General features: G+C 34.8%; 4 protein-coding genes and 1 long non-coding RNA gene across 24 annotated transcripts; 3 read left to right on the forward strand and 2 right to left on the reverse strand.

The window, feature by feature from the left end:
• Positions 1–11,443: 11,443 nt before the first annotated feature.
• On the reverse strand, positions 11,444–13,955 carry LOC109620434 (cyclic GMP-AMP synthase-like receptor 2). Its single transcript, XM_020072901.3, has 2 exons — positions 13,648–13,955; positions 11,444–13,542 (listed from the first exon to the last, which is right to left on the reverse strand). The coding sequence occupies exon 2, from the start codon at positions 13,536–13,538 to the stop codon at positions 11,619–11,621; it is 1,920 nt and encodes a 639-aa protein (XP_019928460.3). The 5' UTR covers positions 13,539–13,542; positions 13,648–13,955; the 3' UTR covers positions 11,444–11,618.
• Positions 13,956–22,683: 8,728 nt separating this feature from the next.
• LOC105342170 (cytochrome c oxidase subunit 6A, mitochondrial) lies at positions 22,684–25,120 on the forward strand. Its single transcript, XM_011449054.4, has 3 exons — positions 22,684–22,855; positions 24,043–24,179; positions 24,838–25,120. Exons 1-3 carry the CDS (start codon positions 22,732–22,734, stop codon positions 24,967–24,969), a joined length of 393 nt encoding a protein of 130 aa, XP_011447356.3. The 5' UTR covers positions 22,684–22,731; the 3' UTR covers positions 24,970–25,120.
• Positions 25,121–32,565: 7,445 nt separating this feature from the next.
• LOC105329971 (phosphatidylinositol 4-kinase alpha) lies at positions 32,566–67,539 on the forward strand. Of its 7 annotated transcripts, XM_066080364.1 has the most exons (54): positions 32,566–32,903; positions 33,731–33,847; positions 34,185–34,278; positions 34,755–34,840; positions 34,969–35,041; positions 35,796–36,280; positions 36,500–36,571; positions 36,943–37,042; positions 37,747–37,761; positions 39,288–39,485; positions 39,892–39,992; positions 40,139–40,395; positions 40,933–41,028; positions 41,708–41,806; positions 44,079–44,262; positions 44,832–44,935; positions 45,514–45,673; positions 46,508–46,558; positions 46,675–46,783; positions 46,995–47,125; positions 47,519–47,649; positions 48,012–48,094; positions 48,280–48,350; positions 48,614–48,738; positions 48,858–48,939; positions 49,081–49,164; positions 49,334–49,543; positions 49,798–49,890; positions 50,043–50,127; positions 50,447–50,506; positions 50,686–50,813; positions 51,052–51,210; positions 51,570–51,721; positions 51,958–52,065; positions 52,375–52,505; positions 52,747–52,884; positions 53,260–53,358; positions 56,984–57,066; positions 60,163–60,344; positions 60,767–60,899; positions 61,586–61,711; positions 61,901–61,954; positions 62,261–62,381; positions 62,476–62,605; positions 62,842–62,912; positions 63,021–63,093; positions 63,279–63,438; positions 63,897–64,001; positions 64,132–64,257; positions 64,409–64,529; positions 64,908–65,067; positions 65,377–65,603; positions 65,708–65,731; positions 65,775–67,539. In XM_066080364.1, the coding sequence occupies exons 1-52, from the start codon at positions 32,709–32,711 to the stop codon at positions 65,600–65,602; spliced, it is 6,537 nt and encodes a 2,178-aa protein (XP_065936436.1). In that variant the 5' UTR covers positions 32,566–32,708; the 3' UTR covers position 65,603; positions 65,708–65,731; positions 65,775–67,539. The 7 variants fall into 7 exon arrangements, with proteins under 7 accessions (XP_065936436.1, XP_065936439.1, XP_065936440.1 ...); XM_066080367.1 differs by lacking the exon at positions 41,708–41,806 and adding an exon at positions 41,462–41,503 and having other exon boundaries at positions 65,377–67,539; XM_066080368.1 differs by lacking the exon at positions 53,260–53,358 and having other exon boundaries at positions 65,377–67,539.
• On the reverse strand, positions 66,966–111,681 carry LOC105329973 (kinesin-like protein KIF12). 14 transcript variants are annotated; one of them, XM_066080381.1, is made up of 24 exons: positions 111,479–111,681; positions 110,580–110,695; positions 99,118–99,198; positions 97,262–97,340; positions 96,387–96,508; positions 93,305–93,380; positions 90,248–90,262; positions 88,340–88,477; positions 86,485–86,620; positions 77,256–77,414; positions 77,088–77,171; positions 75,532–75,650; positions 74,304–74,408; positions 73,961–74,041; positions 73,623–73,707; positions 72,308–72,401; positions 72,010–72,129; positions 71,037–71,304; positions 70,803–70,924; positions 70,540–70,643; positions 70,128–70,328; positions 69,364–69,402; positions 68,525–68,578; positions 66,966–68,369 (listed from the first exon to the last, which is right to left on the reverse strand). In XM_066080381.1, exons 2-24 carry the CDS (start codon positions 110,678–110,680, stop codon positions 68,230–68,232), a joined length of 2,523 nt encoding a protein of 840 aa, XP_065936453.1. In that variant the 5' UTR covers positions 110,681–110,695; positions 111,479–111,681; the 3' UTR covers positions 66,966–68,229. The 14 variants fall into 14 exon arrangements, 13 of the variants coding, with proteins under 13 accessions (XP_065936453.1, XP_065936454.1, XP_065936451.1 ...); XM_066080382.1 differs by lacking the exon at positions 111,479–111,681 and adding an exon at positions 110,841–110,978; XM_066080379.1 differs by lacking the exons at positions 110,580–110,695; positions 111,479–111,681 and adding an exon at positions 107,427–108,205.
• LOC109618962 (uncharacterized) lies at positions 103,553–107,101 on the forward strand. The gene is made up of 3 exons (XR_010712410.1): positions 103,553–103,807; positions 103,961–105,542; positions 105,714–107,101. It is a non-coding gene; the product is annotated as an uncharacterized lncRNA (long non-coding RNA).
• Positions 111,682–114,371: the final 2,690 nt, after the last annotated feature.

A 114,371-nucleotide genomic window follows, 5' to 3' on the forward strand; every position in this document is an offset into this window, starting at 1 on the left:
ATTGGCAATATTTATTTTAATTATCTTATAAAAATTACTAAAATAGCTGTGGTCCCTGTTGTCGATGGTGCCACCCAGGTACTTTGCTCTGATGGCATAGTCTGTAAAGTTTGGCCGTGGATTGAATTTCTGGTCTCAGTTATGTATACGTCTCTTCTTCGTGATGCATATATAGCTTCACCTTTTTTTTTCAAAGAAACGAAGCCCAGCATTCAGTCAGCCTCCCATTCCTGTAACCGTGGCTGGAAAGGGGTTGTGTACTCTCATTATTTATTTTTCGATACAGTAGTCGAGCAGGCAATCGTCTGCAAAAGTCTTGTTGTGGATTTGACACAGCTAAGATAGTAAGTCATTGGTATAGACCAGAAACAGCAGTGAACCAAGCCTTGTACTATACAATACTCCAGCATGGCACGCCAAATTCACAAAAATGAGTTTATCATTAATTTTATACACATTGTTGATACATTAGGTTTGCCAACTGTAAACTAGTTTAAGATGCTTAAACTATATGGTTGACGTTTCAATACCTTTCAAATCGGTTTCGTTGTTAACGTCAATAACATGGTTAACCTTAGTTTCACACATTGTAAAATCGTAATTATCAGATAAACTATGTTTTGCAATGACAAATGATTGGTTTCATATTGACTATAGTTTATACTTCTGAAACATAGAGTATACTATCGCGTTGACTATGATTGACAGATGATGATATTAACATAGAGTATACTATCGCGTTAACTATGATTGACAGATGATGATATTAACATAGAGTATACTATTGCGTAAACTATGATTGACAGATGATGATATTAACATAGAGTATACTATAGCGTTGACTATGATTGACAGATGATGATATTAACATAGAGTATACTATAGCGTTAACTATGATTGACAGATGATGATATTAACATAGAGTATACTATAGCGTTAACTATGATTGACAGATGATGATATTAACATAGAGTATACTATAGCGTTAACTATGATTGACAGATGATGATATTAACATAGAGTATACTATAGCGTTAACTATGATTGACAGATGATGATATTAACATAGAGTATACTATCGCGTTAACTTTGATTGACAGATGATGATATTAACATAGAGTATACTATCGCGTTAACTTTGATTGACAGATGATGATATTAACATAGAGTATACTATCGCGTTGACTATGATTGACAGATGATGATATTAACATAGAGTATACTATAGCGTTGACTATGATTGACAGATTATGATATTAACATAGAGTATACTATAGCGTTAACTATGATTGACAGATGATGATATTAACATAGAGTATACTATCGCGTTAACTTTGATTGACAGATGATGATATTAACATAGAGTATACTATCGCGTTGACTATGATTGACAGATGATGTTAACTATGATTGACAGATGATGTTAACTATGATTGACAGATGATGTTAACTATGATTGACAGATGATGTTAACTATGATTGACAGATGATGTTAACTATGATTGACAGATGATGTTAACTATGATTGACAGATGATGATATTGACGTCGTCCACTGTAGTTAACGATTCGTATATTATACTTTACATCTAGTTTAAACGAATTAAACCTAGTTTATCAACCATGAAACCATGTTTAGGTCATTTTTGTGAATTTGGCGTGTCATACACTAGATGTCACAGGGACAGCTGATGACCTTCCCCCCCCCTTTAACGACGACCTGTTGGATTCTATACCAAAGCTTCTGATCCAGTCCAGTGTCTGTCCTCAAACACCATAGATTAGTGCTCCAATCTGATGGCTAACCGCTTGGTGTCAAAGGCTTTGCTGTTCAAGTCAAGCAGTATTGCACCAACCTGCTGACATTGGTTATAAGACCTAATTATTGCTGTAGATCATGGATTGTTGTGATCAGTTAACACTCACTTGACCGTTTGCCGCTGGTCAGATAGGATGTTATTTGAGATTTATTTTCCCATGTGTTACAGCATACAAATAAGAGGGAGACTGCATGGACAGGATTTCAATGTATTGTACATTAACGCAATAGATTCGTTTCCTTTTTTTGAGTTATGGCCTGGCGTATGCAGTTTTCCAGCCATTCGGGACTTGGTTGAAGATGAGTTGTTGGAAAATATCATTTTTTAAATATATGAAAAGTGTGGTATAAAATATGTATAAGTTATAATATGAATTGTCTTTTAAAAGTTATAACCAATATCCGATTTTCATATATGATATTTTTTTTATATTTTTGTCCACTTTATATAACGCAAAGACTTATTAGATGTTGATTGGGATATGGAGGTATTTAATACTCATAATATCAATGATATTTATGACAATTTTACTAAAGTATATAACCATTATGTTGACAAAAATATTCCAAAAAAAGTAGTTACTATTTGACCGTCAGATAAACCCTTCATGACTAGTGCTATTAGACGTAAGATGCGACAAAGAAATAGGGTACACTATAAGGCAAAATTAAAAAACAATGATTACCAATGGGATAAATATCGGCAGCTAAGGAATGAAGTCATAAGCATGGTGCGCAAATCAAAACAAGCTTACAAAGAAAAAATTACCTCTCAAGTGTTAGATAAAACAATCCCTCCTCGAAAATGGTGGCGAATAGTTAAATCAATTACTAAATTTTCTAAAAAACAAACTAAATCCCCTCCAATTAAATCTAATGGTAGAATTTTTATTCATCCGATTGACAAAGCTAATATACTCAACAATTATTTTGCAAATATTTCACGAGTTGATGATAGTTCAGAACCCCTTTACCCCCCCCCCCCCCCCCCCGGGACCTGGTCCCCCATTTTCTATGAACATATTTTGCATCACTGACCAGAATGTAGAAGATCAACTAAGAAATATAAATCCATCTAAACCTCCAGGACCCGATGATATTTCTCCACAAATACTTAAAAATATTATCCCTTCCATTATTAAACCCCTTAAAAAATTGTTCAATTCATCATTAAGTAATAAACAACTCCCTCATGTGTGGAAGATTTCTAATATCACACCAGTTTACAAAAACAGAGGTAACCCTGAAGAGCCAGGAAACTATAGACCAATCGCTCTAACTAGTATTTTTATGCAAAATTATGGAAAAAATCATTTTTAAATACCTCTATAACTACATGTTAGAGCATAATCTTTTATCTAAAAACCAATCGGGTTTTCAACCTAGAGATTCTACTGTGAATCAACTTTTGGAAATATGTAATACTATTATTAGCAATCTAGACCAAGGAAAAGATGTTAGATTTATATTTTGTGATATTTCAAAAGCATTTGATAAGGTCTGGCACAAGGGATTATTATATAAGCTAAAACAAAATGGTATCTATGGGAACATATTAGATTGGATTGAAAATTATCTTACTGACCGCGAACAAAAAGTATTGTTAGAAGGATATTCCTCTACTAAACAAAGTATAAATGCTGGTGTCCCCCAGGGCTCTGTACTTGGTCCATTTCTTTTTTTGGTATATATTAACGATATCACTCTTAATCTTGAAAATCAAATTCGGTTATTTGCAGATGATACTTCTCTTTTTGTAATTGTAGACTCTGATACAATAGGACCTGCAATATCTTTAACAAATGATCTAGAAAAAATTAAAAAATGGTCAACACAATGGCTGGTGGAGTTTAACCCTAACAAAACTGTAAATGTTAACTTCACCCGGTCAGATAAATCACATCCAGATATCTCCTTTGGTCATACAATAAACTATATAGACTGTAAGCAAAATCACTGTCATCTTGGACTAACTCTCCAATCAAATGCCTGTTAGGCTGAACATATTACAAACATTTTTGATAAAGCATGTCAACGTTTAAATGTTCTTCGTACTTTTAATTATAAATTAAACAAAAATTTACATTTCCTTTATTCGTCCTATTTTAGAGTATGGTGATGTAGTATGGGATAATTGTACACAAGAACAGAGCAATCTTTTAGAAAGTGTACAAATAGAGGCTGGGCGCATCATTACAGGACTGAGGCGCACTTCCTCAAGACAAAACTTATATAATGAATTAGGGTGGGAAACGTTAAGCGATAGAAGGAAAAAACACAAAGTTACACTCATGTATAAAAAACTGAATGATTATACACCCAAATATTTGTATGATATGGTTGAACAGTGTCTCCCAGTCTCACACAATTATTCATTACGTAATAATAATTTGTTTCACATTCCTATTACCAGAACTGTTGCATATTATGATAGTTTTTTACCCTCAACAGTTAAATTATGGAACACTTTGCCAAACAATTTAAAATCTGCAACAAGTATAGCCAAATTTAAGCAAGGCCTGCAAAACAATAACCCTGTAGATAAAATAAAATCCAAATTATACAACCATGGACAAAGAAATTTAAATATACTTCATTGTCAGTTAAGAAATTTTTCAAGTAACCTTAATGCAGACTTGTATAATCATAATTTAGTTGAATCATCAAAATGTTTAAGATGTGGGTACTCCTATGAAGATTCATTTCATTTTTTCTTTCATTGTCAATTTTATAATACTCAGAGAAACTCTCTGTTTAGATACATGAGTGATCATGACATACCAATAGATATTAATATTTTATTACATGGTTATGATTGCTTATCTTTAGCAGAAAATTTATAATTTTTTGACCAAGTTCATCAATTTATAAAAAACAGTAAAAGATTTTAAAATGTAAATTAACAATGAGTAACACTGTGTTAAATGTACTTTACATATACTAATTACTGAGCCTATTATACTATAACTAGTACTATATATGTGTATATATATATATATATATATATATATATCCATTTTCTCTTTTGTTATTTTGTCTATCATTATATTGTTATTTATCTAAATCCTTTATTACTATATTCTTTATAAGTTAGTAAATGTCCATGTAAATCTTTGAAAAGTATATACTATTAGTATTATAAATATTTATACCTTGATCTCAGATGGAGAGAACTAATATAGGCTAGTATTGCCTGCTGTTCAATCCAGATTCATTTATATACTTATATGTATATTTTTGAATAAAATATTTATTAAACTAAACTTAATATAACTCCTCTTAAAATGAGATATTACGACCTTTTTTCGCATTATGGTAGCTTTTATTTTAATATATGAATATTATTATTCTAATGGGCTTTCGTTTTTTTCTGATTTCAGAAAATTCGTCAATATGACTTGAACGGTACTTGAAGATGTGTATCTCAGGCAGTTTTAGCTCACCTTAGCTGAAAGTTCAAGAGAGCTTTTCTGGTCCCTTTTTGTCCGTCTGTCTGTCTGTTTGTAAACTCTGTATATTTTCGATATCTTCTCCAGATCCACAGAGCTAATTTCAACCAAACTTGACACAAAGAATAATTGTGTAAAGATAATTCAAGTTTGTAAAAATAAATGATAAAAAGGTTTTTCGAGGGAGATAATTAAGAATTATTGAAAATTTGTTGACATTTTTCAAAAATTTTCTCAAAACTATTTGGCCAGAAAAGTTGAAAATAATGTGGAATCATTGTCAGGTTGTGTAGATTTAAGTTGTTCAAATCATGATATCCGGGGTTAGGGTGTGGTCACAATGGTGGGTAAAATTTTTACAATGGAATATCTAAAGAAAAATCTTATAAAATTTTCTTCTCAGAAAACGATCTGCCAGAAAAGCTGTAGGCCTAACTGTGTGAAAGCATCCTCGGGTAGGGTACAATGTAGGTTCAAGTTTATTCAAATCACGATCCCCGGGGGAAGGGTAGGGCCCCAAAGGGGGGGGTGTCGAATTTTTACATTGGAATATGTAGAAAAATCTTTTTAAAATCTTCTCAGAAACCATTTGGCCAGAAAAAACTTAAACTTGTGTGAAAGCCTTCTCGGGTAGTGTATTCTATAGAATAATCTTGTTAAAAAGTTGCTCGATGATATAAGCATATCGCGAGATGGGGGGGGGGGGGCTGAAAATTTTGTTATACAGAATCTATTCTACTACATTGTCCTCATATTTTGTACGGTAGATGAGCTGATTTTAATATGGCTATTGTTGCTCAGGTGAGTGGTGTTGCCCATGGACCTCTTGTCTTATGATAGTGATTGCAGTTCCGGTATAACCATATATGGAATCGAGATGGAATCCTTTAAATACGGATGTAATAGACAAAGTGAAGTGTACTTTATCATCTCAAGTGAATTAGTTAAGCATTGAAATTTCCTTATGATAAATTTTCCGGTATAACCATATATGGAATCGAGGTGGGATCCTTTAAATACGGATGTAATAGACAAAGTGAAGTGTACTTTATCATCTCAAGTGAATTAGTTAATCATTGAAATTTCCTTATGATACATTTTTTTTTACATAAAAACCCATATTTGATAAAAATATCAGTATGTACAATCAGCGAAGTAAATTTGAAATAACTGGCAGGTCAGTCGGCATCATTCAGGGACAAAATATCGCAATATAATTTGACATAAAAAAATGTAATACCACTCAGTGAAATCAAACATCACCCCTAATTTCTACTTTTCAATTTTACCTTCATTTGTACAACATCACATACTTTTAAAATGCCTAACCTATTGGTTAGGTATTTTAAAAGTATCATCCAGAAGGGTAACTCTATATAGTAATAATGAATATATTCTTAATTCTTATTCTCTTCAATTCTATACCTTGGTTCCTTTAGAAATATGCATAAGACATACGATGATCAAAGTCGTTCCCACGAAATAAAAATTCGAAAGGAAATGAATTTCGTTTGAACGAAAAACATTCCCACGAAATTAATTTCGTTCCCCCGAATTTCATCTGTTCGATTGAAATAACAGTTGAAGGGGTATATTGACGAGTACTATATATGTGATTAATATGTACTAATACTTGTTTTATTTAATCGACCTGTTCCTTCAGGGCTTCCGTAGACAGGTATTCCGTTTTATTTAGACAACCGATATATTTCTTTATTCAATTCATTCACCTACTGTTGTTGTTGTTTTAAATGAAAACTAGTTACTTTAACTACATATAAAACTTCCCCGTAAAATCTAGCTCAATTTGTTTGGAGTCATCTCGAAATTTACTTAGTAATACATTTCACAGCACGAAGACGAATGAAGGAGAACTGCAAACACATATCCACTCACAAATCAAAATGATGTCCGGTTTTTTAAAAAAAAAACACTTGTTATTCTCCAAAACACTGTTCTCTGCATGTAATATTTATGTACAAGCAAACCAGGAATTTTAAAAACGATTAGCTGTGTCTATATATAGAAATTTGAGGACAAATGTTGCTTATTATACAACTGTTGTATATGTATTTGCTCTAAAATAAAATACTACTACATGCATTAAATTGGTGAGTTTTCAACCTCTATATTTGCGTACATGTGGGCCTACATCTTAACTTAGGGTTGTTTACTTTCGTTTGTAAACAGAGACCACTTCACCATGATTTGTAAGACACAGATCAATCAAACTTCGGAATATAAAGTTGTAGTTGAAGTTGTACATGTTCAGTTGTACATGATAAGAATATGTTTAACCCGGGTAAAAGTTTCGGAAAAGTTAATATATTTCTAAAAGTGACTGGACAAAGAGGGGAATATCATGAATTTCTGTCGCGATTCATGAGACTGGAAACCATCTACGATGATGTGCAATTTATTCCAAGTTCCCAAAGCAAATTTGTTTTGGACGGAAATTTTTCCTGCAGTCTGGAGAACAACACAATTTATAGGGCGTACCTAGGCCTGCTGAATCACAACGTAAACTCTGGGAAGATCCGAGAGTTTTTCTGCAGACACAGGGTGTCAGTTGTGAAGAGGATTCCCGAGGGTAGCGGTTTGGGAGGCGGCTCTTCGAACGCCGCCATGTTTTTACAGATGGCGAACGATTGCTGCAGACTCGGGCTCAGCACCGATGAGCTATGTCAGATCGGACAAGCCGTTGGCGCCGATGTACCGTTCTTCCTTTATAATACTGACAGCGCCAATGTGATGGGTGTCGGAGAAAAGGTTGAACCAATCTTTGAAAGTGCGTTAGATATCAAGATTTTCACCCCAAAAATCAAATGCTCTACCGGAGATGTTTATAGAAATTTTCGGAAAAACTATTACAAAGAACTTTCTGCCGAACAGTTCGAGGAATTTAAAATGGCATCTTCCAGACAGATTCTTGAAACCTTGGATGCAAGATCTGCGAATGACCTCTGCGATTCGGCATTGGAACTTTATCCGGATCTGAGAAATTTTATCAAAGATGGTTGGTTTTTGACAGGAAGTGGCAGTACTATGTTTTCATTGAAATAGCAGAGCTATCTGTTAATTTGATGAATATGACGAACTAAAATAACCTATACAATCACGATATAGGTTTCAACATTGTTTCTCAGATGAATTAAGTGCTACAATTTTAAACACAAAGTAATTATTAGCATTGAAACTTTGCAGAAAACATCTATATTTGTGAATATTCAGGACAAAGTCGATTCGTAACCACACATAGATATATATTAATGTCAGAATTCTTAACTTGAAAAAAAAGTAAACTGCCGTATAATCAGGCAATCATTTTTGCACACCTCTAAGATGCAGTCATATATACAACGTATGTATTATATATGAAGGATTGAAATACTGGTCTCGGTAAAAGTTGACAAATTGATGTTTTTTTAGTACTGCCACTTGTTACTTCTAGCTTTTTTCTTTTGTATATGTATATATTTGTTTGTTTTTTGTTATTTAAGTATGCATTTATCTGCTGAGTTTTAACTTTAATCATCGATATATATATATATATATATATATATATATATATATATATATATATATATATATATATATATATATATATATAATTTTTTGGAGCAATTAATTGGTACAAATTAGTGCATAATGTAATATCATTGCATCTTAATGATTATATAATTATGCACAAAGCTGTCTTACTGTATGTGTATTTATTATGTTTATATGTGATCATAATCGTTTTATGTCATGCCACATGAGGCCCTAGAAATTAAATTCAATCCTATTCTATTCTATTATATACCCAGTGTATGCCATAATTGGCCATTGCTATAAAGAGTACATGACCACCTCTGTTTTAGTACCGTATCTGACAGGTGAGATACCGGTGACGATATAACATATCATAAAATATATGAAAAAAATAGTTAGTGGAATATGGGTTTTTTAAATTTCATATATCAACAAATCTTGTAAGAATTTAATTAATTTAAGTAATTTCTAAATTGATTTTATTCAGAGTTCCTGTAAATTAGAAGTTAGGATCAGTTTCCTACATGAGTTTTTTAAAACTTTTAAAAATGCTACAGATTTTTTGCTAAAATCTCAACACTGTTTTTACCCCTCAACTTCACCCAACCCTCGCGAATATTTTTTTTTAATGATTTCACTTCAATATGAAATTCATAATACTCTACATCTTCCTATGAGATATTAAATCTTAAAGGGACTTGGACACGATTTAACTTAAAATTTTCAAATTTTATTTTCCCATTGTCAATGTTTATACTGATAAATATAGAAGTTTACAATGCTATGTCAAAATTTGAAGGTCAAATATCAAGTTATAAGCAAGATACAGAGTTTATTATTCTTTGTTTTGTAAACAAGGCTCGAAAATGTCATTTTTTACAAATGTGTTGTATTGGTGTAAGTTTCAATCAAATGTATCTTTCTTTTGTTGAAAATAGTATTTATGAAGATATTGAATTAGTTTAAATTGTTTTTTGCATGTCATTTTGTCTACGAAATGGTAATTCTCTTCATTACATTTTTGTAAACAACTATAAGACTCGAGCTTTGTTTACATAACAACCAATTCTTACCTCTGTATCTCGCTGGTAACTTGACTTTAACATTCAATATTTTGGTCAATCATTTAAAATGCACCAGTTAACCATTTTATACATAAAAAATAAAAATAAAATTTTTGATCTCAAATCGTGTCCAAGTCCCTTTAAAGGTAAAAAATTCACTTGGCATTTAATGTGTATTTTTAAAAAAATTGGCTGTAAACTCGAGCTCTCTAGGTAATGGTCTAACATGACATATTGTTTTAGTTTAGGAAATCTGCACATTAAATGGTCTCAAAACGTCCGTCTTGATCGTGGCATAATAACCCTACACTTCGATAAAGATGCATTTACTACTATTTAATAGACCAATATATCAGACAGTTACTATCAGTATGTCAATGGGATTCTTATTGTTATACACGTATTTTCTGTTCCTTCTTTTAAATCCAGGTACCTTTCACTTATAACGAATATGAATGTGTGCATGGTTGGTCAAATTACTATATACGAATACATTCCTTGGCCTTTTTTTAAATAAAGATTCTTTGAACTGATACACTGAGCTCTAAAAGGGTTTTTTTTAAGGGGACCTCTATACAATTAGAAAAAGGTTCACTGCACAAATATTAATGCCCCAAAATATCTCAACGTTATGTATACATGTATATAGATATCCAATTTCACTGTGCTTGATAAAAATTGAAAATTGTAGATGTTCAGAAAACTCTACTGCACATACAATGCCATGAGTGAACAAATTGGTTTCGCTATCAGTAGATATGTTTTTGACCTCATCGTTTCTTACAGGAAAGAATATGAAGACTTTTGATAAATCTTTAAAATCATCGATTCTAGCCAAGGAGAAATTCAAAGTAGATGTATTTAAAAGGATGATGCGTGTCCCCAAAAACGAAACAAAATAATGAAACAATGAATAGTTGTAGAATCCGTCTCATAAGACGAAAATGAATATTAGGAACCTCCTTTCTTTAAAATCACTCGTTAAAATTTTGCGCATTTTAAAAAAAGGACACCGACAGATACACGGACAAACATCCCTCGGTTTCCTCGATCCAGAGTGAGACTTCCAATTAATTTAATTATTATTATGCAAAAAATCTTGGGTTTTTGAAGAGCAACTCTTGGCTAGCAAGAGTGAATCGACCTTGGACCTTGTTCCCGTTATGTGATTCACGTATTTTGACAATATTTAGACAAAAACGATGTAGATAAATCTTCTGACATCAAATAGATTTTTTTCTTTTCCACCTATCTTGTCCAATAACGTCAAGTCTATATTTAAAGTGTCATTGTATATTAAAATTTATAGACATTCTCTCCTTTTATTTCCGACATGCACTTCAACATACTCAGTGCTGAATGCTATATCGATTATACTGTTCTAGGGTTAACCCCGTTTTCCTACAAAAAAGTATTTAAATAAACATTTGTTTATGTATATTTAAACAAGATATTGTGCTTTCTATAACGTTTTAAGTTGCATAATTCATTTTTTTTTATTTGGGGGGGGGGGATGTTATGGACCATGTGGTAGAAGAGGTTGATTGATAAATAAACATTAAACCTTAATTCAATCTCCAGCCTTAATCTTCTGTTTCAACATGTTATCTCCAGGATTACAAAACAAAATAATAATAAAAATGTCATCTTGACAAATATTAATTTCATTCCAAGTCACGTATAGCTAAAACCTAGCTTTTCTTTGTTAGCAAATAGAAAATGAATTTAATATGACTAACACCATTGCACCTCTTTAACGTAGATCAAAATTTGTTGCACCACCACTCTGATTAGTCTGTAGATCAAAGTTTGTTGCATAACTGCTTTGATTAGTCTCCCTGTATCCCTGGAGGAGAAGGGAGGCCGATGACTTATAGGAGAGTCGCCCTAGATACGGCGCCCGGTCAGACAGACACACAGACAACGCCTCCAGTGTATCTAGGTCAGTCTGGTCAGGACCCTTGCCCGTTGTGTGAAGTCGGGCTTGTATTTTGAAATGATGGGCCAATAAAACGGGGTCCATGTAAAACCGTGGACAATTTTGCTGTGCGTGCCCTCTTTCAAAGGTAGAAATGACATAACAGAGAGGTTTATCGAGTTTAATGTAATCCCTGTGGTGGTTTGTTATGGAAACGCCGATATAATGTGGTGGATCTTCCAAAGTATCTATTGGAATTTCATTCAGAATCTTCATCATTTCGTCAAAATTCTGATTAAGGTAATGCTGAAATGCCACATGAACACTAATACTGACGCCATCTTCTCGGGAGCAGTCGATTGGACGACTGTCAATTCTGTTGGTTGCATCTAGATGCTCCAGAGTCGCATTGACCATTGGGATTAAGCGCACTATATTATCATCACTGAAAAACTTTCTGAATACCTCTTGTATTTTAGTAATAGTATGTGCAAGAGCCTCCTTTTTCTGCACGTTCTCGAACAAGGAATTTGTCACCAGACTTAGCAGTCTGGTCAGATAACCATCGATGTAAGCGGCCCTCCCAAAACCTTCATGCAATCTATCCAAAATAACTTCCGCTTTTGGCAACCAGTTTTTATCTCCTTCCTCTGAAAGTTGCAAATCTTGTCTAAGAAGGATACACAATTCTGGAGCAATACTAGATATCGTTATATTTTTGAGAACTAGAAGGGTACCTTTGTCGTTATCCGTTGCCCTGTTTATATGGTGGTATGGGAAAATGTTACATCCTTTTATGAAAACGTGTTCGATTTTCTGCTCCTCGCATGCTCTATACACAATCTCATAGAATTTTATTAAATCGACTGTTAAACCATGGCAAATTTGATTGAAGTCAGTTTCAACCCATGAGATGAAAAGTGATTTAATGTGATAAGAGTCTAACAACTTTAGGTGGTCAATCTTTATTTTGAAAATGTACTTAATTAAGCCATATAGTTTTCTGAAATAATCAGGCAATCCTTCGAAGTATTTCACCTCAAGCAGAGAAAATGAAAGTCTGAACTGTTGTTCTTTCTCCGAAGAGCAGGGGTCGCCCGCTGGAACGACAAATAGAGGCTCATTATCCACTATTTTGGACCGCGCTTGTCTCGTTAGATCAGAGGCATCGAAAGCCCTTTTGTGAACACGCTGTGGCCACTTAGAAATCATAAGGCATGGCACGATGTCGTATTCATTCACTGCCCCTTGCCCAGGGACGGAGGGACTATTGTGTGGAGGTGTGGCATCCCTCCTGTACTCAAATTGACTGAATTTTACAACGTTGTTTTTGAATTGCCCTGGTAGTAACAGATAAGCCTCTTCGTTAGGGGTCCATTCAAATAGGTTTTCTGTGAATATCTCGCAATAGTGTTCATTTATCATAAGGTTTTCTTTGGTTGAGTTTGACACAAATATTTTGCCATGTGCTCCGGTGGAATCGCTGAATTTCCAGTAGAATCCATTTTTATTTTCCATATCCACAATGATTTCTGTCACCTCAAACTTATAATCCACATCGGTTTGTTTCCCTTTCGGTAAGATACGACATTGCTTTTCCACCCGACTCCCTGCTCTATGTTGCCTTATGATTGGAATTATTCGACTTTCTGTCCAAATCTCGTGGTGCATTTTCCTGATGTCGTCCACTTGTCGCTGCCAGTTGTCTAAAGTGTCGACATACTTTTCGAAAATTGTGTTGAATGCGTCAGTCATGTTTCTGAAAATTAGTTACATAATAAGGTCCAGTGAATATAAAACCTTGCTTTAAATTATCTAAAAAAAAATCCATGTAATTTTAGAATTGTTTACTATTTTACTATACCTTTAAGTCTGGATTTTTGCCAACAGATCATTGTAATACCTCTTTAATGCACACAATCCATGAGGTGTCCTTAAAATACGAGTATTTGATTCAATATGCAATTTTTTAATTGATCTGCGCATACGTACACGCGCATCGATATTGTCGAGCGATTTAAACCAATTAAACGCATGTCTCCTGTTACAGGTTGATACTTTAGTAGATATGCTGTTCAATATTTGTCCACATGCGGACCACCGGGACTCGGGCGGACAAGCTGCTGATCGAGTATTGTAACAAAATAGAATTCATATTAAATCATCAAGTAGCTGTCCATAAGCGGAAGTCATATTTGCATGCATATACATCATTGAAACTTTGCTCTTATTTTTTGTCATACCTATTTTTAATATTAGATAAGATAAAGTATGTACGTGTACATATCAGAGCCAATTACGGGTGACGAGGGCCTGTAAGTATTGTAGCAGGTCAGTGCCGTATAGGTTTTTATCAGTACTTCGCGTTGTGTTTATTTTTGTTTTGAGACTGAAGTTGACCAAAACTCAAAGTAATTGAAAACCAAGATGAACAACCCTTTATAAAATTACGACAAAATAGAAACAAACAAGTTAGATCTCAGTCATGTATAATAAATTCCCCAACCCTAACCTAACTTTAGCAGGGACCTCAAATAGACACACGAGACGGGGATTCGGGAGAAAATTAACAAGCAAAACCAACTGTCTCCCTCCCTCTATCTGGAGAAAAGTAGCTAGCAAAACCAGCGGTCTCCCTCCCTCTATCTGGAGAAAAGTAACTAGCAAAACCAACCATCATGTTGTTTGAATCATCATGGCTGTAAAAAAAAACCACACACACCACATAGAAGAAAATAACGAGTTGGTTGCACTAATTTATATGGTAAATTTTAATATATTTTCAGCACCACGTTTTGAAGTTTAACATTTTACTATTAACGTATTGTAATGAGTTATTTTGTCGGCTGAATGAAAAATACGACTTTGTAAAGAAAATAAACACGTTTAATTTTTTTTTAAATCAATAAACAAAACAAATCATTATTCTCACTTTCCCTTTCACGCCACTCTCATTCCAAAAAAACTTAAAAAAAAAAAGAATAATAATTCAATTAAACAAATGAACAAATATCTGATACTATCAACTGAATTCAAAACTAAATCACACTGTATCAGATATAAAATGGCAGTAAACTACAAAATGTTGTTTAGAAGCTATTTCAACAAAAAAAACTCTTGTTGAAAAATTGCTCAAAAATGTTTAAGTTCAACCGTGATATTACAATTACTTCTTTCAGCTCGATATATATATGAAAATTAGCCTTTAATAACAGTCACTTTTACACACTTAAAACCTCTCTCTGAAAAGGAACTCAGTCACTCCAAGGACACCACGCACCCACGACGCTCCTACCCTCGTCAATTGCCTGTCCCTCGAGTATCGCTATCCTGACTGCAAGCCCCGGACTCACAGGTCTCTCGCTTCCAGTCTACAACCACTTTTTGGATAGAAAATACACCCCGCTCAACACAGCATACGTCCCTGTCATTCGTCTTTTACCCACATGACCTTCCATAGGAAAATTCCCGTCTAGCGCCCACAGTCTGTAGTAGAGTAATTTTTACCAAACACCCTTATGCACTGAAATTAACACACTGTGACTAATAAAGTCCCGATAAACATACAAACATACGACCAATTACACCAAGAACTAAATTACCAGCAAAATGTACAAAATAACAACAAAACAACCTTACCGGCTATATATGTAAAGTTAAGAAAAGTGTCTGCTGCAAAATACTAGTAACTGAGGGGGGGGGCATCCCCCACCACCACCCCCACCCCCAATGCTACGTGCCTGTGATGTGTTCTGGAGTTGGCGCGCAAAAACTACGAATGATATATTATGGCACGAAGGCCTGCTTTACCATTTACACAACGACTGAGATCTTGATCCCATGGTTTGAATGAACTCATCCAATGTCATAGATCCATTGGGAGGGGTCAATTGAATTCTTTGACATTTGTTTTGTAACAACTACATATATTATACTTTGGATTGAATGTTTTGGAAGAGAATTAACACACACACACTTAAATAGTAGTTGTTTAATATTGGTTTTTTTTCAAAGTTAGACCTAACCATTAGGCACCCCCCCCCCTTCTTCTCGCAGCAAAGATAATTGTTCCTAAATTTACCTTGAAAAGATAGAAATATTGAGAAGTTGGAGTCATAGGTATACTACCCCCCCCCCCCCCCCCCAAGGATTAGGAATTTCATAATTTGGGGGGGGGGGGGGGTAAGTAAGAATTTTTTGGGGAACTATAGGTATTCCCACACCTTTCAATTTGCTTCCGACGCCACTGTTCAAGATGAATGATATCGCCCGGTCGGTCGAAATTTGGTCACACCCCGCTTCGGCGATTTAGTTCCTCCAGTAAACATCCCATGGCCAGCTATATGAATACGTATTTGTTCTAATCCAAACTGATGATTCTTGAGCATTGATGATAATCCAACACCAATTACTATATTACATGAAAACTCTTGCTCACTGTGCTATTACATCCCATATAACATTTTCATCAGTTGTAAATGTTATTGCCGACACATTTAACATGCATCGGTTAATCTTTTTAGTGAAAAATCTTGATATTCCTTGCTCCCATTGTCTGCACTGTTTCGGAGAAGGCAACTATGCCTAACGTCATGACGGTCAGGCAATTATATAGCACTATAGAGGGTGGAAAATTCTTTAAAATCAGTTTGTATTTCTCATGACAATATATTCGGAGGAAATATTATTTGTTACCTATCTCATCAGCTTTGTACACCATAAAAAGGGCAAGCATTTTCTCAAAATATCTAGCTCCAAACAGGTATACCATCAAACCACGTGTTTTCCGTTTGTATGTAAACAGACTGCACACTCCCCAGGAAGCTGCTGCAAGTGCCCTGAAAGAAATAGTCTCTGTGAAAAAAGCTAGATCATCACCTAACAAAATACATGAAATATCCTTCTCAGTGGTACAAAAAATTTTAAAACTGAGTAAAGGAAAATGTAAAAATGCAGTCAAGGAAAAAAATAATTCTGAAGTATATATGGAACTACAATTTTGATTGGTCGATTACCGGTGTGATACCTTAAAACAATTGGCCTTGAACTCTAGATAGCTATCTGGGTAATGGTATAACATGACATATTTTTAAGCTTAGGGAATCTGCATATTAAATGGTCTCAAAACGTCCGTCTTGACTGTGGCATAATAACCCTACACTTCGATAAAGATGCATCTACTACTATTTTATAGACCAATATGTCAGACAGTTATTATCAGTATGTCAATGGGTTTCTTATTCTTATACAAGTAATTTCTGTTCCTTCCTTTAAATCCAGGTACCTTTAACTTATAACGAATATGAACGTATGCATGGTTGGTGAAATGACTTTTTAAGAATACATTCCTTGGCCTTATTTTATAAAGATTCTTTGAACTGATTGACTGAGCTCCAAGTAGTTATTCTTTTTTTTTTGGGGGGGGGGGGCAAAACTTTAATTTTCTATACAATTAGAAAAAGGTTCACTGCACAAATGCCCCCAAATATCTCCACGTTGTTACGTATATATAGATATCCAGTTTCACTGTGCTTGATAAAAATCGAAAATTGTACATGTTCAGAAAACTATTGCACACAAAATACCATGAATGAACAAATGGGTTTCGCTTTCGATATGTTTTTGACCCCATCGTTTTTTTAAGCAATGTGAGCTGTATTGTTTTTAATTTTATTTTGCTGCAAAAACCTGCTAGTATAAGTCTGCATGTTACTTAACTTTAAATTTATGATAAATAAGATTTAAACAAATCAAGAATTCAATTTTGTTGAAATTATGGCTTCTTAACGGCTTCTCCAACAAAGGTATGGCAAACAGAAATTTAAAAGCCATGATATTTTTTTCGATTTAGTAAAAAAATAACATTTTCGTAAAAAAAATCAACATGAAAATTTCAGCTCATATTGCTTTAAAGAAATGAAAATAAATACTTTGAATTAATCTTTAAAAACATCGATACTAGCCGAGGAAAAATTTAAAATATATGTATATATAAAGATGATGTGTGTCCCCCAAAAAAGAAAAAAATTATGAAACAATGAATAGTTATAGAATCCGTCTCATAAGACAAAGATAGACATTAGGAACCTCCTTTCTTTAAAATTCACCGGTTGAAACTTTTTAATGTTCGACATGAAGAAAATTTTGCGCATTATGAAAATGGAAACGAACCGGCAGATACATGAACAAACATCTCTCGGTTTTCTCGATCCAGAGTGAGACTTCCAATTAATAAAATTATTAATAGGCTCTTGTGTTTTTTAATGAGCAACTCTTGGCTAGCAAAGGTGAATCGACCTAGGGCCTTGTTCCCGTTATGTGATTTTTGACAATATTTATAGACAGAAACGATGTAGGCAAATCTTTTGACATCAAATAGATTATTTTTCTTTTTGTACCTATCTTTTCCAATTACGTCAAGTCTATATTTAAAGTTTCATTGTATATTTAAATTTATAGATATTCTCTCCTTTTCTTTCCGACATGCACTTCAACATACCGGTACTGAATGCTATATCGATTATACTGTTCTAGGGTTTTACTACATAAAAGTATTAAGAAAAATTTGTTTATGTATATTTTAACAAGATATTGTTCTTTCTGTAATGTTTAAAGTTGCACAATTCATTTTTGGGGGTGTGGGAGGGGGGGGGGGTGTTATGGAACATGTGGTAGAAGAGGTTGAATAAACAAACATTAAACCTTAATTCAATCTTCAGTCTTAATCTTCTGTTTCAATATGTTATATCCAGGATTACAAAACAAAATAATAATAGCAATGTCATCTTGACAAATATTAATTTCATTCCTAGTCACGTATAGCTAAAACCTAGCTTTTCTTTGTTAGCAAACAGAAAATGAATCTAATACGACTAACACCATGCACCTCTTTAACGTAGATCAAAATTTGTTGCACCACTACTCTGATTAGTCTGTATAGATCAAAATTTGTTGCATAACTGCTTTGATTAGTCTCCCTGTATCCCTGGAGGAGAAGGGAGGCCGATGACTTATAGGAGAGTCGCCCGAGATACAGCGCCCGGTCAGACAGACACACAATCAGCGCCTCCAGTGTAACTAGGTCAGTCTGGAAGGAACCTTGCCCGTTGTCTGAAGTCGGGCTTGTAATTTGAAATGATGGGCCAATAAAACGGGGTCCATGTAAAACCGTGGACAATTTTGCTGTGCGTGTCCTCTTTCAAAGGTAGAAATGACATAACAGAGAGGTTTATCGATCGAGTTTAATGTAATCCTTGTGGTGGTTTGTTATAGAAACGCCGATATAATTTGGTGGATCTTCCAAAGTGTCTGTTGGAATTTCTTTCAGAATCTTCATCATTTCGTCAAAATTCTGATTAAGGTAATGCTAAAATGCCACATGAACACTGATACTGACGCCATCTTCTCGGGAGCATGCGATTGGACGACTGTCAATTCTGTTGGTTGCATCTAGATGTTCCAGAGTCGCATTGGCCATTGGGATTTAGCGTACTATATTACCATCACTGGAAAAATCTCTGAATACCTCTTGTATTTTGGAAATAGTATGTGCAAGAGCCTCCTTTTTCTGCACGTTCTCGTACAAGGCATTTGTCACCAGACTTAGCAGTCTAGTCAGATAGCCATCGATGTAAGCGGCCCTCCCAAAACCTTCATGCAATCTATCCAAAATAATTTCTGCTTTTGACAACCACTTTTTATCACATTCCTCTGAAAGTTGCAAATCTTGTCTAAGAAGGATACACAATTCTGGGGCAATATTAGATATCGTTATATTTTTGAGAACTAGAAGGGTACCTTTGTCGTTATCCGTTGCCCTGTCTATATGGTGGTATGGGAAAATGTTACATCCTTTTATGAAAACGTGTTCGATGTTATACTCCTCGCATGCTTTATATTCAATCTCATAGAAATTTATCAAATCAACTGTTAAACCATGGCAAATTTGATTGAAGTCAGTATCAACCCATGAAATGAAAGGTTATTTAATGTGATAAGAGTCTAACAACTTAGTCAATCTTTATTTTGAAAATGTACTTAATTAAGCCATATAGTTTTCTGAAATAAGCAAACAATCCTTCGAAGTATTTCACCTCAAGCAGAGACAATGAAAGTCTGAACGAACTGTTGTTCTTTCTCCAAAGAGCAGGAGTCGCCCGCTGGAACGACAAATAGAGGCTCACCATTCACCATTTTGGACCGAACTTGTCTCGTTAGAACAGAGGCGTCGTAAGCCCTTTTGTTAACACGCTGTGGCCACTTAGAAATCCTCAAGCATGGTACGATGTCGTATTCATTCACTGCCCCTTGCCAAGGGATGGAGAGACTATTATGTGAGGGTGTGGCGTCCCTCCTGTACTGAAGTTCACTGTTTTGAATTGCCCTGGTAGTAACAGATAAGCCTCTTCGTTAGGGGTCCATTCAAATACGTTTTCTGTGAATATCTCGCAATGGAGTTCGTTTCTCATAAGTTCCGATTTGGTTGAGTTTGACACAAATATTTTGTCATGTGCGCCGGTGGAATCGCTGAATTTCCAGTAGAATCCATTTTTATTTTCCATATCCACAATGATTCCTGTCACCTCAAACTTATAATCCACATCGGTTTGTTTCCCTTTCGGTAAGATACGACATTGCTTTTCCACCCGACTTCCTGCTCTATGTTACCTTATGATTGGAATTATTCGACTTTCTGTCCAAATCTCGTGGTGCATTTTCCTGATGTCGTCCACTTGTCGCTGCCAGCTGTCTAAAGTGTCGACATACTTTTCGAAAATTGTGTTAAAAGCGTCAGTCATGTTTCTGAAAGAAATTAATGTAGTTACAGAAATAGGTGCATTGAAAATCAAAATTTACTAATGATTATCTTAAAAAAAAAAAAGAAGAAGAAAGAAAAAAACATGCAATTTTAAATAGAACATTGTATTACCTTTAAATCTGGATTTTGTCCAACAGTTCCTTGTAACATATCTATAATACACACAATCAATATATATAAGAGGCGTCTTTGAATGCGAGCATTTGAATTCGAATTTACCATAATTATATAAGACCTATAAAAGTCAAAAATCAATGTGCCGATATTGATCTGCGCACACACACGCGCGCATCCATATTATCGAGCGATTTAAACCAATTAAACACTTTTCTGAATTCTGTTACCGGTGATACTTTTGTGAATATGCTGTTCAATATTCATTCACACGCGGCACGTACAAGCTGCTGAATATTGTATAGAAATATAACTTATATATTATCATCAACAAGCTGTTCATAAGCGGAAGTCATATTTACATGCATATATGTATCAAAGTGAAACTTTGCTCTTATATTCTATCATACCTATTTTTAATATTAGATAAGATAAAGTACATCTATAATATACATATACATGTAAATATGAGAGCCCATTACGGGTGACGGGACCCTGTAAATATCAATTACCTGTAAATTTATAAACTATTACAACTTGTGTATATATACATATAATCAACGATTTAAATGTTTTGTTAAACTGTTTATATCGTTCGAGTGGGTTGTATATCGTCGTAGCTTAGTGGCTAAAGTATTGAGCATCTGAACCGCAGATCACGAGTTCGAATCCGTCTGGAGCTTTTGTTCATGTTAACTGAATTCAAATTTTGAAAATGCAATTTTTCATCCAAAATTGCACATCTTTTGCTCATTTGACTTAAATGCCATTATGATATTTCTCATAATCAAGTTAATTTCTGCTGATTTGAGATCATATTTCAATGTGTACTGAGCCACCTTAATTATGTACTAAATACAACCAAACTATTACAACTTGAGTATACACAACATACAAACAACTATCAAAGTTCTTAAATTTATACGGTAAATTTACCAAAATTAATTAATATGCATTGGACCCCCTCCCCTGGCCAAATTAAATATCCCTCGGACCCCCCCCCCCCCCCCCATTGAAGTAGGCGGATCCAACTTTGTACGTTTAAAATGAGTTTTGTTATCTCTTTTACAAAATCAAACTGTACTGTCTCTACTTATACAAAAAATCTACGGTCGTCCTAGCGGTCACAGTCTTTACACGTTTAAATCGGCAACGATAAATGGCAGTTACTGTTTGAAAAATTAATTACTTTTCAAGTTATTTTTTAATATGATGATAGGCAGACCATCAAATAAACATTCCCAACATCGCTCTATTTTTAATAGTCGTCAGTCTGATCAAAGCTTCCACTAGGTCATTTATTTTGTTGGTCGCTTTGAAGGTCTTTTCACGTGACCATCAAAATAAAGTAGCTAATGCAGTCAGGTGCGTAGCTATAGGCGTAAGCAAGTTTACAATGGCTTCCACATCATTTTCACACAAAAAACAAATTAAAACTTTGTTTTGCGAATGAAAATTAAACTAAACCATATAAATAATTCCGGAGTTTTATTATTCCGCTGATTAGTCAATGTGTAGGAGCTGTTATTTCAGAATAATTATGCTGAGAAAAGGCAAAGACGCCTTGTCTTTCTTTTTTAATAAACAAAAAAACTTTAAAGCTTGATTTGTAATGATAATTATGAGAGTATTTTCGTACACAAAAATTATATCTAGAATATAAAATAATCTCGTCATAAATCAGGCACTACCTTTTCTTTTTTATTGATAATTTTATGATCTAGATAATGAAGTAAGCATTTAACACATTAAAAACGGGTTATTTTGAAGAAACTCCTTTTTCTAGATACTAAAAATTAAATGTCTGAAATGCTGAAAACTCGCCATCTTACGGGGGCTTTGCCCCCCTGTGCCCTTGTCAGGGCTTTGCCCCTGGACTCATTGGGGCCTTATAGGTCCTGTCTCAATTTGCTTCCACAATAAACAATCCTTATTTTTTTTTGTATTTTATATCGGGATCGGTGTACAGGTCCACTCGGTACTCCTCTGGTGTGACAAGGTCGTTAGGAAAGAAAGATGGCGTCTTTCCTTGGAAAGTTACGATTCCTCAAGTCACCTCTAACGAGGCGCTTGGCAACTTCAGTCGACGCTAGTTATAAGGATTCTCTCCCAGCCAAAGTTAGCGGACACCCTGAAGCCGGTATGGAATATCAAGATTAACTTAAATGTTATTTTTTCTACTTTTTCCAAGGTCATGTCAATGCCTTTCCACATTTTATACTCTCAAATTGGCGAAATAAAGGATTTAACTTATTGTTTTCTCTCAGAGTATATTGTGAAAACCTGATTGACAATATCTTTTTCTTTTATTATTTGTTTTAGTTTAATGCGGTACTCGTGCTTATTTTCTTGTCATGATATTAGACGAAACACGTTGGGAACAGCCCACCGTTGGGTAGTTTGAGCCACAAGAGTCGGCAGTTTTATCAGTTTGTTGTAAATAAATGAAAAACAAGATGGCAACGAGTTTTCTAAATTTTCTTTAATTTGCTATCCAACTGAAATTTAAACACCAGATTCCACACTATGAACTCCATAATGTTGTTTTAACAATTCCTGGTATCTACATATATCTCTAATTAGTATTTAAAGTCATTTTAATTCCATTTCTGCACATCTCAATCTTAAACAGTTGTAGACTTCAACTGTTGTAGAGAAACATTTGGACTACAACTGTTGTACAGTAGAATACTGTTTTGACTACAACTGTTGTAGAGTACTGGCGTGCAACCATCTCTCGCCGAGTACCATTTCTTGCCAGTACATTGTGACACCATTTTATCAACACATAAAATTAGATACGAAAAATGACGTCACAATGTACTGGCGAGAAATGGTACTTGGCGAAAACTGGTCGCACGCCAGTAGTGTAACGATTGGAAACTCTTGACTTGCAAAGAATGTGCAGTATAAGTAGGTAAATGTGACAGCCTTGTAAATCTATAAGTTTTTAATGCAAAAGGAATGAAATTTGAGTATTTATACTTAACAGTAGAAATTCTACTGTTAAGTATAAATACTCAAATTTCATTCCTTTTGCATATACTATAGGAATTTGCAGATTTACATGGCATTCTGAATGCAAAGTTTAATTCATGATTCAAGGTGATAAGGTTTCTTTTAATTTTGTTTAGAAGCTTGTCACTTCAACACACTAAGCACATCAACATGATGATCAACACAATCACAGAAAGCTATATTTTATCCCCAATCCAACTATGCATTAAGGGATAATATGTTGCTTTTGATATGTAAAATAATGATATTGGTATGTTGGAAATTGTTCATTATGTAGACATGATAGGCAATAGATGACTTGTGTTTCAGAAATAAAAAGATGGTGGGCCATCACCTTGTGGATGATTGGAGTTTGTGCAGTGACCCGTGTTTATCAAATGATGGATGAAAACCATGGAAAACGTCCAGAATTTATACCATACCAACATCTCAGAATCAGGAAAAAGGTACGATCTTATCAAAGAAAAGGGATGGCTTTCCCCCTCACCCCACCCCACTTTTTTGTTCAGCAAATCCCCGTACACCCTTGATTGAACCTTGATAACTAATATTATCTCACAAATGTTTGCTCATCGTTGTATGAGATAAAAGTTTATACATGTATTACCATGATTAGATCTGCTTTCTGTGGTATTCATGGTAGATATAAATAAAATAAATGACAGCGTCACAATTTTGTGTATTTGATATGATTGATTGGTTTTAACAAGTTGTTATTAACTGTTTGTCTTACTCTGCAATCCAAATTATAGAAATTTCCTTTGATAAAACAAGATAAAAGAATTTAAAAATGCAACTTTTTGCCTACCTGTTTATTTTCTCTTAAATGAGTATTTAATTAATAATTTCAAGAGCTTAACCTTTTATGCATTTAAATACCAGTGTTAAAAATGAGGAATTTTCTTTCATCAGTTCTCTAGATTGCATAGGAATTGAAAGTTTTGCATCCATATTTTTAAACCTTTCCCTAACTACTGGTAGTTAGTGGTGGTGTTTTAGTTACGATTGTTTCATGGGAGAGGGTTTTGTTGGTTTATCAAACTCATTATATCAGTGATGTTATTGTTTATTATGATTTTTATGAAAACATTACTATGCTTTAAGGCTTTCCCCTGGAAGGAAGGATCACAGAAAACACTTTTCTGGTGCCCAATCACTAACGCAGGATCAGAGGGATACCTGGAGATGACCCCCGAGGAGGAACTGAAATGGGGGAAATACCTGCATGGACATTAAGGAATGTCTGTGATAGTGACAGAGTTAAACGAATTGATGTTTTAATTACTTTTGTGCCAGAGTGTACCCATCCTTAAAGGAATGCTACAAACAACACCTGATGTTATGTAACACAATGACAACAACAAATAAAAAACTGTTGTCTCTTTGATGGTAGATATTTGTTATTTTTTGTTGTCGGCTTTTAGCAGAGTTGTCTGTCATTTTTTGTCCTTCCTATACACCTATTAATCTATTTACTTTTTGAGCTACCTTAGAAGTACAATATTCGCTAAGCTCATTGGGCATGTTGTATATTACCCCCTTCTGTACCTGAATCATCAAAGTCACCTCAGAAGTCAGAAAAGTAAATTCTGGTAAAGTGTTAGAATACAGTGTCAACCAATTTTGCAGGTTTTAAAAGTGTTGCATTTACCTCAAAAAGCACATGCAAGAAACTGATGTATCCGATCACTTGAAATCAATAGACGAATCCACACTTTACAAAACGTATGTCCCTTGGCCGCCATCTTTGGGGAAAAACCCATATATTTCTCACAGTAGCCTTTGTAGTTTAGAGGGTTGTAACTTCGTCATTTGACATTAGAAATCCGTTTCCGCTGTGAATTTGGATTGCCTCAAGTTGGGGCAACCCATACATCGAAGGAATAAATAAAATTCCGAGAGATTTCTTCACAGGGCACCCAAATATTTGGTTGCATAAAGAAGGGAAAAGTTGTTTTTCCCTTTTGACCTTTGGGTTGACCCCGCAAAGGGGAACAACTTTTGCAAAGTGTGGATTGGACTATTTAGCCATTTCGAGTTACAAGTGAGATACAGTATACAGAGCTCACAACTCTTTATTATGTAATAAAAGCTCAGGTCATGTTTTTGATATCATATTGAATACCTGATAGACAATAACAAAGTTTCATACAAATTCCAATATGACAAACACTGATTATTTGTGTCATAACAAGTAGGTAGGGAAAAATCTGCTAGAAACATTGTTAGCTTGCATTTTGACAAAGGTAAATGAAAACATGGCATGAGCCTTGTTTACACAACAAAGAATTGTAAGTTATATTCATCATATAACTTGACACTGACTTTCAATTGTGTACTGACAATAATACCTCCAATGATGCATTAAAAATAAAAATAATTTTCAACTCCAATCTCGACCATCCTAGGTAATCACAGATTACAAAGCTCACCGAGACGACGCATCAACTTTATGAGGTACCACCTTTATCACATTATATGAAAATCATATTTTATGATCTTGGATATTCTTGGAAACTGTTTTGACACAAATTCATTTTTCATATGATAAAAAGAAGATGGGGGAATAAGATGGCGCAAATGCCCATTCGGTTTAGTAGTGAAATACAATTTTGAATTTATTTTTCCCCAATTAAATCTATTCAAATATAATAAAACTTTGCAAAAGCAAAATTTCTAACTATAGACAGTTTTTTAATACATTTAACAAAAAATAAGAAAAAAAATATTGTCGGAAATTTTGGTGGTATCGAACCCGTAAAATAAAAACCCTGGATATATAAGGTTGGCTTATGGCAGGTGCTCTAATTACTGAGCCATTACAGACACAACATAGTAGGCTTTTTAAATATTATGTGTGACGACGAACGAACGCCACGAACTACCGGACTTGTATTATTTTTTCAAAACGTTCAATTGTTGGGATACAAAATGATATTTTTAATGTATAGTGGGTCATCTCTCCACGTTTTTGTTGATTGAAATCGGTTTGTTTTCCAATAGACCTTAATTAGACTATGAGAAAAATATGGAGCACAGACCCACTCTATAAAAGAAAATGCCCTGAAGTTCTAAAAAATGACAGTATTTGCAGGTTTTGATACGTACACGCCTGTTTGAGTCAACATATTCCAAGTATTGAACATACCTATAGGTTAAAAATCAATGATTCGTTAAATATATATTGTTTTCAATGATTTAAAAAAAACCATCAGATTTATTAATACTTTAATTTTTCAGTAGCCTGTCCGACCGCGTATGGGCATTTTACACGCCTTATCCACCTATCTTCTTGTATGATAATCATATGTTCATTTCATACAATATTATAAGATACGATGTTTATCAATACAATAATATAAAATATGATATTGCATCCTATTATACAATATATACACATATCATTTAATAAAATATAATACTGTAATAAATAATGATGCAATATGATATTGTAACATATAATATGACATTGTATCGTGTTATACATTATTGTACTTCATCACATATGCAATATAATATGAAACAATATCATTTGATTAAATAATATATAGTACAATATCATATTATACAATATTGTATAATAATGTACAATGCTATACATAACAATATCATAATACTATAACATATACAATATCAAATCGTATCATGCAACTTTTTACAATATAATACATATCATATTGTATCATATAAAACAATAGTGTATCATATCAAAGAATATAATTATGCATGTAATAGGAATCATGTTATATCATTTAACAACGAACACATCTATCAAGTACGATTGAATGAGGTAGGATATTTTTTTAGCATCCTTGATAATGGAGATCAGGCTCTGCATCTGAAGTTACCTCTGCCATTCATTTATATTATATTTAAATCACATATGCAAGTTTGAAATAGTACTATTATGAATTAAACATGTGACCTGTTCAAAAAAAAACTAAACTTCATCCAGCATCCTAAACCTATGGGTCAGATTCAGCATTCAAGCCTGACTTGTGCATCAGTATCATACAACGCATCATCCATGCAACTTTGGTGAAGTTAGGACCAGTATTAACTAAGATATAATCAGCAGAGGGCACCTGCTCCAAAAACTTTAACCAGCTCTTAAAACCTTTACCTCCTCCAGCATCCAAAACCTATGGGTCAGATTCAGCATTCAAGCCTGTCAAGTGCATTAGTATTATAAGACGCACCATCCATGCAAATTTGGTGAAGTTAGGACCAGTAGTAACTTAGAAATTGCTATCAAAGGGCACCTGCACTAAAAACTTTAACCAGCTCTAAAAACCATAACCTCCTCCAGCATCTTAAACTCATGGCTCAGATTCAGCATCCAAGTATTTCATAAGTAGGTCCAGATGCATCATCCATGCAAGTTTGGTGAAGATAGGACAAGTAGTATAAGATACAGGACCTGCAATAAAAAATTTAACCAGGTCCGGACGCCGACGCCGATGGTCTAGCATAAGCTCCCCCCGACTTCGTCTCGGTGAGCTAAAAAAAGTTATATTATTGACGTCACACAAACACCCGGTTCAATGCATCATGTAGTTCTAGTGATAAGTTGATACCCTATCCATCAGTTCTAGTAATAAGATGACACACTATTCTTCAGTTCTCATACTAGCAAAAGACTCTCTAGTTCTAAAAAGTATATGATGCGCTATTCATCAGTTCTTGTCAAAGGATGACGCATTATCCAACAGTTCTTATAATAAGATGATTTGTTTTCCATCAGTTCTAGTAGTAAGATGATACTTTTTCCAACAGTTCGAGTAATAAGATGACATACGCTATCTATCAGTTTTAATAATAAGATGACGCATTTTCTATCAATTTTAGTTTCACGATGACACCCTATTCATCAGATCTAGTAATGACTCGCTATCCTTTAGTTCTAGTAGTAAGATAATACACTATATTCATTTAGTACTGGTAATGAAATGACGCGTTATCCATATCAGTTCACGTCTAGTACTAGCAATAAGATGACGCCCTATCAATTAGTTCTAGTAATCAGATAGCGCCGTTTCATCAGTTCTAGTAATAACAGTCCCAGGGGCCACATGGCTCACCCCTGCAGGAATAGCCAACAAAAGCTTTAGGAATTAAAGTATCAAATACAAAATATCTAGACAACTTCGAGTAAAGTATATATCTTGATTTTCAAAGACTTCCAAATTTTTCTCAACGTATTCTTAAGTTAAACATTGGGGTCATTTTGTTGTTTAAGTTTTTGAGAATAAGAATTTTAAAGATTTGTTTGCTATATTTTCCTTTATAAAAATTTGACCCCTTCCATTGCGGCCCTTACCTACCCCCGGGGATGATGATTTGAACAAATTTGAATATGCACTACCTGAGGATGCTATTATACAAGTTAGAGCTTTTCTTGTCGATTGGTTTATGAAATAAATATTTTTCTCTATATATTCCTATGTAAAAAATGGAACCCTTACTCTGGACCCATTGTCTATATCGGCTAAAGTATATACTTTCAAGCGAGAATAATTGCGATAATAAAAGTATGACACCCTTTATCCATCAGTTTGGGTGCTGGAGAAGTCGGACCATAACAGAAAGTAATGAGATGATGCGCTAACAATCAGTTCTAGTAGTGATATAACACGTTTTCCATGCGTTTTGGTAATAATATAGCACTCTATTAGTTTTAATATTAAGATAATTAACATGTTACCATCCGTTCTAGTAATCAGATAACACCCTATCTATCAGTTCTAGTAGTACATTGACGTTCTATCTATCAGTTCTTGTAATTGATGTCATATGTTATATATCAGTTCTAGTAAAAAGATGAGGAGCTACTCATCAGGTCTAGTAGTAAATTGACGCTCTATCCATCAGTTCTAGTAATAAGACGAGGTGCTATTCTTCAATTCTAATAGCAATAAGACGCTCTATCCATCAGTTCTATACTGATAACACGCTCTATCCATGAATTTTAATAATAGGATGGCGCTCTATCCATAGTTCTAAAATGACGCCCTATCTATCAATAAAAGTAATCAGATGACGCATTGTATATCAGTTTTAGTACATACAGGTAATAAGATGACAAGCAATCCATCAGTTTTTAGTAACAAGATGATATTATCATCTTGTTACATTTGTATATACCAAAATTAACTGATGGATTGCGTGATACGCCTTCAGTTCTAGTAATAAGATGACATGATGTCCAGCAGTTCAAAGGGATGTTTCATACAAGTTAGAGCTTTTCTTGTCAATTGGTTTATGAAATGAATATTTCTAATGATTTTTCCATATATATTCCTCTGTAAAAAATGTATCCCCTACTGTAGACCCATTATCTATATCGGCCGAAGTACTAGTATATACTTTCAAGCGAGATTATTATAGTATAACACCCTATATCCATCAGTTCGGGTACTAGAGAAGTCGGACCATAACAGAAAGTAATGAGATGATGCGCTAACAATCAGTTTTACTAGTGATATTACACGCTATCCATCAGTTTTATTATAATAAGATGATGTGCTAACCATCAGTTCTAGTAATCAGATAACACCCTATCTATCAGTTATAGTAATAGGTGAGGCAAAATTCACAGTTCTAGTAGTGATAGGACCCTCTATCCATCAGTTCTAGTAATAAGATGACGCATTATCTATCAATTGTAGTAATGAGATGACATGATATCCATCAATTCTGGTAGTAAATAGACGCTCTATCCATCAGTTCTAGTAATAAATGACATGCTATCCATCAGTTCTATAGTAGTAAACTGACGCTCTACCCAAAAATTTTAGTGATAAGATTACATGCTATTCATTAGTTCTAGTAGTAAACTTCACGCGTTATCCATTAGTTTTAGTAATAAGACAGCGCTTTATCCATTAGTTCTAGTTGTAAGCTGACGCATTATCTATCAATCATAGTAATCAGATGACGCATTATCCATCAGTTCTAGTACATGCAGGTAATAAGATGACAAGCAATCCATTAGTTTTAGTTATTGGATGGCGCTCTATCTATTGGTTCTAGTTGTAAGATAACGCCCTATCTATCAATCATAGTAATCAGATGACGCATTTTACATCAGTTCTAGTACATGCAGATAATAAGATGACAAGCAATCCATTAGTTTTAGTAAAAATATGATATAACCATCTTATTATATACTAAAACTGATGGATTGCGTAATACGCTATTATTCAGTTCTAGTAATAAGATGACGTGATCTTCAGCAGTTCAATGAGATGGCTTGTTGTCCTTCAATTTTGGTTATATGTTGACACTATGCTCCAGTGGCTCAATCTCTCTCACCGCTTGTGTCAGGGGTTTTTTTTTTGGTTTGATAGAGGGTTCGAACGTACTAATAACTTTTTGTTGGTTTTGGACGACGAAACTCCCCTTTCTGGAGATTCATCCGTGATCTCTCCAATACCCCGAATGGCATCAATCCCTCTTCTATCATTTTGTTCTCTGCTCAAAGTTTCTGTACCATCTCTGTTTGACATGTTAATATGGTTGGTGGCCCCAAGCATTACTTGTGCCCCGGAGCAGTCCATCCCTTTCATGACTGCGTGCCATTGATTTTGTGTCCATGTACCCGGCTTTTCTGTCTGGATAACAGTGTTTGGTGCATTAATGACATAAATTGTTACCGTAGTCTTGTGTTGTTCTTTCGGAATCATAGAATGCACACGTCATTTCTCAAGTTTAAACGAGTTTCATGTATTTCCTTTGTTAATTTGAACATAATCTTTAAAATCATACAATGTAAGATTTTTTTCAACATTAGATATACTTGAATTAGTATAGTCATACAGTGGTCTCTCTGTCGAATAAACATACATGTACCCCTAGAAACCAAACTTCGCAGTGCTTTATCACAGCGTGCAGTAAAATTATAATGGCTTTGCGCTAAGCTACAATATAAAATTGTCACAGCTCATGGTATTCTAAGGCGTTATCCACCATTTATGAGCAAAATTTAGTAAAACGTATGGAAAATAGAATATATACAACTACATGCTTATACTTTTGACAGTATATAACCATGTTTACATACATTCTGAAGATTTTTACATACATCGTTCTATATTCATTTAACTAAAATGACGCGGCCTTTTACTGTACGCAGATCCAGGTGTTCCGGGTTTACTCGCACCAGGACAAACAGTGCTACCCAAAACAGTACACTTCCGACCTTGTTTCAAAAATTGGGGGTTCCATTCTTTTCGAAGTAATTTGTTCTCCTTACTTCTATGTAAAATATTTCTTCTGTTAAATGAGTTCATGTGAATCTGTTTTCTTTCCTTCCTACTCATCTCTCCTTCTCTCCAAATTTAGTTTGGTTTAAATTGTTTCTGAATAAGATGAACTAGATGGTGCTGAATAAAATGTGATAAGTAATGCACATGTTACCTAAATAAAAGACAGTGAAATTTTTATTTTCAATTCAAAACCCACTTACCGTGAAGCAACATAACTATGATGAGATTTCTTGGCATTGCCCACCACTAGAAAAACGATTACAAGTGCCTGTTAATTAAATCAATATTAATATTTGGCAAATACTGTAAAGAAAATACCACATAAAAAAACAACAAAATAAACCTTTAGCGTCCAAAAACAACAAACTATAATAACGAATGACGTATCTCGGATCTGTTCGCCAACATCCTTATGCATGTGTTCTTGAGCATGTATAAATTGATGCTGTGGCGGTTGATCTACACACAAAGATTGTACAGAACATTAACTTAAAAGCTGCCAGACAACCATAGAGAAATGCTCTGGACACGAAGTCTAGAGGTGACAGAACTCCACACTTGTCCAGCTGCACTGTAACAATCCAAATTGTGACTAACTCCTGGATTAGACTGGCTTCTTTGATTTCTGAGCTTTTCTGACTGCTGAAAGCCAGTCTTCAAAGACAGCAGTACATGTAGAAAAGCCTGTAATACGTCAGGGTTAGGAGCATGACATGTCGCCATGCACGTAAACCAGAGAGTGGCGGGAACTTGCGGTGTTTATTTTTCATCGGGTTCGGAAATCGAATGCTAACCAAGGGAGGTTACCTGAAAAACATGGCGGACGACGGAATTTTGTTTGCAAAAATTTTACGTCAATTTGCCAGATCGTCTGCAGCGATTAACCCAGCACCTGAAGATAAAGTTAGTTTACATCAGTCAAAATTTGTCTTTCAAATAATTTTGATTTTGTAGGATAGTTACGGTTGTAAACAGCAAGTCAGTCATGTTGAATTAAATAAACACGCAGATCTTAGATTGGAAGCAGGGCGTTTCGGCAGCCGTACCACGACATCTAATTATAAGACGTTTCGGCACTAAAATTTAAACATTTTGAGCACCAACCAAAATTTGAAAATAAAAAAAAGCAGAGTTTAATCAATTTTTCATAATACACTTGTATGATATTAGAGACATAAATAACATGTCTCTGATGGTATATAATGCGGTAAATGTCATATTGTTAGCTATAAAACAGTTCAAGTTTTTTTAATATCAAAAATTCGTGCAGAAAGAAAAAAACATCCCCATCATGAATATTATATTAAAACGAAAATGCTCTTATGTTGTTTTGCCCAATGAATGTTGATTAATATGTGTTAATTCAACATGTTTAATGAAAGTTTTCCTTGTATTCAATTATTCATTGTAACTTTATATACTTTTCCATTTATTTCAGTTTTATTTGTTTGTTTGTTTTTGGTTTTTGGGTTTGTTTTTTTTTTTGGGGGGGGGGGGGGGCATTGGTATCAAAATGTCCAGAAATCACTTTAAGGATGCTGCTGTTATTTGTTTATTTCTTTTGTTATGTATTTATACTGAACAAGGAATGTAAAAATAGTGTATAATAAACCAGATGAAATTGATAAAAAATATTGACCCTGTTAATAGAATGGGTTTGCAACCAATATACTTTTAGAATTCTTTGTCTATTCATTATCATGTTGCAGTTGTTCTTGTTCTTTTTATAGGTTGCAAGGTTGTTGTCACTATGTCCAAAAGAGATCAATGGTAGATTTTCCTTTGACCAGAGGGGACAAGATGCAATAATATCCCTTGGAATATTTTTGTTGGAGTCTAACTTGCAGGTAGAGAACCAAGGCTAAAATTATAACTATGACATTACTTATCAAAAAATTTAATATGTAAAATTGATCAAGAAAAGAAAGAAAGTAATAATTCATAAACTTTGATTATTCATATTTCTGTGGGAAAAGCTATTTAATTAGAGGTTAATTAACTGGTTTGCTATATAATCCATAGTACGTGTACTGTACAGATATCATACATATATTTGGGCTTATTTATTATAAAGATTTAAGTTGCTCTTAAAATATTATAATGAATATTTTGCTAATATTGCTGTTTAAAATTGTGTGACATCCAACTAATTCTTTCCATTGTACTTTATTTCATTGACTCTAGAAAAAAGAAGTGATATCATCATATCTGCTCAAAGTTCTAAGATGTCTTCCCAACTCACTTTGGACTGGGAAACATAAGCCAGGAAAGGGACAAAGTATATCAAACATACTGATTAAGTTTAAAAAAAAAAAGATAATTTTTTTTTTTATAGAAGAGAAATGTAGAATTGTTAGATTATTTTTTATATTTGGACATGATTTAACAGTATTTTTCTGAGTGTCAGCTATGTTACAAATTCTATTTTGCTTTATGTGGGAAAATAACCTCACCTCTTGCTTAACCCATAGATATGTAATCCACGGAGTCTCAATTGCCAAACTTTATAAGATTTAGCTCATAATCATGAGATTTGGTAAAGAATCTCAATTGTGTTATGATATGGGCATAATGTAATTTAACCATTATTGTTTCAATTTATTTCTTTAGCTGTTATATTGTAAGTTAACATATTATTCTAAAAAAAATACCTGACTCTAATGTAAAATTGTTTGTTTAAAACCATTAAATGGTATATTGACAATTTAAAATTGCAAATATACTGTAATTTACTCAAAAATTTATTATTTTCAGCACTACCAAGATGTGAAAACTTCAGTTTTTGTTTGAATACCATTTTAAGTGACCTAGCATTCAAGGACACCAAACTACGGGAGGAGGTAAAATATTGTTGTGTTTTTTATACAGAAATATTACACTTTTTTCTCTATTACTTATACATTGTACATTTATCTGTTGTTGTTAAGTTGTTGCTCCTACAGTAATTTTTTATGTTGATATTGAACAGATCCTGAATGTTCAGTTGGATGTTCTAGAGGCCCTTATAAAACAGTGTGAAGATAAAGAAAATGCCAAAGAAGGTTGGTTTTTATGACTGTCAAATCTGTAGGGCTGGGACGATACTGTACTTAACCGATTCGGTACATATCACGATACATGAGATGCGATACGATACTTATCACAATACATTGCAACTAAATGAAAACATGAATAAGTGTTAAAAAAATTTTCAATCTGTTGATGTGTTAGCGCATGTCCATGCAAAGTTATTTTGATATATTTAAAATGAGCGTTGCACAATTTACAAATTACTTTAGTCTCATATACACTACTTTTTCATAAACAAGTAATCCAAAAGTTGTCCACACTCCAGATTCAGAGATTTAGCTTCCTAACAGTTTTGACAACTTTACGAGGTTTTCCGCCATCTTTGTACTTTCATATTAGGCGCGCGGACTAAAAATAGCCGATATATGAAGTTCAGATATTTTTGGAAAATAAAAAAAAGTTCGCTTAGGTATCGTTGTATTAATGGTAAATGTATCGATCCAAATATCGTCAAAATAAATACCGTGATGCACCGGTGCATCGGTGGATCATCCCATCCCTACAAAGCTGTAGAAAAGATTGCATTTTCAGTTGGTTAAAAATGAGAGAACTAAATGGCAGAAGGAGTGACTAAAGATATCCAAGCCCATCAGTTCAGAAGAGAAAAAGAATCATTAAAAACATCTTAAAGCATAATTTTACTGAAGCTTCTTTTAGACTTTTGATTTGATTTCTACTGTGTTCATTTCACATTTTTCATCACTAGTTTATTTGATGTATTTGCAGAAAAATTGTCACTTATAACTATCCCAGTCCTGTTTGGATTGATTCGGGCTCTGGGGCGATCCAGTGATGGAAGCAAGCACCTGATTTCCTTACTCTACCCATCTGAGTCTGTCCACAAGGAACTTAGTGTCCCCTCGAAGGAGGAGGAGAATGAGGAGGATGAGAACACTTTTACCTTCCGCTCCATCCTCCCACGCACCATCTCGTCTCATCTCATCTATTCAGACCCTAACTCCCCTGTCTCACCCACAAGAGGCAATGTACCAGAAATACCCACAACAAAGTTCAGAGAGAGGTCACCAGCCCCTCTGGGTGTGCAAGACCCTGGAAAACCTGGCCAGGAGGGGGAAGTGGAGGCCTCTACCCATTATTTCTGTAAAATTGCATCCAGTTTTACCAGTGTGAAGCCATGGGGGTTTGAGATCATCCCAGAAAAAGACCATCTTGTGTTTACACCAACCCAGCTTCAGAGACTTTTATCACAGGTACATTTATGTGTTGGGAAGATTTATATTGAAGCTTACTGCTTGTTAAAAAATACTGTAAACAGGATTATTTTTGCCGCATGTAATTTTCGCTCTTTTACAGTTGCAAACAGTTTCACCTAATTTTAAATTCACCCACATTAAGTTGTGTTTAAAAAGAGACAATGTAAGTAATTCCCAGCTACCGTAATGTAAATGTCACTTTGTTTTCCTTTTCAGACAATTAAATTACTAAATAAGGAGTTATTAACAAATACAAACACAGCTTACACATGGATGATGAGTGTTGAGGTAAAGTTGTTTTTCATGTGTAAAAAAAGGAAATTGAAAACTTCTTAATGTTTTTAATACATTATTCAGTGAAAGTTTATTTCTTATGATCTTGCAACTGTTATGAAGTTATTACCAGTAACATAATGTTTTGCAATACATGTACATGTATTGTTTAAATATTTTGTTCAAATTAATTTTTGTAAATCAATACTATCATCTGGGAAATGCCATTTTTCAATGTCTTAGATGAAACATTAAATCCTGTGATCTCATCATTGTTCATTGTTTACCATTTTTCATGCATTTATGTTCTTTTCAGTTCATCCTCAAAATAAGATGTTCATAGAAGTAAGATATCTGACAATAAATCGTGTTCTATTTGTTGACAGAATGGGAGGAAGTATGGTTGGTGGCCATACAAATCTTACAGTGAGGCTCTTACTCTGTCTGCCATCACCATGATACGGGACATACTGGAGCAGGAAATAGGTAAAATAGATAGAACCATCCATGGTATAGTCTGAGGTAAACCCCATATTGAAATAGATCGACCCCCATCCATGGTATAGTCTGAATATTGAAATAGACGTAGTATAGTCCATCCCAGATTCCAACAGATTCTACTTTTTTGACAGCAATTTTAATAGATATGCCTTCCCAAAGCCTCAGTTCAAAACTTTTCCTTTGAAACTTTCCCAAAGCTATGCTTTTAAATACAACAATGGTAACAAAACAAATTTCTGTGTTTTTTCCTTAACAGGAAATGGGATATAAATTCTATTTACATTGTATATGAACAGAAACAGTTTGAACAACCCTGCACAATTTATCAATATTATGACACCACTTTCATGAATTATCAATATTAAGACACCACATTCATGAATATTTGTACCAGGATTTTCTGATGAGGAAGTGAAAAAATGTTGACATTTTACGTTGGGAAAGTTTAAAGTTCCCTTCATCAATTTAAATACATTAACAACCAAAAGATATCAGCCATCAGTCAAAAGGCTGGCATCATGAGAACCAAGAACAGATAGTTTATATACAGCCATTCTTTTTCTACCATAATCAAATTGTATGGTATATATGCATGTGTACTTTTTAATTTGGAACAGTTTGTATCAGAAAATTACCTACCAAAAGATCTATGTTAAAAATAGTGTACATTTCATTCATGCATCTGGTAGATTCGGGTTATGAAGGTGAGTGTTGACTTTGTCCGTTATAGTCAGGGAGCTTTATCACTGAATATGTATACTGTAATCATGGACAATTCAATGTTGTAGCCTATATTAGTATATTGTTAACTCATGAAATGAGAAAAGAAACAATCCAAAAAAATCATTTATGAAAATGTTAGCGTAGGCCACACCAATATAATTTATTGTTCATTGTACTCCGTGGGCCCTCAAGTAATAGTATGATTAATTTCCTGCATCCAGGAAATTCTGCACTGTTTTTTGTTCTATTTCCACTCTATTTTTGGTATTTTAAAGAGTTTTAATTTATCAATCAGAAACAAGATGAAAAAATTTAACTGTCCGTCCTGATTTATTATTGCAGCACCTAAAAAGTTTGGCTATAAGAAATAAAAATTTTATCATTGAATTGCTCGCCTGCTAGTACCTTTTTTCACTGTATGTCTGACGAACAAGAAATTATTTTGGTGTGGCTGTGCATATCATTTTTTAGTTTGGTGGAAATGGTACCCAAATTATTGTTTTCATCTTAAATTACGTAATCAGCCCAGAGAAATGTCCACGTTTACAGTGGGTGGCAGTGGACAGGGAATCAGAGTGCTGCATGTTATGTTCTTAGTTTGGTGAAATCCAAGTTCACTGTCTTATGCTTAAGCTGTTAAAAGGACATGGTCACCCTTTGAGCTGTTTAATTTTCTTTCCCACTTTTAATGTTTTCAATGTAATAAAAAGGGTATTTCAGGTGTTCAACAATAATTTGAATATTAGTTGTCAATTTACAAGCAAAATTCAGATGATGATGCTTATAAATTTTTTTATGTAAACACTGTCATAGTTTTATGGCTAATGAGTGTTTACAGATACCGTTATAAAATGCAGTGCTTAGAATAGCACCAAGTATATATATTTTTAAATAAAAGGTACTTTTCTTTCAAAGACAGGGATAGCAAAATATTGGGAAAGGGCAATACCTCATTTAGCATTTGGACACCTAGAAAATTGATATGTGGCACAGAAGTTCACAAACAGCTTCGACTGTCAGTTTTTGGTGTATTGTGACTGACCCTTTTGTTTATTTATGCTTAACCCTACATATATTATTTATTCTTTGAGTAAGCATCTACCATATTTAAGGTGTTTGGTTGTTGCGGAATGTTTCAATCACTTTTGGTTTAGGTGCATGCATGTCAAAGAATGAAGGTAATTTTTAGTATGGGGTAATTTATGAAATGCATGCCAGAGGAGAGGATTCAGTAACACATGTATACTGACATACTATTTACAATTTCTTAGTGAAGATGTTGATGTAAATCGTACCTAATATGAAAACTGATTTCAACATGGCAGCATAATAACAATGTACCATAGCAACTGACAAAAAATGCGTCTGCTCACAGTCTTATATTTTGAACTTTTGGAGACATACAGATCCAGTTTGTTTATTGGTCTTAATTTTTCGAACGATATATATGCATAAAAGTTAAAGTATTAAAAAATTCAGCATCTTCTTCTTGTTCAACAAATTACAGATATGCCAACCAGTTTTATGAATGACGTCTACGAATTTTCAAAGAAGATGTATTTATCTGGTCAAATTGAGCTTGACAAGCATGGTAAGGGGACACGGGAGGTGGAGAAGAAAATGGACTTCCACACATACGAGATGATGGTGCTCAGTTGTGCTGCCTGCATAGACCTCATGTTCTGGGCTGTCAAAGAAGAAAGAGGTAAGACATAAACAACTATAAGGAGATATTTGACATCCCTGTGTTGTGAAATACACAGTCAGGTACTTTCAATCATAGTTTAATTATATTTTTTTTGAAGATGTTGCTTGCTTATTGTAAGTCTCACTTTGTGAACCCTTAGTCTTGTTATTGGGTTCACCTACTTACAATTATATCAACTGAATTAATGTGTTAATGAAGAAATGTACCCACAGTATTTTATGGCCAGATATTTTAAGTCTTGAAAAATTTTAGAACAGTGATTATGACTGGAAATATATGGTCTGATGTATTAAAGATGGAATGCAATGTGTGTGTGTTTTGGGGTTGGGGGTGAATTTAAAAAAAAAAATAACAAAATTAAACATACTTATGTGCTTTTATTCCTCCCTTATGTCTGCTGTAGAGGCAGAGAGTTTGTGTTTACGGCTGACAGAGAAGATCAGTACAAACACGGAGAGGAAGCTGTTGTTGTCCCATACTCCATTACTCCTTGTGGCTCTAGAGGTAAGATAGGAGGGCATGTCAAATTTTCCCACTGGTTATAATAAACTGAATAGATGCATGAAGCAATTGTACATGTAAATGTATTCATTAGTACATTTGGTATTTAGCATATATAGTATTCGTTGTTTATTATGCTTCTTTTCCAGTCTCTTGGTAAACTTTCCAACAAGTTCCCCAACTTAGCTTGGACAATGTGTTGCACTCTACGAGATTTCCTGGTCTGCCCATCCCCCATTCTTAGTAAGCTGAATAAGTACGCCACCATGGACAGTAGGAGCAGCATCAAGATCATGGTCACTGATACAGGGAAATCCCCGGGGAGTGACCGGCGGAATAAACCCCAGAGCAAGCTCCTGAAGGCCCTGGAGAACATCAGGGACTGTGCCATCATAAATGCCTGCAGGTGAGTGCTCCATTAACCATGGAAAAGTAGGTTTAATATATGTACCTGTATATATGCTAAGTGGTGTGGGATAAATGGAATTTGTTAGGACAAATTTTTCATGGATTGTTCATATCTACAGGTCTGTGGATTTGGTGAATTGTACCGTACTTAGTTATAGGGAATTTCAAGGGATTAAAGAAATTACTTTATCATAACCATAATTCGTTAAAGGCAAATTGTGAATTTGTTACGAATTTTTCATCACATAAATTGTAAGTATAGAGTAAGCAGAGGGATATTTGCATTTGGATAAGACTACCAGTTAGCTTTGAATAAATAAACATACATGTACTAAAGTTACATGTACCAGTAGTATGTTTACTTGAAATATGTGACTGTTTATATATGCTACTAGAGCCCAGAAGGTGTGCTTGGAGGTAGACAGACTGTAATCATACAGTTTATATACCGGTACATGTAAAGCTATAGTATGTAAACTTGTGTGCATGAGGTACAAGTGTCTGTCATTTTACCGGTATATCTGCTACTTTATAGAGCCCTGAAAGCATGCCTGGAGGTAGATGAAGACTGTGTCCAGGCCTTCATGGCCTCCATCTCCAATCGTCTGTATCGAGCAGAAATGTCCGACAGGTAAATATTTTGAAATTCATTCTTGTACTTCCAAGAACTCATTGACAGATATTTTAAGTGCAAACTCAATAAGACACTTCAAATGGATTATAAATCATGTCACACTAATGTTAATCATTTCAAAGAGTCAGTCTTACTAAGTTGTCTTTTATTTCTTCAAAAATGCAGTCTGCTTCTGTACTGTAGAAAAGCATGAAAATGTCAAATCTCAACCTGGTTTTTTGTGCTTTCTTTTTACTTTTTTACCTGCATGGAGTACTTTTTTCTTGTAATATTTTTTAGATATTTATTTTTAAAATCTGCATTTTTTTAATTTTATCTAAAATATGTAGCATGATAATTATCTTTTGCATTTCATGCATCATGCTCTAAGTATGAACATATGAAATTTTCAGTTAAAAAAACTCTAATTAAAGATTTTTTTCTCCAAAAGAAAACAGATGTTATCGACGTATCAATACTTCAAATGGATGAGGTAGCAGGCTATCCTATTTGTTAAATAGGGTGTTTTACTTTTTCACATGTTAGGATTGGTTATGAAGTTACTGAAAGCACCTTATTGTTATTTAATTCATTGGCTATCAGATTACAGGTTATTGAAAATTGTTTTATTTGAATTCTTTTTTAAAATTGTGTTGAACTTTGCATTTTTCTTTTAAACAAAATTGATCTCCTGCAGGAGTGGAAAGTCTGCAGAGGAAAGATGGTACCAGTTGAAACTGGTTATGAAATTCGTTCGACCTTCGTCATCTAACCTTGAACTGCGGGATGTTGAGAGGCAATAGTGATTTTTCATAGAAATGTAGATTTTGCACACCTAACTTTTTCTAATCTGCCCAAAATGTACAGTATTCTTTGTACTGACCGTTCATCGCTATTAGATCTTATTCATTTGGCTCTAGTACACAGACCCAGGGGTCAAACACAGGGTGACGGTCAACAAGTTACATGTAGGTAAAAGGCTGAGATTTTCATCCTGTTTCATGTACAATTAGACTGAGATTTTCAGCTAGTTACATGTAGGTAAAAGGCTGAGATTTTCGTCCTGTTAAAGGTATAGTTGAATGGCTGAGACTTTCAGCTTGATACACATGCAGTTGAAATGCTGAGATTCTTAGCTTGATTTTCATATAGTTGAAATGCTGGGATTTTAGCCTGCTATACATTCATATAGTTGAATTGCTGAGATTTTTTTAGCCAGCTACATGTATAGTTGAAAGGCAAATTTTCCTCCTGTTTCATGTATAGTTCAAAAACTGAAATTTTCATCACCTCCATTAAATTTCAAATTCATGCTGCTTATCAGTCATGCATTTGTAAAAACAAATGGGACTAATATTGTGTGAAGAATTTGCTTGAGCATGATATTACCTGGGCCATGGAATGATTTCTGATAGCAATTAACAATACATGTATTGTCTTTTGATATCAAAATCCAGAAAAAAGGTGAAAGAAGTTTTGCTGAACAAAATAAATTTTAAACACTCTCAGATCAAAGTACATATTGAATGTTCCAACAAAAGTTAATTTAATCTATCAGTACATGAACTTCCTAATGTCTTTTTTTTTAAATTAAATCTCTTCGTAATTATGTACATGTTTTGGAGCCCTCAATGAAGGCCTATGTGAAGCTCTCACTTGAGAATTACAGCATGGTGAAAATGTTCAGCCTTGGGTTCTCTTCTGTTACTGTAACAGGTTTACCATTACTCTGTGTCTGGCTCCTGTGATTATTTGAGGATTGGTTTGTGGTTTATGGTACAGTAACATCAGATAGGCTATACAACTTATCAGAAATTAGGATAACGGATACAATTTATCAGAAAACCAGAATAATGGTCTCCAACTTACCAGATTTTGGCATTAATATATACATAGTTTTAACATTACATGTAATCAACAAACTACATGTATGATTGAATACAACTATTTTATATATGGTAAATGATTCCAATGATATAATTATGATCTCACACCAATTATTCAAGTCATTGCTGATAGCATTTGGAAGGTAAAAATAGATAAATCAGAATATTATTAATCTTTCACTAGTGGAGAAATATTGTCATTAGAAGGTACATGTAAGTTAGAAGAAAATTTTTACAATACATGTATAAATTATCTTATATGCTCTATATTATAAAAGTACTGATTATTTTGAGAGAGAAAAAAATCACAGCTTCAAATTTTCAAATTGTTCAGTATTTTACCTTAAAATACAGTTTTGAAAATACTATAAAGGGAAATATTGTAAAAGTTTTCTCATGACTTGCAGATCAGAAGCTGGTGCTTTATCCTATAGTGCTTTGTTGTTATACATCAAATTGTGAATCAAAATTTCTTTAAAATTATGCTGAATAAATTTGTTCATTTTAAAGAAAAGTATGCCACCAAAGGAGGTGCCCATACCTCCGTAACATTACATATATCATGAACAGTTAATATAAAAAAAAGGTAGAATAAAATAAAATAGAACTGATTATTCTGTGACCTCAGGAGAAGCTGTGTGTTGATCGTCACTCTTGTTTTGGAAGTTTGTGAATTTTATCATAGAACAGAATAAAATGACAACTTTTATGTAATAATCCTCATAGAAATATGGTGTGTATAGAAGTTGGGTATTAAAAACAGTTTACTTATATATATTAATCTGTATTTTTTCTCAAATACATGTATGTCTCTATACTTTATCAGAAGCCTATATAGCTACATATTTTTTGCATACACAGTACTCATAGTTAGTTGTGCATGCTAAAGTTATCTGCATATTCAGAATTGACTTTCTTGATGCTTTTATATCTGCATGAATTAGTGTAAGCTTTGTTTTGATAATCTCTCTTGCTCACTGCTTTCTGTAGAGAATTTGAAATAAGTTTTGATATTTTTTTGCTGTGGTGTGATTTTGATTTGCTGTGTCAATGATTTTATTGTTTTTAGAGCAAATGATAATGCAATTGTTCAGTAGTTGTTCACGAAGTAACAGTAAAAGTGTGTATGTGAACTCTCACCAATGTGCAGTTTCTGAGAGAGTAATGCTTTGGGTTGTTTAGGGAGTCCAACCTGATCTCTACCAACACAATCCTGACCCTGGGGCACATGGCTGTGGCCCTGAAGGAGACCCCTAAGACGGTCGAGTCCGTGCTGCAGATCTTCCAGCAGCGGTTCTGTTCCCCACCCTCACAGCTTGACCTACTTATAGTGGACCAGCTTGGCTCCATGATCATAGCAGGATGTGTGAGTATAAGTTATTATGGTAAAGTGTTCACCACTTTAGGTTAATACAGGTTTACAATATACTACAAACCGGTGTTAGATATTTTGATACCACGAAATATTGAACCCGTGTTTAATATATCCCTGCAAAATATTGAACCCCTCCCCCTAAAATATTGAACTCCACACACAAAAAAAATTATCATCACTGAATGTGAGTATCAGAATCAGACCGCTCCCTCATTTATGATAATGCCCTACAATTTAACATTATCAATGTTCTCTTAACAGTATATACAAACATAATCATCGCAGAATGTGCATGTATTGTCGAATCATTATAATTCAGGGTGGCTCAATTTTCTTGCATTTTCTTTGCATTTGCATACATCCAACAAATTTCATATAGGAATTGTTTCATGTTTAGATCAATCTTAGATATTGTGATAAATTTTGACCTTGTTTTCAGCTATAGAGACAGAAAAATATAAGAATACAGTTATCTTCATGTATTTAACTCCTACAGTGATTTTCCTGCCTATGGTTGTTTTGAATGTTTTTTGATTGTTTTGACCGTTATGACTTTACAGACGACGGTTTATAACGAGATCATGAGGATGTTTGTCCAGGTCAGCATTGAGAGTAGCTCCCCGTACAGCTCAGCCGAAAAGGACGAAAAAATCAGAGGCTACAGGTACTCAAACAAGAAAATGACAAGCTACCCTTATAATGGCTTCGGAACTTTCTGTTAGCCTGTTATTCTTTGTTATAGTTCTTGGTGCCATTTACATGTATACATGTATGTTACTCAAGTAGAACATGCATCGTGTGATTTTATACCGATGTACATGTGTTAGATTTGATATAATGAATACCATGTTGTTTAACATACCTCACTAGACCTAGACTTATACTTTTTAAGACACTATGCATAAGATGGCGATTTAAATGTTTTGTTTTATAAAAATAATTGTTTCTATCAATCGTTTTGGTTGAATGTCACCATAGCTCAGTGGTTGAAGTATTAGGCTTGTAAAACACAGATCAAAAGTTGAAATCCCCCAGGAGCTTTTGTTCACATTTACTGAATTAGATTTTTGAAGATATATTTTTTTTCTCCAAAATTGCACATTTTTTCGCCTACTATAGTAGTATCTGCTGATTTGAGAAACTATTTCAAAATGCAGTGAGCCGCCATTAGGAACTGACAGTGTTTGAATTGATCTTATGATACCATGTAGAAACTGACACTACTTGACTTGTTTCTGACAGACAAGTGTCCCAGCCAGTTATCAACGCGCTGGCTAACATTGCCTCCAATGTGCAGGGAGCAGAGGATCAGCATGAGCTGCTAGTCCGCCTCCTGGAACTGTTCGTCAACATGGGGCTGGCAGCCAAGCGGGCCAGTGACAAAAGCTCGGGGGCCATGAAGGTAATAAAATAATAGAGAGAAAGAAGCTACATAGCAACTACATGTTGTAGCAAAAAATTGATGTGGGAGAAACATGCATTTTTATCTTGGAACTGGAAAGTACAAAATTTTTCATAAAAGTCCCTTAAAGTAGATCCAGTGTTCTGTGACGTCACACTTTTTTGTAAAACTTTGAATTCTTTAAAAATTGTGCAAGATAGTTTTATTTATTTTATGTGAATATAATCACATGGATGTAATTAGAAGTATTGGTAGGTTAAAGATATTTTTGCACTTAATTTTATACTAAATTTCCAAATTTTTATATATTTTATCTATGCAAAGGGGAAATAACTCTTTTTCTGGTTTTTCTCTCAGTTGTATGTCTAAATGCTATAGTTTTTCTTATTCCAACGATTAATTTTAAAATATTTTTGTAATTTTAGTTTTCTGATAAAGTTGGCATTAAAATTAAACAAGAAAAACAAATTTCTGCCTTCAAGATTTTACTTTGAACAGAAAAAAATACATTTTTCTAATGCTAAAATATGCTCTAGTTCATGTTTCTCTGACATCTCAAAAAGTGTGATGACATGTATATTTTTCTAACAATTGATGACATTTAAGTCTATTAAGTCGAAATCAGTTCGGTTTTTCAACTTTCCTCAGAGAATTTTACGAGTATGGAGCTACCTTAAATGGCTTTTTTATTTTTTTGCAATAGGGTACAGAACTACAGATTATTTTGACTGAGCTTTATCATGAAAAGAATTTTTTGCATTGGGATGATTAGGTTGAAAGGCATTCTGTTTTGTATGTTTTGTGGGGTTTTTTTATCTGTTTTGTATGTTTCAGGCCTCAGGGACAGCAGGGAATCTGGGAGTGTTGATCCCAGTCATCAGAGTGGTAGGATTCTTATCTCCTTTTTCGTACATACACCCATAAAAAACCTGTAGATACATTGTGTAGAATTCCTTGTATTCAAGATTTGTAACTTACAGTGACGCTTTTTTTTTTTACAGTTGATTCGTCGACTTCCTGTTATCAAGGACCCAAAGACTCGACTGTTGAAATTGTTTCGAGATTTCTGGCAGTATTGTGTGGTGTTTGGCTTTACAGTGGAGGACTCAGGTCAGTGTGTACATGTACCTATAAAATGTTTATGTCTACATACCTGTCTGTATTCTGTGTATAAGAATAGCATTGACCTGCAGCATTATTTGTCTTGTAAAACAAGTATGTAGTTGAATATACATGACTGTATGTACTTGCTGAAGCATTTATTTACTATAACATGTTTATATGATGTCCTTTTTTTCATTGCTACTTGTGTATTTTTCAGTGATTTGGCCAAGAGAGTGGTATGACGGAGTATGTGAGATTGCGACCAAATCACCCCTGCTGATCTCCAAAGAACACCTCAGATCTGAGTTACAGTACAGTGTGGCTCTACGTGACGACACAGTGGGGCAGGTAGGTCAAGGTCATACATCATAGCAACAGACAGTAACTCAAGGTCAAGTAGTCTGTCAACATTATGGGGATACAAGAGTGGGTCATCCAGTTTGTTGGGAATATGGGGCCATAGTGATATGGGGTCAAAGTGATAGATTATGTTAACATCATAAGACCAGCAAGTCCAATAGTTGCATTCTGTTGACACTATATGATCAATAATTTAATGCAGTTTGTTGACATTGAACAATGCCAATTTTCTGGATTAAGTCTAAGTTAGAGTAAATGCAACTGAGATTAAACTTTTTCAATTTTCTTTTAATTTACATAAATTAACATAGCTTATCATCAATAGAATCTTAGAAGAGATTATATTTAGTTACTAATGAGTTTTTCTCTGGCTTTTTACAGGCGGAGCTGAATGAGCTGCGGACAATGATCTTCTCACAGCTGGAGAACTCGGAAATCCAGAAGCTGGTGATGAGTCTGTCGTTCGCCCAGTGTACTTACCTCCTGTCTGTGTACAAACTGGAAACTCTCAGGTAGACATCAGTGGCTGCATAGTTATGCTTGTTGATTAGAAATCACTTTGAATCATGTTAATCCCAACACTTGAATATTATTCATTTTGAGTTTATATTAAATATTAATCATTAATACTTACATGTTGTGCAGTGTATAGAAATATTTTGTTTTAGATATGAATTGAAGTGAACGATTTTGTATTGAACTTTGATATCTCAAATATAATATATTACATTTATATCTCAAGAATCCATGGATAGTTTTTTTTTCAATTTTGCATCAAGTTCAAGATAGCAAAGTTTGACTGTAATTAAGATGTAACAATCACAGTATGTTATCTAGTATACAAAGTTTATCAAGATTTATATACCTGTTGTAGACTGCAACATTCTACTGAAAGGTCAGCGGTCCACGGACTGTTCACTTACCTGGAGGACCCAACATTGTTCAAGGACAAAGCAGGTCAATTCTTGATTCAAATCTGATACATCCAGACGTTTGACATTAAATTATATTTTTTCCTAAATTTGTATTTTGTTAAAGTATTGATAAGATGAGATTATTAGAATGAAACAGGACATCTTGAAGGCCATTCTTGCAGAAAGTTTATTTTTCTATGTGTTTAATGTCTCTGGATTCTTTTCCAGGAATGTGGCAGTGTGTGAGTGCTGTAGCAGACAAGGCCTTTGAGAAATATCTAGATGTCATGGATGAAAAGGTAAGGATTTTTATTGAAGTTCACAATTAATTCAAATTTTGAGTTGTTTTCATCTTTAATTGCATGCACCTGTCCATGTTCACCTACTTGGAAATAGAAATTTGGAAACAAAATTACATGTTCATGATGATGTTGTATTCTGGGATGTACATGTGATTTGTTCTGTATATTTGGTATGGGGTGGGGGTTCGGGACTTTTGAGTTTGATAAAAATCGCCATGTACAGCTGTACCTTATGTAGTTTTTTGTATTATTCATTTCAGCCTAAGTCAGAGGCTCGTGATGCAGAATTAGAGAGTCATGCCCAGTTTCTGTTGGTGTATTTCAACCATATCCACAAGCGAATTCGCCGTGTGGCCGACAGATACATGACAAACATGGTTGAAAGGTCAGTGGCACAATATTTGTAGAAAAAGGATTATAATTTTAGGAAATTCACATTATTGTGACAAAGGTTTCCACATGCACCCACATAAAATAAAATTCTATTCATATTATATTATGTAGATTTCCTCACATTTTATGGAGTGGACCAATGCTGAAAACAATGCTAGATTTGATACAGCTTCTCTCAAGCTCCCTGCAAATGGTAAATATTAATGACATGTCTGCAAAACAGTCTTCTTGCTTGCATTGCATTTTACAATAATAGAGTGTGTTACACTGTATATTCATTGTAATATATGTAATATATAATCATGATTTCGTTGTATCTGTACATGTATTACAGGACCCTAACCAAGAAGCCCCCGAGTTTGAAGTCCCTGATACTTCTTTCACCCTGAGAGTCCAGGACAACTTAACAGATAGGGAGGTTAGTCATTTCTCAGTATTTTGTGACCCTACGTGCACAGAAGTCTAGTTTCTAGCTGTGTTTGACTAATGACTCAAAAATTTGGGAAAATTTATTTTGCATACCTGAATGCATGATGTCTCAAAACAAGAAGCACCCTTCATTTTTCTTCTAACAATTGTGTTTTTAGAACACAGTGAAGGACTTTGCAGCCAGAAGCCAGCAGATTCTACAGGAGGCCATGAAGTGGGCCCCAACCACCACCCGCTCTCACCTGATTGAATACCTGCTCAAGAAGGACAACATGACCCAGGGGCTGTTCCAGCACAGCGGTCTGGCCTTGGCCACTCAGAGCGTGCTGAGCTTTGCTGGGTACAACACCAGCTCAAAACCCCTAGGGGTGAGTACTGGGCAATATCTGTGTCAGACTAAAGGGTCCCCTTATGGAGTCCTGGGTTAACTTTCGAACAGGAAATCCAAAAAGACAAAGTTAAACTCAACATATTGCATGGGAAACCATGCATATTTGTATATTACAAAAATGAATGCATACACAACTATGCCTTTACTTGTACATGTATATCATTTTTTTGACATCAAAGTAATTTTTAAATGAGGACATGGAATTGAGTTTTCTGGTCTTTTTTCTTACAGACAGCTACATTGGATAGGCGACCAAAATGTGTTACAACTGACAGTTCTAGCTTCATGGCAAACTTCAGTCATAGAAGTCGGTACACGGGCGAGGTAAATCATACAGCAGTTCCTATCTACGTAGATTATTAATAAGTAATTCCTTTGTTGATACAGATTCGTTGAGATATGTACACATATTTTGAGCACTCTTTGTTTAGCCTATGCGGGACTTGATCTTCCTTATAAGTGTTATTAACTTGTAGGTGTCTGGAATGAAGTCCCTGTGTTCTGAATCGGAGCTGTCTAAGTTACTCTATGATAAGCTGGAATCCTTGCTGAAGAGTTCAGGTACACTGTTGTTCTTACTTGTTAACACCTGGTCAATTTGTAAAAACCTAGGCACATCTTTAAGTAGGATGCACATGTGTCCACTCTTTACATGTTATATCAAATTTAACTTGCATGTAAAATGGTGGCATAAAAGAGAAGAAGAAAGTTAAAACTTGAATTGTCTTTATGAAAATTTTTGCAAGGAATTTTATGAAGGTTTCTTACATGATGTTGAAGAGCTTTACAAGAAGGGGGATGCCTCACAAGTCACAAGTCACTAGTTCATGAAGAATTTGTATGGATTAAAGCTATCTGTATGTTTTTCTCCCCTTTACAGATGAAGAGAAGATAATCCCTGCCATGTTCCGTGTGTGTGCTTTCCTCGTCAGTATCCCAGGTACTATCATCAAATATCAGAAAATCATATTCATCATACATAATGTTAATGTATATTTACAGGCAAACCCGAAATTCATTGTAGAATTTAAATTATACATTTTTGGTGAACCAAGAATGTGTCTATGATAACTTCATACTGACAAAACTTATTAAGTACAAGATGATGTTGTTTTGTAGAAATAAACAAGCAGTTGCTCCATGCCTTGTGTTGGACACCGGTACGGAACTTCTCTGTCAGAACAATGGAGGCTGGTGTTGCCTGCTGGGAATGGCTTCTGGCAGCTCGACCTAATTTAAGTATTGAGGTAAACTTGACATGAAATTCTTTATACTGAATACATTGTATAAATATGTTTATGTAAATCCATCACAATTAAACTTCTTTGTTAGTGAATTTATGGATCAGATATCAATGAAACACACAGCTACTGAATGCACTTGAGGGGGGGGGGGGGAGGGGGGGTTTGCATAAATATATCATCAAGTACGGTAAGCTGTGATGAGTGGATGTACATGTGTGTAATTACTGCTGATTTTTTCCAGTTTCTGTGTGAGATGGCTGCTGCTTGGCAGTTCTCTGTGGACAGTAGGATAGGGATCTTTGAGGAGGACAAGAAGAGACCTGACCCCCTGGCCAAAGCAGAGAATGAGGTCCTTGGACCAGACCCGCCCTTCGCCAAGCCTCATCACATCTGGACCCAGGTACACATAAAAAGAGGGCGATTTTGTAATTCGACATAATAAGATTTGAATTCCAGCTCGGTGGCTCAATACTGATACATGTAATGTATAAGAACGGATTGTGTCCATAAGTCCTTTTAACCTCAAATGCATAAGTCACAATTTTGCATAGATCATTAGATCAGATGTGAATATTCTTTTGTTCTGCTTTTGTGTTGTTCACAAATCTCTTGAAATGTTTTAAAAAATTCTGGTTTCTCAAATAGTTTTATATTTATAAACAAAGGGAAAAGATCGTTCTTGTTTGCTAAAGGTTTTTAATTTCTCAGTAGTTTTAGTGTCAAGAGTAAACAAAGCTTGACTATTTTGTGTCCCCTCAGTTTTTAGCGGAGAGAGTGGAGGTTGCTCGATACAGCAGTGATGACCAGGTCAGCATCCTGGCCAGTCTCCTCAGTAAATCTCTGTCCATCAGTGTGGGGAGACGACCCCCACCCATCTCCCGGCACCCAGAGGCCATAGGACCCAGGCTCAAGTATGTATGACTGTAAATATAGAAGACTCCCACCAAATTCACCCTTTGTTAGTGAAGTAACTGTGAATAATTTATTTACAAAACCTCAATTTCACCTGAATATTGCATGCAGTTACAGCAATAAGTTTTGTGTTTATCACAACTAATTACTACAGGGTACATGTATAAGGTATGATTAAGATTTAATATGACATGGTGATCCTTTAAGTGTTAATTGATTGTTTGTTTCTGTACAGGCTGCTAAGTATGGGCCTTCAGCTACTACAGGGTTCCTACCTCCCTAACACTACCAGTAAAAGCGTGCTCAGAGAACGGGTATACGCCGCTGCACTGGACTACTTTGCGTAAGTGAATAAACATAAACACTAGTTCCTTACATGTTCTATGTCCCACTGTCTGTCTACACTGTAACTCCCACCTGCCTTTCAATATGATACTTTAATTACAGTCAAACTTCTTTGCTCCAATTAGATGGGACTGTTTCAAAACTTTGAGATATCCGAGAATTTATATCGAGGGTAAAATATGTAAAAGATAGGTGGTTGGGACTTACAAATCACTTTGACACTATCCATTGTATTCAAGATATCAGTGTTCGAGATTGCAAAGTTCAGTTGTATTTATATTATTTATGTTATTTTGACTTTTTCCAGAGGCCCACTGATGTATCCCTCCCAGAGAGGGTCGGACCTAAGAGAGGATATCAACACCATGGTCAAGTTCTGGAGACTTTTGTTCACAGACAAGAAGTACATTACCCTGGACAGGATCATACCGCTTGGGGGTAGGGAGCTGTAGAATTATCCCTGTTTACCTACAATCTCTTAACTATATAGCTGTAGCTGACATTGTAAAATGTGTATACATGTACCTTCAGTTTTGATCAAATTTCATTTTCTAATGGGTATTAGTATTTTTTTCCCCATATTCCCAAAACTTTATGTAAATGCTCTCATGGTTTCTGTAAGAACATATACTATTTGAATTATCAGAACTGTTAAAATCTTTGAATTGGGTACATTTAGGTGTGTCAGAGGAAACTCAAAGACAGGACTCCCTTGGACTTTCCCAGTCAGGGGGAATTCCCTCAGACCTGCTTCAGGGAAAGTGGATCAACCTGACCATGAACTCGGGAATGTCCACCAACTCCAAGCGATCAGCGAGTAAGTTCCTGATGGACAATTACTACTGATATAGAGCTATTTCTTATGTAGAAGCATTTTACAGAAAAGATCTATTTTAAATATGATACTTCTTTATATGAAAATATATTTGCTTGTATTTGTAGTTGCAGCTATTGGTTTCTTCATTGATGTTTTGCTTATTATCCTGTTACGGATTTTTATTTTTCCAATAGTATCATTCTTTAGAATTTGGTAAATTTTAGATAGAATTATGTGATTTTCAATTGAGAAAAGCATGGGGTAAGATTTTAAGGGTTTTTCTTTGTTGTTTTATATAGAGTTTTTTTGTATAATGATTTATTAGGTTTGCTGTTTGACCAATAGAATGATACTGATGTTTGGAGTCTGTTGTAGTTTTTCTAGACCCTGCTAGGCACAGGAACAGTTTTGTTATGGGTCTGTATGGACCTATTGAAAAGTCTCACCTGGGTTATAACCCCGCCCATGGGGAGGGCAAGTATCTTTGTCAGAGGTCAGCCTAACTTGAGCACTCCTTAAAGACGCTCAAAGACATTCTGTTAGGTGGTTACGAAATTCACATTGCAATACAAGTATGAAGTGTCTCAAGTTAGCTGTACCACAAACAGTTTGGTCTTGAATGAAGAATTGTGTCAATTGATTGTCATTGTCAAAATGTCTGTTCTAAATTTATTGTCCCTCGTCTTATGTCTGAAGAGAATTGTCCGAGAATGGCATGACAATTAGCTGTGGTTTATTTTTTTTTTTATGTCTTTCCAGTTAATTTATACATACCGGTATATACACATATACTAACTTCCTAACTTTTGCATAGATTTGGGGCTGAACATTTTGGCTATTTCTTGTGTCATATTTCATCATTGGATTTGCAGGCTTAGATTGCTCAAAAGCAGTTCATCATAACACAGAAGTTATTTTGTAGAACCCAGTATAACCCTTGTGGCACTTATGCGGCATTTTTCCTTTGATGACTGGTGTACAATAATTTCCAATACTTGTCTTTCACCCGAGTAGGCGTGGCTTATTACCGTACAATAACTTTAGAATTTACAAGTTATTGTTCTGTATGAAAGAAGGCATGGTGATAGTACCGTACAATAATTTTTGAATTATTGTACACTGAAAAAAAGAAGAAGCAAACTTCCACAAAACTTATGCTTTAATCAATTTCAAAACAACTCTAAACTCAAATTCTTCTCCATAAACACCCGAACTGCTGCTGAACGTCCTTGTGTAATTTTTAAGACAGACAACATTAAATTCAACAACGAAAATGAAAAAAAAGATACGTTTCGTTTAGTTTAACGACCTATCTGGCTACTAACTATACTTTAAAACTGAAACGTAACGTTGCAGTTTTTAAATTATCCAAACGGGAATTTAGGCCTCTTGCTCATGGGCTCCTCTTCACTATGGACAGTTGCAGATGTTTCCGGAAAAACGGAACACTCGGAGATGATCCAATCCTGTTTCGTACTCTGCAAGCGTCTACGTAACGCTCATGTTCAGTAATCCGTCGAAAGCTTCCATTTCGTCACAAACTTGAGATGATGTCAAGTCGTCGATCTTTTCAATTTTGAATTCATCCTCAAGGAAATCTACGTCCATCTGTCAAAACGGTCCAAACTGAAATGCTGCGCGAAAAATGCAGCTCGTGAAAGTAGGCGTGCCACAAATCATTTGCTGGACCAATCGTCATACAATAATTGCTGTATCTTTAAATGAAACGGGGTCGTGACCTCGTGCCCTTGCGGGCACTCGTCACGCCTCCGTTTCATTTCTAGATACAGCAATTATTGTATGACTATTAGTCCAACAAATATAACTAATGGTTGCATTGCCAGTACAATAACAACCGTTTTGATTTGTAGGTCTAGTCAGTGTGTTTGGAGATGCATTAGCTCGCCGTATGTTGGTGCACCATGCTAACTTTCTCTCTCACTCTGTGGTTTTATCCAGTGTATAGAACCACTTTCCATTATCTCTGCCTAGTGGTCTTTTATTTTTATTTTATAGAAATAGTGATCATTTTCAATTGTTGTTTTTATCAACTTAAACTTGATAAGATTGATCTAAGTTCACTAAGGATCAGGTAGCTATGTTTTTTGTTGTACACTTAGATGTGTGACTACGGTTTTATTTTTATTTTTATTTTTTGGTTCGTTTTACTGAACTTCTTGCAGCTTATTCTCTGCTCTCAGATGTAAACCCAGTGCTTTGAAATTTTGTTCCTCTTTCCTGGATTAATCAAGCCAGATGTATGGCTCATATGCATATATCCAACTTCACACACACACATATATTTTTTGTTTTGTTATACCTGTATATACATGTATTATGAATCAAAGTATCAACTCTCTCTCTCCTCTATTATTCTCTCTCTCTCTCTCTCTCTCTCTCTCTCTCTCATTCAGTGTTATTTCACATTACCAAAGATGTACATGTATCCACATTTTGTTGGCATTCTGTCACTGATTCATACTCATGCTCACAATAGAATAACGTTATGTACGGAGATTAACAATAAAACAACAAATTTAGATTTATATTGATTCGTGCAATCAAAGGGACTTAGACACAATTTGAGATCAAAGTTTTTTTTATGTATTAAATAGTTTACTTGTGCAATTCGAATGATTGACCAAAATTTGAATGTTGAAAGTCAAGTTAAAAGAGAGATACATGGTAAGAATTCATTAACTGTTATGTAAACAATCATTAATTGTTATGTAAACAATCATTAATTGTTATGTAAACAATATGTTCACAAATAACGTAAAGTAAGGAATAACCATTTCTTTGACAAAATGACTCGTGGCAAACAAGTGTGTTCATGAACATCAACAGAAGGAACACCATTTGATTGAACTTATACCAATAAAACACTTAATTATGTACACAGTAACAAGACTCGAGCTTTGTTTAGAAAACAAAGAATTTCAAACTCTGTATCTTACTTGTAACTCAATATTTGACTTCAAGATTTTGACGAGGCATTTAAAATACCAATATTAACTACCAGTATTCTATAAATAAAAAAATAGAAAAATAAAATTTAAAATTTTGAGCTCCAACCATGTCTAAGTTTCTGAAATGTACAATCAAGAAACTATAATATTTACTGTAAGTAACAGGTCCTTGATATAGACACATGCTCACAGGAATCCCTTCCCTGCCATGTAGTGTAGTGCATGTTATTAGATGCATGGCAGTGACAAGTTGTATCCTCATGATTATTATTTTGTTATTGCAATGTATTACTCCTGTAAGAAATATGCCCATGTGTAAATGTAAGTGTAACAATACCTCCTTGGATTTGGTAAAGTTAATATAAGATATTGTGTTCATGTCCAGAACTTCCTGTATACTTCTTGGAAATACTATTACTGTATACTATTACTACTACAACTATATGTTTTAAAAGTAAAGAAATGGGCACTGAACCCCATGGAGTTTATAAAGGGGTGTTGTCCCATCATTTTTTTTTTAAATTTCATTCACATTTTCTTTGCCACAATTACATTTGGAATTTGGTACAGGTAAGATTTTTGACAATTACCTGAAGACAGGTAATAAAATGAAATTTAGTCTTTTATAGTCATGTATTAAGGATATTAAAGTAGCAAGCCTTGTTGGACACTTAGAGATATGAATTACCTGTACCTGTAACTGACAAAAGATGATACTCAGCAATTTGATATTTGGTACAATTCATAATAAATGTTAGATAATTAAGACAGTTGAATTATTCATCCATGTTTGATAATAGTTATAGCTGCAAATCTTTCGCTAATATGTTAGAGCACTTGTTACATCCCTATGTACATGAATTACAGCTTATAGACTGCTTTAAGCTTGCATTGCTTTACATTTTTTCAAAAATTTTTACATCATGTCTTTTTGAATGCATCAATTCTTGATATGTGTTATATTTATTCCAGGTGTGCAAAAAATCATATACATGTATATGATAAAACATCTCAGAAAACTACCTTATAAGATATATATATATAGCTTTGATGCCTGCATATATGTATAAAGGGTTGAGAATTGTTATTTCCTTTATGTCTTTATACATGAACCTGTTTCCCTTCCCCAGGTGCAAAGAAGACCCTGCAGGGACAAATGGGCAACTTCATCAAGGAGTACGCCAGGAAGAGGAACCTGATCCTGCTGTTACTGGTCAGTATTACCTGTACTTACCTGTAGGCCCACACTTGTGGTGCTGCCCCAGTCCACAACTTCTTTAACTCCAAGCGCAAGATTTATCACTTCAGCGGATGGGACTGCGTAGTCTTTTAACCTAAGCATGAGTTTTTGTCATTTTGTTGCAGTGGTTCTGGCTCTAGGGTGGGGCCAGTGTGGCCATATAGTTAAAATGTATTAAATCTTAGAAAATCTTCTTCTTTACACCCAATGCATATATATTTGTTAAAAACTAAATGCCTGGTTATGATGCCCATGAGGCCCTCTACCAAAATTGTGAAATTCATGACCCCTGGGTCAGGGGTTCTGGCTCTAGGGTGGGGCCACTATGGCCATATAATAAAAATGTTTTAAATCTTAAAAAATCTTCCTGTCTACTCCCACTCTTGTGGGCAAAAAACTGAATACATGGTTATGATGTCCACTAACTCCTCTGCCTAAATTGTGAAATTCATGATCCCTGGGTCAGGGGTTTAGGACATGAGGGAGGGGGGCAAAATGGCAACATAGTGTAAATGCATATAATGTTTTTAAATCTTCTTCTCTATTCTCACACATCTGTATAAAAAACTGACTTATAATTATGTTTACCAGTAAGTCCTAGAGCTACTGAAATTTTAATTTTCATTTCCCCTGGAGTATGTGTTTTGACTCTATGTTGGGGCCAAAATGGATGTATTGGTGTTAATGCATATAATGTTAAATCAAAGTACTGAAGAACTGACGGGAGTTGATTTTGTCGATGTTTATTTATTTCATAATCAATGATATGTTATTTTGCATGACAAGTGCATGTAGTTTCTAATTTGTATTTGAATTACTCTCATTTTTTTAATATGAATTTTTGGACTTTTTCGACAAGAATGTTGAGAAACCCCCATATGAATCATGTTAAATATAATATTTAAAGATAAAATTAATTCAATCAAACTATGTATCAGTAATAGAAATATTTCTCGAAAATTGTATGGATCCAAACTTTAGTTTCGTTCAACCAAACGCTCGGCTGACACCGTAAATCTCCGACAGAGAGACTCTCTGCTTGTCGGAGATTTACGGAGACAGCCGAGCGTCGAGTTGAACAAGACTATATTGAACTCTGGCGTAGGAATACATACGACTACAAAAAATATTTAAATTGTTTGTACCATTTAAAATCTGACTATTTTCAAGGTATTTATAAATAAGTTTCCTTGAAAAACAGTGCTTTAGCATACATTACATCGAAATCATCAATCATTTTCAAGAACTAAGTCTTGTCAGCAGCGATGATTTGTGCTGAGGTCCAAACACTGTTTCACTTTCGGTTTGTCTGAGTAACTGCATAGGAGAGTTGATTAAAATCAACTCCCAAAAATTATCTTCTTCACTCCCACACACCTGAAAGGAAAACTGAATTCATGATTTTGTAGACCAGATCTTTAAGATTTTTGCCAAAATTATAGGTTTCACAGTTCTTTTTGAAAGATTTCAGACAGGGAGGTGGTCGTCATTACAGATTTATAATTTTTCTACTCCAGAATGAAACCTGATTTATTAAATGCTTATGTGAGACTCTCGACAGGTTTGTGTATGGGTTATATGCTACTCAGGTGACTGTTAAGGCCAATTGGCCTCTTGTTATTACCAGTAATTAAAATCTAAACTTAACGAGGCCGGGTCTAATTTGTTCTGCCCTAGATTTTTGGATGAAACTTTTTACATGAATTTCTACTGATATAATTATTATTTTAAGATTAAAAAATAAGACATTTACCACACCGTTTGTTTAGGAGGTCATCTCAAAGTTTGTTCATCTTTAACATAGGACCCTATGGGATTTTGCTTGAAATGTATCAATTTTGCATATTTTTTACATTTTTTCAAAACTTCTGCCCTAGGGATTTCTTTTTCTGTTCTACATATTAAAGTTATTGCTAAAAGGCATCAAATTGTCAAATAAAAAAACACTTTTACCTCCTGGTTTGTTCCAGGGGTCTTATCAAAGTTGATTTTTGTATGCCCAATTTCCCAGATTCGTCACATAATGGCTATTTTTTATTTGACAAAGGCGGAAAAGGTGATCTACTTAGTATTATTAAAACATACAGACATATTTAAAAATAAAAAAATATATAACATCACATATTAAGGGTCATAAATATAAAATACATGGTTACTGTCTTGAAATATATGAATTAAGCTATATTTAGGCGGGTTAAGAAAACGTGACAGAGGGCTAGGCTTGCTGAACCCTCTTCACGTTTTCGACCCGAGCCCAAATATAGCTTATACTTCGAGACATTTATGTTTATTCCACAATATAACATTATTTTTACGCAACAATGATATATTTTCAACAATTTTCGCTGAATATCTGCAGTTGAAACTATCACGCCATTGCGTCAACCAAGCAAAAAGATGACGTCACAATACAAATGAAACGCTGCGCGAAAGCGTGCGTACTCGTTCTGTACTCGGCCTCGTTAAGATAATTTATGAAAAGTTTCTTTATTTTCGTGTGTTCTAAATGTGTAATAAGAAAAGGTTTATTTCGTGCTTAGAATTTTGTAGCCTCATTGTGTACCTCTTCCTGTGGAATTTGTGGGCCAATTTTCACAGATAGTGGGCTTTTTTGCTTATTTGTGGGGATGTAATTTTATGGATGCATTGGTTTTCCATTTCAATAAAAAAGATAACTCTAAGTTTGTTTTCATCGAGAAGTAAATTTGTGGGGGAGGGCTACCCATGAATACCACAAAAATTGAGCTACCATGAATTCTAATGATTCCACTGTTCCATTTACTTGTTGACCCACAAATATTGATGTCTCTGCTTAGCTGCTTCCTGTTCAAAAATCATTTATCATAAAATTAGGGAGGTTAAATTTTGAATCATTCTTGAATTATTCATGTATCTTCAAATATAATATATCCTATTTATAAAACAATCAGAATATTTTGCAATAGAAGGAAAGGAATGATACAGTACCTATATATGTACATTTGTAGTTCGTTCATAGTAAGATTTATAAGAAGTCAGGTGTACTTGATATCAACTACTATGGCACATATTGACCTCCTTCTATTCCAGGCCAATCTGATTGATGCCTTCAGTACATGGCACAACCCTCTAGAGCTGGCTGAAAGCAAGATAAAAGATGAGGACAAGATTACCATCTGGAGGGCGACCCCGATCTCTGAGAGACAGTGGAGGGAGCACGCCCGCATCGCATGGGACATATCACCTGTACTGGCTGTGTATCTACCTGCTAGGTAATATAAAATATGGGGGGTGGTAAAATATTGCTGTAAGTTTACAAAGGTGGCTGTATCAAAGTTTAAGAATTTAGTATGATGATCAAATAACAATACATGGTGAAGTTAAGCTTGTCTTGATTTTAATGTGTAGGGTTCATAGCCATTTTACGGTATCTTTTCTACCCCCAAACAGAAGAAAGTGCAAAAATTTTTAGCTACATGTACATCTGACAATCAAGGAAATTGATATTCTAAACAGAATGCAAGGGATTTTTACTTTGCCAACATCTTAATTGTGTAAAGTGAAGTAAAGGGAGGTAATGTTTAAGAATGATGGAAGTGCCAGTTTGAAATTTTGTTGGAAAATGTATCAAGAGAGGCAGCTGTTGTTCACCATTTATAGAAAATATACTGTAACATTGCTTGTTTTGTGGCAGGTTGAAGACTTCTGAGACTTTGAGGAAGGAGGTGATGAGGCTGGTGAGGTTAAATCCTGGAGCTGTCCGACATATCCCAGAGGCCATCAACTTCCTGGTGACCGCACAGAGTGTGGAGGCAGACTCACCCGAGGTGGGGGATGTAGCATATCTGTATTAGATAAAAAGGGGTTAAAAGTAAAAATAAACAATTGATACTGTTAAGGTAACTCCGTACCTATAAAATTATGGGTTCAAAGTTAAAAAACTTAACTTTTTTTAACTTATTGGACTTGAATTTCATCAAAAAATAAATAAAATATATATGTATCCATACTATTTAAGATGTAAGGTAATAAAAACCAAAGGCTGAAATTATCATCTGAAAATCACACTTTTTCTTGTTTAAAAATTGAATAAAAGTGGATGGATACTTGTTTATCTATTTAAATTGTATTGCTTACTATGCCAGAAAACTAAAATTAATTTTAAAAAAAAGAAAAAATTGTTTACATTAGAAAAATTATAGCATTTAGGTATATCACTTAGAGAAAAATAAAAAAGAGTTATTTCCCTTTGTCATTATTGAATTATGTCGAATATAAGGATGAAGAAACGCTTTTTAAATATATCCAAGTAAACAATGATTTGAGTTTTTGATGTGCATCTATAATAACTTAGAAATTACAAATCTACTTGCAAGAATTTTAATGAATTCATGGTTTATGTAAAATGTATGACGTCACAGGAGGGTGGATTTACTTTAAACATGCCATAATGTTGCACTGACACATCTTGCAAAATAGTCATAGATATAGAATGACATTTTTCTCTCTACAGCTGAGTCATGTTCTAACGTGGTGCCAGGTGGCCCCCAGTGTGGCCCTGTCCTACTTTTCTAGGCAGTACCCTCCACATCCACTCACTGCCCAATTTGCTGTCCGAGTCCTGATGTCACATCCACCGGTAAAGCAATTAATATAGCTTGTGATATAAGTATGTTCATGCTTTTAATACTGTAGTTATTGATACTCATTAAAAATGCTGACTTGTATAACAGATTCAGGAAAATTAAACAAATACAGGACAGTGAGGCCACAAACCTTTATAGGCTCAAATGAGACCCGTATCAGTCATGTTTGTTCTTTATTACAGGAGGCACTCCTGTTCTACATCCCTCAGATTGTCCAGGCGCTCAGATATGACTCGGTTAGTAGATTGACTTTTATCTCCAATCCAAGCATTATTAAACTTTTTTAACAAAATTAGAGGTACTTGGTACTTCTTTTGTAAAGTAGGCAAGTTCAAATTGTCCAAACACTTGTCATGATTTTTAGGATGACTTGTGTAAATCTTCAAACATTATAAACTTGTTTATATACATGTATGCTAGAGGTACTGGCTACTACTGTAAAATTTGTACATGTCAGTATCTGAATAATATCTATAATGTAATATATATATATAGCTGCTAAAGTAATGTATCTCACGCCATGACGGCATGTCTGGTTGTAGATGGGTTATGTAGCAGATTTTGTGATGTGGGCGGCCAAGACTTCCTCTCTCCTGGCCCATCAGTTACTGTGGAACATGCAGACCAATGTCTACAGGGACGAAGAAGGCACGGTCAAAGACGGTAAGCAGTTTTATCTAATCCCATAGTACTTGATTAATTTGATTAATTGCTGCTCTCCAGCCTCGAGAGACCTTGTTTCATAAAATTTTTACAGAGGACATTGGAGAGGAGATGGAGCTGCTGATGACAAGGATCAAGGAATCATTCTCTGGGCCAGCCAGGAGATTCTATGAAAGGGAATTTGACTTTTTCGGAAAGATCACTGCCATATCAGGCACAATCAAGTAAAGAAATTTCCTTATACATGTATTTTAGAAACGGTTTTTTATTTATCCATTACTGGGTCAGTATCTCTTGATTTACATTTACATTTTTTTAGTTCATTGTACTAAGGTACATGTTCCTTTATATTTTTTGTTCAAATGAAAAAGGACATGATTTTGTTGATAATAAAGTACCGATATATCCTTAAAGACTTTATGAGGTTTAATTAAGACTGATTTTTTTTAATGAAATTCAGACCCTATCCCAAAGGAGATGAAAGAAAAAAAGCATGTCTTGAAGAACTAAGGAAAATTGAATTGCAGAAAGGTACAAACTGTTTCAAGTACACAATCTTTGATTCAGAATTATTTTGTTACAAGTAAATGGTTGCTCGATTTGTAACTAATACTGACTTTGATAAATTTCATTGTGTAGGCTGCTACCTACCATCTAATCCTGAAGCTATAGTCACAGCCATTGACAAGAATTCTGGCATACCATTACAGAGGTACATGAAGTTAATTCAGTCTTGGGTTTTGAAGTGGTATTTAAGCCACCATGGAAAAGAATGAATGAAAGGGATCTACATGTTCTATACAACTTTTTTTTATAATGTTACCTCAGGAAAACTGAGAAATACATGTACACATATATGAAAATCACAATTTAGTAAGTTACATTTCATTGTTTCAGTGCTGCGAAGGCTCCATTTTTGGCACGTTTCCGAGTCCAGCGCTGTGGAGTTCACGACCTTGAGATGCTAGGAATGAGTGAGGAAGAAAATCATGGCATGAAGAACTCGGCTGAAGTGTGGCAGGCAGCCATCTTCAAAGTGGGGGACGATGTCAGACAGGTATACATTGTACATAAATCACTTCATACTTAAAGTAGTTTGGAACATGAACTAACATAATTGCTTACATATTGATTTTGTTAAATGACAGTCTTTTTTGTTATCATTTTTAGCTGATAGATTTTTTGAAGATGTACCGTAATACTTAGTAGATTAAACTAACAGTTTTTTGTGGATGCAATGAATATCTACTATTTTAGGAAGATTAAGCCTTGACTGAAACTGTTTTTTGCATGTAGATGCAGACAGTATATATGTTATTTAGTGTCACCATAAAGTAATGAAATATTATAAATCAAGAAACTGGTACATGTACATAATTATGTAGTTAATTGTGATAAACAGATTTCCAAATTAATGTTAACCTGAGCGCCATTTTTCTTGACTTTACATGACAAAGTTTATTCTGGTGAAGCATTCACCAGTGCAGCCAAACTCATTATCCTCCTTGTGTTTAGGACATGCTGGCTCTGCAGGTGATCTCTCTCTTCAAGAACATATTTGAGCAGACTGGGTTAGAGTTGTATCTGATGCCATACAGAGTGGTGGCTACAGCTCCAGGGGTGAGTCAGTCTGATCATAGTGACACCGGTTATCTGTGTTACTACATGATAGTCAGTGGAGTATGCCTGATCAAAGAAATATTGGTGATCTAGTAATACAAGCTATGTCATGTTTCCTCTTTTTTTGTAGTGTGGGGTGATTGAGTGTGTTCCAAACAGTAAATCTAGAGATGAAATCGGCAAGAAAACAGACATCACTTTGTATGATTACTTCCACAAAACATTTGGTGATGATGACACACCAGAATTCCAGACAGTAAGTTGTCCTGCTTAAAGTACGGTATGAGGAGAAATTTGAGATAATGACGGTGATGTGTAGTGTCTTTATATAGTAATATTTTGATTGTGTTTGCAGGCCCATGCATATTGTTGAGACCTATGTAAGAGTATTTTGATTTTATTTACAGGCCCGTCGTAACTTTGTGGTCAGTATGGCAGCATACAGTGTGGTCACCTTCCTTCTACAGATCAAGGACAGACACAATGGAAACCTGATGATTAACAACACAGGCCATCTGATACATATAGGTACAGGGCGCCATCTATATCCAGAAAAATCAATCACAATAATCTGATACATATAGGTACAGGGTTGCCATCTATATCCAGACAAATCAATCACAATAATCTGATACATATAGGTACAGGGCCGCCATCTATATCCAGAAAAATGAATCGCAATTATGGGAATGAGAAATCATTTTTAAATTCGGTTTCCATTTATAGGTGTTGGGCGCAAAAAAAATATTCTGAAAAAAAAATGTACTGAAGGATACTGAAAACTATAAGAAATTATGGAAGCTGTATACTTCACAAAATTGTCTAATAGTTAGTCTATAGAATTGTTGTGTACCTGTGATTAAAAAATTGACATTCATTTATTGATTGTGACTTGCTGTATTTCAGATTTTGGTTTCATGTTTGAGAGTTCCCCAGGAGGAAACATTGGCTGGGAGCCCCATTTCAAGCTAACTGATGAAATGGTCAACATAATGGGAGGTACCATGGAGGCGGCGCCATTCCAGTGGTTCATGGAGCTGTGTGTCCAGGGATACCTGGCTGTCAGGTAAACATTGGTCCCAAGAGACATGTACATGTGTTCAAATTAGAAATATACTAGTTATGTGACATTTGTACATAGTATCATTAAAGCTTAGTAATTACATGTAGATTGCTCAAAACAATTCCTTCCTGTTTAAGTAGAATGTGATTCGAGGGATTAAAGTTAATTGCCATTATGGTATTTGATTGATATATAATGTATATCTAATTTTTTGCCAAACCTTATAAAATGAGTCATACATGTATCCGCAACACATACATGTGTTACTTTGTGTTTATATTAAAAACTTGTCATCTTCTGTGTTGATTCCAGACCTTACCATGAGACTATCATCACCCTGGTGTCCCTTATGTTAGACACAGGGCTGCCCTGCTTCAGGGGTCAGACCATCAAACAGCTCAAGGACAGGTTCCAGCCAATGGCCACGGAGCACGATGCTGCGGAGTACATGAAACGAATCATAAAGGAGTGCTTCCTCAGCTGGAGGGCCAAGTCCTACGACTGGATCCAGTTCTATCAGCAGAATATTCCATATTAAGGTCATATTCTACGACTGGATCCAGTTCTATCAGCAGAATATTCCGTATTAAGGCCATATCCTACGACTGGATCCAGTTCTATCAGCAGAATATTCCATACAAAGGCCATATTCTATGACTGGATCAAGTTATATCAGCAGACTATTCCATACTGATACTCTGAGACTAACAACCTACTACTGGTTCCTACTCTATCAGCAGAATATTCCATACAATGTCTGTTCAGTCTAAACATTCCATAGTAAGGGTTATCTCCCAATAATTTTGAATCAGTCGTGTTGAGGATTGCTGTCATAATAGGAATTACTGTATAACAATGTGACTTCAGGATAAGAACTTTATAACTATTTATGTAGTACATGTATTGACTTCAAGTCTCTCACATTTCATTTGCTTTCCCTGAATGTTCTGTCAGTATTTCTGGTGTTATTAATGTGTCAACATTATAAGGTGTGCTCCTATTTCCAAGTCTACAATATTATTTTTTTTTAAATGACAACAGACTTATCCAAACTTCAAGAATAGCTTTTAAACAGTTTTACTGTGTCCATTTTTTTTGGTTTAATTTGCATGATTACCAAAGGTCTGGCAATGCACTTACTTTTATTTTGAATTCTGGACAAGTTACGGTATATTTTACACATTTTAAAGATAAAATTGTCATCCAATGCATTATTACACAATCAATTCCTCTTGCCAACACATGCTAAAGCTACACATATTGTATTTCCTCTCACTGGTAAAAAAAACCAAACACTATACACATATAGTGTACATTTACCAATTACATTAAACATAGACTTATGATATTGATGAGTTGTGCAGGAATAGGATATTGTTGGAAACAGTACAACACTAGATATGTAGAATTATAATGATATTAGTCTGTTCAGCATTTTCACTTGTAGCTAAAATGTATATAAAAGTAAGGATGACTGCATAATATGTACCTGAACAAGTTTTGTCTGTGATACTGAATTGTGCAATATTGCTTTAGTCTTAAAATAAATGTATTCCACATTTATTTACCTTTTTTGTATATGTCTTGATTTCTGTCTTTAAACTGCATTTTTTTGTCATCATTCACTATGAAGTCTGGGAATGATAAAGGATGGTCAAGCTAATAAAGGACAACCGAGATGGAATGTGTAATAAAACCTGTGAGTTTCGTTGTGTAAAGACTGTCTTGTCACCTGAATGGTGTTCCTAAACTACAGATAGTTTACATACTGGTACATGTACCTACATGCAAATACCATTCCAGGAGAGGACATCAAGTGTCTGGATATACACCTTTGCCCAATACATGTAAAATATACCTGCTCAATCTTCAAGTCTCTAATCAATAACAGTACACAAAGGTCGTTTTCATTCTTTTATTGTTCCTTGTGATGTATTCTAATTTTGAAGAATCTGATATAAATAACAGCACATACTGTAGCTGAGTCTGTGAAGTCTTGTGATAAATCAAGATTTCTATTGTTAATATACCACCAAGTCAGAGTCCTGACCAGCACCTGATGAACAATCTTACACACATAAATAAATAACTCGCCAAAGCAAACAATGGAAGTAAGACAACATGTGATCAACCTCTCAGACCATTCAAACTACAATCTGGCTTTTGTGAGCCTTACATTATTACATGTATTTATCATGCTGTCCAGGAAATGTGGGTATTTAAGTACATGTACTACTGAACATTAGTTGTACACTTATAATACATGTACTGATCATAAGACTTAACAATGAAATACATGTATTTGTAGTGAGAACTTTTGATTATTACTTGGTTTTTAAAAGTCAAGAACAAACAGAAACAAAATTTGACTTTCAACAGTATATGATTCATGAAGTTTATCTTGGAATAATTCTCCATGTTGTATACCTTGTGATTTAGCTGACACAACTACTGCCTACTCAGCACCCATTCATATAAACAAAATGAACATTTACAGTGTGAAGTGTACATGTATGAAAAAGACTCTTTACTGAGCAGCAATAATGCAATCATATCATCTCCAGTTGCAAAAATTTAAACAAATCTTTAAAAATGGTATAAAAACACAAATAACAAGAATAAACTTATAAAACTCAACAAAATTACAACTTAAAGTATGCAAGTATTTACATGTACCTGTATAACTTCAACATGTAATCTTATAAAATGGACGGAATATGAAGAAAGCCCTTGATAAGTTCACGTCAATTCTGTCAAAGTTATGTCCCTTGACACTCTCCCAGTCTGAAGTATGTAAAATGAAAATAAATATGGACGGAATCATTTTGACGAGTGGTATCCAGACATCCATGGGCGGAATCATTTTGACAAGTGGTATCCAGACATCCTCAACACTGGAACAGTCTCCATGCGGGAATGGATCTGGGATAAACCTTATTTTGAAGTCTCTGTTCTACTCTACTGATGAACATCCCCGACATTGTCTCCCGACTGACCCGGTGTCTCCGGTTGCCAAGGAAACATCTAGTTACCACAGGAATCCAGATCCTTATATGATCCAGGAAAATCTTTGGTATACAATAAACTGAATGCACTTTATCTGCCATACTGTAAGTATTTGGCCTGTATCGTTAAGGAATTAAAGCACAGAATAATTGGAGTTCGTCATCGAGGCCCGGATCGCATCGAGGCCTGAGAGCCGTATATACTTTTTGCCCGCTGGTTCACATTATGATGATGTTCTATTTCACCCTCTAGATCATAAATTTCTTGTTTTAACTTCGCATTCATACTCCTTATGGAATCTGTGAAAACCAACCAAAAAATGTATCAGAATTTTACAAACAGAGAATTGATGAAATCCTTTTAATATTAATATCATTAGCAGAGTCTAGTGTTACACATTTAATCACACATTCTAAATTAACAGGAAGTAGGTAATGAATGATGGGAAGGTGACCTGAAGTGGAGACTTGGGAAGACCGGCGACTATCATTGTAGCGAGCTGGTGACTCTGGAAAATAAAACCAAGCAGTTACATACAGGAGTCTAGCGTTACAATTACAGGGAATAAACAATCACTGGGGACAATAACACAATCCATTAGCCTACATCAATGTTATTTATAGGTTATACTTCATCAGTTTGTAACATGGATGAATTAAAGACAAAACATTGGAATTCTAAACTATGGGTAGCCAAACTTTAAAACAAACCATGTTAAGCAGCACAGGTACAAAATATCTACACGTTTATCAGATAATTTTACTAACTACAAATGTATAACCTACCAAAAGAATCAAATAAAATAATTTTTTAAAAAGAGTGTGATGGTTTTGAAGAGCATAGACACAAAAAGTCAGTGTTTCTAGACATAATACAAGAGAGAATCTGATGGTGTGTTAACACTATAGCTAGGTATGTGAAAACTGTGACTGGTGATGTACAGAGACATAACTTTTATTTCTCTATACCTTTTCAAATTACTCTCTTTGAATAAGTAAAATATCTACATTTAAGGCATTTGTTTGGTAAAACCCTGCATCTTGTTCTGCTGTGTAATCTGATATAGTTAAACCAAATCAGTAAATACAGGATAGAATTCAGTGTCTTAGATAAACCATATAGAGCATTTAATTTCAACTTTATTTTGAACACAACAAGTATAAGAAAGAATTCCCGATCTGACTGAATAATTAAAACATATTCATAAGAGTTCTAGAAAACAAAAATTGGAAGAGATTCACTTCACACTTAATAAAGAGGTGTCAAGTGCTATAAGTCTATGAGTTATCCCACCAATTCTACTAAATCTGTCATCCTCCTCGTCAAGGAAGACTGTAACGATAAAACATGACCCCTGATCAGTGACCATAGCAACCAGAAGCATGGCCGCAGCTACTCGCTCCTGTACCAATGTGGGAGTTTGAGCATTATGTTGCAGTATTATAAGTATTATATTGTATCAATCCGATTTCAATTGTTATTATCCAATTAATATATGCGTGACATTTTTATTTTTGTAAGCCTTATAAAATAAGCAGTGAGAATTAAAATGGCTTAGCTAGTGGTGATGTCATATCATTGCGCAATAATATAACAATTTATTGAGGAGTGTAAAAATCAATAGCATTTATAACAATATAATATGCAAGGTGCTAACATATTTACAACATGGTGCTACGATATAGAACACACATAAACTAGAGTCATGTAGGCAATCTAAGACTTGATAAACCTGGGCTCAATGTGTTATAAAGCGACTGATTACCTCCCTTCTCACTCCATTCTCTGTTGCTTATTGGTGGCTGCATGTCAACAGAGCAGGATTAAACATCAAGTAAAAATAGAATAGAAATATCTTAAACAAGTTCCTAAAATAGAATCTCTACTTTTAAATCAAATCAGGGCTATAATGTCCTTGCAACACTGCACCAATCAACCAAACAAAAAGCCCTATCAAAAAATGCAAAAACATAATGAAGAGCTTCAGGTCAGCTGAGAAGAGAGAACCACAGCACTCTTTATCCCCTCTATCACAGAACGCATCCTCTATGACTTACTGTCAATGGCTGTGTGGATTTTACGAACATAGGGAGTTTTAGATGCAGAACTGAAGCCTACATCTGCAGTGTGAGTTTCACGAGAGGACAAGTTAGGCATACTGTAACCAATTTTATGCATTTGATGCAGATTACGATGACCAGCGGAGAATTGTGAGAATCTCCCGGAGCGTAAATCTTGAAGTAAACTGCTTACAGCACCTAAGGTAGTCATTGTTAGTTTATTGTACTGGTCAACTTTTTAAAAATGTGGAAACTACATGTACATGTATATGAAAGCTTTTGAATGTTTGAAACCAACAGATTGGTGTTAATGGAATTTTCATTTTAAGTGAACTTATGACATTGAACATTATTTCTTAAGATTTATATAGATTGCAATGTAATTTTCATACAGGAATGAAAATCATACCTTGTCTGATTGGTCCATTGTGGAGAGGAGAAGGTCGTCCCCTTGGTGACATATATCCATCGTCAGGGTAACCTCCAATTCCATTCTGAATGTATTCTGGGGGACTGTTGTGAAAATAACATTCATAATGAAAATCTTGAAAAGCAATCCCTCGTTTACAGAACAAAACAGCAGCTAATCAATGCAAGGCATTTCCTTGCCAATCACTCTTCCTCTATTCTTTTGAATGAAATGCGACTGATTAATAATTGCAATGAACTCACATATTGGCTGTTCTTGCAATGGGATCAGCGAGCCGATGAGGTGGGCGCTTTGGTCCTCCAGGAGGGGTGGACTGTTTACCCCTTCCAGCCTGTGGAGAGGGGCCAGGAATATATTGATCCGGCTACAATAAAAAAATACATATTAAACATAACTGCAAAGATACACCCTCCTTCATTGATCCAATTAATCATTAAGATCTTACAATCATTATAAAATTTGATTTGAATTCCTACCGGAGGCCTGTTATTGATTGGGCGTTGAGGTGGTGTCCCCTTCCACTGGTTGTTTGGTGGGGGTTTGTTCCCTCCCTGACGGGGAGGGGGTGGTCCCTGATCATAATACTGCTCTGGTGGAAGGTTTTGGTGAGGGGGTGGTCCACCTGACTGTCTGGGAGGGGGTGGGCCGTTGACCTGCCTGGGAGGGGGAGGCCCGTTGACCTGTCTCTGGGGAGGGGGTCCATTGGGCTGTCTCTGCCAGGCTCCATTTCCACCGCCCGACCGACTGTCAATTTAAGAAAGTCTATCAATACATCAACAAATAAAAGTAAAAGTGAGCAAGCTCACACACCCAACACTCCCCTATTACTTGACAATGATACATGGATGGCAAGTTATGCATATAATACACAAAATAATTTGATAAAGGGCATAAATTGCAAAAACTTCCTGCAAAAATGCACATCTATTTTTTTGTCTTTAAAAACTTCAAAAAATTTTAGTTCAAAAGGGCCAAATTTTCCAGAAAATAATGGAATTGGAATTTCCTGGTAAACCTATTAAAAGATAATTATGGAGAATACAGTCATTGAACATTTTCAAACATCTTCCCTAAACAATCCCTACACTGGAAAATAAATCATTACTCAGGTAATTTTGAAAAGTTTTGAATGCTACAAAAATATTCCTCTGTTGTCTCACCTCTATTCAGACAGACAAAATTAATGGATTTACTTGTTGGAATTTTAAAAAGTTCGGGGTTTGATCTACCTGAAGTATCTGTTTGTTGTATGAATTTTACAGGGCATTGATCGTACCAGTACACAAATAAAATAATTCTATAATTGAATAAATCAATAATTCTTTTCACATTTAAAAAAGACCAAATGAAAAATATTGGAAAAAAGACAAGAAACAAATCAATATGCATTTGTCCCCATTCTGTAAAATAAAAATAAAATACATTTTCCTACAGAAATTGACGTCATACCCATTTATCTCTCTCTCCAGTTTCTCAATAACCTTTGTCAGTCTCTCGTTCTCTCTGTACATCAACTGTTGTTCTCGCTTAACCTTGTCTTTGGCTTGATGCATCTCGGAGTTCTCTGTCCTACAAACAAAGAAATGAAAACATGCCATTATCTCAATTTTTGTATCGGTTTCATTGAACATGGTTGCATGGCTGATCCTAATAAGCTAATGAACACAATACTGCCATAGAATTGACAGTCGTAGTTTTATCAACTGTAACTCATTCTCTATGTCTTAGTTCTATCACATGAACTCACCTGAGAGATTCATTCTCTATCATGTATTCTTGCAACATCTCATAGAGACCTTCCTCAGTACCTCCCTTTACATTGGTTTTTGGATCATTTGTTTCTACAATGATAAAAATAGCTTATCAACTAACTGTTCAATATGACATTATGTCATTTTATAATTGCTCTTTGTGCTTGTGATACAAGATACCTGTGAGCCAATGCTCACTAGTGATACCCCTAATACGCTCTAATGTGAATATGTAAAATAAGCAAAATCGACATTTAACAGAAAGTTGGCATCCCATTGACACCAAAATATATCCCACGATATAGGGTGCCTAAACAAATTACGGTAGTGTGTTAAAATATCAAGCATCTACAATTTATAGTTGCTGAGAAATCTTTGACGAAAATTTGTTTGAAAATTTAGTCTAAAAAAAAAAACGAAATTGTCACTTAACAGGAAGTTGACGTCCGATTGGTACAAAAATATATCCCATGATATGCCATGCCTAATCAAATAGTGTTTTAAGGTACTTCACTACACCGAGACCTATACTTTTCAAGACACTACGTCACAAGATGGCGATTTAAATGTTTTGTTAAACTGTTTGTATCAATCGATTCAGATGTATATCCTCATAGCTCAGTGGTTAAAGTATCAGGCTTGTGAACCGCAGGTCATGAGTTCGAATCCACCTGGGGCTTTTGTTTATGTTTACTAAATGAAATTTTTGATAATATCATTTTTTATCTAAAATTGCACATTTTTTCGTCTATTTGACACACATACTTCTTATCCATCGTGCTTTCTATCATAATCAAGTAATTTTCTGCTGATTTGAGAAACAATTTCAAGGTGTAGTGAGGCACCTTAAAATTTTAAGCATCTGCAATTTAAAGTTGCTGAGAAAACGCGACAGAAATTTTTGTTACGGACAGACAGACACACAGGAGTAAAACAGTATACTAGTACCTCCTTCTCCTTTGGAGCAGGGGTATAAAAATTAAATGCATTATTTTTCAGTCAGATATAAGACATACATAATTCTCATATTCTACATTTCAAATCACTGCAACAATTAAGAAACAGAAAAAAAACCTTTACTTCGTAATCTGTCATCTTAATATGATCAGAATGTTTAGTCAAATGTTACTAATTCATACATGTTCGATAAAGTCTACTGTTATTAATATGATAATGATATATTTTGGTCTGCATGTCTATATTGTAGATTAATGCATTTCGAAAGAAAAACAATGTACAGTTGGTCTAATGGAGGTCTTGATCAAAGGTTGTTTTATAAACAGAATTAAAGTCAGCTGTCGTCGTGTTTACCTTTTCCTTGTGTCTTTAGAAACTTCATGAATTTTTCGTCATTGGATTTTTGTAGCTCTCCTTTGGGTTTTGCCGGAAACTCTAGCTGTAAATCAAAGGAATAACACAGTGATCAAGACATTTTCCAATCAATTTCAGAGAATCAATACAGTAATGTGACAAGATGAAGAACCAGGGAGTATGACCCCTTACTTGTCCCTTTGTCAGCATTTCTTTAACTCAGTTCTCATTAAATGTAATAACTTGGGAGAGATCTGAGCAATCAATAGAACACTCTGTGACCCCTGTAAATGGGTGACTGAGGGTCAGACAGGTGATGAACAGGGGGGACAACTTACCTGTTGCCTCAGGTATCCGTTCTCATTCCTCAATATCTTTATCTCCCGCTTCAAACTCAGAATTAACTTCTCTCTGGGGTCCTACAACATTAGTCAAATCAATCAAAAAGATGTTACAGATATCAAACAAAATCCTGTAGAAAGTAGAAACTATGGAATGAAGAAATAAATACAATCATGTTTAATATCCTAATCAAAACAATACAGGTAAAGTGAAATTGGTCACACCAACAAAGATTGCAATCAGACTTAAAATTCATATACCCGGTATTCCAAATTTTACATTTTTTTCATGTTCCTAAAAGTAAGTTTCTGAACTTGGTTTTCAATCAGTTATACCTACCATTTTGACAATGGGTTTTGTTTTAATTTTCTTGGCTCGACTGGCATAGCGTAAAGTGTTGATAGTCTCATGAACATGATGGGAAGATGGGGTAACACAGGCAATCTGTACAAAACAGAACATTAATATACGGTATATCATGTAAACTGTTGTTATTGTATTTATGATAATTACAATCAATAAAATCTTTATTTTTAATCCATCATTTACTACATGTACAATTAACAAATACAGTGATGAACGTTTTTGTTTTTTCATAGGTTCATATAATAAGAGAACATATTTGCAATTTAATATCATGTACACCAAATGTACACTCGAAACACCTTGAGAGTGACCTTTTGCCTGACCATTTCCAAAACAGTAGTTCTAAGACACATTAAAACTGACCTAATCTCTGATGAGGTAGGGGTTGTAAAAATGTAATAAAAATGGCCCAATTAATGATAAGTGCAGAGGTTATTCAGTGCTGCCCAATCTCAATGTGGCCCCCTAGATATCTCAAGGTGTTGAATTGCCAACACAAGGATTATGCAAAATCTCTGTTTCAAAGATCGTCAATTATTGACCATTATTTAGTGATTCAGAAACTCTGGGGTAGAATCAATATGGCTGTTGTTTTGTATTTTCTGTGTAAAGAAGATATTTATCAGTTCTGATGTGTGCTGAAAACCTGGTGTTACAAATCATAAAACTTTGATGAGATCAATTTTCTCTCAAATTAAAAAACAAACACACCTTGGTGTATAGCACAATACAGATCATGTATCGGTAGGAGTACATTTCCATTATCATTCCAGGGGGGTTGTGATCAAGGTCTTTTTTAATGCCTCTATATCAATCACTTTCAGAGATAAGACGTCCCCTTTTATCACCTTAAGTTTACTTTTCACCTTGCTCACCTATGTACATCCCAGGTGTATACACCTTCCCATTTCTCAACGTACCCCAAAGACCATTGGAATCCATATTTGTTTTTAAATAAAGGGGAAAGAGCACATGTATAAGAAAACGAAAATTAACAGATCCACTCAGATGCATCAAATACATAAGGACACGTCTTTTGTCAAAATGAACAACACATGCCTGGACGATTGTAAGCCACAAGACAACTCTAGTGATTTCATGTCACACATTCTCATCTCTAGCTTCCCCTCAAACCCCCACCCTCCCCCCATCCTTAATCCCCTACCCATAGGGAACTGTTGATCGTTGGTTTCATACTCACCATCAGAGTCACTCCGTTACCCCCTAAGCTGTCTGCTAGAAGCTTTGTGAGTTTGCTGTCCCTGTATGGAATATGACCCTGCCTCTTTTTCGGATCACCAAGTGATGATATACAATTTCCTACAGAAAAAAAAGAGAAAATATGAGATATTTATAAATTGCCAATATATTTATATCTTATATGGGGCGGTGCAAGAACACTTCTTAATATATCAAACATTATTAAATGTAATATGTACTGGGATCATCATTTTTCTTGATCAATGTACTTTTGAAAACTACAAGTATATAACTATAAATTCTAATTTTTAAGTGATAACTGTTAGAATTCTGCATATTTAACTTTTCTTCCATTAATGTGACTCAGGGGAGCTCGTTTAATAATGACATGTACGAATAGATTTGTATGGAATAAGGTAGAAGCACATGCACTGGGATTGTCAATTAAAAGGATCTTTCCATAGACCTGTCTAATAGAATTTCTGAATTGAAGTTTTAGAGCCAACATTTATTCTGACATTTTTTTGCCAAATTGAAATCACAGGCATGTGAATTAAATCTTTACGACTGACTGGAATTGTTCACACCACTTACAGCCATGTTCCATATTCTTTGAAATGTTATAATAAAATTTAATGATAGTGTTTGACTAAAGCTTTTAATTCAATTCAGCTTATGTTTGAATTTTAAAGAGCTATTCCATGTAAAGGGTTTTACACTGTGGGGTTTTCTATACAATTTGATTGTTTGTTTGCACTGACTGATAATATAAGTATACATATCTTCCCCATTGTCTACCATGCCCAAACTAGCACCAAACACTGACATTACAAGCATACATCTAAAATCTATGAATCTAGAACCCCCCCTTGTCTATCTGACTTAACTACCCCCCCCCCCATTATCTATTGACACCTGACTTAACTATCCCCCATTATCTACTGACACCTGACTTAACTATCCTTCATTATCTATTGACACCTAACTTAACTATCCCCCGTTATCTACTGACAACTGACTTAACTATCCCCCTTTATCTACTGACACATGATTTAACTATCCCTATTATCTACTGACACCTGACTTAACTGTCCCCCATAATCTACTGTCGCCTGACTTAACTATACCTATCATCTTCTGTCATCTGACTTATATACCTATTATCCACTGACTTTGACTCCCTGTTTTCTACCTGACTTAACTGTCCCCCATTATCTACTGTCACCTGACTTAACTATACCTATCATCTTCTGTCATCTGACTTATATACCTATTATCCACTGACTTTGACTCCCTGTTTTCTACCTGACTTAACTGTCCCCCATTATCTACTGTCACCTGACTTAACTACCTATTATACAGTGACTTTGACTCCCTGTTTTCTACCTGACTTAACTGTCCCCCATTATCTACTGTCACCTGACTTAACTACCTATTATACACTGACTTTGACTCCCTGTTTTCTACCTGACTTAACTGTCCCCCATTATCTACCGAATTTACCCTCCTCCCCTTTGTCTACCCGACTTACCTATCCCCCATTATTACCTGACTTACCTAGCACCAGAAGACTTCTGTTGATATTGTTGGACTCTTTCAAGGTCATGTCACTAGACTCAGAGTCCTTCACCTTTTCACTGCCTGAAATGAGTAAAAAGAAATAATGACCAAATCTTCAAGAGCTGACACATCAACATAACAATGTCATCAGGGTAAACATATTACCTGCTAAGTCTACAAAAGTGAGTTTCCCACGTTTGGTCAGGTAGAGGTTTTCATCGTCTGGATCCTGTTGCTCTGTGTCGATGGTCAGGGTCAACATGCTGTGACTTCTGCTGGAGAACTCGTTCAGGCCGTGCGAGCCTGTCTGTCTGTTCCTCATACCTACACAAAAATGACACATCTCTTACCAGTGACACAAAAACCTTACAGTAGCTAGTGAAGATTGTCCACTGATGCTGATAGGACCAATAAATCATCATTCATTGACAATGAAATTATCTGTAAATCATCAACAACAAAATTATCTGTTTATCCTCAACAATGAAATTATCTGTAAATCATCAACAATGAAATTATCTGTAAATCCTCAACAATGAAATTATCTGTAAATCCTCGACAATGAAATTATCTGTAAATCCTCAACAATGAAATTATCTGTAAATCATCAATTATGAAATTATCTGTAAATCAAACACTGAAAGTTATCTTAACACTTGGACTCAAGACTTTGTATATAGAATGTGGTTAATATGGGTAATAGATGCAAGCGAATGGAAGACAATTGGATATCACCAGTTTTTCATAACTACATGTTCCATGTATATCTGTATTTTAACGGTTTATACCAAAAACATATCTCCCTATGGTTCAATTTTCTTAACGATGAATTATTTATTTTCACATGCTTAAAAGTGGGAGACAATTCCTTGGTTGAATGATTTTTCTGGTGGATATCAATATGCTTGTAATTGATTTTTTAGAAATTGTGCATTGAAACAAAGACATATATCTTCTGCCAAACACATATATATTTTTCTGGTGAATATTGATGAAAAATCCATCATTGTTTTCCAAAAACTGACTTAGAGTCAATTAACCCAAGTGAGAGAAGAAATTTCAACTTCTAATTGAACCAATTCTAAAGATGTCACCACAATAAGCCATTGTGGTAAATCTTAATTAAAATATCTTTAAACTACATATAAGGACATTAAAGTATTTGTCCACAGTTTTCAATATGGGAGGGGTTTCATGGAATTTAATTGTATCACATTCAATTAATTATTGAATGTAATATGTTGGTAAATCAAACCTTAGATAAATCAATGGTATTCAGGTTCTGTTTACTTTTCTGTAACACACAGATTCTATGGGCTCCAAGTCTTAAAGAAAGAATAGAATGGTGCGCTGTTTGAGGGACCAGGCAGACAATCATCTCTGCCATACTATCACTGGGGTAGATAAACTACACAGAAAATTCATTACTCTGATCTGAAGGAGCACGCGACAAATCCTTTAAATCCTGACCTAATCCTTCTAAACAGCAGCCTTAATCACCAAGTATGCATATCAAACAGCCATGGTCATCTATCAGAGGTGTGCTGGACACTGGTGGCAGAACTTATATAGATATACAGTTGTAGTATCTGAGTATGACATTCCTGATATTACACGGTGATGATTAGAAAATATCATTCTAAATTCTACAGTGTACACATTTTTTTCTGATGGGGGGGAGGGCTTCCTTATACTCGATATAGACATCAAAAGGGGCTTAATACACTAAGAAAATTCATAATCTTTTCTAAACTTTTACAACATCTAATAAAAACTTGATTTATATGGGAAAATGACATTACTTTGATTTCTGTCCGAAGTTTTTTCCCCCATGCACTTATAAATCAAGTGAAAAAGGTTTGTTTCTAAGATTAGAGCTAAAAAATCAGTCCAATATATGGATCATTTTTCACACACCCCAGAATGGTAGATTGTGCTCAAGTACACCATGTGGTGTATATAATTGTCAAATCCATTCCAACATCAATAAAAGAGTTAATACTTCAAAGCATCCGAGCAACAAAATACAAACACTAAAGAATTTCAATTGCCAGTCATTGAATAGTGAAAATTTACATAAAAACTTTAGTGTTTGTTATTTGTTGCCTTGTCTTGAATTAAAAAGAAAATCTAGAGACGAGGAAGTATTTGTATATTCAGTCAAAGAAGGAGGTATCCATAGCTTTCAATACAATACCTTGCTCATCATCTTTGACCCCCACTTGACTGGGGAGTCCCACTTGGACATCATTGATGTCCAATCGTAATGGCCCGGCCATTCCACCGTCGTCCGTCATCAGATAACACAAGTACGCATCATTTCCCTCGTACACAGAATCTATGTCATCTAAATCCAACTGGTCATCTTCCTCCTCCGAGTCAGGGAACTTGTACTCGCTGTTCGGGTTATTAACACTCATATTGTTTGAGTCTTGCATAGGCTGGTCTTCACGAGGGTAAGATTGGTTGTGGGTAGGCTCTTTTGGGGGATTATGACCAATAACCAAATTTGAATCTGAGTTATAATATTTCTGAGAGTTCTCGACATTTCGTTGTTGTTGACCTTGATTTGAGTGATTACTTGTCCTTGACACATTTTCATTAAGGTCATCAGAAAACTGTACAGATTTACCACTGCGTATATCATTCATCTCACCATTGTTTTTTGGCAGATTACGAGATGGTGGCATCACGTTCTCATCCACATATCTCTGCTGTAGATTTTTCCGCTCTGAATAATCAGAATTTTTCTGATAATTTCCATTGTTTCTATCTACTAACTGAGATCCACCGACTCTGGAGCTGTCGTGGTACTGGTCAGCACTGTAGAGGCCCTGACTAAAGTTACTAGGGGACCTAATAACTGATGCTTGCTTCCCAAAGTCAGGTAGGTTTGGATCAGGGGCCTTGGATGTTGAAGAAGACCTAGAATTGCCTTTTGACTTCATCACATATTGCACAGAGGGTTCGAGGCTCTTGTTCCTGCTGGTCCGGCTCAGACTGTCTCCACTGTCTGTATGACTGGATTGAGATGACCTGGAATGATGGATTGGCCCCACATTGTAATTATTGCCTGGGTCCCTGGGACCTCTGGACTCACCTGAGGTCAGCCCCTCACTATGATGTTTAACTGGGCTCCGGAGTCCTTGAGGGTCATTATACTGGTTTCCTGTGTGAGTTCCGCGTCCTTCCTGTTGAGAGAACTGACTGGGAATGTACTGGTTCCTGGAGGGACGGTGAGAGCCTGGGGTACCCCTTGGAGACTGACCATTCTCTAACTGATCAAAGGCCCTGGGTTTGGGGTGTGGGGTGATTTCTACATTGATTTCATACTGCTGTCTTCTACTCCTGTTTCCTTCACTTCGAGGACTCTCTGTCCACATTTGGTTCTCTCTAATGTTTTTGCCAGACATCTTCTTTTGCTTTAGGACTAGTTTATTTGAAGCTTGATCATTTATACGAACAGGTATTTGTCCTTTCACAACACTGCTATTTTCCAATTTACTAATTCCTATTCTGTGTCTTGGAATCTTGGAACTCTTCACATGTTTCCCAGTCTCTCTATCACTGTCTGTGTGCGGCCGGTTTCCTTGCTCCTTATTCCAGTTCTCCTTGTAATGTTCTTCCTCATTTTCTTTAATTTGCTCCTCTGGAAATGATGTTGGGCGTTTTTTTGTCCGTGGTGTTAAGTCCACATGGGGTCTATAGTCAGGCCTGTGGGAATCAGAGGATTGAAATAATTTTGGTCTGTCTCTCCTTTTTGTCTTATTTCCATGCCCCTCTTTTGTCTTAGAGGGAATGAAATCCCTAGGGGTGGTTAACAAATGGCTCATTATGAACAAGTGCTACACAACTCTGGTAACTTGAACATTTTCATCATCATGAATCACCACCATTTATCACCACTCCTGACAAAAATTCTTAAGAATTAAATAAATCCCAATATTTTATTCGGCAGCAAACACAATAAAAACACCCAGTCAATTACAAGAAATTTTGTTCATAAAGTACACAACCATTCATGCAATTGGTTACATCTCCCTATTTGACATTTCTTCTTAGTAGAAACTTTCACAGGTGATAGCTGCTTTGTTCTATCTAGAGTTCCTATTGATTTGCATAATTATCAAAAAAGCATTCCAATGAGACCAGAACAATGGAGCACTTTCACCCAGTGAAGTCGAGGGAGACATTTAAAGCCTTACGATCATTGTCTACCAACCATATCTTGTTACAATCAAACACAGTCCCACACCTAAGCTTAATTATCAATCACAATACATTGCAATGCCATCTTATTCTGATTGCCTAACCTATCTATACCAGCATTTAAACTCAAACACAATGAGACAGAAACTACAAGTGACAGTTCCTGCCTACTGCTGATCCTCGATTTGATGGTAACCTCACAGATAAGTAAGTTTAAATGAAAATTTTAAGTAGAGCAAGATTCATCTAAATTTCATTAATCCAATAATTCTATGAATGGTAAACTTGTTCCACATTTTAGGGGCTACTGGACCTTTAATTCCAAAAGTATTAATATTTTGTGTGGTTTTTTCAGCATCAATAGACACAGGGGTAAATGTAAAATGAGGTATAAATGAAGCAATTTGAGTCTTATACACCTCATTAACCTGAGAGCTAATTTGTCTTTATTTACAGCAAAAGGTATTATCACACCACATTAAATATCATGTTATTCATAATGGATCCTGCAGGGGAAAAATTACCAGTTGTATAAACATATGTTGAATCACTGAAAAGTAATGATTATTTTAGTCCTTTATGGACCTGATAGTTTCTTGTATACCGCAGTGTATCCATTACAATCGTTTGATTGATGTAACATCAATTCAATGGAAAAGAACTCAACGATTAATAATTTATTTGTGCAACTTCTAGGTGCATCATTAAGTTTCAAATTAGCCTTGCCTGTATAAAAGAATTCTATTTACCAGATATATCCTTCTCTTATTCTAACAGGACAAAGATTACAGGTAAATTAATCCTCCAAACAAGAAGTCTAACCCCCAATTCAAATCACAAAATAAAAAACTTTAACCCGAGACAAAACAATGAAGAGACCGGAATTGTTAAAAAACAAAGTTTTCTGTTCTACAAGTCAAGTCAATCAACCAAAGGTTAGAAACACTAATTTTACAGATAATCTTTTCAATGTAAACAACATGTAAAGTTAGTAAAAGTAAATGAAATACTGTTTTCATATTTTATCAAAGAAATTACCTTTGATACTTCACATGACTGGCTGATATAAGAGCTATAGATCCTCAATGAATTTTATACTTAATTGAAGATTTTACCACTTTATAAACTACCAGTACAACACATGTACACTAAAGTACCTTATCTTAAACCAGAGCAAATATGACATCCTAAAAACATCCCAAGAAATATCAGGCATCCCAAGAAATTATGACATGCAAAGAAATCTCTGAATCAACAGTCCTCTTAAACACAAAATCACACTAAAATCTCCGAATCAACAATTCACTTAAACACAATATCACACCATCTAAAATCTCCACCATAAAACCGAAACCGTGGTCAGGTACAAAATCTCACCCAGGTGTATGGTCAGTCACCAGAAGTCGTTAGCACAGGAGAGACAGACCAAAATGCATGCTCCTCTGTTGAATTAAATCCGGCCAGATGAACGCTCCTCATAGAAATGGAATTGTTATCTCGGGGTATAATAGTTTACAGTGTGCGATTCAGTATTGATCAGATAGGGACAGTTTGTACACACACTAAGAGACCCAGAAATATACAAATACAACCATTAGGACTTCTTTGTGGGTTTAAAATACTTCTTATTGAGACTTGGCAGTGCTGTAAAGGGTGCAGGTCTTATAATCTCCTTGCCCTTATTTGATCTGCCTACCTCTCGCCTATGTATTTGGATTATATACACAAATCAAACCCTGGGTTACAACAGAGACCGTCTAACTATGAGGTGGGGACATCTGCATAAAAACGAATATTTCAAGAAATTTTCATCAGTGTGAAAAGTTCCCTGTAACCATTGTGTTATTCAGGAGATTTATCTTGACTGTTTACATAGCCACTGTTTGCCCACCTTTCAGAGCTGAAATCCAAACTTTGTTTCGTCCATCAATATTCCGCCATTGTACATAAGAGTATATAGAAATCATAAAGAAATTTTTCAGCATGAGTTGGCATTTATTTACATAACTTCAATTGCTGCCATATTTTGTATATCTACACTGAAGCACTTTCCTATGTGGGAAATTTATTTCATATTTAACAAATAAGGATATATACCGGGTACCTGTTAACGTGAAAGGGAATTGTTCCAACTCAATGTCAGCTAGGTTAGTTAAGTTTACATATATTCTAAATTAGCACGGAAAAATTCAATGTAGTTAGGTTCAGGGCCCATTTCTTGTACATTAAACAATGTATGTTGTAGAAAATGGAAAAATCTAGATTAATTTATAGAAAATTGCTATCACTTAAATCTTTCATTATTATTTTGCAAGTAATCATGAACTCATTTCATTTTTCTGCAATTCAAATTGACCTAGCTGATCAACTTTTTATTTAAATAAAAAAATTAAGTAGCGTTTCATCTTCGATAGAGGAATAGAGTAATATTCCTCACAAATTTACATAGGGCGAGTCTGTTTACTTATATTACAAAATCTAACATGGGGGCTTGCCTGATATTTAATTTTTCAATATATTCTGGAGAAGAAATTCACAAATTGTTTTAAAAGTTAATAAGAAATAGTAATACTAAGCATTCCAATAACCTTATAAAATAACTTTTAAAATGCAAAGTAAATGTAGCCTCTCCATAGTAAATCGCAATTTGCTGTTCAAATATTGTGAGTATAACTCACTGAACTTGTAACACTTTCTGTAATAATTTTGAAAAAATTAGAACTTAGCATCTCAGATTAGAAACATGGACCAACAATGTAAAAAGAATTTAATTGATTTCTTAGCCATCATATTCATCTCTTTTAAAGTGTGTTTGATTACTGTGGAATCATTAGATTTCATGGTGGCTTAATTTTCAAGGGATTCGTGGGTATCTCTCATCCACAAATTAACACGCTCTACAAATTAAAAAAATTAGGGTAATAAAGTCATATTTACCTCCCCCACCAACCTGTAAAATTTAAGCAATTCACAAAAATTGGCCCCTACAAGATTTAATGATTCCACAGTATCCAAAGTAGTCATTGCAAAATGGTACAGAACCCATACACATACTTTTGTTATGTGATAAGTTGAATTACCAAACTAACTCTAATTTGATGCTTCTTATTTAATGTTCAACAATTCAAAATTAAGGATTTATCATCCAAAAGCATCAAGTGAATCTTTAACATATTAGTTTTAAATAACTATTCATATTTGAAACAGTTTAACATACAGTAAGCGAGCGATTGTCCAGATAAAATCTAATTTGCTCCAACCTTTTAAAATTACAATTATTAAAACATATGCAAATTAAGATATACATGCCTGCATGTATTTACTGTTTAGAAAAGATCATATCTTTGTAGCTTCTGTCTATTTGATTATATTATAGGTACAGAAAATCAATTTATTTACATTCATTTGGAATTTTTTCTTCAAGCTCTCAATAAATTCTATACTGATAAAAATTTTATTCATATATACCAGTATATGAAATATATATATATCCAAGCAGCTAGGTATTAATGAACAGATTGGGTATTTTTCAAATGTAATTACTGGTAAAATGTTATTGCTGTTTCAAGTTCCCTAAATTATATTTTCGATTAATGGCATGACATGTATAATATTAAGCATGTTAATAATTAATAATCATTGAATCATTCTAATATAGGTCAAATGGAGAGAACTGGGATTTTTTTCAAAGACCAATTGAGCTTAGTTAGATTTCTCTCCCTTTTGCCATATCTTTTTAGGATATTTTTTTCTCCAATGAGACATAGTGGTGTTGCTCTGATTTCTTCAGCCTATAAATCTCATTTCATATCACTGTAAAATCTAAAACACTTTTGGACATATCTGGGTCAAACGTTTTATTTCTATGACCTATCCCCTATGGTGAGTTGACTTAACAATTAAAACATGAGGACACTTGTTCTCTATAATGACTTTGGATAGTTTACCTCAGTCTGTATTTTCTCAGTGCCATAAAAATGTCATTGCAATGGAGTTTTTAACCAGTAAAGCTTTCTCTGTAGAAATCATGGAGCTGTGGGAAGCAGTACCACAACCTCAACAGCCATAAACCCCCAAGAGTCCCTTCATATCAAGATCATAAGACTGTTGAAGATTCTAATTTTTTCTTTGAGTATCCCTTACATATCTTGACTTCATTTTAAAAAAGAAGATAATGGGCCAATGCCAAGGAAAGCCCTTCAAACATAACCACAGCTTTGTCCTATCAAACTCTTGACCGTGAGATGATTCCGTGTTACCCACAGATAAGGGGAGGCTACTGTTATAGGTGACATGTTTAAGAAGTTGCAAGCAAGAATTAAAAGAAACAGTAATTTCTCAAATGAATGAGAAAAAGAAACACTCCATTCAAGCAGCGAAAGATTTAAAAACCCTTAAGCTAGATCAGTATCTTTGACATGAATAGGACATAATTTATTTTCCTTTTAAGAAATCAATCATGGTTGACACATTTTTTACAGCTGCAGTCACTAATGGCCCAATATTGCCGGATCCTATGGACTATATCGTGTATTTTGAGAAAATGAAAAAGATCAATGAATGTCTAGGCTCATAACATTGCAGTTCTTTGGCCCAAGCAAATTGGAAGTTTGTAAAGAGAAGAAAAACATTCAAATGCAACACTTTACAGCAGTTAAATCAATAGGAGTCCCTGACAATTATCGTAACTTGACCAATCGTGTGATAAATCTATGGTAATCATAGCGTTACCAAAACACGCAATTATTAGACAATTAGCTTTGCACTTCTGTTTTTAAAGTTGGTCAGGTGAACTACTTAATATTCCTTGGTTTTTTAATGTTTCATTCAGTTTCTATGTTAGAAATGGAAACCATGCATAAAATCACAATACCGGTACATGATTTCTGAAATGCAGACATTTTTGCAAGGTTCATCAAGTCCACCAAAGAATTCAAAATCACTCAAATACTACGGAACCATCCATTATACATGTATAACAAACAACTAGGTCAATCTGTTCACAAGACAACCCCATTAACTTTGACTGAGAAATGAATAGATACCCATGAACATTAATTAAGAGAGGAATTTTAGGTATGAGTGAACTTTTAGGTAAGTGTGGATTTTGAGATATGTGTGGATTTTGAGGTATAAGTGGATACTGAGGTAAGTGTGGATTAGGTGGACAATGAGGACAACTGACCTTCTTCTAGCACTGCCATCAGGTCATCCACACTCTCACACTCGGCCACAAACAGGTTCTCCACGTAGAAGCCCTTGTTCTTGGACCACCGGACCTGGAGGTAGCGCTTCTGGTTGGGGTTCAGCAGGTCTATCACCTACAAACAGCAGGCAGTCAGTTCAATATATATATCAATATGTTATAAATGTAAAATTGGTGAGCATATTTGTTTAGGAACAAGGTTTTTCAAAAGAAAGGAAAAACAACAGGCCATATGTGTATGTTAATACCAAACACTGTAATATTTATTTTGAATTTCATGTCAAAAAAGTTTTGAATGTGTACATGTACCACCATCAATACTATATAAATACATTTGCAGATATGCTTCCTTAAATGAATTGTAGAATAGGGAAAGGGTTCAATTTTGTGTGAACTTTTTCATGACATCACAATGATTATTGCACGCACTTATCGCTTGTCAGTTGGATTATTCAAAACATAAAATCTTGGTAAGTTTAACAATTCTAAATGCTTTCATTGAATTGCCTTTTTCAAATGCATATATTATTTAGTAATAAACGGCGATATTAAAAAGTTTATCGGGATATGAACTTGGTTGGAACGGGATCAAATCTTCTGAGAGGCTCTTCAGTCTTCACAAAATTTGACTACTTTTTAACTTGCTGTTTATTTCTTAATTGAACAAGAATAAATTACATTCAGCTATAATTGATACACAAACAACACTGATGCTCTTAAGGCGGCTGATGGGAGGTCAACAATTTACCCATCAGATCTGCCGTAAACTTTTAAACATGACATTTTTGGCTATACATGTACACTATAACTTAGTAAAGAAAAAATCAAAATATTTTGTTTTTAAGGATTTGAACATTTTCCTATTACTTTATACAAAGCTTTTTGTCTAAAGGAGATAAATATAGCCTAGAAATGGCCACAACCTTCCACCCCTATTAAGGTGTACAAAACATAATATCGTTTACATAAAATCTAGTCATATTTTTGAAATACAGCAATTAAATTCATGTCTTTGTTCCAGAACCTGAGAGGTGGTGCACTTTTATCCATGAAGTGTTGTACTAGAAAAGACAATCTCATTTCGCCTGTGATCCAGTTATTGGTATCATATAAATCAGACGTAATGACGACATATGCACTAGATGTTCAAGTCTTAGCAAGTCTGCAAAGCCTAATGTTAGAAAATGTCTCTCCATAGTCAATAATGAACTTAGGGACATGAAAGAACAGGAAACTATTCAATTTACCTCCTATCGTCTATGGTGGAACACTTTTTATTCATCTTTAACTTTAGGCCATTAACAGAATGTCTTATTTTGATCTCACATACTATTCCTGTCATTATGTGGGGCACCATAATTCTGATTTCCCAAGAGCCCATTATTCATACATCATTGCATCAATATATACATCCAATATTCTTTCCTGTAAGACATTATGGCTTGCAAATAATGACACCTCCAACTAAAAGCACAGTTTTTGGTAAGTTTGGGAATTTCAACATAATTATGTTCAAAACTGGTACATGTACCAACATAGAGGCACAGTGACACAAATGGGTTACATAAATATGTGGATAAAATCTTTTAAACTTGATTTACCAGTATCTAAATCAGATATTGTATATTCTTTATTTCTGTAGAATCATTTCAACAACCTTCTACTCTGGAGAGAAAGAACATCAACCAAGTTAACACTATAGCCTGGTATTTTTATAGGAATAGAATTAACAGCAGTATGAGATGTAACTATCCTAAAACATTTTTATGCTAGACATATAAATATACCTGTTCATTGAGAAATTGATCTGTTCTCTATGAAACATATATATTACCTGTTCATTGTAGATTTCTAGGTAGGAAGCCCTAATGACCTTGTTGCCAGCCACACTCTCTGCCTGCTGGAGGAGGTAGGTAAAGGAGCGCTGCATTAACCCCACCATGTCTGGGTCAGGGTGCTTACCCCCCTCAAACTGTAAACATAGAGCTCAAACTAAGGCATTGCTCAAACTAAAACAGAAAGCAATTCTATATAAGTGCTGCTCATACTTTGAACAAGGAGCATAAATACAGAGCAACTCAAACTGTGAACAGTGAGAGCAAACTACAGCATTGCTCAAACTGTAAACAGAGAGCATAAACTACAGCATTGCTCAAACTGAAAAACAGAGAGCATAAACTACAGCACTGCTCAAACTGTAAACAGAGAGCATAAACTACAGAATTGCTCAAACTGTAAACAGAGAGCATAAACTACAGCATTGCTCAAACTGTAAACAGTGAGCATAAACTACAGCATTGCTCAAACTGTAAACAGAGAGCATAAACTACAGCATTGCTCAAACTGTAAACAGAAAGAATAAATTTTAGTAGCATTCAACTGTAAACAGAGATCATAAACTACAGATTTGCTCAAACTGTAAACAGAGAGCAAAAACTACAGTATTGCATAGTTTTAAATGTAGACAAGCTGGAACCAACAGTTTTATAGGGTATGAGGAATGTGAGGGAAAATTTACAATACAGATAGGCATAGGAGGATCTAACTTCAATTGTAGAAAAAATAGATGATTCAGAAATGACATTATGTTATGGTAAATACTTGTATAGAAATCCTAAAATTAGAATTAAATTTTCCTTCAGAAAAATTGAATGGTTTTCCTAGATAATCTGTTTTTAATAAAAAATTTAGATGTAATTTTTTTTACATCAACTTGTTTCATATTAAAAATCCCTCTCTTAAAATATTTGCAAATATTTAAAAAAATTATTCTTTGTCTGAACCTTCACTAAAATACCAGGTAGGTTCCTGATTAATCTGAATTTCAGAGTACTTTTTCTTTTACTGTAATTAAGATTTCTGTTTTGGTTTTAAGTGCAATAGATGCATTGTTTGTGCAACAAATCATAATTCTTCTCAAACATAATCTAAATCATCAAAAAATGCAGACAAGTAGCTTATCTTTAACAAACAAAGAATGATTGCATAAAATAGACCATATGGGGATAAACTATCTGGTACAGTATCAAATTTAGTCTTTACAGATAATGAAACTGACAAGGCACTTGTGTTGAATCATCTATTATGAATGTAAATCTTTTGTATGGTAAAAGTAAAATTATCCTGGATTCTGCAGCATAAGTAGTCACAAACAGCTCAAGTTAAGAAAAAAAATTAGGACTGAAAGAATCTTAAATCACAGACTTTGTAGAACTGGCAACAGGCCATATTCAGTGTGAACAGACATACACCAGTGGACAAATCTAAATTTGGCCCAGTTAAAAGTAGGTCAGAATTAAAAGGAATAATAAATCCCAAAAGACAAATCATTAATTCAGAGTTAAAATTGCTGTCCTAAATGGTTTTTTTTCTTTTCCAGATAATTTCATCTGTGGACAATTTTCCATGCACCAGTCTGATCAAACTTATTGCATTGTGGGTATGCAAGGTATTCCATAGGGGTGATCTCAAAAGTAAGATTGAGGGCATCCTGGAATAATTTGCAAAAAGTATTTACAGGTAGGTATGTATATTAATGTAAACATGAAGTTAATCAGAAATGCAATAATTTAGTAATTTAAAGTACTGGTAACCTCATGGTCATTATATTTTCAAATATTCTCCAAAAAGGTCAACATAAACGCAAGTTAGCATTTTGATTAAAGGTCACCAAAAGGTGGGGGTAGGGTTAGGAGGGGGAGGGGCAAAAACAAGGTGAAAAGTTTATAACACCTGTACAGACCTCTTCCTCATATAGCTGAAAAGAAGAAAAAAACAATGAGAAGATGTCTAAATGATAAAGTCGAGTTCTCCATTGGGAGCCCAGTGGATAGAGCACCTACATGTACAACAATGTGTAGAGAATATACAAACAGGTGTCAAGTAAAAAAACAAGCAAGCATGTCAATGAACAGCAAATCATAGGCTAGTTCATTTAATCATTTACTGCATACTCTTGGGTATAACTAGAAATCGCATGTATCAGAGTACCGGTACACAGATCTATTACATTTATACTGTACTCTTTTTAACAGTCTTATTTATTGCTGATGTTATTGGAAACATTCATTTTTCTTTTTGTTGATAATTGAAAAGAATATAGAGCCTAGTGTTAATCAATTCTATCATGCATAATAAAGTCTTAAAAAGCAATCTCAATCAATGTCATCATATTTTCTTTCAATTTTGATTAGTTCTTGCAGGGATGTACCAGTATGTACTAAGAGGATATGCAACTAATCCAAGTCTAGCAATATCTCGCGGTACCTGATTTTATTTGTCAATTTTAACTTTCAATATTTGTTATGTTAACAAATATAATGATATAAAATCTTTAAAAAGCAATCTTCAAACCATTCTAAAGAACTATATATGATAAGAGTTAAATTTGGCCCCCATAATTCGCTAATTTTTAAGTGTTTCGGGTATAATAAAATGTTATCTAATTTTTTAGAAGAGTTGATATAAAATATATTTTTCATCCAATTATTTGATTTATTTGCACTCACTGGCAGTATATGACGTCAGAAGTGACGCCATTTCTATAATTCAATCAAAATCAGCCAAAAATTGACATTTTTATTATCTATTTACGAATGGGAAATATAGAGCGCATGCATGAACAAGGAAATTTTTTGTGTCACTTATTAGTCTTGGCTAGATACATCTCTGATTAAAATATTTTATTTGTTCAAGAATGCGCTCTATGTTTTCGGATGGAAAAACTGCTTGAAAACAAGCTGTTTTACGCTAAAAATGCAAAAATGGCGGGAAAAGGTTGTCTTTACAATGTCATATTTCTAAATTGTGGGCACTTGAACCAAAATGAATATTATGTAAACACATCACATACATATCTGTACTAAGAAAACAAAGAATGATAGTAAAATGATGATGTTCATTTTAGGGGGCTATTTTAGGCCCTTATCATATATAGTCCTTTGCTATTTTCATGTTGTATCCTTTATCCAATCATAATCATGACAGAGTTTTTATATAACAATTTAAGCCCTGCACATTTGCCCCATTTCTGAGACACATAAAAATCTATGTCTGATATCTTTTTACCAGGTATCTAAATCATTTATAGCATATGATAAAATAAACATGCACAAGTAACCCCTATTAACAAGAGGTAATAAATAATCTAATAAAAAAAAACACTTTTTTAACCGCAATTAAACAAAGTTCTAAAAACTTGTCAAGGCTCGGGAGATATTTTAGGAAGTAAACATGGCAAATGTAGAAGTTGCCTATCCTGTTGTATTCATATCTGATTTTTGTTAAAATTATTTCGGGGGAAAATTGATTGCATGTACATTGTATTTAGTTTATCCTTCAGAAACACACATACTAAAGGCCTATTTGCAGTATGGTCAAATATATCTGCCCCCAAATTTACCAATATTTAAATAGTATCGTATAAAAATTAAATTTTCATAAATCAGTGTATAGTAGATGCTTATCACTTTAATCATGATTTTAGTCATCATCACTCATTCGCTGTTCATCTATGACGTCACCTAAATGACCTAATTCCTGCAAATTTGCAAACAAATGAAAATATTCTCATTTTTGCTTGATATTTGCATTCAGAAGTATAGAGCGCAGGTCTGCTCAAGTACAATTTTAACATATGTTTTTTTCATATAATTATACACATTATATTAAAAAATAGTACTTGAGAAAGCCTGCGCTCGATGTTTCCCAGTCGAAACACCCATATTTTGCTACAAAACATTAATTTATCTAAATAAGGCAATCTTTAAGACGTCATTTCTACATGATGACGTCACTGTGGTGATAACCTTATACACACTTATTTTCAATATGATTTTAACTATCTTCCACCTTATTTTTAAAGCTCTTTATAAAACTTTAATTTTTGGGGCGAAAATGCATAATACGGCACATAGTCTTTTTTCTTTCTGATCAACACTTCGGGTTGTGTTTGCAATGAATAAAATTCATTGGCATAGAAATGACAATTATTCCATAACTCACTATTATCATTCTATATACATCTCTACAGAAATGCCCCCCCAGTGATTTTGTATAATTGTACTGTACAGAATGAGATACAAGTGTTTGTAATCTATACAATCATGCCGTGCAGAGAGAGGCCACTGGTACCTTACCCCTTCACTCTTCTAGTAGCAGAGAGAAAAAAAAGTCTTATTGCAAGGATGTCAAAATTGGTGCATGCTAGCATATATCATGGAATGTCACACATTCCACACAAAACTATTCCAGCCAGTCACAAATGTTTGATTATATAGAAATGTTAAAAAGCTGGCAAAGGGCACATCAAAACAAGGTCAATGTAATTTCTCCATTGTCTTATTAACTTTTTCCTTTACCGATACTGTTAACAAAATATAAAATAATGTTTCATTCAAAAAGATCAAATTATATCATAATCCTACAAGAACAAAACACAATGATTGCTCAAGTATTAAAAAAAATCTATGGGCATTCTTATTTAATGTTTGATACACTAATACTTATATTTCTATACTGTAGTTTCATTAATATTCAAGGGTATCAATTTTCATGGATAAAGTGAAAATCACAGTTTCAAGGATACGTAAATTTGTGGCCAATGACCCTATTAATACAAAATGTAAATAGAATTGCAATTTCGTTGATAAACTTAACAATGAAATCCATGGAAATTGGTATTCAACAAATATTGATGAAACCCCAGTATTCCATGAATAGACCTAATATCTCCAAGATACCGGAATGCATTAATAGTGTTACACAGCACAGCTAAACGTTATCCCATAATTCCCAGTACCTGTTGTGGTGGCCCAGTCATGGTGTGTGTTTTCCCACTTCCTGTCTGACCAAAAGCTAACGCAGTGCAGGCATACCTGTAAAACACCAAATACAAAATATATACAGTGGAGCCTCAGATATCCGGACGCCAGATATCCGGACGCTTCACTTACCGGTCGATTTTTATTGGGAACGGAATTTTTACACAATAATTTGTCTCGTTTATCCGGAATTCCGCGTTCCGGATCCGGACGGTCAAATTTTACCACATAATACAGTTTTCCTTTAAATTTTACCTCATTTAACCGGACGGTCACATTTAAGTGTTCGGGGGCACAAAAGTTTTTTATGCGCAAGTGCAAATTGGTTTAAAAACATCTTACACTGGTTGTTGGTTTTAAACAATGCCTTCGTCCGGTAATCGGGGTCACCTGTGTCACGCTATGTACTCGCCCGAGGATATTGCGATAACCATGGATGCGACATGTTTAATTGTCGCCATTTAACTTATGAACTGTTATTGTTTGATTAAAATGTCACGAAAATTGTTTAATTTGTGTTTAAAAAAGTCATCTATTGATTGAATTAAAATTCTATTAATCGTAGTATGATTAGATCGTTTGTGCGCCTATTCATTTTAAAACGTAATTGAAATGAAATATTTGATAATTTGAGTTCTGTTTACGATAGTTATTAAGACCGCTTGGGATGTTCAGGGTATCGACATTAATTTTATAGCGTGTGTTCAATAAACAGTGTAATAATAATTTATGCCAAACATGGCCTGGATGAGTGTTCACGCTACTTGTAAAAATCGCTTGGGTGCAATTAACTCTATAGAAAGATGGATACGTAAAATTAGCTTGGGTAAGTTCTGTCAATGAAAAAATAGCTTGGACAATTATCAATAAGGGAATATATACAGATTTTCACCCATTTTCAATCATCAAATGTTGAGCAGCTTCAAACATGTCAACACCACCGGCCAAGAGAGCGAGAGTTACGATCACCGCTAGCTTGAAGAAAAAGATTTGTCAGCGTAAAGTGGAACACCGACTTTCTTCTCTTCGCTTTGTTATGCGAATGTAATTAAAATATCGGTTTAATACAGTGATTGTTATGTACATGTACATGTGTTGCATTGAAGAATGTAGTGCTAAGTTTCCTGTGGAAAAAACATACCTTAAATAATGTTTTTAACAATATTTTGATTTGTTAATTTAAAAAAATCTAAACTTTTTTTGTAGTGTTTATGGCTATCAAAATAAAATATTTAATTGTATAATTAATTTATGAGTTATGTTTATTAAAGGTAAATATCACAATTCAGATATCCGGACGCTTCACCTATCCGGACGATTTGGCCTGGGGACAAAAGTGTCCGGATAAGTGAGGCTCCACTGTATACATGTAGTTCCTGATTGTCAAGGCTGCAATAATGGGACTTGTAGAGGGATGGGGAATGGGTGTTTGGAGGAAGCGTTGATCATGAACTGCTTGTTTCCCCTTTTGATTTGATGGTAATTATTTAAGTTCATAACCATCACATTATTTAATGTAATATGCTGTTCACCAATCACCATTCATAATTACATTGCAGCTCACAGCGAACATTGCGCAAGATAATCTTTATGAAACTTATGACAAATATCAAATATATCACATAAAGTAAATAGAATCCCAATTCCTACCAGGTCTCAAATCTTATGGGGTCATAAAAAGACTTCATTAAAATAATCAAGTAATCATTCAGTTTGCATTGTTGGTAAATTTACTTTATTATTGGCATGTAGAATTAGACAGGTTATTTAAAACAGCTTTGATCATTTAAAGAAAGAAAATAGGTCAAGCAAATAACAATGTTTCAAAATCAAATGGTTCAGTTATTAGGATTTAGGTACATTAAATATATATTTTTGTAACAGAATTCTTCTTGGTGCTTTTCTAATGTTTCTGATGTACTTTTACTGTTTCCACTAGTTTTCTATAATACACAGACTGCAAGGCAAGGGCACTATGGCAAAGGTTACAGTCCCTCATACATTAATAATTGGTACAAAGTCTCAGAGGTTCAATTCAATTACAATTAAATGACAGAGAATTCAGCTATCTAAATCTTCCATCAATAATGTATAGATAATTACAAGTACCTGCTAACTGGCTGGGATATCTTTAAAGATATTCATTACAAGTTAAGGCTTGGGAAATATTCAAAGGGGGAGGGAAAGAGGGTCTAGGAGATCAAGTTGTGTGGAATCATATCCAATCCTAAATCTTGAGAAATATTTCTTATTTGACTTGTTACCAACTGGTCTTTAAAAAGATAAATATACATTGTTTTAAAAATTGTCACATAGGTGATTCCAACAAAATGCTGTAAACATATTACATTTGGCTGTGTATTCTGTTTAAAAATCAAGTACACTGCTTAATGTCATGCATATATACATGGAAATAAGTAAATTCAGAAATGGCAAAACCAAGTTGACAACTTGTAAGAGTTGAAAAGGAATTTCATGTATCATAGATGCTAAATTTAAAATATCAATAACATTTACAGTATTCAGACTGACATTTAATGTACTTTCATTTACCAGGTATTGTTTTTAACTACAAAGCATGTAAACCTAGAACATTTGTTCTTCTCCCTACGTCTTGTTTTAGATCTGGTCATTGTAAAGAGCCATCATTTGAACTGTGACAGACATCAATTAATCCAAACAGAACCCACTTACTGGAAACAATAAAACACTCAGACATAGGTCACTTCAAAAACAGGATATTTTATCAAAATTAGATACCACAAAATTTTATTGAAGTGCATTTAAACCTTGTTGAGGATATCAACCTTAGGTTAAGTACCATTCAGATTTGATGTGACCAGGAAGACAAATTTATACACCATGTGGGCTCAGGGTTGTAAGAGAAAGATGTACAGAACCCACATTTATGCTAATCTTTTATGGTTTTGTGATACTTTTTTTTTAAGGAGGGGTGTTGTGGGGGATATGGTAATGGCAGGTACTGAGGTCAAAGATGGAGGGAGATCTGGGTCAGGCCTGTGTTTTTCTGGACTCTAAGAACACTAGTTAAAGCATTACCCATTCAGAGCCATGTCAATAAGCTTCTTCATCCCCGAGTTATCAAAGACATCCTCCTGAGACGCCTCAGGCTCGAACACCACATTATACCCAAACTGCTTGGGCTGGTTAAAATTTTGAATCTGCAACGAAATAAGTATGGTTACTCTCAGTAAATCACAGAATATTATAGATCTAGTAATTACTGATAGAGTTGTTTCCATCTTTTTTCATTCTCTCTGATCAGTGTCACAAGTAATTTTACTAAAAATTACTTTCACTAGTTTTCTATAGGATATGGATAATTTAATTTTGCATTGTATTAAAGGACCAATATGAATACAGTAAAACACAAAGTGCCAAGGATGGGCAATTTTGCTTCATTATAAGCGTAATTCATTATTTTCATCAAGTTTACAACATGTAATAAAGTAACAGGGAATGAAAATCACTTGGCTGTAAGTGTTAACTCATTATAAGTAAGTTTGCTATAAGCGTGTTTTACTGTATTACTACACATTAATACAAAGTACAAGTATGTTCGATCAAATGTTCTTGCCAGTACCCAATAATACAAGCTACAAACCTCCAGCTGTCCCCCTCCATGGAACTGTGCCGTGTCAATACCCAATAATAAAAGCTACATACCTCCAGCCGTTCCCCTCCATGGAACTGTGCCGTGTCAATACCCAATAATACAAGCTACATACCTCCAGCCGTCCCCCTCCATGGAACTGTGCAGTGCCAGTACCCAATAATACAAGCTACATACCTCCAGCCGTTCCCCTCCATGGAACTGTGCAGTGCCAGTACCCAATAATACAAGCTACATACCTCCAGCCGTCCCCCTCCATAGAACTGTACAGTGCCAGTACTCAATAATATAAGCTACATACCTCCAGCCGCCCCCCTCCATGGAACTGTGCACAAAACGTGTCATTCCTGTTCTGTTCCTGAGAATTCAGAGGCCGGACCCTGGATAACAAAATAAAGAAAGGTTAAATTTCCTCTGTATAAAACCAGAGATAAACAAAATAACAAATGGTTCTATTTCCTCTGTATACTGGAAAAAATCTTGATAAACAAATTAAAAATGGTCATTTATTTACTCAGTATATAAAGTTTATTCAAAGCATTTCAATATTTCTTGGTATTTTATATTTTCACCTACATTTAACAAAAGCCTAGGATGTGTTTGATTACATCTTTACAGCTGTATATTTTAGATAAACATGCAGCAGTGATGTGACATGTATGCATATTCTACACGGCTCATTGGAACTTTGTCCTATATTGAATCCTACCCTTGTTGAAATCATGGATGCAGTTTACACAGATTTTTTCAGTGATCACAATAATAGGACAAGGTTTTTAGTACTTAATAATGACTGATGGTTTACATATGCCCCTCAAAGATCTTACTCCCTTGTCAGAAAAAAACAAATAATAGGATTGAGATGAAATTCAATGTTGATTAATTACAAGCTCAGATGTCATTCTGTGTGAAATATCAGCAATATCACAGATAATAAAGAGCAATGAGATCCCACACACTCTAACAACTGTACACAACCATAAGCAGTCCCGGGGGTAAAGGAGGAGATTCAATACCAATCTAGGTTTCTTTTGATGGAAAAGCAATCAGAACTGATTGCAATTGTCTGAATAACCTAGCTGATAAGAGTCTCTGAACAAACCCTCTACCTGGATCTCGCTAACAGAGAACCGTGTCGTATCTGTGCTCCGAACTTGACACTTGCACCAACACTTCAGCAAAATGTCTCCAAATATCTGAAAACACATTTTTTCTACCAATGCCTCTTTAATTTCCTCAAAGAATTCAATCCCCGAAAAGATAAACATTTGAATAAACTCGAGTTTCCCTGGTAAATAGGACTGACATCGTGAAGTGCTACCTTCTTGGGTGATAATAAACATGAAAGAACAGGCAAAAGGATCGTAAATTTATCAAAACTAGATTCCCGATACCCCATACTGCCTTCTTCACACTTGACAATACATGAAAACAAAATGCACATTTGGCGTGCAGGTGCATTATTGTTAACACCACTGTGAACACATAATGAAAGCAAACACAATTTGACAGCCTTTACTTTGTAATCTGTGTATCCCTTACATTAGGCAGTCCTTGCAAACACTTGAAAGAAGAGATACAAAAGCAGGGTCATTCTAGGTAAAAGATCCGAGTTCACATGCACTGCAGTTAATCAATGTATCTGGGATTAAATTACTTGCTACAACAACAAACACTTTACTACAGGAGCTTCATTCATCATTTAACCATACCATGAACTTTACATCAAACCTCTAAAGATCATACTAAAAACTGTAATGGTAAAACTAAATATTTACTGAAGCACCATGAAACACTCTGTAAACCTTTTTAATGAAGTGTTTAACAAAATGACAGGATCTTCATGTGCCGATTCTTGATTTACTGACCAAACAAACAAAATAACTTGAGAATCCTGGCACTGATCAATCAAAAATGCATTTATCATAAGCTAATAATGTCCATTATTAATACAGGTCAGAACAATTAGTTCAAAAAATTAATTTACACTATGGTCCTAAAATCATAATTCACATCTAATACCGAATTGCAAGCAGGGGTTTGCAGAGTTTGGTGAAAAGTGAAAAGTAGCACACATGCTTTTGAATTTTGAACAATTGTGGGCACAGCCTCATTATAGATGCCTACACACCCTTGATACACCTGTACAAGACTCACCTGAGGACTACATTGATGTGGTCATCCAGCTGGTCGTCGGAGGTTTCTGTGGCCGCGGCTGAGGACAGGGTGGTGGAGCTCCTGAAATCAGACGACATCACATCAAACTACGTCTCTACCACATACACTGACTGTAAATTAGTTAAGCAAACAATATTCTTGTTCTCTTGAGGAGTATGTGATACATTTAAACCTTACCGATAGCTTGTTACTTTCTATTTTCATCTTAACTATTGGGATATTTTTTTTTTTTACATTTTGTGTTATAATGTTGTAGTCTAATAAAAGCAAATAAAGATTAATATATACGTATTTTTTAATTCGAAAATAATTTGAAATCTGAGGCAAAGTAAATATCATGCATTATGCACAATTTTTTGTTACAAATATGTCGTCATATAAAACAAAACTCGAAATGTCGTACAAGAACACTAACTATATATCCACTCTTCTAATTGTCTCAAAAGAACATAATAAGTGAGCTCTATAATTTCATGTAGAGTTAAATCATCAAATAATCTTTTATTCTTAGGGGAATGCTCAGCAGAATATGTTTCATCACATAAACACTTAGGATTACTTTTTTGTCAGAACCTTTGCTGGTCAGAGTATATCGATAATATTGTTAAAAATGCATACCAAAGACTTGGCTTGTTGAAGAAGCTCAAATTTAGCATAGGAAGAAATACTTTATCAAAAATGTACATGACTTTTATTCGACCTTTAATTGAATACTGCTCTGTTGTTTGGGATGGTTGTTCGTTACAAGATGTCGAAAAATTAGAAAAAGTTCAACTCTGTGCAGCAAGAATCATCACTGGCTTACCCATATTATCTTCAAGAGAGTCCCTTTATTTAGAAACAGGTTGGACGCCTCTTTCCGAGAGACGAAAATTAACAAAATTGAGCACAATGTATAAAATTCATAATAATTTGGTACCGGATTATTTAAAAGAAATCTTCCCTTCTATCAGGACTTTAGAATCGAATTACAATACACGTAATAGAGAAGACTATACTATTCCAAAATGTAGACTAGAAATATTCAAGAAATCGTTTGTTCCTGACACGATCAATAAATGGAATAGTTTAAGTTTACTTATCAGAAACAATTCCTCCTTTACAAGTTTCAAAAGCAGTATTCAATTAAACCAAATTAAACCTCCGTCCTATTTTTGCTTCGGCAAGAGACGACTTAACATCATACACACAAAACTTAGACATAACTGTATCTTAAACTTCGACCTTTTCAGAAAAAATATTATTGAAAGCCCTAATTGCCAATGCGGATTACCAGAAGATTCTTATCATTTGTTTTTTGGTTGTAAAAATTATATCAATGCACGAAATAAATTGTTTTCAAACCTTTTGAACTTAAATCAAATTAATATTATTAATTGTCATTTACTTTTGTGGGGAGACGATTCTCTGAGTGTCAATTTAAACCAACATATTTTTTTTAGCTGTTCAGAGATTTATAAGAGATTGTGGCAGATTCGTGTAACTTCAATTTTACTGCCTAAACCAAATTCAACAGAACTTTTTATACATGTACGTTTGTTCAATAACTTAACTATATTAGTAATATCCATTTCTATGTACTTTCCATTGTAAACTACTATACAGTTGTAAATTGTTATACTTGGTAAGAACCTCGTAAGTTGTAAGAACTTGTGTTCGAACCATTTGTATATGTTTATACAATAAAATATGTTCAAACCAGAAACCAGCAGAGCAATGCTTTTCAAAGTGACAAATATAGTATCAGGAAGCTGATCATCATTATTTCATTACAATTCATATCAATAAAAGAAAACAAGTATGTGCGAATTGATTCATTTATACCAGTATATAGATCTCTTTGAAATACATGTATATAACTTAACAATGTAAAGTTAACATTATTCCATAAAATTTATCATTTAACATGTTTAAAAAATTGTGACACGATGCTTAGTGCACATTGTAAATAATGGTACCGGTATATTGCATCTCATTTGAAGTAATATTTATCAGATGATACCGGCTAGGTGCAGTTTCACCCCATCAATTAAAAATTAGGATCATATCTTGGTACTGTAATGAGTGTACAACCTTATGAGTAGTAGCATGCTAGTTACCAGATATTTCTATATACACGGTATATTTCACTGTTGTTCCTACCACTGATGCTCTAAGAATTCTGCTTTTGATCTTCTGGAATTCCTCCAGCACTTATACATGCATATGTTTAGGATTTGCAAACATTAAGTGTCAGGTTTAAATAGGAATAATACATCAACTCTGGGGATCATTATCAGCTAGCTTTTAAACCTATTGTAATTGAACTGTGGAATCAGTTCAATAGATTTTGTCCCAGACTGCTGGAAACTTGTGTATTGTTTGTATTACAGTCCATTTGCATAGAGTGTAGAATCAACCACGGAAATTGTAAAATAACAGTCACCTTACTGTCAATAATACAGAACCAATATGCTTTGGGGTAGATGGGTATTGGTCTATAACCAATGTCAGAGGTACTATACTGCATGTATCATGCGTTCTCAGCACAATTTTATCATACCATGATAGTATTAAGTGATGGGGGGGTTAGATTTGTATCGTTAAAGAAAAATTGACACAATCTTATTAATTATTGGAGTCAAGCATTTTACTCTATATGTCTTGGTCGTCAATGAATATTATTGAACAAATGTGGTTATTTTCTTATTATAAGAAATCACAATGAATTGACGATTTAACGTTGTCCATGAGATCTCAATAAAGTCAAACTTTTAACCGTGATTTGGTGATATACACTAACGTGCCAAAAGTATGCCAACTTTTCTTTTTTCCCTATATTAATTTCATTGAAAACAAGACTTATGTTTAAAAGGGTTTTTGTTGTTATTTTTTGTCAGATTTTGATCAAATTTTTATTGATTAAAGTAGATTCAATTTGTACTTTTTGACAATATACATTGAAATAGTTTTTTGACAACTCATATGCAAAATTTCATATTTTAATCACAACACGAAGATATTTTTCAAGTGCTCTATTATTATCCTTTGCAATACTAGAGCCGAAAAAATCTTACTTTGGGTTGTGAACATCAAATCTCAAGAACTGAAGGTGGGAAAAATGTTTAGGCCTAAATATGATGCCAAGAAAGCTAGAGAAATTTTGATTTATCAATCCAAGTCTTTTCAATATCGGTCAACGGGTTATTTTTAAAAGAGTCTTTGAAAAATGTTGGTTTTCAATGAAATATATAGTGAAGAGAAAAAAAATGGACATACTTTTGGCACCTTACTGTAGTGTATCTTCTACTTAACGGTGTTATAGGCCTACCACCCAGAAAGTTACGCAAAACGAGCTCAATGTCTAAATTACCTTCTTAAGTCTACAGACACTTTGTACATACTTGCGAGCATAAATTTGTAAACTCGCAAGAGAGTCCAAGGTAACCCATCACGATAATCGCTCCTACATCTCTTTGAGTGATTGCGCCATCTCATTTCTCCCTTCAAAATTGAAGATCTCTAATGATGCTGACAAGCTTTCTTGGCGGGAAATTTGAATAAAAGCAAAATTGTCTGATTTCGTTAAGGCGCTTCAGTTATCATACGAATTTTAAACAATTTGAAAATCAGAGCTGAATTCAAAGTATTATTATAAATTAAGGTCTCCAAACTTGCAGGAACCCAATTACTCAACCCTTTGAGCACGCATATGTATTGAAACAACTATTCCTTGTTGGAGTCAAAACCAAAGGAAAATTCAAGGAATGCATCCTGTATAATAAGGACATTTTGGCCCTACCTACAATTTCAACTCTGGACCGGACTGTATTTATATTCACGATCATATTAACCATTTAACCACGTGGTCCAGTCTTTCAAAAACCACTGCTATACAACCTTATAAATACTCACAATGCCTACATTTCCCACTATCACCAAGTAACCTGCAGACAATTTTTCCCCCATAAATTACATTGCAAAGAAAATATGTTGCCGCAAAATTTTAAAGCTTTTTCAAGACTAGCAATTCAAAATTATATGCAATTGATGTCGTTCACATTCCTTTGACACTGTCTGGTATTGTGGCCAGTGCCCGTTGTGGCCCTACCTTTCGTCCTCATAGTCAGACAGAACGGAGTAGGAAGACTCTCGGGGCGAGTCCTCGGGCTCAATCACCGTAAGATCCCACATTACGTCATCATAGTCACAACAGACCCAGAACAAGAAACACTTAAACAATTCCGGGCCCAAGAAAGTAAAACTCTTCAATTAACTCAGCCAGGAGTCGGAATGTTTCCGTTGTTTGGACCCATTCAAAAGCTGTACATGTGAATAAGATTAATGTGGACTGCCTTTGAGTAGTGAATAGACCTGTTATCTGGAAATTGAAACGATTACTATTTTACATAAGGACACATTGGTGGTCCGACCGATAGGCCGCCCCATAACTGCCCATGTGGGGATGACTTCACAAACAAGTTTATTTGTTTTCTAGCATTAAAGTCTGATTTATCACCAATATGGTTATGAAAGGCATCCAGCGAATTGCGATTGGGGCCAAACGACAAGTAATTTAACAGCATTTATAGCTCATTCAATGCAACAGCTCGTACTTCAGTGTACTTTGGGTCATACCTGGGATTTATCTGCAATCCCAAAGGGTAGGATCTACATACATCCCCATCAGGTAGGATCTATAAATTAGTACAATGTAACCCCTTTTAGACCATAAGCTTATCCAAGTCATACAGATGTCAACACGAAGCATGTGTATGACATCCTAATTTCACTGGATTTTGGTATTTTCTTACCATGCACAGTGGACTTGTTTGATTTTCAGTCTCCCCTGTGTTGTTACCCTTGGGGTGGTAGATTCCGACCTGGATGTCTCCGATCCCACTCTGGTGACCCTGGACTCGTTGCGGGGGGCCACGGATGACACCTGGGAGGATCGCCTGCTAGTGGTCCCTCCTAAAGGACTTCCAGTGGCGATCCTGAGCTCAACACTCTGGAGGGACATTCGGGTGGTTGACCGCTCATCCTTGCTATCCTTGTCCCGGCTGTCAGTCTCATCATTGGCATACAGAGCACTGCTCTCCACCGATCCGAGTCTAGCTTCCGGCGTATACCTCTCCACAGCCTCGCGTTCTGACAGCTTTTCTGGACTGCTTTCTGTGGTTCGGTTTGCTTTTGGACCGATTCCCTGTGATTGTGAACCCTTGTTGTTATTTGGATTATTTTTCTTACTCGACTTTTCCATGTTTTGTGAACCCTTTACATGGTGCAACAGAAATCCCAGTTATCCCACGAAGTAAACTCCGATACACTGTATATAGTCAAACAAATTTCCTTGAAACACGAAAGCTTTACTCAACTAACATAGTTTGATTTCGCATGCAGCAAATATATTGTCAACATAATGACCAAATCATTTCCTTAGCTATATGGATTAAACCACTCCGGTAATTGCTAATCTTGGATTATGTGGGTACTTTATAACCTTCTCTTTCTTGACCTTATATTAGTATTCAAAAATGAAATCCAACGACAACGGAAAAGAAAGGTAAATGAAATACGGTAGGATGAAATTATAGAACCAGTGACTGCAAACCTGGGCCGATGCTTATAACGGTAATTTATTGAATCAAAACTAAGGCAAATTTAATATTAACTTCCTTTACAATAAAAGACCGTATAAAGATAACAAAAATTTCTCATAAAGTCAAGCTGTCCGACGAGGAAATCTACCTCAAAGCGTAAAATTTAGATTAAACAATCTATTGTACGGCAAACTTTTGATATACTGATGTCAATGACCAATATTTTGACAACTTTTGAGTTTCTAAATCCGATTAATACATGTAATCCATTCTTTAAAAATAGTAATGAAAGTTATTGATGCCTTGTGGACGCCTGCCTTTAGTTAAACACAAACTGTTACTTGAAATAAGTAATTATCAAACATATTTTGAATCTGAACTTTATGAACCTATTATGGATTAAATGATTACATCATTCAACTACTGTGCCACACAAGCAGTATTTAGATTTAAATTCTAAATAAACTGGATACAATTTTTTTTTTTAAATGCAAAGAAAAATCGAGACGAAATCTATGAAATGGCGTATAACTTGTAGACAATGCCATGCAATGTAAGGATGGACAAAAACACGAGTCGGCCGTTTGGATACACCAATTGGTATCTAAGGTGTCGTCAACAGCAGCTTCTCCTAGGAAACCATCGGTCGGAATCCACGAAACCAGTTGTAGGTTTCCAAAGATTCTAGATCAGACCAAGATCTGTGAAGAAATTCAAAAACGTATGCTTGGCAAAGTCCTCTTCCATTATATCGCTGTGGTATGCAACACGGTGGATAGGATACAATCGTTCTTATGGCGGATAGATGACGGCCTGTTAATGGTATGTTATCGTGATCTGATGACACTCCGCTGAGGTTCCGAGTTGAATAGGGCATTCCTACGAACTTTGGAGTTTTCTGTTTTAAGCCCTTAAAATGCTTACAAATATTTGTCGAGGAGAAACAAACTGTCAAATCGTTCTTTAATAATCTGTAATCTGTTTGCATTTCAGCGGTGTGACAAGAGGACCTCTTAAGAATACACTGATGCCAGGGCCGGGGGACAGCGTTGTCTGTTAGATCGGCCGAGATTTCACGCCTCCCAGAGCAACACGCGCTTCGTAGGAAACCAGGTTTACCCTGACCAACCCTAAATATGTGTATACATGTATATATTACCACAGAGATGTTACTCATCTGGCGGTTCATGAGGGAACAAGCTGTCCGATTATTATATCGAACCCCTATGAACGACAAAGCATAAAAATAACTATTAAATTGGAATCTTTGTGAATTGTATACATGCGGTAATTATAGCATTATCTGCCTTAAATATGCGATTAACAAGACAGTTTTACGGTAAAAATGTTTTAAAGTACTTGTGCTAATCTTAAGTTTTGGTAGGAATGGGTACTCTTCACACTCCACCGATAAACCAGTCTCTGGTCTAAATGTGACGATCAAGGACGAAGATGTCGGTACTTTTAGTTGTCGGTGGAAATTGGGACGGTTGACGGACAGACCGGCGGACCGACTTCTAGAACAGCTTCCCGCAACGTCTTACATGGCGCTGAATAATTCATCGCACACCGGTAATGTTAATGGCAGTTCTTATCTCAACGAGAAGTGCCAATTGATTAAGATCCCGTCAGATTTTCCAATACTAGACCACTTCGTCGGCAGAGCACGGAAACCAGCCATTTGGTGGTAACATTAAGTTTGATATTATCACGGTGTTTCTTGTTTTTACCAATAACGTCCACATCTTTGTAAACAGTGCGACTCAGAAAGGACCAAATCAACCACACAACGGGTCAAATAACTAGAGATGTCTGCTTTATTGGCATTGGTTTCTTTGAATGGTTCTCGCATGTTCTTGGTCTAGTTGTTTTGCATACTGTAAACCATTTTCTTTTCTCTAGAATCTGAGATCAGATACACAAAATACAACGCGGCTGATGGAAGTCCCGTTGTTCTGTATGTATCGGTTTGACGTCATTTTGGGACACAATGAGTCGGGGATTTTGCGAGCATTGTCTGATAGAGACACTGACTACCCCGGGTAAACAGATCGCCATTATTACAAATCTACCGACAACTGATTAGGGACCGTTTCAGGACATCGACGACTGCTGCTTAATCCGGAATAGATTACGTTGATTGACAACTGCCTTTGACAGTCTTAGGTTTTCCTTTTATCTTTTAGAAAGGTCTGCGTTATGGAGACCTTTTTGTGCTTCTTTTCTTTTTTATCACCAGAAGTAAGGACGTTATGCCTCTACCAGTGTGAAAAATAAAATGCTAGAAAAACTCCATTTTCCTTATAATTAGACATAGCTTTAATATCAAATCAGATTTCCCCTATGCTTAATGGAAATACGCAATGTGATTCCTTTTTAATTCCCAACAAGACTTATTATATAACTATATATAATGAACGGATTATTTTGTATTGTATAAAATTTAAAATCGACGAGGGGTCATTTTCGCGTCAGAACAACATCATATCCATGTACACATGTTTTATATTGTGTAAATAACGCTATATAAAATTGACACCGCGGTCATATTTACGTTACATATTAAATTCACTAAATCTATCATTTGTATACGACAATTTTGATATCAAAATTCCTATAATAAACTTTAATACCTACTGTTTTCAACTTTAACCGTAAATTCATCCAAGAGATTCCGAAGAAATAGGGGTGGTTATTTTCACTTACCCAAAAGCGTTCGGTAGGGTGGATCTTCCCGTGAATTTCCCCCTTTTTTCATCCTGTTTGTCCACCCCATTGACCAGGCTACTATCACTATTTACAATCCGAAGTCCCCCCGAATTTAATCCCGACACTGCGTCCTTTGGAGTTGCATTCCGACTGGAATTCACACTTCCTGGATTCGATTGCTCCATTTTCCCCCACAATCCGTTAGAAATTCTCAAAGGACGGTCCTAAACCCGTCTATCCATTCGGAGACCACTTGGAATAATGAGGAGGGTATACACTTCGGTCAGAACACGTAGAAACGATGATGAATAATTAACAACTCAGCGGGCCGTCCGCATTAAGGAGCGGATAAATTAACCATTGTTGTTTAAATTGTAACCATTTGATGGCGAAGCGGAGAAAAATTAAATATCCAGAAAAAAGCGCAGTCGTTAAAGATTTTGCTTTTTAGCTTGAGTTTCCTGCTTTTTGTACCGATCCTTCAATAAATTGAACTCCGTCTTAACTTCACACAGTCTTTAAGTTCCCTTAGCAACAACAACCGAATCAGTGCTTGAATTGAAGACAGACCATTCTTACGGGGGTGTTCCCGTGTTCGATAAATAAGTAAGTGTCTTCATTCTAAGACTACTCCATTCAAAATAGTTTCTTTTCCTGTCCAGATTACCAACACTCTGTTCTCCCCAGAGTAAACCCACAGAAGTCCTTGGTCTGATGATGAGGTCGCACTATTGTCTCTATAGATCTACCCCGAGCATTATCTCAGCAGTGCTTCGCTGGAGGAATATAAATACACCCGATTAAATGCCCCCACGGATTTTAATTCATTGTAAAACAATAAGCACAATTTTAAGCGTTTATCATGATCCTCCGTTGCTTATCGACAACACAAACGTTTAAAGTATCGGAGATATTTTATAACCTTCTTCTTAATGCCTCTCATCATCTACAAAACTCTAGACCTTTTCCTTGCAGCCATGCTTAGAACTTTTTCTACAATTGAAAATTTCAAAAGTAGCGCACGAATCAACAGGTAGCTGGTGCGGAGTCCATTAAAACTGATCTTGTCAATGGGGACAATATAACTAAAGGCATTCTCTACTATAATGCCTTTGACATAATTAAACGCAATCAATACGCATTAATTATACATAAATACATTTGTAATTAATTATGAATTCTATTATTATAATTAGTCACCCATGGAGGCAGGGACCACGATCGCTGACACATATGCAATCAGTTTATAGTTTAGAAGACTTTTATCGTTTTATACGTCATTTCATGACAACTATCTTTTTTAAAAATTAAGATAATTGATTTTAGGACAAAAAATTCACCAACCAGGGAATGTTTGATGCAGATATTTTTCGATAAATTGCGCTTCTCCCATGCAGTATATAAAGAGGTTAATCATATGTCACATTGACCCGTGGAAGTCAGATTAACTGATCAACACTTCGGCTTATCTAGGTTTCGGCTTATCTGGGTTTCAGATCAGGTTTAGGCGTCGCTGCCGAAGCTTACTCATCACGTGACTGCTCAGATGTGATGCTACGATTAAGCAGTTTTAGGCCCACGTCACGAAAAATGTTGTCACACGGTAAAAGTATTAGTATCATAGGCTTAAATAAGATACAAGGAATGGTCTGACAAGAGAGTTTAACGAAGAAGCTTTAATTCTTAAGTTTCGGAATACTGAGATGAATAAAACAATCGACTAGTGTCCTTAGACGCCCTCTCTGTCGTTCTGTAGTCCCGAACTTTCTCCTAATGATTCTCTGATAAAGGAATGAATCTAAAAAGATTGTTCTTCCAGAACTTTTCACTCACTTGCAAAATTCCTGCAATGTTGATTAAAATCTCAATTATAATTTCAAATGCCCAAGATCTAGCGTTAAACTATGCGGGCGGGTAATTGTTAATTGGAGATCGCACTTTAACCCTCTCCATTTCAAAATTAATATTTATCGGGCTAAATCTACAAAGGAGTCCCCTCGGGACCTAAAAAAACAAATCTAAACAACCCCAAATCGTTTTATTTACAGACCTTTTGCAGTGTTAATTTATTAAACAAATACATTGGAACGAGAAGTGCTGTATTTCATGCTATGGGTGTGTTTGAGTAGACCCATGCGAATTCATGAATCATACAATTTTAAATTTGTAACAGAAATGTTTAATAAAAAATTAATTATTGATTTTTTTATATTCATCATTTGATTTGACTGATAATAAAAAAAAATTACGCAAAATGCGCGCGCACGACAGACCTGGAAGTCTATTAAACAACAGACAATAAAGATTTGAGGGAAACACTTTGCTAGTAACAAAGAGCCTAACCCGGTTTAAACTTAATTGACCATTGATTTGGCATCTATCTTCCACATGTTAATCTACACTATTGACCACCTTAAGACTCCACAACAAAGAATCAAATTTAAGCGAAAACACGATGTAATAAAATTAAAATAAATTTCCTTTCATGTCAGTGAATGTTCCAAATTTCTTATAATAAACTTTTTAATGACAGTATAAATGGAGAACCAACTCCAGGCATGTCCCGGAGAGAAAGATCTCCAAAGACACTCATGATCATAGTCATCTTCCCTGGCAAGGGATTTGCATAAAAGAGGCACTGAAGACACCAATGGTGACCCAGTCACTCTCCATGAAGCCTTGTTTCGTCAGTCCCTGACAGAGGTTACACAATGGGACTGTCTGTGGACTTTGCTGAGAGGGCTTACTATCAATCACGCGAGAAGCAAATAGTCTCCATGTCTACTCAATTTATTATTGCTCAAAATTAAATACAAAATGCAATACCTTAATCATTAGATAAAACAGTATCGACATACTGGGGCGAATTTCTCAATAAAAACGTCTCAATAGCAATCTGAAAGAGAGAAGATCATCAAGAGACGACATAGAATGGGTCACGAGAGTTCCACCCGTGTTGGTTCCGCGAGGAGACAGGTACCCGGACATTCGTCAATGACCACTTAATCAGGAAAAGTATTTCACCAGCATTTCGGTACTTTTATTTCAAATTAAAAAAAAAATAACCAGTACTGATATTTTTTACATTAAAGTGTGAATAACACTTGAAATGATACCGCTGATGGACTGACGGACAAAGTCAATACTTACAGACTTGCATTGGATATTATGCTGTATTTCCGGTCCATGGAAACTAACGAAACACGTGATTCCCTCCTGTTTTTCATGTCCGTATTGTTTTCCAAAGTCATTGCATTTTCTTGAAACTATTGGAAAAGTAACAGTTATACGGTTATTGCATGATCTCAATATTTGCATTGTTTCTAATTTTAACACTCGTTAAAGTTGCAAGCCTAGACATTTTAATTTGAAAGTTTTGAACGGTGCGGTACGAGAACCATTAAATCTTACTTTTGTGCCAATTTAGACAGAAACTTTAAATTTATCTGTTTTCTTTGTTAGAGCTCGATCCTTCTTGTTGTCGATACACTGTCACAAGTTGTTACTGGCCAATTACACAGAGTTACCGAGTGCTTCTTCGGCGTCAGAACAACAAACCCTCACAGACACTCAACCCTAACAGAGTACACAGGTCTTAAGCGAAAGGAAAAGTTGCATTTTGCAATCAACCGTCATTTTTACGGGAGATAGATGATAAATCTGTTCTTCAGTGGTAACAGTATTGAAATTGTTACGTTCTTAAATTGACGGCATAAGAACGGAAACTTTTTACTCTTTGATCTCCAAGCTTAGTGGGGTCTATCGTTTTCTCTGTCTCTAGTCATTTATTTTGTGAACAGGATTAACTCCGAGGATTTCCAGTGCAGAATAATCTTTTTCAGATCATTTTATACCTATACAGTTTCTCTACAGATGAAAAATTGACATAACTTTTAATCTTTCGTATGTGCTAACAGTTCATCCTGCGTCATTTTAGGGTCTTATCGTAAAGTAAGATGAACTAAGTTCTTTTAACACAAAAGTTTGACACAAACAAAATAGGTTTTGTCATTCGAATGTTACGTTATTAGAAAAATAGTTTTACTCACCCAATCGGGATGCTGTATGTATTTGCAGAACTCTCTATTTCCGGGAAACAGGAATGTTTGGACTGTCTCTACTCAGTGCAACATGTTTGAATGTAGTCGTGGAGTTCCGATACACACTCCTAGACCTTCACTTAAGTGTCCCACTGTGGTCATGTTGTCTTAGACAAACGTCGGAAATAAAGAAAATTGATCCACTCGGAGTTAAACCCCAATGTCAACTTTTTAGTAGTTTAAAGATCGTTCCAAGTTAAGTTTGAAAAGTCCACATAATCAAATGAAGGAATTACTGCTTCATTTTAAATGTGTTGACTCAGGGACCAATTTAGAGTAAAATCAATAGAAATGATTAATGAAACACATCAAAATCAATAGTCACGTGTTAATTTTATTACCGCCGTCTATAATTGCATTGTTGCTGAAGTAACGTGCGTTAGAAATCACGTGCGTAAGAAGTTAAGGTTTGTTTCCGCTGTGCATAGTGTTTAGTGTAGTAATCAATCTGTGATATTGATACCGTGTAATAAAGAATTAACGTTGTATTCCTTTATTTACAGAAGTTGATGATATGCAAAGAATTCAAGCCGAGAGGATGTTTAGCCACGTACTTGTAATATACATGGACTTTTGTTAGCGGGGGGAGAGATACTCTCCATCCGTCACGTAACATTTCGATTATTATCCCAAAATAAATAGTAAATTCAACGTAAATTGATTTCATGTCATAATATTAATGATTTTTATTTTCTTTCTTGTAAATTAAAATTTTGATGACAAGATTCTTTCAAACAGAAGTCTACAATATCTTTGATGGAATCAAATTTTGTCTGAATATATGTAAATTCAATATGTTATACGGGTTACAAAATCAAAAGAAATACGACTACTGTTTATAAAATAGGAGAGTGGACCATATCATGTATTTTAATTTTTGTCATTAATGTACATATTTTTCGAAAAGAATGCATTTGTGCTGGGCATTACATCTACACATTTTCAAAGTATATGTATTTTTCCAGTGAATGCTATTTATATAACACTTTTCTTCTTCTGTTTGACACAACGTCTCAATCGTAGAAATAATGGCATTTGTAACCAATTTAATTTGATTTACATGGATTGTACATACGGTCTTCTTTTGAAACATAGTTTCATCAGTCAATTTCAAATGGATGGTGGGGATTAGTTTGATACTTTGCAAATGTATTTCTAAATTTTTGTTGTTATAAAACCTTTTCATAACAACATATTTTCCTGCTTTGTTTTGTTGTTTCCTTTGGTCACCGTGATTAGCACAGTTTTCACTTATCAGTCAATATCTTGTCTGCTTCTGGAAGGTCTCGCGTTCGAGACAGAGATGCACATATATGCATATTTATAACTATTTTGTTGAATGCCAAAAAGACTTTAAATGGTTGCATTTTTTATAAAGATCGATCTTGATTGCGATACAAATCCACTTCATTGGAATACAAGGTTAGAAACAAAATATTCCATCTTTAGTTCTGAACAACCTTAAAAGAGTACAGTATTCACAAAGAAGACTTCCTATTCGTTGATTGTAAAGCATTGAAAGTCATTACAATAAAGGTTTGCGTTGAACAAAGTCACTTAATTTTTTATGTTTAAAAAAATCAAAAAGTTGTTATATAAGGAATAAGGAATCATTCTTTGAATATTATGAGGTGATAATTTTGGTCCGGGCGTGATCAAATCCAATAAAACCCTGCTGGCGCCTCAATTTGGCTTTATGAGTTATATAGTACAAAATCGATACGTAGTGTTATTACAGGCATAGACACTGGAAAATGTAAATATAGTTTTATATTCGCTGAATGTTAAAACTTTAATGTAATACATATTCAGGTGATGTACAGTATGTGGGTGTTCAAATGGCATATATAGTTATAAGAATAAAACGCCTTTTTTAAATATTTTTGAGGTAATTTCTGACATAAAAAAATGAATTCGTAATATCAATAATTCGAATTCCTGACATCAAAAACTAATTATTGATATGAAAACTAGTCCTCTTTTTCTATCATCTTCGTCATCTTTTGAAAATCTGAAAAAAAAAGAAAAAAAATGTAATGTTTTAAGTCTTAGAGATGTTTAGGTTGAATATAATTTTAGAAAAAAAAATCTGCTATTGAAAGACTTTCTGTATTCTTGCATTTGTTTTTACAGTTGATATTTTCAGAACCAAAAGAACAATTAATATTCATTGCCAAAAATGATTCATATTGATATACATTGGATAGATCACTTACTTGCTATAACATGCAGAGTTCCGTAACCGACTGGAGTGGAGATTCCATGTTCCGTCTCCAGCCATCCGACCCTTTTATTCAAGACTCTCGGAATGCTGACCGGAACCTTCATATCATCTCCCCTGTCGTTTAGAGCTCGAGTGAGATTTCCTGGTCAGCCACCTTTAGATCTGGGTCAGTTTGTTGACATTTTATATTTTTGACTTCGTCGGTAGACCTTTGGGACAATTTGAAAATTACTGGGCACAATGTCTTATTAGGGGCTTTAAGGTAACGTTAATTAAGATTAAGACATACAAGCGCTTGTTAATATACTATAGGGTGAGCTTTTATTACAGAAACAAGCGCCGGTGATCTATATGCAGCAATATCACCATACATGTCTGCACACTCAACAAGTGTTCATTCTGATAAATAAAATAATTTGAAAATTATTTAAAAAAATGATATGAATTTTTCAACATATCGTACAGTACCCGATAGTCTTTTCAACAATTGCTCAGAAAAAATAAAACACCGATAAAGTCGCAAATAAAAAACACTTCAAATATGCAGAATGACCATTAAAAACCAGAGCCGTTACATTGAATGTTGAATTGGTGTCTGAATTGTTCTTACGAAAGGTT

The sequence above is a fragment of the Magallana gigas genome, chromosome 3 (assembly GCF_963853765.1).
Source record: "Magallana gigas chromosome 3, xbMagGiga1.1, whole genome shotgun sequence".
NCBI lineage: Eukaryota > Metazoa > Mollusca > Bivalvia > Ostreida > Ostreidae > Magallana > Magallana gigas.

Bases quoted from the DNA above. Each gene is read 5' to 3' on its own strand.
- LOC109620434 (XM_020072901.3), bottom strand. From the start codon at position 13,538: ATGACTGACGCATTCAACACAATTTTCGAAAAGTATGTCGACACTTTA.
- LOC105342170 (XM_011449054.4), top strand. From the start codon at position 22,732: ATGGCGTCTTTCCTTGGAAAGTTACGATTCCTCAAGTCACCTCTAACG. The intron at 22,856-24,042 runs GTATGGAATATC...CTTGTGTTTCAG, and splicing joins TAGCGGACACCCTGAAGCCG to AAATAAAAAGATGGTGGGCC. The intron at 24,180-24,837 runs GTACGATCTTAT...CTATGCTTTAAG, and splicing joins ATCTCAGAATCAGGAAAAAG to GCTTTCCCCTGGAAGGAAGG.
- LOC105329971 (XM_066080364.1), top strand. From the start codon at position 32,709: ATGACATGTCGCCATGCACGTAAACCAGAGAGTGGCGGGAACTTGCGG. The intron at 60,900-61,585 runs GTGGGGGATGTA...TTCTCTCTACAG, and splicing joins TGGAGGCAGACTCACCCGAG to CTGAGTCATGTTCTAACGTG. The intron at 61,712-61,900 runs GTAAAGCAATTA...TCTTTATTACAG, and splicing joins TCCTGATGTCACATCCACCG to GAGGCACTCCTGTTCTACAT.
- LOC105329973 (XM_066080372.1), bottom strand. From the start codon at position 80,923: ATGAGCCATTTGTTAACCACCCCTAGGGATTTCATTCCCTCTAAGACA. The intron at 70,329-70,539 runs GTATGATTTTCA...TGACTACCTTAG, and splicing joins CAATGGACCAATCAGACAAG to GTGCTGTAAGCAGTTTACTT. The intron at 68,579-69,363 runs GTGGGATAACTC...TTTATTTTCCAG, and splicing joins TGACAGATTTAGTAGAATTG to AGTCACCAGCTCGCTACAAT.